The sequence below is a fragment of the Hyalella azteca genome, unplaced genomic scaffold (assembly GCF_000764305.2).
Source record: "Hyalella azteca isolate HAZT.00-mixed unplaced genomic scaffold, Hazt_2.0.2 contig13372, whole genome shotgun sequence".
NCBI classification, from domain to species: domain Eukaryota; kingdom Metazoa; phylum Arthropoda; class Malacostraca; order Amphipoda; family Hyalellidae; genus Hyalella; species Hyalella azteca.
The window spans coordinates 1-143807 of record NW_025943296.1 but is presented as its reverse complement, the minus strand read 5'-3'; the positions used below and the strand labels follow the sequence as shown (position 1 = coordinate 143807).

General features: G+C 42.0%; 11 protein-coding genes across 12 annotated transcripts in view; 3 read left to right on the top strand and 8 right to left on the bottom strand.

Annotated features, from left to right (window-relative positions):
* Positions 1-12120, bottom strand: part of LOC108682285 (protein KRI1 homolog) — a 15109-nt gene extending 2989 nt beyond the window's left edge. The window contains exons 1-9 of the mRNA XM_018171424.2: positions 11856-12120; positions 5003-5079; positions 4164-4422; positions 3834-3946; positions 3200-3318; positions 2817-2900; positions 2402-2458; positions 1520-1751; positions 791-1015 (exon numbers count right to left, since the gene is read on the bottom strand). Of these exons, the coding sequence (XP_018026913.1) occupies positions 791-1015; positions 1520-1751; positions 2402-2458; positions 2817-2900; positions 3200-3318; positions 3834-3946; positions 4164-4422; positions 5003-5079; positions 11856-11976 (1287 nt within the window). The 5' untranslated portion in view covers positions 11977-12120. The remainder of the gene's footprint in view (positions 1-790; positions 1016-1519; positions 1752-2401; positions 2459-2816; positions 2901-3199; positions 3319-3833; positions 3947-4163; positions 4423-5002; positions 5080-11855) is intronic.
* A 6425-nt stretch (positions 12121-18545) lies between these two features.
* On the top strand, positions 18546-27347 carry LOC108682284 (solute carrier family 23 member 1). The gene is made up of 13 exons (XM_047883642.1): positions 18546-19166; positions 19422-19579; positions 20051-20250; positions 20493-20619; positions 21052-21169; positions 21494-21635; positions 21872-21985; positions 22296-22435; positions 25048-25287; positions 25989-26118; positions 26487-26613; positions 26938-27061; positions 27289-27347. Exons 1-12 carry the CDS (start codon positions 18816-18818, stop codon positions 27020-27022), a joined length of 1932 nt encoding a protein of 643 aa, XP_047739598.1. The 5' UTR covers positions 18546-18815; the 3' UTR covers positions 27023-27061; positions 27289-27347.
* Positions 27348-27616: 269 nt separating this feature from the next.
* Positions 27617-27940, bottom strand: LOC125178869 (putative small proline-rich protein 5). The gene has a single exon (XM_047883644.1). The coding sequence runs from the start codon at positions 27938-27940 to the stop codon at positions 27617-27619; it is 324 nt and encodes a 107-aa protein (XP_047739600.1).
* Positions 27941-28894: 954 nt separating this feature from the next.
* Positions 28895-56701, bottom strand: LOC108682291. Its single transcript, XM_018171430.2, has 11 exons — positions 49320-56701; positions 43178-43263; positions 41930-42002; positions 41199-41719; positions 40597-40714; positions 39608-39746; positions 38633-38729; positions 31266-32404; positions 30036-30896; positions 29805-29898; positions 28895-29321 (listed from the first exon to the last, which is right to left on the bottom strand). The coding sequence occupies exons 1-10, from the start codon at positions 56699-56701 to the stop codon at positions 29824-29826; spliced, it is 10491 nt and encodes a 3496-aa protein (XP_018026919.2). The 3' UTR covers positions 28895-29321; positions 29805-29823.
* A 9239-nt stretch (positions 56702-65940) lies between these two features.
* Positions 65941-68851, bottom strand: LOC108682280 (uncharacterized serine-rich protein C215.13-like). The gene is made up of 2 exons (XM_047883643.1): positions 67921-68851; positions 65941-67428 (listed from the first exon to the last, which is right to left on the bottom strand). The coding sequence occupies exons 1-2, from the start codon at positions 68614-68616 to the stop codon at positions 65941-65943; spliced, it is 2184 nt and encodes a 727-aa protein (XP_047739599.1). The 5' UTR covers positions 68617-68851.
* Positions 68852-72123: 3272 nt separating this feature from the next.
* LOC108682287 lies at positions 72124-76005 on the bottom strand. The gene is made up of 4 exons (XM_047883645.1): positions 75844-76005; positions 73993-74143; positions 73186-73319; positions 72124-72813 (listed from the first exon to the last, which is right to left on the bottom strand). Exons 1-4 carry the CDS (start codon positions 75893-75895, stop codon positions 72713-72715), a joined length of 438 nt encoding a protein of 145 aa, XP_047739601.1. The 5' UTR covers positions 75896-76005; the 3' UTR covers positions 72124-72712.
* Positions 76006-80804: 4799 nt separating this feature from the next.
* LOC108682279 (trypsin-like) lies at positions 80805-84693 on the top strand. Its single transcript, XM_018171419.2, has 2 exons — positions 80805-80858; positions 81912-84693. Exons 1-2 carry the CDS (start codon positions 80805-80807, stop codon positions 83160-83162), a joined length of 1305 nt encoding a protein of 434 aa, XP_018026908.1. The 3' UTR covers positions 83163-84693.
* LOC108682288 lies at positions 84196-89247 on the bottom strand. The gene is made up of 5 exons (XM_018171425.2): positions 88972-89247; positions 87967-88088; positions 87326-87405; positions 85947-86081; positions 84196-85497 (listed from the first exon to the last, which is right to left on the bottom strand). The coding sequence occupies exons 1-5, from the start codon at positions 89106-89108 to the stop codon at positions 85450-85452; spliced, it is 522 nt and encodes a 173-aa protein (XP_018026914.1). The 5' UTR covers positions 89109-89247; the 3' UTR covers positions 84196-85449.
* Positions 89248-91215: 1968 nt separating this feature from the next.
* On the bottom strand, positions 91216-97294 carry LOC108682278 (beta-galactoside alpha-2,6-sialyltransferase 1). Its single transcript, XM_018171418.2, has 6 exons — positions 97086-97294; positions 95991-96424; positions 94886-95174; positions 93889-94088; positions 92885-93059; positions 91216-92070 (listed from the first exon to the last, which is right to left on the bottom strand). Exons 1-6 carry the CDS (start codon positions 97261-97263, stop codon positions 91838-91840), a joined length of 1509 nt encoding a protein of 502 aa, XP_018026907.1. The 5' UTR covers positions 97264-97294; the 3' UTR covers positions 91216-91837.
* Positions 97295-103437: 6143 nt separating this feature from the next.
* On the top strand, positions 103438-113250 carry LOC108682289. The gene is made up of 7 exons (XM_018171426.2): positions 103438-103825; positions 104684-104847; positions 105365-105550; positions 106021-106159; positions 106539-106660; positions 108349-109382; positions 112552-113250. The coding sequence occupies exons 1-7, from the start codon at positions 103783-103785 to the stop codon at positions 112595-112597; spliced, it is 1734 nt and encodes a 577-aa protein (XP_018026915.1). The 5' UTR covers positions 103438-103782; the 3' UTR covers positions 112598-113250.
* On the bottom strand, positions 113074-132073 carry LOC108682290 (mediator of RNA polymerase II transcription subunit 15). 2 transcript variants are annotated; one of them, XM_018171428.2, is made up of 13 exons: positions 131916-132073; positions 127419-127503; positions 126689-126838; positions 125839-125904; positions 123212-123272; positions 119267-119594; positions 118336-118446; positions 117272-117455; positions 116948-117049; positions 116375-116538; positions 115743-115940; positions 114804-114920; positions 113074-113952 (listed from the first exon to the last, which is right to left on the bottom strand). In XM_018171428.2, exons 1-13 carry the CDS (start codon positions 131972-131974, stop codon positions 113937-113939), a joined length of 1641 nt encoding a protein of 546 aa, XP_018026917.1. In that variant the 5' UTR covers positions 131975-132073; the 3' UTR covers positions 113074-113936. The 2 variants fall into 2 exon arrangements, with proteins under 2 accessions (XP_018026917.1, XP_018026918.1); XM_018171429.2 differs by having other exon boundaries at positions 116375-116535.
* Between the last annotated feature and the right edge of the window lie 11734 nt (positions 132074-143807).

Sequence of the window (143807 nt, the reverse complement as noted above, 5' to 3'; positions counted from 1 at the left end):
CACGTCACTACTTCACCACAAACACGTCACTNGTGCAACACGTCACCCCTGCCGTGCAACACCCCTGACTTCTCACCAATATACTGCCGTGCAACACGTCACCCCTGCCGTGCAACACCCCTGACTTCTCACCAATATACTGCCGTGCAACACGTCACCCCTGCCGTGCAACACCCCTGACTTCTCACCAATATACTGCCGTGCAACACGTCACCCCTGCCGTGCAACACCCCTGACTTCTCACCAATATACTGCCGTGCAACACGTCACCCCTGCCGTGCAACACCCCTGACTTCTCACCAATATACTGCCGTGCAACACGTCACCCCTGCCGTGCAACACCCCTGACTTCTCACCAATATACTGCCGTGCAACACGTCACCCCTGCCGTGCAACACCCCTGACTTCTCACCAATATACTGCCGTGCAACACGTCACCCCTGCCGTGCAACACCCCTGACTTCTCACCAATATACTGCCGTGCAACACGTCACCCCTGCCGTGCAACACCCCTGACTTCTCACCAATATACTGCCGTGCAACACGTCACCCCTGCCGTGCAACACCCCTGACTTCTCACCAATATACTGCCGTGCAACACGTCACCCCTGCCGTGCAACACCCCTGACTTCTCACCAATATACTGCCGTGCAACACGTCACCCCTGCCGTGCAACACCCCTGACCTCTCACCAATGTACTGCCGTGCAACACGTCACCCCTGCCGTGCAACACGTCACCCCTGCCGTGCAACACGTCACCCCTGCCGTGCAACACCCCTGACCTCTCACCAATATACCGCCGTGCAACACGTCACCCCTGCCGTGCAACACGTCACCCCTGCCGTGCAACACATCACCCCTGCCGTGCAACACCCCCGACCTCTCACCAATATACTCGTCGTATTCAAACTTGGGTTTCTGCACGTCAGTTCCCGCGTCGTCCTCGTGGTCGTACATGAGCGCCATCTTCCTGTCGTGCTCCGCAGGGTCGAAGTCTTCGTCCAGCTCTTTGTCCTGTGAAAATAAGGATAAAATTTAGTGGATAAAATTAAATTGATAAAATGGGGATGAAATTAAATGAATAAAATAAGTATAAAATTAAAATTAAATGAATGTAAATAAATGGATAAAATAAGGTTATAATGAAAAATATAAAATAAGGATAAAATTGAATAGGTACAATAATGATAAAAAAATATAATAATGGATAATAAAATTAAATAGAATAATGGTGCTAAGATGACAAAATGGTGCTGCTCTCTAATACGAATAAGCGCCAGCGTGGCCTGGGACTGCTACGTCTGACACACATGCAAGGATAATAAAGATTACTAAAGATGCTAAGGAAGCATTACTTAGGATATTGAGTATACTAAGGATGCTAAGGATACTGAGGATACTAAGGATGCTAAGGATACCGAAGATACTAAGGATGCTAAGGATAGTAAGGACAGCGAGGATACTAAAGATGCTAAGGATAGTAAGTATACCGAGGATACAAGGATAATAAGGACACACATCAAAAGCGAGCGTCTGTTGCCCCGACGTCTTCTTGATGGCCTCGAGGCGCTGCACCAGCAGATCCTTCTTGATCCTGAGGGCCTCCTGCTCGCGCCTCATGAACTCCTCCTTGGCGAGCTTGCGGCGCGCGGCGTAGGCTACCTTCTTGTCGTGGGTGCTCGTGTCCCGCACACGGGCCGTGCCCCGCAACTGGTACGGGTATGTCGTGGGGCGGTGGGGCTCGGCCTCTCTGTAGAGGGTAGAAGAGGAGTAGAGTGGGGCCGTGGGGGCGGTGGTGGGGATGAGACTCCCAGAGGAGTTAAAAGGAGTGTTGTAGGGAGTAGAGTGGGGTTCAGGATCAGGAGTAGAGTGGGGTTCAGGATCAGGAGTAGAGTGGGGTTCAGGATCAGGAGTAGAGTGGGGTTCAGAAACAGGAGTAGAGTGGGGTTCAGGAGTAGAGTGGGGTTCAGGATCAGGAGTAGAGTGGGGTTCAGGAACAGGAGTAGAGTGGGGTTCAGGAGTAGAGTGGGGTTCAGAATCAGGAGTAGAGTGGGGCCGTGGGGAGGGGCGGTGGGACTGAGACTACCACGGGAGTTAGTAGGAGTGTTGTAAGAGGGAGTATAGAGTGGGGTTCAGAAGCACTAGCCCTGCAACGCTCGGCTCTGTTTTTGCCACGACATTAAAAAAAATTATACAAGGGCTCACCCCACCTTAACCTATGGGTCAACCTGACACACAATCTACTGCAGAATTGCAACCCAGACAACCAGACTCACTATCCCTCTACACACCCCGACCCCCACACTCACTATCCCTCTACACACCCCGACCCCCACACTCACTATCGCCGCGCATATGACACACTATCAGCGAACAGTGAGGAACAGTCAAGGAACTCACGCGGCGAACTTGGCGAGTGTGTCACGGATGTTGAGCTGTTCCTCTTCATCATCAGGCCTGCTGGGGAAATAATAATTAGATGTGACATAATTAATTATAATATTATATTATTAATTATTATTATAACTATGCTAATATTATAATTATAGAAAATTAATTATAATATTATTTATTAAAAATTAATAACACTTACACTTAGTGAGAGAACACTTCAAGGCAGAGAGTCAAAACATAACGAAAATGTGAAATAGAAGAATCTAAAGAACCAAATTTTCAAAGCAATAATGATAAAAATAAAGCTACCATGAGAGTATATAATAGTACCTAATATAAAGTTTAATACTATAGTAGAATAAAGAAGATAAATAATAAATTCCAGAGCTAAAATAATAAGATGATGAGAGCGCTAACTCACTGCTCGGTGTCACTGTCATCACTGCTGTCACTGTCACTGTCACTGCCGGGGCATGGTGCCTCATCGTCACACTCGAGCTCCTTGCTGGGTTTAGGAATTCAAGTTTAAATTCATAGAATTTGGCTACTGAAACAATAAATAAAAACTTACATTTCTCAATAAGTATATGTGTCATTTTCATCGTGATCTTACAAGAGACAGGGCGATACACTTACTGCTGCTCTAGTAGTTAATTATACAGCTGCATGATCTGCATTAGACAGTTGTATGGTCTGTGTTAGACATCTATGCAGTCTGTATCAGACAGCTGCATGGTCTGTAGGTAATCATACAGCTGCATGGTCTGTATAAGACATCTGTGTGGCCTGTATTATATAACTCACTGCTGCTCCAGAAGGTAATTCGCCATCCATTTCTCATCTTCCGTCATGTTGGGTTTCAGGAGAGCTTTAGACAGTCTCTCCTTTAGCTCCGCCTTCTTTGGCTGCTTTACTTTTTTAACCTGCACAAGAAATGAATTTATATTCATAAGAAATATAAGAATAAATAATGCTCAAGAATTTGTAAAAGAAATTTGAAACTGAACAAATATATACAAGTAGGAAGAGAAACGAAAGAGGCAGTTACAGTTTAAGCTAAGAAAGCAAGTTTTATATTTGCTTTTTAATTTAATTAATGTTTTTGTCTGATCAAACTTGCCCAAATTCCTTCACCTGGAGTAGAGTGTTGCATGACTCACCTTCACCCGGAGTAGAGTGTTGTGTGACTCACCTTCACATGGAGTAGAGTGTTGTGTGACTCACATTCATCTGGAGTAGAGTGTTGTGTGACTCACATTCACCTGGAGTAGAGTGTTGTGTGACTCACATTCACCTGGAGTAGAGTGTTGTGTGACTCACCTTCACCTGGAGTAGTGTCATGTGACTCACCTTCACCGGGAGTAGAGTGTAAATATGACTCACCTTCACCTGGAGTAGAGTGTTGTATGACTCACATTCACCTGGAGTATTGACCCACCTTGACAGGCTGAGGTGTTTCCTCAGGGACTTTAATCAACTCTTCATCTTCATCACTCTCATCAAAGCAGATTTTCTGCTTCAGTATTGCTGGTGCTTCCATGGGTATGTTTTCTGCTCACAATAAGATACATAAATTTCAATTTTCCCCTTAAAAAGAAATTTCAAAAACATGAAAGAATGATTTAATAAGACCATAAAAGATAAATAAAAGTACGTAGAGACTGATATTATGATTCTTTGTGCAGTTAAATTCCATCTGTTTCACTTGAAAAGATTTAAACAGGTCAGTTATTAAAAATAAAACTTAGAACTTATGATCAAAACTTACCATCTTCTGAATCCTCGGCACCCTGATCCATATGTTCAACATATTCCCGTTGAATGTTTTCAACAGTGAAAGGCTCCTCGTCTGCTCCACTGCCATTTTTTTTGGTCTTTGATTTAATTTTCTTTTTAACTTGTTTCTTCTGATGGGTGACCAGAGGATTTTTTTTCCAGAATTTGGGATCTCGGGCAAGCTCCTTGCCTTTGCCGGACTTGACTGCTTCCAAAATTTGTGCAACATATTCCATGGACTGAGACGAGGGCTGGAAGAAAGATCAAAATGAAGATGATATAAAAATTCAGCACTTGTAGTTACCTTGATTTATACCAATAACAAAAATGTAAAAAACATAATTTTACTAGGCCAAGAAGTAAAAATAGACACTTTGTGTCAGAATTCAGAGATAATAGTGAATAGAATTAACAAGCCAACAATTTCAGTTCCAACTATTATCAGTCTCAAAAATAGCAGTTTCAGCATTTGTTAGGCTGTAGGCTAATGAACGCAAACATTGGAGAACATTTGCAGTTTGTTGCAGTCTTGCTCTTGCAACTCAATGGTCCAATTCTGCCTTGCTTAATCACCCAGCCTCCTTGCCGATTCAGACCAGAAACTGGCACACTGAGCTGGAATCAAACCTGCACTACGCTATTCTAATCCTGGAATTCTGAACTTTAACCACTGGGCCACCCTGCCTAGCAGTTATCAATTTGATTTCATACACACTTTCAGTATTTGTTTCAGTAAAGTTCATTATTTGTTTAAAAAATCAACATTAAAAACTAATTTGGGAACCAAGAAGCTAAAAATAAGTTGGTATTTGAACAATGCTTAGTACTTACATTTGCCAGTTCATCTGATGACGAGATCTCACTGCTATCTGTATCATATTTCTCCACTTCCTTGCCAAGCTCTTTCACTGAAAAAATAAACATTTCTTAGGAACTAGATTTGCAAAACTTTCATCATATATGTACATATTTTGTAAAATGATACATTGAGAATTTGAAAGCTCTGAACCTACATTGATTTTGGATACTAATGTACTTTGTCATTCTTGGATCATTAAGTATGAATTTCAGAGTATATTCTGAGAAACAATTTATTCATAAACAGGAATGTTGAGTAAATGAGCTGCTGAGTTAAGTAACTGAAAAAATTAAGCAGTATAAACTTTCTTATTGCTAATAGATAATAAAATTATGCACATATCTAACTTATATCTCATTGAAAATTTGACAGTAGACAGTCCAAGTTGAAATTAGGGGAATGGTGTTTTACCGTGTTTATATATTCCATATTGTAGACTTTTGATTTTGGAAATAGTGTTGATCTTAAAAATCAGGTTTTAAGGATCAAAGTATTGCTATAACTACCTAAACCTTCAAGATTTATTACCAAAATTACATTTTAAGAGTTATTTAAAGACAATTATATTTGCAAGTTTGTCTAAGCCATATAGATTTTGATGGTCAGCTGTCTTGGTTACACATATGAACTACAATTTTGTGCTGCCTGCTTATCACTTATCAGTGCCTTTAGATTCATCATACTCATCAGTCATTAACTATTTCTCAAACTTCTTATTAACCTGGTTCTCTTTTCCTTATTTTGTTTTGTTTGCAATAACTACGCTTATTTTTGCTCTGGTAGGAAGTTGGACACAGTTTTAAAGAAATGTATCATTTTAAGCAAATTTATATCAACTTAATATCTAATATATTAATAATAATACATAGTGCACTTCTGCCTTCATCAAGCAGCATAGCAATTTGAGCAAAAGACTAGCAAAATTATAGAATATCAAGAGAATCTGTGGTGGAGCAACTCTGTGGGAGTACCATTCAAAGATGACAGAAGAGAAAAAAAACAGTCTTCCAACCTGAATTTTTAATTATGACCCATATTTTAACTACTATGGGTTGATCAAGTCACTCTGCATGGTGGTTCAGGTCACCATGCACCTTTCCTACAACAACATGAAAACCAAAATGAGGAGAAACCTGCAAATATTCGGGTAAGTATTCCTTGGGTACACACCTTACATATGCATGTTTCAACTTAAGTCAAACTTAGCTAGTTCATTAATGATGTGCTTTTAAAATTCTAAACTGGTCTAAGTCATCCCAATTCAAGAGAGTGATAATATATATATTATATCCATGTGTTTTTATATTATCTTGAAGAAATTGATAGAGAGCCACTAAAATAAATAAAATTGTCTGCAATCATTGGTATTTTTGTCTTTGTCACAGAACATAGATGGATTTTGTCCTATTTACTAGTTTCTCCAAGTGGAAAATATTAACTAAATCCAGCCATAAATGAGACGAATAACTCATTCTGAAATTTAATTTTAATTGTTTCAATGGCACTTGACTAATTTATTTAGTAGAAATCCATATTGAAACCTCGGGTAGAAATCTTTCTTAATGAGCCAAAAATGCCTGTGTGTGTACGTAGTTAAATACCAAATTTTATCTGTTTTATGGCCATTGACCATAGCGGCAATTTGGCAAACCAGAGATTTTTTAGAATCAGTTAATTTTTAATTTCCTCATTTATTCAAGATTTAAATCAAAATCTTATGTATCCAGGATACTGGTATCAATGATATTTTGCTGGTGTTGGTCTACTTATTTGACTATAAACTAAACTTCAGATAAAGAGTCTAAACAACTCTCTGTAGCCTAGTCCCACTGTGCAGAGAGTGGATGAATATTGCAAGATCTTTGGCGATGCTTCAGTAGAAAAATTTACGCCTTCAGAAGATCTTGCCGACACATTTAGATTGAAATTCTTGCATTTAATATATTTGTAAGTCTTCGGCCAACTATTTAGAAAAAAGTAATGTTTCCGGTATGTTGGATGGATCAGGATGCAGTGAAGCTTGTCCGGAAATCAGTTGCGATGAGTCCTGCCAAATAAATGCAAACATCAAGTTTACAATTACGTAGTTGCGGTCACATTAGTGCGGTCAGACTGCATTATCACATGTTCAGTTGACACTTGCTAAGTTGCTATACAAGTGGACTGTTTTTAGGGTAAAATTAGTTATTTACGGTAACACGTGCATGAAACCTTGTAAATAAGTTCGTGGCTTGTAAATAGTTTTTTATTACTCAGCGTAAATAGCTTTTCATTAAAAATTACCCGGCGACACATCTTGAAAATGGTTGGTGACACTTTGGGCTTAAAAACCCATTTATTGGCAACGCTGCAACCTGCGTCCAAGCTCTGCCCATGGTCAGGAAGATGTGCCAGGTGCGCGGGAATTTATATTGTCATTTTAACGACCTGCACGGTGCGCCGTACTATGCCGGTAAAAAAATGCGCCATGCGCCATACTTTTAGAAAGCTAAAATAGTTTAAATATGGATGCATGGCAACGCAAATTACGTAATCACACTGACCGTACACACAAACACGTATCCGCATTGTGTTGTGGTTGGATATGAGTTGCCTAGATTGCTAACGCGTCAACTCAGGACTCAGGTTCTAAGAGTCAGCAGTCAGCACAGTAATGAATATTCATTCATAGATCACAATTCAATCGGACATGAATTACAGAACTAAAGAAGGCAACATGGCATTAGATGAGCCATCGGTGTCTTCTAATGAATGACTGGACTGGTTGTGGCAAGTAGGGCATGAACCTGTACGTCAACAGTACGATCCTGCATGCCAATGTTGGGACTACATTACCGACATCCTCCTGGCCGGTAAAATTGACACGATCAATACCTAATAACAATGTGCGTAAAAGGACTATACAAATTAGGTCAATATGGCATAATTACAGAGCGTAATTATGCTACCGTATGTGATACAAAATATGAATATATATATATTTGCAAGATAAGTCAATGGTCTGTCGTTTATTTTTGCTTCATTTGAGCAATTATGGTTTCCAAATCTGGGTGCATTATGTTATGTCATGCGTACTTTGAATGTGAAAAAATTATAACTATCATATGAAAATTGTTACGTAGGTTATCATAGCACAAATCGCAATAGAGTATCAAGATTGCAGTTCTGCCACCACCCTTCATTGAATTATCCTGCCTTTTTTCTAAAATTCAACAATCTCTCTTCCGGCAAAGTTTGCGAAATTCATTAGCTGCATAAAATACTCTCTGCTGTGGTGTTCGAGTTCTGGTTGACATGACATCCGTTTGCTTGTTTGACACTAATTTTGTATAGGTTGCTTCAGATAAATTAATCATTGCCATTCCCATGTTCCACCCTCAATTTAATGTATCTAACAATATTGAATGGCATTATTCATACAAATCTGTATCTGTTAAACTTGTACATTTCAAGATCTGATGGAAGCGGTGAGCGTCCCTAACAATATGAGGATGTATATAAAAACATTAATGATCTAGGAGCGGGCTTCAAAAAAAAAAAACATTTCATCATGGCTATAACTAAATAAAGATCATTAATTGTAGTATAATAAACATGAAGTTTCCCTATTAAAAAGTTATATTTCGTTGGTCATCAAAGTTTATATCAACTATTAACAATAATAAAAAATATCAACAATTAACAATAATAAAATGTAAGAAATGTCCGGGACTCTGGGTTACTTCTGACTCTTCTGCTTGTCGGATACGGAACATACGGTGTTCAGTGTTGCCATATGACTTTGGAGATAATTTCTTCCAAAATTTAAAGCATACTGTATTGAGCATACTGTAAAATTAAATTAAAAAATAATTAAATGTAAAATTAAAGGCATACTGTACTGACTACTGAGTATTGCATCTGTTCCTCCACAAACTGTTCTTGTGCGGCGTAGAATTGATGGCTGGGATTGCGCAAACTGCAGAAGTCAAGATTAAAGAACCACACTGCAAATCATGCACTCACTAATAAGTACAAATTGCATAAAAAACACAGGCACCAGAAGAAATCTATCTTAATTGTAAATTTTCATTTTTATTGCAAAGATGAAGGTTAATTATAGAGGCGAACAACAAACATTAATAAAAATGAGGAAAGCTTCAGAGGGACACATCACACTCAAATTCGAAGATCGTTCAGCATTACTTGAAATCTACAGACGATGTTGCCATTCCATTCAGATGAAAACTGTCTAAATCAGAACTGTGTCGGACGGCTCCGCGGCCTGCGCCGAGTGCTGCACAGCGTGGAATCGATGACCGTGATTTGCACAAACGCGTGCGTGAAGAAAATATAAAAAACTATTCATGCGTGGGAAATTTTACCATTTATATATAGTCAAATGGGGTAAGACAGGATTGCAGCCTTCATGGGGTAAGAAAGGACCAGCCCATGGCATGCATTCTAATTGCACTGAATTCAATTTGACAAAAGAATATGTTAGAACAATCATTGCCTGTCATTTCAGTGTTTGTGGCAACCCTCTTCTGCAAATAATGAATTTCTGGCTAATTTTTAAAGAAAATCTATGTAAAGAAGGGTCACAAAATAGTTAACCCTGTTTGGGAAATAAGCTCTGTCTAATGACAAAAAAATTTTTGGCCAGGTTTGTGGATGTAGGCAGGTAGCCTTAAGTAATAGGCAACTTTTTAGACATACTAGGCATTCCTACCTGCTACCATCACTGCCTGACATGTATTCCAAAATGGGGTAAAAAAGGACCGGACATGGGGTAAGACGGGACCACTAAATGATCCTGTTTTACCACACAAGTGGTCCTGTCTTACCCCACAAATGGTCCTCTATTACCCTACAGTTTATCAAAAATAGTTTTTAAGTGAATATATTATTGTGTAGTACATGTCCAGAGTATGTTGGTCAAAATTTTTATCTTTTGCTCAAACTTCATTATAACTTGTTAGCTTTTTTAATTAGAGAAATTTAGTGCACTATTTTAAAATGCATCAAAGGGATATAGAAAATAGGGATGTCTATTCCCATTAGTGAGCTGCAGAACTATGTGCAAGATTGGCTGGGGGAAAAATCACTGCGTGAAACATGAAAAATAATTATGATCACAACTCTGTGACAGGGCATGAGCTATGTTTGAAGAAGTGCAGTGTAAATGCAGTTAGCAAAAAAACACATGACATCTGACACTTTATTACCGACATCTGACACTTTATTTTTATTACCAATTTGATAAATTTTTCAGAGAATGGCACTAATGGATTATTCATGAACTACAATGAACTAAAGCCAACCCACTATTACTATGCTTAACAAAGTTTTCTCTTGACAAAAACTTTAATGTGACTGATATTAGAGTTGACTTCCTGCAATACAAAACAGTAACAAGTGGTTATTTAATCAAATAATGCGTTTCTAGATGGATAATATTGAATATCAGATTTGTACTTTGATTAAAAACCTTGTAACATAAGAATTACCAGTTGGTCCTTTCTTACCCCAGCCTGGTCCCATCCCAGGTCTCATAGTGTGGCACGAGAGTCGTTGTAAAATTTATCTCAAGGTCATCTGGTCGTTGAACAACCGCATGCCAGTCGATAGTCGATAGGATTTATGCAGTCGATAGTCGATAGGTTTCTTCAGTAGTTCGATAACTTAACAATGAAAACACTAGTCGTTAATTCTAGCTTCTAAGTGGAAAAAAACACTGGCGTAATCTCTCCGATTATTTTTGCAAGCTTCAATACATATGATGGTTGCGTTGTCCCGGGGCTGAACATTTTACATCCGCCGCTCGTAATGCGCTGTTGGGGTCCGGGTTTTAGTCAGTACCGCAGTCGTATCTTGTCGAGTCTCGCTAAGTCGCTTGTTGGCAGTCGTCATAAGTTTATTGTGGAAGAGTCCCATTAGTTGGCAGTCATTGAAAAAGATAAATGACCTATTATTTTAGCTCGAAAGTCGTTGTAAAGTAAAAAAAATTGGTCGATAACTTTAGCAAAAGTCGCTGAAATTCCAACGACTATTGCCACTGTATGAAACCTGGGTCCCATCTTACCCCATTGGGGTAAAACACCCATTGGGGTAAGATGGGACCAGCTCACTTTTTTTTTATCTGTACAGAAAACTAGGTATGTTAGATGCAAAATGTCTGAGTTGAAGCTTAGAAGCCCATTGCATAACTACACCTTGTGACTGACTGACTGATAGGTTTAGGGTTTTTTAGTTATTCATGGTATAGATGCTACAGGCTTGTTAGTGATTTCGGTCCTGTCTTACCGGCTTACCCCATCTGACTATATACTACATGACAACTGCTATTTTTGATTTAGGAATCAACTGAATTTGGTATTTATACATCTTCCTGAGTGTGGCCCTCTGCACCCTGCCCCTGGTAGCCTACCTAGTCTGTTATAATCTTTTTTGCCATTGCCTAATTTTAAATAATATAATTGTTTTCCCAGTAATATTTTAATTTTCTGTCCTCTTTAGTGATAGCTTTTTGCCCATTTATTTCATTTTGAAAAATTTTGACTGCTAGAAATCAAGAAATGTGATATATGAGTAATTTTTAATAGTAACCTGTAAAATAATCTTTTACACATGCAATTTTTGAAAATTTGAGCCCAGTGCCTAATATTCCAGAATACAGATTAGCCAGTTTGGACTAAGGATGTTAAAAGTTTGATGGTTAAAACTTTTTTTGCTTTATTCCACAACAATTTACTGTTGTAATACTAAATCTACTAACAACACAAACATTAATAGTTCCTGTTTCATTCTATATAATTTAGGAAATGATATAAAAAGTGTACTCACAGCTTTTGAGCTCCTCGCTTCTTCTGTAGGCTTCATATTTGTCAGCATATTGTTTGTTTATCTTCAGATTGCAGGCATTTTCATCGTCACTATCATCAGAAAATAATACTTTTCCAGACATGTTCGATCAGTAAAAGACAAGACAATTACGATAATAGCGTGAGGCGATAATAAGAAATAGTAATTAGGCTAACTTACGTAAAGAAATGTTGTTTACGTATTGATAATTTGATCCCAATTGCAGGTGAACATGGAACTACCAACTACGCTATCCACGTGAGGAAAAATCCCAGCTGTTGTATGGTAACCTGAAACCGTTCTGATCCGCAGGTCCGGAAAAATTATTAGTTTTTGTACATTCGTTTTAGAAATTGAGACAAGCTTTGTTTCAAGAGATCTAACAAAATCAAAGGATAATTTTTTATGTGATAAATGTACTTTCTATGTTTTATTTGCATAACTATATGGAATTATCAATGAAAAATATATAGTCCAAAAATCCTTACGTTGCGACTTATTACTAAGCTTTTACATTTATTTAAAACTCAAGTATCAATGTCACTAGATTGCTTAAATTGCAAATTGGAAACAAATTTTGAAACAATGATAACTCCACACAAATTCACCATATCTCTATTTAAAACGTTTCGGAGTCCAGCTCCATCGTCAGTTAGAAAAATCAAGAATACAATCGAAAATCTAGAATACAATCAGAAGTTAATACAGTCGAATTTAAAAACACAGAAATCTTCAGTTACAAAAATCTAGAATACAAACAGAAGTTAATACAGTCGAATTTAAAAACACAGAAGTTAACACCTTACTCTACAAAAGACACAGAAAAAATGTAAAAAAAATCGGATTAAATCCATCTATTACCAATTCTTAGTGGATAGGATCTAAAGGCTGCTTTTAAACTAGGCAATAATTTGAAAATATACACTGACTCTAAAATGCGCTAATCCGAAGCATCAAAACTAGAAGCCAAAACATTAAAGTCAATGTCGGACATTGAAAAATTGCACTGTTCAGCGTGCAGGCGCACAGCCGAATGAGGAAAGCGCGATAGCAGCTACCCAGTCGTACAACTCCTCCTTTCATGCTCTGCGATCCTAGTACAACGACTGCAGGACGTCATCCCAACGTACGGAGATGCATTTCGTGCACAACAATATTTATATACTAGGGACGATCGCACTGAAAAAGGAGGATATCTTTGAACCTTAAGAAAGAACCTATTTTAAAATTGTTCGCCAAGAACATATGAATATTCATGTTTGTAATGTATTTCATAATCAAATCTTTAAAATCTCTTGACATAGCGTCGTAGGCATGACCGAAGTATGGACAATAATAATAAATAACGTTCTTAATACCGGGCTCTGGAACAACCTCTCTGTAACGCTTAGTCATGAATTTCTTGATTTGTGTAAACACCAAGCTGGAAGGATATCTATTAAGCGAGAAGATATTGCTTAGAAATTCAAATACAGCGGGCATGGCATGTAATGTAGAACACATATGAAAGCCGCGTTGAAATATTGTTTGAAGCACGTTCGACTTGAATCGAAATGATGAACAGCTAAGAAAGCTGATGCCTAGGCCGGTGAAAGTCGATTTTCGGAAAATAGATGTTGAAAACGGCCATTTGATTTAGTGATGTTGCAGTCGATAAAGGACAAACTATTGTTAGGTTCCAGTTCCATTGAAAATTTAATAGAATTATGTTGCAGGTCTAGGAAATCATAGAAAAGTTTAACATGTGAGGGATGCTTGACAATTAGAAAGGTGCTAGTTTCGTTTCCCATAGTTCAGTTTATCATAAGTTCGAGGTGATGCTGGACCACTAACACCAGTTTGCGAATCGACCTAAGTGATGTCATGAACTCGATCAATGCTAGGTTTTATAAGAATATTTTCCTCCATTCGTCACTGTGACAGAGGCTGTCTCGTCGTGACCTGATTACGTGCCAGCTGTGCGCAGATCAGATGAACGTCTGACGTTCGCAAGCTTGACGGCATCGTTGTGAACACGTCCAGACAGAACTTCGTTCCCTCTGCGATAGACATCTTATTGGAAATGAGATCTGCGACACTTTGCTAACCTCAATAATTAGACGAGTCCAATGGGAAATTTTTTACAGGGATGCATGTTACAACCATCGTGGTTGGGATGCGAAGGTTGCGTAGTCATGGTAGCTGCGCGTTGCAACCATTGGGTTGGTATGCGAAGGTTGCAGAGTCATGGTAGCTGCGCGTTGCAACCATTGGGGTTGGGATGCGAAGGTTGCAGAGTCATGGTAGCTGCGCGTTGCAACCATTGGATTTGGGATGCGAAGGTTGCAGAGTCATGATAGCTGCGCGTTGCAACCATTGGGGGTTGGGATGCGAAGGTTGCAGAGTCATGGTAGCTGCGCGTTGCAACCATTGGGGTTGGGATGCGAAGGTTGTAGAGTCATGGTAGCTGCGCGTTGCAACCATTGGGGTTGGGATGTGAAGGTTGCAGAGTCATGGTAGCTGCGCGTTGCAACCATTAGGGTTGGGATGCGAAGGTTGCAGAGTCATGGTAGCTGTGCGTTGCAAGCATTGGGGTTGAGATGCGAAGGTTGCGTAGTCATGGAAATTAAATTATAAAATTATGAATTTCATAATTTCAAAATATGAAATTAATTATGATATGGAAGCTATAATGATGGTATGATGTGCATAATTTTATATGATGTATGGTATAATGGTGACATGGTTTGTATAATAGTGTGTATTGTATAATGATGTTATTGTATGTATAGTGTAATGAAGAAATCATACCACTGCCCCCAGCCATACATGTTGCTCCAACAAGAAGAATCTTGCAATTGAAACTTGTCTGAACTTACGAAGCAGTCCACTCCACTCATGGTTGCTCCACTGTTCAGGCGAGCCTATCTCATGGACACTGACAGTAATTACAGAGAGAACCTCTTATTGTTGCATTACTATGATCTTGGATGAATTGCTTAGTCAATAATGTATTGTGTCCCGATAATTGGTGACTGAGAGAGATATCCTGAGTAGGAGATTTGAATTCACGTGGAAGAGAAGACCACTAGTTGCAAGTATACTGACACACATTGGAGACGTTTCACTAGTTGCAGATTAGCACGTTATCTGGACGATTTGTAAACTAATCACATTGTACACGTTGGGTCCTGTCATTATCTTTGGGTTAAATGGGCAGCGATCAAGAAATGGCTTCACGGCTTGTTCACATACGATCACGCAGTTCCTCAGGTCAAACTTGAAAAGCTAGCATTCAAGACTGCTCTTGACCACTGGTAAAAGGGCTGGGGAGGCAACAGCCAGCTCAGTGCCGTTCGAATACTCATCAGATAAGGTGTGCGGTGTGCCATTTCTCTCATCCACATTTTGGACTGATGTGGAACGAAATGTGATCGGGAAGGCTCTATCGAATTATCTGTTTCAAAACGAATCGTGTGGTATTGTGGTACATCAGCTGAGCATAAGTAACAGGTTATGAACATAACTGTGGGTGAAAGGTCATTTTTCCAGGAATCATCCTTTCTCCAGGATTACCACAAATTTTCTTCAATTAAGCTTTCTCCGGACGATTTGTTCGTAATTAATGAAGGCTTTTTTGTTCCCTCCTGATGCTTTTGATACTATGCAATCATGCAATTGTTACAGTGGCTACCTAACTTGACGATTACCGATTATATGTTTGCATCACGCCACCGCAACTGCAAGCTAAGTCACACCAAGATTCTATTGTCTAACAGTCCAAGTTCAAGAAAAACTGTTTCGATGTCTAAACTCAAATTTTTATCGTAATGTGGCTTGTGGCACATTGTGCATAATGCAGCATAAATAACATTAATACCGTCGTTCTTCTTTACTTCTATTTGGAAACATTCGTTAAGCGTCAAAGTGACGATTTGTGGTGCCAATTTTTCGGTAGTTAGGTATCAACTTCTTTAGCCTAAACCCTAAATAGACATGAATATTCTCTGAATTCTAAATAGAATTCTAAATTCTCTATTCTGAATAGACAAACTATTCTCTGTTGACCATTTTTGTGTTTCCTAATTTTTTGAACTGTTGAGGTAACTGGTCTCCGATAAGATTTTATTGAAGATGGACTTATATGGCGTTTTCTTTACTTTTAAATTATCGGTGAACTTATACCGTTAGTGGCGAATGAGTCGCCACTCGCCAGTCCAGTTTCGTTTGTAATTTAAATTGTCTCCATCCGTCCATCGCAGGCGGCGACAAAAGTGCTGTGGCGACCCCAGTGGCATAACGTTAGTTTGCTTATGATCCAATTACGGCAGTGGTTCCCAAAGTGGGCGATATCGCCCCCCTAGGGGCGACGGAAAGATTTTGGGGGGCGATAAAGAAGAAGAGGGCTTTCGGGGGGCGATAGGGGGGCGGCATTCGGAAGTCGAAGTCAGAAGTTCGAACGTTTGTTTGACGATTTGTGCACAACACGTGCAGCGCATCATGACTCCCAGCGATGGTTTTTTCACCCAGATCTGTTTTTAGCGCATTTACTCATTCATGAAAAAATGCACTATTGTGCTCGCCATGTCCGTCCGTCTGTCCGCCTGTCTGTCAGTCCGTGACTTTACGTTTTCGTCGACGAGAAAATGCGCTCTGTCACTCACTGAAGTGAGTACTGAGTTATATTTTTTTAACCTCTCCTGGGTTTACATCTCCGACAAATTAACGGCCGGACTCGCGGCCGGTCTCACGGCCAATTTCCAAATTCAATGACCAAGGAACACCTCTCAAACTAATAAACTTAACTGGATGAAACTTGGTACACGTATTCATTAGGACCTAACGGTAATGTAAAGCTCGTCAAAATTTTTCAATTTTGCCATCAATTGTTTTTGCCATATTTATATGGCAATACGTACGGGCCGAATTCACAGTGATCAAGGAATTTCTTCCAAATTACTGAACATATTCGGACGAAATTTTGAATTTACAGTCCTAACTACCGAACGGTGATGTTTAGCTCGTAAAAATTTCTTCGATTGTGCCTTCGTTCGCGAGTTTCATTCGTGATTTAAACAGCAATACGTGCTTAAATTCGCAGTAATCAAGAAATTTCTTACAAACTACTGAACAGATTTGAACGAAATTTAGTAATTTAATACCTATAGCCTCAGCATCGGCGATGTTTAGCTCGTTACAATTTTTTCGTTTGCCTTCGTTTGTGAGTTATACGGCTATACGTAAACGACTCTTGGTCAAACCAGCCGGTAGAAAAGCCGATCGTTTCTCCTATATCTGTATAACTTGCGAACAAAAGCGAATAAGGAAGTGTGAAATCAAGAATGACGGTAAACTGAAAAAAAAATCTCGCAAACGACGGTAAAATAAATTTTTTTCAATCTAAAAAACACCATTTGGCAGTTAGGAATGTATATTTAAAATTTCGTTCAAATCTGTTCGGTAGTTTGGAAGAAATTCTTTGATCACTGCGAATTTCGGCCTGTATCGCAATATAACTCACGAATGAAGGTGATATTAAAAAATTTTCGCAAGCTAAACGTCACCGTTAAGTTCTGATGAATACATGTTCCAAATTTTATTGAACTGCGTTCATTAGTTTGGGTAATATTCCTTGATAACTGAATTTGGAGATTGGTCGTGAGACCGGCCACGAGTCCGGCCGTAAATTTGCCCGAGACCTCCTAGGTTTCTAGTACTGGAACGGTTAAAACAGATGAAAAACACATTGGTTCACTAAAAGGGTCCTATTTATGAAATACACATTTGTGTTTAACCTTTATCTGCTAGAATTGCAGCGTACTAAATTTCAAGAAAAAGGCGCATGATTTTATATGTGTCTGTGGGGGGCGCTAGAAATTCACTAGAGAGCCAAAGGGGGCGCCAGCCTGAAAAAGTTTGGGAACCACTGAATTACGGCTACATCAATACAGAGAGAATGTGGTAATTAAACACGAGCTTCATTGAAAATTATACTGTGAAACTGGTAACGAGAACAAAATTTATGAAGAACAATAAAATCGGAATAAATTCTGAGCTGAATATTTATCTTCTTACGTCATTCTTTACTTCCTACTTCGTTAGCAAACGTTGATCTGGAGTGCGCTTTCTCCTCATTGGTTGCTCTCTCCGATTCAACTTAATTTATTCTCTACTTTTCTTCAAGGGACTTTGTCATTCTTTCTTTACTCAATTTAACTATGTTGCTCTTCTTAACTTAAACGAACTGAGTTTTTCTTTGTTGGTGGCATCCCCTATATACTCCACGTGCTGATGATATTCTTGTAATCCACTAGACCGCACCAACCTTTCCTCTCATGCACTAGACTGCACCAACATTCCCCTCATGCACTAGACCGCACCAACATTCCCCTTCATGCACTAGGCCACACCAACATTCCCCTCGTGCACTAGACTGCACCAACATTCCCCTCATGCACTAGACCGCACCACATTCCCCTCATGCACTAGAGTCTTAGACCGCACCAACATTCCCCTCATGCACTAGACCGCACCAACATTCCCCTCGTGCTCTAGACCGTACCCGCATTCCCCTCTTGCAAGCACCCTCCCAGGCACTTTCTACTTGTCACTCCTAACTAAGTTCTAAGTTATGTTTGTATATTTAGTCAAGTAATAATTACCTATTATCGATTTAAATGTCTGTCCACAGCATTTTATTTGGTACTATATTCAAAATAGCAGCTACAACGAAACAACTGCACCTGCAAGCAGAGCTGCGGCGTCAGCGGAAATGTTGATTAATATGCCGTGTGGCGGCAACAGAGGATGAAGCTTTAGCAGGCACAACTGTAGCTGTGGCTGAGGCTCGGGATTAGGTACACCTGGCCCGTATTAAAGACATAACCGGGTCAAGAAAGGCCCAAACTCGTTGAAATATTGGCAAACGAATTGGCAACGTGAGATCCAGAAACAAGAATAAACATGGCGTCAAATCGGACGTCAGTCACAACGCTCTACGCTGGTTCCCCTGACTCCTCGCCGGCCAGCGTGCCCAGAATGTTGTCGTACACTCGCACTGGCGACGCCGCTGACCTCCAGCCAGACGCACGAAGCCATACAATGGCCCCCACCGCCTTGGAGATGACCGAGGTTGGCCGCGGAGTGCCGGAGGGAGAAGACTTTAGGAGGACACAGCAACAAATGGACAAGAAACTGAAGGAGGAGGACCAGAGGAGAAAAAAGGAAGAGATGGACGGACACATGGAGGAGAAGCTGCTCTACGGGGTGGAAGACAATCCTCCGTGGTACACCTGCATCATGTTGGGGCTGCAGGTGAGAGATGCACCTGATGTACCAACTGATGTACCGGTAGTACTGTTACTTCCGTCACCAACACTATCGAAAGGAGCATATCATTGCAGCACAATCTAACTTCTAACCAATATAAATAAATTGTGCAATATGCAGTGCTCAAGGCTGCAGCATTAACTGATGTATTACACGTCATTAATACTATTAACAAAGCCTCTAATTAATAACATTTTTTCCTGGTCTTGATGCTCCTCTTTATGTAACCTCCACCACCAGCACTACTTGATGATGGTCGAGTCGACAGTGAGCATCCCCTATCTCCTGACCCCCTTGCTCTGCCTACCCCCTCATCATGCAGCGCGGGCCCTCATCGCCTCCACCATAATCTTCGTGTCCGGCATCGTCACCTTCGTCCAGACTACGTTTGGTGTCAGGTGGGTTAGGTTGGCATAGGTAAAATCTGGCTTCCTAAATCCAGACCACGTTTGGCATCAGCTGGATTGGGCTGGCTAAGGTAGGGCCTTGTTACCTTCGTTTAGACTACGTTTGGCATCAGCTGGGTTAGGCTAGCTTAGGTAAGGCACCTTATTCAACATTTTTTAACCCTTTAACGCCGTATGTTACTCTGCGGGAACATATAATTATACGTAAACTCTTGAGTGTAGCAACTTGAGGACGTTTGTACGCAACAGAGAACATTTCAAAGTTTTACGTGGTAGCAACCATCGGTGCAAGTCATTTTGCGCTCACTAGAACGTATCCTTTTTGGGAAATAGGCATGTGAAAATATTGCTCCGGTTACTCATGTCAGGCGGTAGAGGGTTAACACTGCCATAATGATCCATATGGTCAACACTGCCGTAATGAATTGCATGTTAAACATGCCCTCCAAATTCATCTTCCAGGCTGCCGATCGTTCAGGGCGGCACACACGGGTTCCTAGGGCCCATCCTGTCCATCCTGGCTCTCCTGCCTTGTCCTCCTCAAGCGGAGATCGATGGCCTTACGGAGGACGAGTTCACTCAGCTGTGGACACTCCGCATGCGCAACATACAAGGGGCCATCTGTGTGGCGTCCATCTTCCAGGTGGTCGTGGGGGCAACAGGTGGGTGTTGAGCGAGGAGACCATCTCGTAACTAATGGCCAGAGGTGTCCATAGGTGTTCACATGGGGAAACCATCAGGTAGCCGTTAATCAGAGGGATGCAAATGTGCACAAAGAGGGGACCATCTGGTAACTGATGGCCGTACATGGTACGGACATGGACCATCTGGTGAAATGGCCGTGCTCTTGGTACGGGCGAGGCTGGTAACGCAAGTGACAGCCTTCACCCTCTTCCTCCGCCAGGAGCCATCGGGGGGCTGCTACGCTGGATCACCCCGCTCGTCATCGCCCCCACCATCTCCCTCATCGGCTTCTCCCTCTACCCCATCGCGACCAGCAAGTGTGCCTCCAACTGGGGCATTGCTTCCTTGTGAGTGCTGATAGTGCTGCTAGTGCTGGCAGTGCTGCTCTGGTAGTGCTGGCAGTGCTGCTCTGTGAGTGCTGGTAGTGCTGCTCTGTGAATGCTGGTAGTGCTGCTCTGTGAGTGCTGGTAGTGCTGCTCTGTGAGTGCTGGTATTGCTGCTCTGTGAGTGCTGTTAGTGCTGCTCTGGTAGTGCCGGGATCAGATAGGATGTAGAAGCACCGGGTACAGTGCGGTAGAGGTCTCTTAGATCGTCTGATTTGCCTGCTTTTTACTGCTGCCGTGTACCCGTCATCTCTAAACGTTCGTAAGTAACCGGCCGCGTGAGGAACACAGCTAATTATTGGCGACATTGGGCCGTATTTTGTAAGAATTCACACCTATAATACCTTTAATAAAGCTGATTTTTCATACGACGTTGTAATTTTGAGTACACGACAGGACCATCGTGCTGCTGATCGTGTTCTCCCAGTACCTGGGGGAGGTGCCGATGCCAGTACCGGTGTACCGACAGGGGCGCTGGACGGTCGGCAGGGCCTACGTCTTCAAACTGATCCCGGTAGTTATTTGAGTGTTTAAATAAGAGAATAAAGAGAGTACAATTTAACATCCGAGCAGATGATATCTGGTTGTTACAGTGTGAACTTTCGATCAGATGTGCCGTACTGGCGAAAATTATATGCTGGCAGAGCTGAAAATAAGTGACAAGGCTGACTATTAGTGGTAGCCGCAAGATCACTCGTGATGCTGTCAGGGGGTGCTGTCACTAACAAACTGTGCTGTCAGGGGGGTGCTGTCACTATCACGCTGTGCTGTCAGGTGGTGCTGTCACTAGCACGTTGTGCTGTCAGGTGGTGCTGTCACTAACACTTGGTGCTGTCAGGTGGTGCTGGCAGTGGGCTTGGCGTGGGCGACCTGCTGGGCGCTGACAGCAGCAGGGCTGCTCCCCGAGGGTGACGCTGCCCGCACCGACGCCCGCCTCGCGGTGGTCGCCGACGCTCCTTGGTTCCGCGTACCGTACCCTTGTGAGGGTCGTGAGAGAGCGCCTTGCGAGGGTTGTATGACGGCTGTGTGAGGCTTGTGTGAGGGTCGTGCGGGGGTCGTGGGGGGCCGTGCGGGGGTCGTGTGGGGGTCGTGTGAGGGTTGTGCGAGGGCCGTGTGAGGGTCGAGAGCGCATCTTGTGAGGGTCGTGCGAGAGTCGCGCAAGAGTCGTGCGAGAGTCGTGTGGGGGCGGTTGTGGGTGATGTCGTACTGCCCGCAGGTCAGTGGGGGGCCCCCCAAGTGACGCTGGCGGGGACGGTGGGGGTGCTGGCAGGAGTGCTGGCCAGCATCGTCGAGAGCATCGGCGACTACTACGCGTGCGCCAGGATAGCAGGTGACTTAACTTTCCGCTATACAATTCATGTGATAATTTTAAAAATAACTGCACCATAAAGTTAGTTTAAGCGGTCTCACAACTTCTGAATATAAACTACCCACTCGGATTTTCACTCGTGACTCCATTTAGGTTCTAATAATTGAGCGCTTAAGATAAACAAGATCAAATAAAGTAATCAGTAACAAGACCTTAAGGTTTAGTAATTGACTAATTGTGTACTAAATATCGTCACCTCAACAGTAACAAGACCTTAAGGTTTAATAATTATGTACTAAACTTCAACACCTCGACTGTTGACCCCAAACAGGAGCGCCGCCCCCGCCCCCCCACGCCATCAACCGCGGCATCTTCACGGAGGGCGTCGGCACCTTCCTGGCGGGGCTGTACGGCACCGGCAGCGGCACCACCTCCTACAGCCAGAACATCGGCGCCGTAGCTGTCACCAAGGTGAGTTGACAGGGCCGGCAACAAGGTGTGTTGACAGAGCCGGCACCAAGGTGAGTTGACATAGCCGGCACCAAGGTGAGTTGACAGAGCCGGCACCAAGCTTCCTCCTAGTCTTAGCTTTCTGAGTACTACTCCCTGATCAACTTTGTCAGAAGCTTTAGCAAAGTCCAGGTATACCTCGTCTACGCCAGCTCCCTCCTCCAGTAGGGCCAAAAGGCGGTGATGGTGTTCCAGTAACTGTTCCAGTACTTAACAGTAACGATTTCGCCGGAAACCATGTTGTCCGTTATTATACAGGCCAGCCTCTTCCATATACAGGGTCATCAATATTTAGCGTTATAATTTTGAGTGGTTAGAACTATGAAATGAAACACAATTGTGAATGTTTAAAATGTATTTATGTAGGCAGAGGTTCAGAGATACAATTCCCACAATTTCATTCAATATTTCCACCATCTGCATCAATAACGAGTTGTAGACGCTTAGAGAAAGCCTTACACGAGTCACGAATGACACTCTGCGGGATTTTGGCCCACTCCTTCAGCAGTTTGACCTTTAGGGCGTCCAAACTGTGATGGTGAACGGTCGAGACCTTGCTCTCAAGGCATGACCAGATCCCAAAATCCAGAGGATTCAGATCGGGTGACGATGGGGGCCATTCATCTTTGGTAATGAACTGGGGAACATTCTCGGACAGCCACTCCTGAAACGATTTGGCCCCATGGGATGTTGCCGAGTCCTGCTGGAACGACCAGGGACGTTTTTTGAAGTGCTTAATTTCGTGCGCAGGGCAACAATGCACCAACAAGGATGACATCTCGATAGTTCTTCTGATTCAATTTCACCCCTTTCTCAACAAAAAAGAGGGGACTCTAAGAGGACTCTGTTACGGCTGTCCAGACCATCACTGAGGTCGGGCATTGCTTCCTAGTCACCACACGGGATCCTTCGTCCCCATTCTTCGACAAAATTCGATCATTTTGGGAGTTGAAGTGGTGTTCAACATTGAATATCTTCTCATCACTGAAAACGAGGTTTGGCAGCGTGCCATCATGAATGCGGGAAAGAAGAATCTTGGATCTTTGGAGATGTTTGTCAACAACTTGAGCAGACAGTTGTGTTTTTTGCCACCATAAAGGTGATAAATGATAAAGATTAATGAGAAGGTGTAAACAAAGGACAAATATCGAGGACAATTATCAACAATTGATTTCGAAAAAAATGTAACGCTAAATATTGATGACCCTGTACTGGACAAGCCTCCTGGCCACTACCTTCTCAAAAACCGTGACCACCTATGGGCTAAGGGCCACTAATCTATAATGTTGAGGTTTGTCCCTAGAGCCTCCTTTGTGGATTGACGTTATCAGTCCCACAAGGCCCACAGGAATAATTCCCTCCATGATCGAGGCTTTCCAGAGCATTGTGAGCGTCTCTCTCAGTGTTCCGACACCTTTCTGTAGCAGTACTGATGGAACTCCGTCGGGTCCTGGTGCTGAAAACGTCGCCAGTTCTTTGATACTTATTTCCATGTCTTCTGGTCCAAACTCTGTGTTCTCTAACCCTCTTCCGCCTGGCAGCTCCTGGAGAACTTCGATTTTATTCTGTTTTGAGTAGCGGGCGTTACGGAACACTGATTCAAACTGTGATCCCAGTAACTCACACATGCCCTGTTCATCTCCGACAATGACATCGTGATCCTTCAGCGGGACCAGTGGCGTCTTTATTTTAGGCTTGGAGCCTGGACCAAGCGTGTTTAAATAAATACTTAGGGTTCCTTCTGATGAGCACAACTACTCCTTCCTCGGCAGCTAATTTTTCCGTCCTGAGCGAGTTCAGCAACCTGTGTTAGGTTTCCTAGTGGAGCTCTACTAGTCTCTCTCGTCAGATTACTAGTGCATTATGCTATAAATTTTTTTTCAATCGTGTGCGTTTTCTCATGAGAAATTGTTGGATCATAGTATCCATAGCATTTGTTTCGGACGTAGCAGTCCCAGGCCACTATGGGTCGCCGCCTCTGACTATCGCGCATCCGCCCTCATATGGGTCAGCTCATTCACGAGACCGTTGCTGGCTTCTCGCCGCTGTTAGTGTTGCAGGGGAGGCCGATGAAAGTTCACTAGACACCTTCCAGTTGCCGCACTGCGCTGAGTGTGAACGGGGTTCAGAGCTGGCAGCAGTATTCAAGGATTGGTTATTAAAAGGGCTCTAAAGAGTGTGATCATCAGTTCCGCTTCTCTTGTTCTGAACGTCCGCCAGATCCACCCCATCTGTCGCCTACCTCTTGCGGTTATTGCCGCTTTGTGATCACCAAACTTGACCTGAGTATTCATCAACACTCCTAGATCGCGAACGAGTCGCTTCTCTTTCCGATTTCCGTCCCGAGTTGTCAGGTGCTAGGTAGCGGTGCTCCATACCAGCTCTTCCGCTACCTCTGTATCTCAGAACCTCAAACTTGGTCCCCTTGAATCGCATGTTGTTCGTTCGAGTCTCTCAGGAGACTGTGCAATTTTTAGGGCCCGTTCTCCTCGGGGTAGGACGTACAGGCTGCAAACTAACACACGCTGCACACTAACTTGATCATGCCACCCACTAAATAATGCTGCCCACAGGTTGGCTCGCGTCGCGTCATCCAGTATGCTGGAGTGATCATGCTGCTGTGTGGCCTCATGGGGAAGGTGGGTGCTGTGTTCATCATCATCCCCGAGCCCATCATCGGCGGCATCTTCGTGGTGGTGTTCAGCATGATCACCTCCGTGGGGCTGTCAGCACTGCAGCACGTCGTGCTGTCGTCACCACGCAACCTGTTCGTCCTCGGCTTCTCCGTCTTCACCGGACTTGCCGTGCCAATGGTGCGTGTGGTTCGTTGGTGCGTGTGGTTTCGTTGGTGCTTGTGGTTCGTTGAGGCGAGTGGTTCGCGTGATTCATAAAAACAGTTATTCAATGTAACTGTTGTGATCGGCTTATTATGAAAATTTCACAGTTAAATTCGGATTTTGAAACGCTCAAATTACTGCTCAAATTTTGGTAGTCGTAACCACTCGGCGAGCTATTTTATTGTTATTTGATTCTACGCCACCCACCTACTGCAATCGCTTCTTCGCCACTCACCTATCGCGATCGCTTTTGCAACACCCCACTTTTTGCGATTTCTTCTACGCCACCCACATCTTGCTCGATTACTTCTACACCACCCGCTTCTTGCGATTACTTCTACGCCACTCACAAGTCTTGCGATTACTACTACGCTACACGTTCCGTGCGATTACTTATACGCCACCAGTTTCTTGCGATTATTTTTACGACACCCGCTTCTTGCGATTACTTCTACGACCCCGTTTCTTGCGATCGCTTCTACGCCACCCACTTTTTGCGATCGCTTCGACGCCACCCACTTCTTGCGATCGCTTCTACGCCATCCATTTCTTGCGATCGCAAATTTGACTATATTTTTCTCCCTCTGGTGAGTTTCCTTCTCCCCCCTCACCTTTCCCTCCCCCTCATCTATCTCTCCCTCCCCCTCACCTATCTCTCCCTCCCCCTCCCCCCGCAGTGGGTGAAGCAGCACCCGGGGTCACTGAGGACGGGCGTGGCGGAGTTGGACCAGCTGCTGCTAGTGCTGCTGTCTACCTCCATGTTCGTGGGGGGCTGCCTGGGCTTCCTGCTGGACAACACCGTTCCTGGTAGAGATTCCTGGTAGTGATTCCGACCAACGATTCCTGGTAGTGATTCTTGATATTTATTCCTTATATTCTCCCCATATTCCCCTATATTCTCCCCATATTCCCCTATATTCTCCCCATATTCCCCTATATTCTCCCCATATTTTCCTTAAATTCTCCCTACATTTTCCCTCTATTGAAGTTCTCTAGAACTCAAAAAAGTGTGTCACTGAAAGCAGTCATTCTATGCGTCTAGTTACAGATCTTGAACAGTGAAAGACATGAATTCTTGATAGTGAAAGTCGTTGAATATTTAGATTCGTAGACCGATAACTGTTCAGATAATTGTTGTATACTGTACACTGTACAGCAGTAACTGTTGTGTGCAGGCACAGCCAGAGAGCGCGGGGTGGTGCAGTGGCGTGCACAGCTACAGCAGTCACAGCAACAGCCACAGCAACAGTCTGAAGCATCACAGTGTTATGACTTGCCTTTCGGCATGAGTCTCCTAAGAAGGTGTGTCATTGTGACCCATTTTAGTACGTAATTCTACTACATATATCGTAGCATAGCCGTTCTGATTTATGTTGCCATTAAACATATAATTGTGTTCAATTATTTATTATACGTATAATTATTATACATATATTACTGTTCTTTAGATCATTTTATAGAGCAAATGATTGTTCCCATCATCTTTCTACTATATTTATAATTGATTATATCACTGATCATTATATTTATACCGCATTCTTTGTCTAATCGACCGACACATCACGTCATTGATCACCTAATCGATCACCTCATTTATCACCTCATTGATCACCCCCACATGCCCAGGTGTGCGTGGGCCCAGCGCGTGCCCATCCTGCCCACCTTCAGGGGCTGGGGGGCACCGAGGGGGGGCGGCGGGCAGGGGGCATAGCGCCCCCCGGGCAGCAGTGAGTCAAGGCGGTAGTTTGGAGTGAGTAAAATGAGCCTCAGAGGCTCTTATGATTATAATAATTATTATTATTATTTTCTGATGAAAAGTAACGTCAAGTTATCACTTTCATATCCCGATGAGATAACGGATACATTACTGAATTATTTTGAGGAAGGATGGGTAAATGAGACACATTTGTAAGAGTAATTTTTATCATTAATTGGCATTGTGAAGGATAAATTAATTTTATGTTCATACCGCCCCAGGGGAGGACACACCGCCCCAGGGGAGGACACACATCGCCCCAGGAGAGGACACATCGCCCCAGGGGCGGACACATGGCCCCAGGGGAGGACACACACCGCCCCAGGGGAGGACACACATCGCCCCAGGGGAGGACTGACATCGTCCCAGGGGAGGACACATCGCCCCAGGGGAGGACATACATCGCCCCAGGGGAGGACACATCGCCCCAGGGGAGGACATACATCGCCCCAGGGGAGGACACACACCGCCCCAGGGGAGGACACACATCGTCCCAGGGGAGGACATACATCGTCTCAGGGGAGGACTTACATCGTCCCAGGGGAGGACTTACATCGTCCCAGGGGAGGACACACATCGTCCCAGGGGAGGACACATCGCCCCAGGGGAGGACACATCGTCCCAGGGGAGGACACATCGCCCCAGGGGAGGACATACATCGTCCCAGAGGAGGACATACATCGTCCCAGGGGAGGACATACATCGTCCCAGGGGAGGACATACATCGTCCCAGGGGAGGACACATCGCCCCAGGGGAGGACATACATCATCCCAGGGGAGGAAACATCGCCCCAGGGGAGGACTTACATCGTCCCAGGGGAGGACACATCGCCCCAGGGGAGGACATACATCGTCCCAGGGGAGGACACACATCGCCCCAGGGGAGGACACACACCGCCCCAAGGGAGGACACACACCGCCCCAGGGGAGGACACACACCGCCTCAGGGGAGGACACACCGCCTCAGGGGAGGACACACCGCCCCAGGGGAGGCTACTATAGGAATGTATTTATATTATTGTTTTTTTACACATTTTAAATAGAACAATTATCTCTAGCGATATAACTCATTTTATGTATCAATAATAGAGCAATCATTGTATAGACCGTATTTTCTCTACCTATATATTATCGACATAGTAATTTATATTAACAATTTTCTTATCTTTACATCGCCAACACAGCAATCAATCAGCACACTACACAGCCACCAGATATAGTAGGTTACTATAGATAAATATACTATAATATATATACGGATATAGTAAATGATACTCGACACAATCTATACAGATGGTGTCGGCATAAGGAAGAACTATAAGTGTTCAATAAACAATATAACACTAATCTGCATGGCTCATAAAATCACTCAACAGCACCAAAATATATTTCTTTAAGGATATATAATATTTATTGACATTCACCTAGGTACCCACATTTTATAATCTAGAAACCTACTAGTATTATACCAGGCACGACTAGTTACACACACCCACGCTGTACGTCGTACTACCAACGATGAATCTCAAGATGAAAATAAGAATTAGTGAAAATGAATGAAATAATGAATTCTGTACATGATAATGGCTCAAATGTGCATATATTCATGAGTTAATGCTTGCCAATACTCGACACTGAATTATGAGAATATGTTATGGTCTTCATCATGTTAAAACTGATGATGCATAGGGGAAATTACGGTTGGTACATCGGTGGCCGAAATAAATGTAATAATTTTTACCATGCACCTTGGTCCGCCACTTTCATATCTTACGAATCGACTGGTTTATTCAGAAATATTTATTTAATTAAAATCATTAAATGTATGATGTATTAAAATTTTATTAAAGTTTCTACAACATTTTTTATTTTTTTACCCTTTAAGAAAAACAGTTTCATTTCATATACTTCTTCTGAAAGAGCCATTTCGTGACTCCCACCAAATTGAAGAATTGAAGTCTGAGAAATCTATCACCGCGCGATCGCCCACAAATTTGACGTTTATAGCCTGAGTAACCTAGGTATGATTCACCAAAAAAGGTATGGAAGATAATGCAATATTAGTATTGAACTGGAGCTACACCATGTCGCTGGAAGGTATCACAATATCGCAACGCCCAACAAAAATTACAGCCGCCCCAGCTTCGGGTAACCAGAAGCTGGGGCGGCTCTAATTTAGTTCGAGATTAGTCCCGCCGAACTGACGCACTTGGTCTCGAGGAGGATGGTACAAACCACGTCTGGACGTCTCCATCTGCAGACAAACAAAATCAAATTTGAGTCCTTATCAACAAACACACGACTGCACATGATAATAAGTCTGCCGACACGACAAGATAAAGAAAATAACAAAGGCCTTGCTATGTGACAGCAAGCATCAAGTTGTTCACTGGGAAAGTTTCGGAGGGGGGTGTCGCTATACGATATGTCCTTGGACAATGCAATCACGTAGACGGCTTGATTTTCATTTTGAGAGATGGTTTCTGCTCATAACTTCGTTAATTTATTCTACTCTACGAGGTAAATTTGATGGAGTAGGGTAGAAAATAATCGGGACGTGGGAAAAACAAGAGAAGTGAACATCGCGGACGCTTGCTTAGGGAAATAAGTTATAATCTGTAGCTAGTGAGTAGAGAGGTGGCTAAATCTTAGCAATGGTAAAGAAAGGGAATAGTAAGAAAAGGCAATGTTTGGTAAAGTATAAATATAATAAGTGATATGTGGTATGCAGAATTACCGGCTAGGGAGTATTCCTGTCAGCAGGATTGGTGGCTGACGGAACGGAGCATAGAGTGGCAGATCTGCTGCTGCAGGCGCACAAGTGTCTGAAGCTGCAACAAATGAATTAAGGCTTCGTTAACGAGGAAAGCTCTCAGATCTAACAATAGCGAAGCATTGATGTCAAAAATATTTGAACTCTACAGCGAAATTGCTCAAAGTTGGAGAGCTTGACAAGGTTACGTCTTACCTTATCCAGCTGCGAGTCAAAGTCTTGCTCTCCGGTACTAATTAGGGACTCCAGGTTCCTAAGGTCTTCCATACCAGCAGCAGCAGGGTCGGCAGGAGTCTTTACCGCGGGAGCAGCAAAAGTTTCCGGAGCGGAACAAACAGGAGTTTCTGCCACAAAATCAGGATTAGTCTCGGCCAAGAAATTATCAAGGTTCAGTATCAAAGAACTCGTAGAAGTTTTTGGTGTATCCTCTTTTTGGTGAACTGCGCGACTTTCGCAGGAGACTTGGCAAGCAGAAGAGGGCTGACCTCCGGCAGCTGCAGTGGTCTTAGGCATGCTGGATGACGATGTAGACGAGGGAGCAATGCCAGAGTCCGAAGAAGTGGACGATTTAGCTGATGGAAATGTCGAGATCAATGAGGGACCTATAGGTTGATCAGCTTCGTGAGTTATAATATGACTAGTTTGCACAGCATCAGTTGGTAACGCCACCTCTTTTAGGGTGGTCGGTGGCCTTAACAGCTTGTAGGCATGAAGCGAGTCTAAGGCGACATCAAACAAGCCTGTCATGCGTTCAAGAAAATGAACATCCCTTAAAAACGGCTCTTGTGTTCCACTAACGACACTTAACGTTTCTAGCGCAGTTCTAAAAGACTCGAATTTGTCCTCGGAAGGTTCTTGTTGAACGCTGCCTTTCATCCGGCAGCTTAAACACACAAGCAATCCGCCGCATTCCGAGCATTTGGGTCCATTGGGTTGCTGTGGCTCCGTGGAATTTACAGTTGATCCATCGGCTATTCTAGGAGGAGATGTTGTGCCGTCTTGAGTTGAATATTCTCCCTCCTCAGAATGATGGTTGCTGCACATGATCGAGCTCACCTGTTGCACAGCGCATTCGGTGATTAAAAACAAAAAATTGTCTCTCGGAATAAATTTGTTCCATTTTAACCTATACCGGTATTTATCTTTTCAGTATTGATTAAGCCCAAATCTATCTCTTGAATCGGCTGGTCGCCGATTTAGGACATCGTAGAATTTTATAGTTTGTTGGGGATTTGAACTCGTAATTCGCTACTCCAATCTTGGTGCTCTTAACTTTTAACACTCTGCCACTCTTTCCTAGATTTATTTCGACCAACAAAAATGAATTTTAAAAATATGCAGTTAATCTTTCAAAGGAAAATAACAGAATGTTAAAAGTTTTGGTTTCAGATCATATATGAAAGCAAGTTAAATAGATAAACTTACCACAGTGGATCCTTCATCTTGAACAGATCTCTGTCTCTCCAGTCTAAACTTTCTAGATCTTCCTGCAAACGCTTCTTCTTGGTCGTCGTCTTTTTGCTCCGTGTGACAGCTCGGCAGAGACGAAGTGACGTGCAGAGCGGATTTCCTCAAAGGTTTCAGGCGAGGTTCGCTGCAGCAATCGTCGTCTGCTCCCTTGTCTGAGAAAAAAATTTCTTCTTCGATGGTTTCGTCGATTTCTTTGCCGTGAGAAGCATTGCTCCAACTGGCGGTTCTGAGCCTTTTTGGAGTGCTGGTTCTCCGCAGCTTCTTGTGCAGATTTTTTTCCTGGGGGGTGTCAGTGTCGCTCTCAAGAGCGTCCCCACTGGGGATGGTCTCGAGTCGACTGTTCCTGTTGCGGCTGACCTGCAGGTAGAGAAGTCGTCTTTGCTCCTCCAGTTCCTCCTCGTGACTGTCAATACTCGTCATGGAACTCGCCATGGACCAAACTGAGCTTTGGCGGCACGCGACCGCATGACCACAAATGCTGCTCTCACTGCCGCTTTTGCTGCTCTCGACGGACGTGCAGCGTTCGACCAACGTCGTTAGCTTCCCCACGGGGGGCTTAGCGCAGAATTTCTCCTGATGCTCCTCTGCGGGTTTGCTTTTCTCGTTCAGCAGCTCACCGTTGCGTCCCAAGTCAAACGAAGACTGGCCGATAATGAGGCGTTTGCTCACGGTCTCGGGACTCTTGCGTCCCTGGTTGTTGAGAAAGTCCCTATTCTCGGGGGTTAGGACGCTCAACCAGCGACTGCGCTTGGGTTGGTTTGGGTCTTTGGAAGTTGTGTCTTGGTTGGACTCTATACCGCCACTCCAGCCACTGGGGGCCTTGCCGCCGACACTGAGGCGGCCACTGCGAGGTGCGGCTCCTCCGCTGGGGCTTGAGGAGCAGCTGAGGCCACTCAAAAACTGCTCGGAGATGGACCGCTTGGTGACGCGCTGCCTTTTGCGTATGAGATGGACCGCGGACGAGAACCTGCCGGAGGTCGACGGCTGAAACTCATCATCGTCGTCACTGAGGGCGGTTGAGTCCTGATGTCGCTTATACATCTCGAGCAGGTTGGCCAGTAAGGGCGAGGTCGCCATCGACGCCTTGCGGACACCTGCATGATATACCGACGTTAAAGCAAGGACCTCATGAGATAAATCGTGGCAAAATGAAAAGAAAAGGCGAAGTAAATAACAAAACTTTCTGCGTGAACTGAACAAATGTATAAATATAAATAAGGCATTGATGAGAAAGGCCATCTTGTATTGGAAGAATCCAGGTTAAGAGAGCGAATAAAATAAGCCCGACTAAACTGCTCATAAAAAGCGTACACCAACAGAACAGATGAAGTCAGGCGAGGCAAACTGAAAAAAAATACAAGTAAATATTTTGAACAGATCATAAGTTATGCACAGCAAACTGAATAAATGAGAGCACAAGTAATTAAAACTAAAATTTAGCGCATTGGCGAACATGGAACAGAATAAACGGTCTGACTAGACCATTAGTGGCTGGCTGGACCACTAATGGCTAACTGGACCACTAATGGCTGACTGGACCACTAGTGGCTGGCTGGACCACTAGTGGCTGGCTGGACCACTAATGGCTGACTGGACCACTAATGGCTGACTGGACCACTAATGGCTGACTGGACCACTAATGGCTGACTGGACCACTAATGGCTGGACCAGGGCTGTGCCCCATTATCGTCTCCCGAGGGGCGGCGCGGGATTGAAATAATTTCGCCACAAAATAAAAAGAAATGAAACGACGTGACACGCGGCAGCGGGAAATATTAATAATTGAAATAAATTTATTTGCTCGTTAAGTTATGGGACAACATTAGTGAATGACCCTTAATGAGCTTTTGCCTGGCTCACCGAAGAAAGATATTCCAATAATTCGTCTTATGGGAATTTAACGGAAAATAATTAAGCAGTAAGCACTTAATAGAAATAAACGAAATTAGACGAAAGGCTTGAACCTGAAGGAAAATAATAAGGTGTTTAACCCGAATGAGAGTACGGAACTCAAATAGAGTGCGCAAATAAAACAGAACGCGAACACTGAACAGCTAAAACTTAACGCGAACACTGAACAGCTAAAACTTAACGCGAACACTAAACAGCTAAAACAGAACGCGAACAATGAACAGCTAAAACTGAACGCGAACACTGAACAGCTAAAACAGAACGCGAACACTGAACAGCTAAAACTGAACGCAAACACTGAACAGCTAAAACTGAACGCGAACACTGAACAGCTAAAACTGAACGCGAACACAGAACAGCTAAAACTGAACGCGAACACAGAACAGCTAAAACTGAACGCGAACACTGAACAGCTATAAAACTGAACGCTGACTCACCCAGTTTGCCGCTCACTTCAACAGTTGAGTATTTCAACAGTGGTGACTATAAACACAGTGTAAACTGTAAGTGGTGACTGTAAACACAGTGTAAACTGTAAGTGGTGACGGTCAACACAGTGTAGACTGTAAGTGGTGACTGTAAACACAGTGTAGACTGTAAGTGGTGACTGTAAACACAGTGTAGACTGTAAGTGTTGACTGTAAACACAGTGTAGACTGTTAGTGGTGACTGTAAACACAGTGTAGACTGTAAACACTGACCAATCACAGTCCACGTAAATTACGATATCAGCAATCAATCACCGTTCAGATATCGGTCTATCATGATTAAGTTAAGATTATAATTAAAGCTACGAGCGCAGTAAAATTCTTCGAAATTCTGACGACAGATTCGCCTTTATGACACAAAACACGCACACAAATTATAACTAATTTATTCGTCGTAGAAGATCACACAAAATAAATAATCTATACAATGATTAATTAATGGATATAACTAATGGATACCATTAGGAAACTCATTATCCATCGCCCCAGTCAAGGTAACAACTAGTGGCGTGACTAGTTAGGCTAACTAGAGCCAAGTTGCTAGTGTAACTAGCGGCTGGTAGCCTCCGGTAGGAATAGCATTACGCACATGAAGATAACACGAGACTCTGCATTTAATAGCTCGTAATTCCCAATCTTGCTAGGAATAACCCATTTTCCAGTGCATTTAAGACAAGCACTTTTTAAAATGCAAGTAAAAATTATATCCGTTTGAAAATTACTTTTTAAAGACAACACATCCAAAAGGCCGGTGTCTCCTATGTAACACTTGTACAATGAATTTCTTATTTTATTTTCATATAATAAAATGCATTTTCCTTTAATAGTAAATTCTTTTAATTTTGAATTATTTATTCTATCACTTGATTCAAGCATTGTCTCCAACTTAACGCGAGTGTGCAAAATTTCAGATCTATTGGACAGGTGAATAACTTCATAAGAAGTGAAGTTAAAGAGAAGTCTTATAATAACATTTGAAATAACGAATAATAAAATAATTATAAAGAAGTCTTATAATAACATTTGAAAATAAATAATAACATAATAACATAACTTATGCACCAGGTGGAATAAAAATACATTATTACCATTTTCGGCACAATAACAGTTCAGATAAAATCTTAGGAAGAAATAACATAGTGAATACTAGTAAACGCAACCATCGATCAACGACAACAATCTATGATAAAAAACATTCAAATATACAAAACGTATACATGACAACAATAAGTACTACTCAAATGATACGTTAATTCTTTAAGATTAGTTATAGTGAGAAAAGTTAATGGGAATTAATGACGTGAAACTATTTAATGTAAAGCAGGCGATAAGACGTTCTAAGAACTACATAATGCCAGTATTAATGTCATTCGATTGCTTGAATCTCAAATTCACTAAAATTTAAAAGCGAAGAAAATTCCGCAATTCACCATGTTTCTATTGGATATGTTTTGGAGTTCAGCTTCATCATCAGTTCGAAAATTTTATAACACAATCAGAAGTTAATACAGTCATATTAGAAAAGACACAAATGTTAAACAATAGATTTACAAACGTTTTCAATAGAAATATGCATACATGGTGAATTTTTGTGGAGATTTCTTTGTTGTGCGTAGTATAATACGTAGCAAAATGCGCAGAATAATACGTAGCGTAATACGTAGCATAATACGTAGCGTACTACGTTGTATAATACGTAGCGTAATACGTAGCGTAATACCTAGCATAATACGTAGCGTACTACGTAGTATAATACGTAGCGTACTACGTAGTATAATACCTAGCATAATACGTAGTATAATACGTAGCGTACTACGTAGTATAATACCTAGCATAATACGTAGCATAATACGTAGCATAATACGTAGCATAATACGTAGTATAATACGTAGCGTATTACGTATCAGCGGAAGCATGGATTGCTCGCTAGGCAGCGTTGAGGTCTCCTTGGGTCGACGCTAAGCGAGGCCGCTACGCAGCGCCGCAACGGCCCAGCAATAACAATAACGTCTTTACTATAATGAAGCGTCAATAACAATGGCGCTTTAATTATCATGTCGCATTAATATTAAATTTAAGCAATAAATACTATTAAAAGCTTGGAATAAGCACCAAATAAAATGCTGCCTTAGATCTCAACAGCATGGCGGTGACATGGTGGAATAGAGGAGCGGGTGACATGGTGGAATAGAGGAGCGGGTGATATGGTGGAATAGAGGAGCGGGTGACATGGTGGAATAGAGGAGCGGGTGATATGGTGGAATAGAGGAGTGGGTGACATGGTGGAATTTAGATATTACTGAAACGGACTGAGTGTTGCTTAGCGTTTCTAAACAGGAAGACGAAAAAGAGAGGCAGGCACGAAGGGCAGGCTACACTAGATGCTACACGAAGGGCTACATGTAAATGCTACACGAAGAGTACATGATCGAAGGCTACACGAAAGGTTGCACTGTCAAGTACTGCGACTTGTGTCGCTTGCTGAGGCTCTGAGATTCTCGCTGTACAATTGGACTGAATTTACTGACTCGGGGGAGGAGGAGGGGTGCAGACTTGACTGAGAGGGGTGAGGATGAGGGGGTTGGGGGGAGGTGGGGGCAGTAGTGAGGGATGATCTTCTCAGGGTAATTTAGGGTAAACCTGCTGAGGATCTTGTAGTGATCTGAGCCTTCATATCGCAACGTTAGAGATAAGCAAGAGATAAGGCAGGCTCGCGACGACCATGATAAGGATTGCGATGATTAAGGAACACGAAGACGAAGGCTACGAAGATAAGATAACACGAAGATTTAGTCGAAGATGATAAATGACGTGTGAACAAAATATGAGTGAAGAGTAAGTGAGTCAAGTAAGAATAAGAGTATAAGTAAGAGTAAGAGTGAGTAAGAGAGATGAGTCATGAAGTCAATTAGGTTTTTGATTAATTAACACGTTTCACTCACAGTCACAAACGTAACTCAGTAGGTGAATGATACCATCTCACCAACAGCAGCCAAATAATAGTGAAATACAAGCAATTTCACACAAAACAAACCTCACACACAAAAAAAAACATCAAACAAAATATCAAAAACAAACGGACGCAGTGACGACAGCAGACGTTCGGTGATCCAGCGGCGGCATGTAAAAAGCAGCAAATTAGTGAAGGTGTCAATTACATAGCTATTACTTGTCTATTACATGCCCATTACATGTCTATTACACGCCCATTACATATCCATTACATGCCCATTACATATCCATTACATATCCATTACATGTCCATTACATATCGGTTACATGTCCATTACATAGCTATTAAATATCTATTACATAAAACCTAATAATAAAATATGCACACATAAAATTAACTTCAACGCCCACGATAAGTCTATCCAAAGTCTAGTCAGTTTCTTTTGCTGTATTCTTAATGTAGAAAAAAGAGCAATATGAAATGCCGTTGCCCTCACCTAGTAGTCCCCATGCACCTAGAACTCTAGAGAGGCGCAGCCGATGGCCACCAAATTTAACTATTAAACTAGTCCTGTAGCCAACGCTGGGTCTAAACATGCACAGCTACACTTAGACTCAGAGCTACGATGCTCTAGACCACGCTAGAAACTGTTAGACCACGATGCCCTAGACCACGCTAGAAACTGTTAGACCACGATGCCCTAGACCACGCTAGAAACTGTTAGACCACGATGCTCTAGACCACGCTTGTAAAGTATGTTGCAACCTGACTTCTTGGAACGAATTTTTCGACTAACCTGACTTCTTAATTATTAGTAAGAAGTAGTCGACGCACTGTTATAAATTAGAGCCGTATTTCCAGCGAGAGCTGTTTTATGGTCAATCCCATGTACCTATGCAAGTTCTTGTCTTTCGTAGCCCAATTAAATTATCTGCCTACCGAGGAAACTTAAAGTGGTCTTTAATTTTGTTGTGCACAACATTTGTGTATAACTTTGAAATTACGACCGGGGGTGTCTGTTAGTCAACTATATTTCTACACTGTGGCAAGTTAGTCATATTTAAGTTGCTTATTAATGATCCACTTTGCGTTAACGAACATAATCCGCTGGATATTTGATTCAATTGATTGCCTCGGCATTTCTCTTGCCTATGCGAGGGCGCTTTAAAGCTACTTTAATTGGCGGAACTAGAGTGAATTCTAGCGCTGCTCGCTACCCTATTAACTTTATCCTGTCTATTAAGCAACACCGCCACAGTCACTCCTCAAGTAGCCTCAGCTGCACGGATGAGTAGCCCCAGCAGGGCCTTACATCCACATCTACCCCGCCCCTCCCCTCTGGCAGCAGCCAATGACAGGCTCAACCTCCCCACCAGCCTCTCCCTCTCCCCCAGTGTGGAGGTTGGGCCATGTTGGGTTTGCGCATCAATGAACTTGAGGCAAACTTGAGTTTCAAACACATGCACTATGACTTAAGCGATCATAGGCCAATAGGATTCCAAATAGTAAATTCCAATGATCTACTATGATTCATAATGGTAAATTCCTATGATGTGCGTCCTCAAGATAGGAATTTGAAAGTCTGAAGTAAAGACATGCTAGCCTTTCTCATGCATCTTGTATCTAGCATTACTAGCGCACCCCTCCCCAAACCTAGCGACGTACTAGCGCCCCCCAACCTCGCTCGTAGTGGGGGTGGTCACTAGTAGCGCCAACTAGTAGCGCCGACCCCTACCCTCACCCAACCTAGCGCTACTAGCACCGACTCCCCCAGGCACTACTAGTGACCACCCCCACCAAACCTAGCCGCTACTAGCACCGACTCTCCCAGGCGCTACTAGTGACCACCCCCACTAGCGCTACTATAGCGCCTATTACACCCCCCCAGGCACTACTAGTGACCACCCCCACCAACCTAGCGCTACTAGCGCCTATATCACCCTCCAGGCACTACTAGTGACCACCCCCACCTTGGTAGGACAGCCCCGGCAAGAAGTTATTGGTCTCCAGCAGGTTGTGGTAGCGGCTCTCCTGGTCCAGGAAGCGGCCCAGGTCGTTGCCTTTCACCTGCACGGCAAACCTTCCTTTATGTCAGTCTTTCAACATTCAATTAATTCTCTTTATAATTTCCCTTCGCATTTGACACTCAATATACCATTTTATCTTCTCTTAATTCCCCCTTCATATCTGCCATTGAAAATTTATTTCAATAATCCCACTATTATTCGCTCATATGAACAAGTCAATATTGTATTCAGAGCTCCTTTCATTGCTGCATTCATCACTATAATTAAATGTAAGGAATTAAAAAAAATTAAAGTTTGTTTCTCTCTGCCAGGTGTTTCCTTCCGTTAACCTATTCTTGACAACTCGCAGGCCTCCAGATATTCGGGCCAAAGCATTGCGCAAATTAAACATTCATATGCGAGCATATATCCTGAATCAAAAGCTAGGATGTAAACTAAACTCAACCATAAAATTAAGCTAAAGTTTTGTCAAATTTCTTCTAATATAAACCACAGGACAGTTCCTGCAAGGGATGGAAGCTCCTGACATCAAACAAAAATACGCAGTTCAAGTCTGATTTTGATAGAACAATTCTAAAAAAGCCGTGTGGAATATCGCGGAGTGATGAAGTCATTTTCTTTAATTTGCTAGGCAATAAAGTCTTACAGCCGAAGTGCTTACGATTCCCAAATAAACGATTTAATTCAGCACCTCACCTGCGAGGGGTGGTCGAGGAAGAGAGAGGGGATCCTAGAGAGGGGATCCTGGAGAGGGGATCCTGGAAAGGGGATCCTGGAAAGGGGATCCTGGAAAGGGGATCCTGGAAAGGGGAGCACCTCACCTGCGAGGGGTGGTCGAGGAAGAGAGAGGGGATCCTGGAGAGGGGATCCTGGAGAGGGGATCCTGGAAAGGGGATCCTGGAAAGGGGAGCACCTCACCTGAGAGGGGTGGTCGAGGAAGCGAGAGGGGATCCTGGAGAGGGGATCTTCGTCCTCGCGCTGCCCCCCAAAGCCGAGGTTCATGAGCACCTCAACGGCGTCCGTGCGCCGTCCCTCCAGCAACGACTCCAGGGATGACCTACGGGCGTTATACGGGCGTTATAAAGGCGTTTTAAGGGCGTTATAAGGGCAGTATAAGGGCGTTACAAGGGCGTTAACGGAGACAGCTACAAGATATCACAGACTAACCGACAATTCTCATGCCATCGACAAATTGACAAAAAAAAATATTGGCAAAATCAAGCCACAAGCAATTATGCCACCAGACCGCCGATCTACACGCATCATTTTCGTTCGTCACGTAAACAAAGTTCCTACGATTAGACAGCTGGTGCAGGCATTATCAGAATTTCGGATAAACTGAAAGATGGCTCACCATTTATGATGACTGCCACACGCGTGCGATTATCGCTTCATAACATCAATCTATTCCCCAATAAGTAATAGCAGTTAACTATTAGTAGTTAACTAATATATATTAGCTACCTATAGTAATAGTAGTAAAGTGACCGTCACATGACCTGAAACACGGAACCTCCGTTTATACGCCAGAAAAATCATAATCCCGATGAGCCAAGTTGAAGCGACTAGTAAGGTCTTACCAGCCTCTTTTAAAAACGATTAACCGATTTTTTTTGTTATAGAAACTTCTAATAAAGTTGCATCACTGGCAGAAAGACCCAGTGAAAATTTACAGACGCGGTAGCTTCTGATTTGGATTACCAGAAGCTGGGGCAACTCTAAATTTTGTTAGGGGAGTAAATAAGAGACTAGTATAATGTAGAAGCACTGGCCGAAGCAAACTAAGATTTGCCTCAACTTCTGGCACTCTGGCTCTGAAGCGGCTCGAAATTTGCCGCGGGCTGATGCCCCAGAGACGCGGGCGGGTACCTGCTGTTGACGGACGCCCCAGAGACGCGGGCGGGTACCTGCTGTTGAAGGACGCCCCAGAGACGCCCGAGACGTCGCTGGTGACGCTGCTCTGCGGACCACGGCCCGCTAGCGCCCTCCGCTTCTCTGCGCTAATGGCCGACGCTGGCGCCTCTCCTGCGCAGCCATTTATGTCCATTACACACAGCACTGTTATCCCACACATCCCGCACTGTTATCACACATATGGGGATTAAATTTCCATACATCCAGCAAATACATCACAAGGGGTGACAGTGTGGGATGTGGGATCACACGTCCCGCACTGTTATCCCATACATCCCGCACTGTTACCCTACATATCCAGCATTATTATTCCACATATCCCGCACTGTTTTCCCACACGTCCCGCACTGTTATCCCCCATTGTTATCCACACATCCTGTCCTGAATCCGCCATCCACCGTACAGTCATCCGCCACCCATTACACAGCCACTCGCCACCTACCGCACTCACCCGCCAACCACCGCACAGTCACTGGCAACCCACCGCACAGTCACCCACCACCCACCACATTCACCCGCCACCCACCTCACGGTCACCCGCCACCCACCACAGTCACCCACCACCCACCACAGTCGCCCGCCACCCACCACCCACCGCCGTGTGGCACAAGTAGTGCATCGCTTCTGTCCTCCGACACGTTGGCTGACACGTTGGACGGGCTATCAACAGAGAACGTGGAGACAGAGTCTGTGCCAACCGCAGCAAAGTCTGCGGCAACATCAGCAGAGGCTGTGGCAACGTTAGCAGAGTCTGTGGTAACATCAGTAGAGTCTTTTGCAAAAACAGTAGAGAGTGTGGCAACAACAGCAGAGTTTGTGGCAGCATTAGCAGAGTCTGTTGGCTCTGCAGTCGACGCCGTTGACAGAGTTCTGCTGTTCTGCAGCGTGCAGCAGATTGTGGTGAAAGCCGAATTTTCGGAGGCAAAAGATGATTGAGGCTTCGGAGTGATTGTTTCGTCAGGATGTACAGGATCGGAATGAGTGACGGGGTGATTGTGGAGTGAAGGGTGATGTGATGATGTGTGGGTGACTGGGGTGGATGTGATGGAAGTGTGTGGTGGAAGAGCAGCTCCTCCACAGCGGGGGTGGGTGGTGTTCGTCCGGTCTACTTCTGCTCTGCAGGTGAAAATAAGACAACCAATTATGGCATCTGGCGGTACTTATTGTGGCAGGGAAGAGGGTATAAATCAGAGACAAATTGGTATGGCAGCAACAACACCAACAATGCGGTTGACATGTGCTAGCCATGTGGCAGCGATATGATAGCCATGTGGTGGCCCCCAACCCACTAGACCGTTACCAGGTTACCATTTGTACTGTTATTACCTGTCAAGAGCGTAGTTTGGCAACGCAGAATCTCGGGACAAGAAACCAGCGTTTGTAGGTTCCAAGAGATGAGCTGAAATCAATAGACAAGCGCAGAATCAGTTCCCTCACCAAGGCTTGTCAGGCGCGCGTGTGTCCTTACCAAGACATGTCAGGCGCATGTGTGCCCTTACCAAGACTTGTCAGGCGCACGTGTGCCCTTACCAAGACTTGTCAGGCGCACGCGGAGCGCATCCATTGATGTTAATGAAGTTCAATGTAGCGGAACAGCAATCAAACGCAGCAACTGATGAGCGCGTGCAATGTGGACATGTGCCTCATGAACATGTGGGCATATGCCTCATACACATGTGCCCTGTGGACGTGTGTCTCATGGATAAAGTGATCCTTCGTTTTACGCAGTTTTACCTTCCACGGATTCGTTCAATTGTGGTTTTTGTCAAGAAAGTTTTTTTGTCAAAATATACGAGGCTGACATTGAGGGAGAATATGGAAGTAAAGCTGCAAGAGGGACTGTGATTGGTGGGTGCTAGGGAACGGTCCAGATGACACGTTGTAAGAAGGACTGTGATTGGTGGGTGCTAGGGAGCGGTCCAGTTGTCACGTTGTAACAGGGACTTTGATTGGTGAGTGCTAGGGAACGGTCCAGTTGCCACGTTGTAACAGGGACTGTGATTGGTGGGTGCTAGGGAACGTTCCAGTTGCCACGTTGTAACAGGGACTGTGATTGGTGGGTGCTTGCGAACGGTCAAGTTGAAACTTTGTTAGAGGGACTCTGGTTGGTGGATGTCAGGGAAGGGTTGGTTGGAAAGCTTCATAGAATTAATTTTTAATGCAAAGGACGGGTTGTTTAAACTTTAGGGATGGATTTAGAATAAATATGCGTTAAAAATTCTGATAAATACTTTTCCTCCGTTTCTTCTAAATTGTTTTCTGAGCGTTTAACGAGGGATCACCGTTGCAATAACAATATGAATGGCCATGTTCAAAATCATAACAATGATGACATAAATAGTAATAGACATAATCATAGCAAAGACGATATAAATAGTCATAATCATTGCTGCAATCATAGCTACAGTACAGACAAAATCATAGACATAACTGTTATGAGAAATGCTCTCTGGTCACTAACTAACGTGCATTGAAGAACTACTTCTGCCCGACTATACCCATAGACAAAATCATAAATATAATCATAGAAATAATCATGGAAGTGATATACATCACGAGACCAGCAGCGCTTACCCTCATCACCCAGCCTGAGGGTGTCGTGGGGGCCGTCCAGGTCCGGGGGGAGAGGGAGGTCCTCCGCCTCCCACGACTGGCAGCGCCTGCCGGAGACGAGGGGCGCAAGAGTTATTAGTTACTATAATAATTACATCGATGACCGTAATTATTGAATTAATTTAATAATTAATACTGAAATAACATCCAGCATTTTTCAGGCTGAAAATCAGCAGGATTCTATTCGGTAAGCGCCAGGCTATGGTGAGACGAAGCCCAAAAACATTCAAGAATTGCAAACGGACCGTTGAGAATTGTAAACGAACCCTTGATAATTACAACGGACCCATGAGAATTTTAAACGGACCCTTGATAATTGCAAACGGACCCATGAGAATTGTCAACGAACCCTTGATAATTACAAACGAACCCATGAGAATTGTAAACGGACCCATGAGAATTATAAACGGACCCTTGATAATTGCAAACGGACCCTTGATAATTGCAAACGGACCCATGAGAATTGTAAACGAACCCTTGATAATTACAAACGGACCCATGAGAATTGTAAACGAACCCTTGATAATTGCAAACGGACCCATGAGAATTGTAAGCGGACCCATGAGAATTATAAACGGACCCTTGATAATTGCAAACGGACCCTTGATACTTGCAAACGGACACATGAGAATTGTAAACGAACCCTTGATAATTACAAACGGACCCATGAGAATTAAAAAACGGACCCTTGATAATTGCAAACGGACCCATGAGAATTGTAAACGGACCCTTGGGAATTGCAAACGGACCCTTGAGAATTGCTAACGGACCTTTGAGAATTGCAAACGGACCTTTGAGAATTGCAAACGGACCCTTGGGAATTGCAAACAGATACTTGAGAATTGTGAACAGACCCTTGAGAATTGCAAACGGACCCCTGAGAATTGTGAACGGACCTTTGAGAATTGTGAACGGACCCTTGAGAATTGCAAACGGACCTTTGAGAATTGTGAACGGACCCTTAAGAATTGCAAACGGACCATTGAGAATTGCAAACGGACCCTTGAGAATTGCAAATGGACCCTTGAGAATTGCAAACGGACCCTTGAGAATTGCAAATGGACCCTTGATAATTGCAAACGGACCTTTGAGAATTACAAACGGACCTTTGAGAATTGTGAACGGACCCTTGAGAATTGCAAATGGACCTTTGAGAATTATGAACGGACCCTTGAGAATTGCAAACGGACCCTTGAAAATTGCAAATGGACCTTTGAAAATTACAAACGGACCTTTGAGAATTGCAAATGGACCTTTGAGAATTATGAACGTACCCTTGAGAATTGCAAACGGACCCTTGAGAATTACGAACGGACCCTTGAGAATTGCAAACGGACCCTTGATAATTGCAAATGGACCCTTGAGAATTGCAAACGGACCTTTGAGAATTATGAACGGACCCTTGAGAATTGCAAACGGACCCTTGAGAATTGTAAATGGACCCTTGAGAATTGCAAACGGACCCTTGATAATTGCAAACGGACCTTTGAGAATTGCAAACGGACCTTTGAGAATTATGAACGGACCCTTGAGAATTGCAAACGGACCATTGAGAATTGCAAACGGACCTTTGAGAATTATGAACGGACCCTTGAGAATTGCAAACGGACCATTGAGAATTGCAAACGGACCCTTGAGAATTGCAAACGGACCCTTGATAATTGCAAACGGACCATTGAGAATTGCAAACGGACCCTTGATAATTGCAAACGGACCATTGAGAATTGCAAACGGACCCTTGATAATTGCAAACGGACCATTGAGAATTGCAAACGGACCCTTGAGAATTGCAAACGGACCCTTGAGAATTGCATACGAACCGTAGATCTTTGCAAGCGAACCCTTAAGAATCGAAAACGGACCATTGAAAATTGTAAACGGACCCTTGAGAATTGCCAACAGTTATTTGATCATTTCAAATGGACCGTCCAAAATTGATAGCTATACCACACTGAGACAACGCTCTAGGAATACAATTAAACAAATACTGTTATATAATTAAACAAACCGCAGCTGTGCCGGCCACAGCTGCAGTCTCTGAAAACCATTAGTTATATAAGCGGTGGTACCTTATACACAATAACTAGAAAGTTTGGTCAACGTCAAATCTCTCTAACGTTATTACGGGTGGTACTAGTATGGGTTATGTGTCACTAGTATGGGAGATGTGTCATTAGTATGGGTGATGTGTCACTAGTATGGGTGAGGCGTCACTAATATGGGTGATGTGTCACTAGTATGGGAGATATGTCACTAGTATGGGTGATGTGACACTAGTATGGGAGAAGTGTCACTAGTATGAGTGATGTGTCACTAGTATGGGAGATGTGTCACTAGTATGAGTGATGTGTCACTAGTATGGGTTGATGTGTCACTAGAATGGGAGATGTGTCACTAGTATGGGAGATGTGTCACTAGTATGGGAGATGTGTCACTAGTATGGGAGATGTGTCACTAGTATGGGAGATGTGTCACTAGTATGGGTGATGTGTCACTAGTATGGGTGATGTGTCACTAGTATGGGAGATGCGTCACTAGTATGGGAGATGTGTCACTAGTATGGGAGATGTGTCACTAGTATGGGTGATGGGTGATGTGTAGTGTGAAGCTATAGTAGTTAGTTAGTTAGTTTGGTGGCCACATGTTTACTAGCGCTTCAGCTATTTAGCTATCTCGCACCGAAAGTCATGTTGAACATCACCAAAGAGGTGGAAGGTCTCAATTATCAAAAGTTCCTCAAATCAAAAATAGGTCATCACCCACAAGGGTTGGAAGGTCTCAATTGTCCAGCCCGCTGAAGCTGGCTCGAAAGAAGCAGCGTTAGCATCTCAAAGAGACGAAGTGACAAGGAGGGACAGGTGAAAAGCAACAGAAACGAAGACACTCGAACCAGAGGTCGCTTACACGGGACGTCGGCCGCCCGCACGAGAGAGACAGAGAAGGGAAATGTAAGGAATCCTACCTACATAATAACTTAATGTAAGGAATCCTACCTACATAATAACTTAACCCTACAACTGAGACCTGCAGTCAGACACCGCGAGCTCAGCGGTGGGGCGCTCAGGAACAATCCCCCTAGGAGCGCAAAATCCCATAGGACTTCTGACGAGCACAGACACCCGTCAGAAGTCCCCCCTGAGGGGTGTGAAGCTAGTATGTGTCACTACTCACTAGCGGTCATAGTTATAGTCTATAGACAAAGAGTTAATTGCACTATGTTGTCCATATATTTATTACGATATTGATACAACTTTATGATATAATTATGAGGCACGTATGTATAATTGCGTAAATGTGCAAGTCACACCCCATCACACAACACAAACGAGCAAGCAGCGCCTGCTCTGTGTTTACGACGCTCTTCGTGGGTACACAAGTTGTCGACAAGTTGTCTGTATACCGCCTACCCCACGTGCCTCACCTCACCCCACGTACCCTGACGTGACCCACCTCACCCCACGTGCCCTGACGTGACCCACCTCACCCCACGTGCCCTGACGTGCCCCACCTCACCCCACGTGCCCTCATCACCCCACGTGCCCCACCTCACCCCACGTGCCCTGACGTGCCCCACCTCACCCCACGTGCCCTGACGTGACCCACTTATGTGAGCCACGACTCACTAAAAGTCTGCAGTGACTCACACCCCCAGACAGTTTTATACTATAACTAATAATTAATTATTAGTGCTAGTGGCAAGCTAGTTTCGGTGACGCAACGACTACAAATAATGTATTGAAAAAACCGTAATCATGTCAATTAATTCAATACAATTACCACACCAATAGGTTACCGTTTTAGTTGGAAACTAGGCGAACTACAATCGCCAGACGGTGCTTACTACCACACACGAGAAATTAGATGCTTTGCTTAAAATTGCACATTGTTAGGCTACTATAAGAGTTAAGGCGTTAATTGGTACAACCTTTACGTCAAAAAGTCAAAAATTCGGTATTCCCCCGACTTGCCTTTTATCGGTTCAGTTGAAATAGGGATTAGGACCAAGAATTGCTACAAAGTTGATTAGCGATATGTGAAGTTAATTAAGTTGAGATCAAATTACCCGAGTATAGCGTTAGCTCAACTATTAAATCTCGATCGCTATTCAAATTGATCCCAAAATTGTCCTAAAAATTACGTAGCGATCATTTTTAATATAAATAAAGCGAAAAAAATCGTCTATGTGTCACGCGATGCTAGTAGGACGGCAGTGCCAGCAGGATGCAAACTCTTAACCAGGGCCTAATTTTTTCTCCTTCTTAACTAATACAAATAAATGGTCTTTGCCCAACTTCACATTTAAGTTAATTTCGCAAGAAGGTCGTGAGTCGGTGCAGCGTAAATAGGTTATATACTTATATCCTTTATAGTCATCCTGCCTCACCAGACTATAGGCGTGGCAGGATGCACATTTTGCGAGCTTGCGTAAGTACTATTGACTGAAGACCTACGGCGTTATTATCTTTAACCCTCTACCACAGTATGCCACTCTCCGGGAACATACAATTATACGTGAACTATTGAGTGTAGCAACCCGAGGACGTTTGTACGCAACAGAGAACATTAAAGTTGTCGTACGTGGCGGCAACCATCAGTGCAAGTCATTCTGCGCTCACTAGAACCTATCCTTTTCGCTAAGTAGGCTCGTGACAATATTGCTCCGGTTACTCATGTCAGGCGGTAGAGGGTTAATTTAGCAGCACATCACTGGTCAAGATTACGGTAATCCAGTGTACTATGTGGACTATAGTTCTGAGGCCGAGTTTATTGAACGCTGAGACTGGGCGTTGGCTACAGGGCTAATTTAAGATTCGAATTTGTGGCCTAAGGCTGCTGCGCCCCATACGAATCAGGTTGCTACCCAAGAGTCACCAACAAATGAAGTCATAATTTTGAACATCATCAAAGTTATGAGATTTCAGATTCGATACATTTACTTACATGACAAGGACGTACGTTGGCTGCTTACACCTCACCATTCACCAACACGCTATACACCATCACGCACATGCGCAGCGTCTACACGCGTGTGTATCAGAACTCTTGTACAGTCCAAAGCATCATCATTTTAGTCTCTAAAGTATATATTATTACTTTTTAATGAATAATTCTTCTCAATTAAATTTTACCGATGAGACTTACTCTTAGAACGTCGCCTCCGAGACAAAGCGTACAAGTTTGCCCGCCTCCTCAGGCGCCGTTCCCTAAAGCGCGGAGCTTCGGAACACAGAAATAGTTTCACATAAAACGTAGAAAATATCTGCATTTTATGCTACTTTTCGATGAAGTCAGCGACCGGGTAGAAGTTACTGCCTTACTGCTGCCAGAAGCGTAACATGGTAACTAGAATTAGGTAATTCCTTGACATTTTCACTGTTATTGTTCTGACTATATCTTCTACATATAGTAATAACAATCTCGTCAGCATCACGCAAACGACTGCTAACTACGTCAACGTTTGTTTACTGCATGTAAACATCTGTTGACTCTGAGATAACGTCTCTTTACTGTAAGTTACAGTCTGTATACTAAACGTTAACGTCTATTTACTTAACGTTACTTTCTGTTTACTTAAAGTTAACGTCAGTTTGCTGTTGGTTAACGCCAGTTTACTGAAGGTTAACATCAGGTTACTGAAGGTTAACATCAGTTTACTGTAGTTTAACGTCAGTTCACTGCCCATAAATATGGTATAAGTGACATGAACAAATGACAGACACTGAGCCTTCACTGACGCCTAATACGAGCTATCCGCACTCCCCACCTCAGCTGCACTCAGGCACCTTATATTAGTGCAAGGCTGCATTGTGAGAGCCACATTAATAAATACAAAGCATAGATGTAAATTAATCGAGTACAGAAAGCAAGAAGATTACGTGCTCAATTTATTAACGGTAGAGACAAGAATAATTCGCTGGTGGTGGTTAACGGCGCGTGATGAGTGTGTGCTTCAGTTGTTGAGATCAGTCATTTTTCAGATCAGTCGTATTATCATACATATTCAGCATGCGTCTTCACCAAAACAATGAGGAAAGAATAAAAAATTATTAACAAAGATATAGCACTCCAAGTTGAGGAAAATATAGATCAAAGTCGTACTCACGTGATGTGGGTATCAGTTGGGCAGGGCAGAGATGCGACCCACTCTTGAACTGTGATGGGTGATTTAGGTGGAGTGGTGCGTGATTGACATGAATCATGTTTAGTACATGGGAGGAGTGAGTCATTATCACCACCTAATTTAAGTTCTGTATCGCTCAATCCAACACCACCACTTCCACCACCACCTTCACCACCGAGCAGACATTCACTTCCGTCATCAGATGACGACGGAAGGATCAAGAGAGGTGCATTCAGGCCGGTGGCCGAATCTATGTTCGACATGACTTCTTGGCTGGTGATACTCAGGATTGCATGGCTGACTTCTGTATTGTCGACTAATTGGGATTTCGATGCATTACTTGTGTCAATATTTACGTGAGAGTCACTCGCCGAAAAAGATTCACGCGCGCTACCGTGGTTAGCCAAAGTGGACACCCCCGACAAATCGACGATACCCAAATGGTCATCGTATGCTGAAGAATTGCTCTTCACTGACTCACTGACCGTTTCATACTCAGTAGTTTCGCCTCCGCTGGCAGTCTTATAGCCTGCCTCACAGCTTGAACCGGCAACTCTACCTGACTCACAATAGTCTACCTCACAACCTGGAGAAGCAACTCTACCTGACTCACAATAGCCTACCTCACAACCTAGAGAAGAAACTCTACCTGACTCACAAACACTCACTGAAGACGTCTCACCACTCGATTTCAGCTTCAGTTTAACCTGTGAAAGAGGGAGTGGCTGCACCGAACTATTACCTGTTGATGATACATTATTCAAGAGTTCTTCATTAACAACGCAGCTATTTGATACCTTGCCTGCAGCTGCTACATCGTGATCAGGACTGCCAACACTCGGCATTTCTGATTCACCTGCATTAGAGTACGTAGCCTTCTTCTGCTCTAAAGTGCCTGGATTGTAGATAGATTCCTCATTTGTATTTATGTGATCAACCGCAACCGAGTCAACTAGCTCTGAACGTACTGTCTGGTCTAAAAGTACCACTAATTCTGTCTTTGTTTGATCATTAGTTACACAATTCGTAACCTGGTCTGTCGATGATACTGTTGCAATAATAATGCCAGCGTCTCTGTTGGCTTCTTTGGACGGTGAATGAAATTCAGCAACATGCGAGTTTGGCTGTTTCTGCTTGGCAGAGCTGCCTTCCTCCTCCATAAGCTCCTTTTTACTGGTGTCCACAGAGTAAATTCCATCCTCGTCTTCCGATGGTTCCTGAAGAGTTAATTCTTGCAAAAGTGAAGAACCAGATTCCTTTTCTTTTATCAAAATATCTGCGGGCTCCAGGATGGAACACTCATCTGCTTCGAATCCAGCTGTATGTGACGCAGACTTCAGCAATGAATTTTCGTCGTCGGTATTTCTAGCCGTTGGTGGCGATGGGGAGATGTCAATTAGAACCTCAACGTGAGGCATGGATGAATCTTCATTGTCTATCCGGCATGACTGAAGGGTTGACTTCCCACGACCGCGTGAGCCGTGGTTACTGGCTTCTTCATTAGACTGCAATTTTTCACGGGTTGAAATTTCATTCGTTGCCTCCATATTATCGTCGCTGGAAGTTTTAGTGATGGCAGAAGATTGGCCGGGACATTCATCGATGCCAGGCTTATCGTCATCAGTTGGTCCATGGGCCAGACGACGCTCTGATGCTAAAGGAATATCGTTTCTGCGTTCAGTTTCGTGTGGTTTGACTGACTCTGCTTCTGACGATTTTGAAAATTTAATTTCAATCAAGGGCGATGATTCTTTTGCATCCGCTTGCATCGATTCTGTCTCAGAACTGACCACACATTCTGGTTTTGAAACTGCACATGATTTGTTGTCAGCTGTTTTCATCGACTCGGTTTCAGAAATCGGCACTGATTCAGTTGCCGATGACACAAAAGATTCCGTCTCTGAAGCTGTGACAGAGTCCGTCTCCGATGCGATTAGGGGTTCCGCCTTCGATGCAAAACTTATCGTCGTGGTGACTTCTGGACAAGAGACTTCTTCACTTTTCCCCGATGAATCAAGACAAGCGACAGGTGGTTTGTCGTGACTTGTAACATCAGAAGAAACTTGCGCGTCGTCCTCCTGTGGCTCCCAAGGACCCATCGCAGTCATCGAGTTCTCTGTCATCTTCCCATCAGTCATGCGCGGTTCAGCTTGTGGCTCATGTGTAACGGCTTGCACTAGATCAGTGGGGGGCTCAAAATTCCCTGACGATTCAGGCTCAGGGAAAGGCTCCAGTTCCTCTGCCAATTCAGGCTCAAGAGTAATCTGCAGTTTCTCTGGCAATTCAGGCTCAGGGAAAGGCTCCAGTTTCTCCGGCAATTCAGGCCCAGGGAAAGGCTCCAGTTTCTCTGGCAATTCAAGCTCAGGAGGAATCTCCGGTTTCTCCGGCAATTCAGGCTCAGTTAAAGACTGCAGTTTCTCTGGCAATTCAGGCTCTAGAGAAGATTCCTGTTTCTGTGGCAACTCATGCTCTGAGTAAGGCTCCAGTTTCTCTAGCAATTCAGGCTCAGGAGAAGGCCCCAGTTTCTCTTGCAATTCAGGCTTAGGAGAAGGCTTCATTTCATCTGGCATTTTAGGCTCGGTAGAACGCGCCAGTTTGTTAGTCAGTCCAGGTTCTGCGGAAGGTTCAGGTTCAGGTCCAGTAGGTTCATTACCAGGTTCAGTTGGTGCCACCATTTGAACTGACAGTCCAGGTTTAACGGGCGGCAACACTTGCTCTCGCAGTTTAGATTCAGTAGGAGAACCTTGTTTTTCTGTCAGTATAGGTTCGGTGAGAGACACCAGTTTCTCAGTCAGCCCAGGCTCAGTGGGAGCCTCCAGGTGCTCTGACAGTTCGGGTTCAGTGGCTGCTGTTGCAATGTCTTCAACAGGTTCCTGAGAGGCAGTTCCTGCAATGTCTGCAATAGGTTCTTGAGAGGCAGTTCCTGCAATGTCTGCAACAGGTTCCTGTGGTCCTGCAATGTCTGCAACAGGTTCATGTGAAGCAGTTCCTGCAATGTCTGCAAAATGTTCCTGTGAAGCAGTTCCTGCAATGTCTGCAACAGGTTCCTGTGGTCCTGCAATGTCTGCAACAGGTTCCTGAGAGGCAGTTCCTGCAATGTCTGCAACAGGTTCCCGTGAAGCAGTTCCTGCGATGTCTGCAACAGGTTCCTGTGAGGCTGGTCCTGCGATGTCTGCAACAGGTTCCTGTGAGGCTGGTACGGCGATGTCTGCAACAGGTTCACGAGAGGTTGTTTCTGCCATGTCTGCAACAGGTTCCTGTGAGGATGGTACGGCGATGTCTGCAACAGGTTCCTGTGAGGCTGGTACTGCAATGTCTGTAACAGGTTTTCGAAAGGTTGTTTCTACCATGTCTGTAACAGGTTTTCGAAAGGTTGTTTCTACCATGTCTGCAACAGGTTCTCGAAAGGTTGTTTCTGCCATGTCTACAACAGGTTCCTGTGAGGCAGTTCCTGTAATGTCTGCTACAGGTTGCTGTGAGGCTTGTCCTGCGATGTCTGCAACAGGTTGTCGTGTTGCCAATTCTTCCAGCAACTCTAGTGGCAGACGTTGGTCTTTCCTCTCAACAAACACGTCATTGTTCAGAGCAGACGTCAACCTCAACTCTTCTCTCATTAGCTTTTGCTTCAACTTTACTCGCTGCTCTTCGATTTTCATCCTAAGTGCTGCAAGTTTCTGTTCTTCCTCTTGTTCCAGCCTCAGCAGTTGCTGCAACTCTTCATTCCCAAGCTTTGGCTCTACTTCTTCTGTTTCAGCAACAACCTTCTGGTTCATACCTTGCCTGCCATCGAGTTCTCTGATGCTGGTGACCGACTTGTCGGTTGGTTGGTGATGCTCTTCTACTTGCTGTTCTTGTTGCTTCCACATTTGCTGTTCTTGTTGTTCCTTGCATTGCTGTTCCTGCTGTTCCCTGCGTTGCTGTTCTTGCTGTTCTCTGCGTTGCTGTTCTTGCTGTTCCCTGTGTTGCTGTTCTTGTTCTTCCCTGCGATGCTGTTCTTGTTGTTCCTTGCGACGCTGTTCCATATATTTAAGTTTCTCGTTGTCAGGGGCGTTTCGGAGGTCATCCATAAAGGTTTTCTCGAAGGCAGAAGTTGCTTCCTGTTGCTCTTTCAAGTCGACTCTTCTATTCTTCTCCTCAAACTCTTTTTGGAGCAATTTTCGCTGCCGTTTCAGCTCTTTTTCTCGCAGCCGTTGGCGCTGCAGTTCTTCTGCAATTAAATTGTTGGGCCAATTCGGCCGCACCTCGACGTCTGGCTGCTGCGTCGGCCTTGCTGAACGTACTTTACTAGTTCGCCCAGTGAGATCTCCTACAGACGACCGCGTCACTAAAGATGGGTCTGGTCTGGCGAAGTTGTGAACTCTGTCATCATTGACAGATTTCAGGGCATTAGATGACTTGGTTACGATTTTAGGTGTGAATAATCTTGTGGGATGAAGTGAAGTGCTGGATGGAGGGACCCAAGGAAGCTGCTTGCTTGTAGACGCGAAGTTCTGCGGACTTGGTGACGGTGATTTGTTAAAAACGCTTATGAGCTTCTTAATGTCGATGTATGAGCCTTGGTCACTTTCTTCTGTCTCGTTTGGAGCCGATATAGTCTCGGGAGGATTGTGTGGCACGCTAAAACCGCAATTGCTTGGTTTTCTTGAGGATAGACTGGAAGTTGAACGGTACTTGGGATTTTGCTTCGTGTTTTCCCCGAATCTGTAGCTGGAAGGACGTTCCATTCTAATTGCAACAGGGCTGTCAAATGCGCGTTTCAAGTCACTCACTGACTTGGTCTTGTATTTTGTTGTTGGTGACATGTTTTCAGTTGAGATCTCGACCACATCATGGTTTGAATTACGTCTTTCTCTCTCATAGTTCTCTTTTATTGGAGCAGCATAAGATGACTTCAGACTTGGGGTTTGTGGCAGCATTTGGGTATCGAATCTTGAAGCATAAGTAGAATCTACCGTTGGTAGATGACTAGACGAGCTGCTCAGCTGACGCTTGTGACTCGCAAGAGGATCTTCGCCAACTCTGTCCCGGTGGTAGGTAGAGGCATTGCGTAGACCAGGGTCTACCAACCTGCCGAGACTGTTGGGGACTCGATGAGATGCAGCAGACACCCGATCAGTTGGGTCATAATGAGCCGGAGGACCAGCCACTGGAGCACGTGTGTCTACTTGAGCCAGCAGAGGGTGAGTGGACAGTTTGGGTAACGGCGGCGGCGACGAAGGGACTTCTGACTGCAGGAAACTAGGAAATGTCTCTGCTTCGGGGCGGGCACAACAGTCGTCAGATCCCGCGGATGGCGGAGAAGAGATGTCTGGCAGTGGGCTGCAGGGATCCACTGATGCCACGGTCTGCGGAGTCACGCATTGTGGTGGCACGGCCATGGAAGACGGTGCCACGGATGGCTGTGCCACAGCCAGCGGCGCCACAGCCTGCGGCGCCTCAGCCTGCCGTGGCACAGCCTGCGGTGCCGCGGCCTGCGTCGCAAAAGCCTGTACAGCCAGAGGCAGCGGTGCGACAGCCAGCGGTGCCACTGCCTGCGGTGCCACAGCCTGTGGAACCACAGCCTGTGGTGCCACAGCCTGCGGTGCCACAGCCTGCGGAACCACAGCCTGCGCTGCACCAGCCTGCGGTACCACAGCCTGCGGTACCACATCCTGCGGTGCCACAGCCTGCGGTATCACGGTCAGCGATGCCACGGCCTGCGGAACCACAACCTGCGGTGCAACAGCATGCGGTGCCACAGCCTGCGGTGCCACAGCCTGCGGTGCCACAGCCAGCGGTGCCACGGCTTGCGGTGCCACGGCCAGCGATGCCACGGCCTGCGGTGTCACAGCCTGCGATGCCACGGCCTGCGGTGCCACAGCCTGCGATGCCACGGCCTGCGGTGCCACAGCCTGCGATGCCACGGCCTGCGGTGCCACAGCCTGCGGTGCCACGGCCTGCGGTGCCACGGCCTGCGGTGCCACAGCCTGCGATGCCACGGCTTGCGGTGCCACAGCCTGCGGTGCCACAGCCTGCGATGCCACGGCCTGCGGTGCCACAGCCTGCGGTGCCACAGCCTGCGATGCCGCGGCCTGCGGTGCCACAGCCTGCGGTGCCGCGGCCTGCGGTATCTCGGCAGTTGGGGGTGGACTTAAAGGCAGAGGCGGCGGGGACTGCAGGGACGGGTCCGGGTCCAGATAATCCCTCTTGGTCCCAGCGCCGGGAGTGTCCCGCGTCGGGTGGAGGGTCCCAGCAGGAGTGGGGCTGGTGGGGACCAGCGGGTGCCCTCTGGACGAGTAACCCACCGACGTGTAGTGGGTGGTGGGGCTGTAGAGGGAGCGCCGTTGCAGGAAGGGGGACTGGTAGCGTGAGGGGGCGCCTCGCCCCCCCGGAGCGGCCCAGGACGAGGTTAGCCCCATGGAGGAGCCGTACCTACGCAGCCCCACTGGGGGATCGGGATGCCCTAGCCCTGGCGGGGCGTGGACTTCCCCGTCACGTCCCCCACACGCGTCCTCAGCGTGGTTAAGGGCAGACAAAGACTGGGACGAAGACAACGTCGCCCGCGCCGTCGGTGGCCTGAAGACCTTCGCGTAGACCGGCGGGGAGTAGCTAAAGTGGCCGCCCGCTTCTCCCTCCTGAGAGAGCCTCCCACCCGCATACCCTAGGCCGGTGGCAGGTGGCTCAGTGGCAGCTGGCCCAGAACTGCCATGCTGCTGGTGCAGGACCGTCCCAAGTACGTCGGGTCCCCTCCCACCGCAGCCGTACCCGCTATTATGGCCGCCGTGTCGGTCATCATCGTCCCTGGCGCGGTTGAGGTATCGCATTTCATGCATAGAAATCGGCCTGTCGGAGCGGCGCGAACTGTAGGGCACCGCTGGCTGCGATGGACGGTCGTCATGTGGTTCATGATGGACAATGGACGGCGCTCGGCCATCGCGTGTGGTCATGGGACCGTCCGACGGTCGGGACGTGTTGCGTCTGCCGTAGTGGCCACAGCGCCAGGCGACATCCAGGCCGGCCACGTCTCCGTTCAACGGGGGCCTGTCTTGTGCGGTGCAATATCCTTCACTAACTATTTCCCTCTCATTTCCATTATTCACAGCAAATGAAGAATTGAAGGTTCTGTCACCAATCATGTTGCTACCCACACCATCACAACCACTTTCAAGACCCGCCACTAATATACCACCTCTCACACAACGTGCAGTTTCATCACTGGCTTCACTATCGTTGCAGGCTGCAACAGACGTATGATGTTGTCGTACCTCCGGCAGCGCTGCGCCGCCAGCTACACTTGGCACTTCGGGCGCATCAGCTGGCGCAGATGTGGCACTCTGGGGCAGCATCCCATAACTGCTCTGCTCTTTAGGATTTCCTGAGAACATTTTGCTCTGTGATTTTGAAGGTCAGAGTTCAGTTGTGAGTCATGCTGTGCGTGTACCGTTGACGAGGATGAAATAATTTTATTTTCAACGAGGTTCTTCAATTCTTACCTCAAGGCTCTGGCCAATAAATAATCTAAGACGTATCAATCCAAAATGAAACTCTACACACTCGTTTTTAAGTTGAACGACTTCTTGATTATTTTACCTCGCTATATCCATTCAAAAGTGAAAGTTAAAACTCCTTGCTAAATTAAATATATTGCTTATTCTATAATTCAAATTATAATAAAAATTCAAGCGCAGGATGTGCTTCTTTTCAACCACGCCTCAGGCGCGACTGTGTGTGCAGCCGCAGTTTAGTATTATTTTTTTCGTGTTGCCGGTAAAGCACAGCACAAAGTGGCGGCTCTCAGCTGGCTTTGTGGCCTCGTCAGCTGGCTTTTTGGCTGCCTCAACTGGCTTTGTGGCTTCGTCAGCTGGCTTTGTGGCTTCGTTAGCTGGCTTTGAATATCACAAGGCAATGGTTATGCTGCTCGGTGGTTCGGGTGACGGTAACAAATAACTTCCCATGACGCAATCATTAACTATTGCAAATTCAACAGCTGTGAACCACACCACGCAGCGTAGCTTGTGATTGTTATGGCCGTGTGGTGAAGAGTAATGATTGATGCTTAGCGTATGTGGTGAGCAGCAATGATTGGCGATGAGCGTGTGAGATGAGCAGTAATGATTGGTGATGAGCGTGTGAGATGAGCAGTAATGATTGGTGATGAGCGTGTGTGATGAGCAGGTGAAATAAGTTCGTTGACGGAGAGTTGTTCAAGTCCCGGCACCACAAGCTCGTTCAGTGGAACCTGCAATAAAAATTGAGAATTCACGAATGAAGTAGATTAAATTTTGTATTCAATAAATGTTATTTGTTCCAGTGCATAACTTTTATTGTTTGAGATACACCAACTCGGGGAATAGTCATGCGTAGGAAAAAGCGTATTATTAGTGCTATTTAATTGAATTATAGTAAATTGTCCAGGGATTAGGTAAATGAAGCTAATTATATAATTTCTATTTACAAATAGCGTAAAGAAGAACTATGCGGAACTAATTTAATGCAACATTTATATGTAATCTAATTACACACGTTTATCATCAATTGTTCTTTCTTAATATAATCGATAGAAAACGAAAAAAATTTCGTATTCGATGGAGTACTTCGATAATTTGCAAGTACTTCCTCTATACAACGAGATAAATACTCAGGAAATGAAAGCAAGGCACTAGAAATTTTCAAAAACGATTGATGGTAAAGAATCTTACAAGTTACACACCAACAACCGATCGTGCGTTCACTCTTGCTCACCGGCGAGGAGGATTTATCTTGCTAGGCACGAACTTGACTTTCTCAACGCTTTAGGTTCTGGTGCACGTAACTAATGAATTATTCCTCATTAAATATGTTAATACTTCTTGCGGAGGGAAGCGTGGGGGGTTGGGGAGGATGGATTGGGCGTGGAGGGGAGTGGAGGACCTGTGAAGAGAGGAATGGAAGGGAGAAATGAGGGAATGGGGTTGAGTGGAGTGGTGGGGAGTGGAGCGGGAGGGAATAGAAGAGCGTGGAGGGGAGTGTAGAAGCGTGGAGGGAGCGAAGTGGTGGGTAGTGGAACGGCGTGCAAGCGCGCGGATTAGCGTGGAGGGGAGTGGAGGGAAGTGGATGGGAGTGGAGGGGAGTGGATGGGAGTTAAGCCTGCCGTCAAGTCGTAAGCCTGCCGTCAAGTCGTAAGCCTACCGTCAAGCCGTAAGCCTACCGTCGAGCCGCAAGCATGCCGCTATGTCAAGTCGTAAGTCTGCCGTCAAGTCGTAAGCCTGCCGCTATGTCAAGTCGTAAGTTTGCTCTCCCGTCACGTCGGAAGCCATCACGCCATTGCTTATCAGTTCGAGTTTTTATCTCTAAAAAAATCGTCAACAAAATAAGTTACAATCTAAAAATTCAATCGCACTATTGCAGGTTAGCCTGGCCTTGTACGTATTGACAATTCCTGCAATGTTTGAATCCCGTGTCCCGAATATAGCTAAAGAAAATTAAAGCTAACGAAATCTATTTAATGAAAGACAAGTTGAATCCCCATATTTTTTATGGAACATTAAACTCCCATTTTACTTCCATTTTATACTATAAAAAGTATACAAAAATTCGTCTATCAAAATAATTTCAAATTATTATAATCAATTCTGACTTTCAGTTTACAAATTTTTCACTACCCCTGAGTTTTGTAATGCCTCGCTTCTCACATAGTATGAATACAATTTGAGATCCAGCTAATGTCACGACACGATAAGTATCCTGGATACGCGCCCCAACAGCCCCTATATACAATATCCCGACACGATAAGTATCCGGGATACGCACCCCAACAGCTCCTATAAATTGCAATGCCAGACTAGCTAGCAACATGTAAACCTTGTCAAGTATATATAATGTCTATTGTATTTTATTTATCACCAACGCTAAAAATAAAAAACTTGTCATTACACCTTAATCATTGCCTTCACTAGACCTTAATTGTAGCCTTTGCTAGACCTTACCTATTGCCTTGATTAAATTGTAATTATTGCCCTCACTAGATGTTAAAAACCGAAAATTTACGACTCAATTTGACACCAAAAGCTCCCTCTACCCGGCGGACCACGAGCGATTCACCACCTCTCATCATCATCACCATCACCGTCATCATCTAGGTTATAAATATAAAATGAAAGTTAAAAAATAAAAACGCATATTATAAGTCAGCACTCATGATTTCATTTCTTCATAAAATAAGTTTAAATATAAATAATATAACTCAATGACCAAGCCCCCATGCACCCTCACTCCTTCCTCCATACGACGCCTCCTCTTCCATCTCCGAGCCTACCCCAACCCAATCATAAACAAACATAAACATTAAATATAATAATATAATCTAATTATGTATTCAATACTAATAAACCTCATAAACAATAAATCTAATTATGTACTAAGCTCTTTTTTCGTCTGCCACAATCACCCCCCTCCCCTTGCTCCTTCAAGCCAATTTTTGCCACCTTTTATTTATTACTCTCAGCAAAACTAAAAACATCGTTTAGAAATATGGAGAGACTCAATAAATGGTAATACTATGCACCCAAACTACTCACTAGTGGAAGCAGTAGTTGTGGCACGGCGGTAACTAGTGAACTAGTTGGTGCGGCACTGCAGAGTTCAGCCAGTAACTAGTGGTCGGCTCGAGCGATGGCCTGGAAGTGAGAATTAAGTGTTAAAGAGTTCACTAATTAAATGACAGAGAAGATAAAAAAGATAATCTATCAGGCAGGCAAGACGGGGATGTGATAAGGGAATTCCTGAGCATCGCGGTGAGATAAGAGGCGTGAAGCTGCACCACGATAAGGATAAGAGGGCTGGAGTTGCACCACGATAAGGATAAGAAGGCTGGCGCTGCACCACGATAAGGATAAGGGGTGTGGAGCTGCACTACGATAGGGATAAGAGGCGTGGAGTTGCACCCCGATAGAAATAAGAGGCGTGGAGCTGCACCACGATAAGGATAAGGGGCTTGGAGTTGCACCACGATAAGGATAAGAGGCGTGGAGTTGCACCACGATAAGGATAAGGGGCGTGGAGCTGCACCACGATAGGGATAAGAAATGTGAAGCTGCACCACGATAAGGATAAGAGGCGTGGATCTGCACCACGATAAGGATAAGGGGCGTGGAGTAGCACCACGATAAGGATAAGAGGCGTGGAGCTGCACCACGATAAGGATAAGAGGCGTGGAGTTAGTCATTTAATCCCGACTGCCTTCTCCCAACCGTTGAACATGGCGGGGGATCTGTGATGATCTGGGATGTTATTTCTGGGAAATACGGTGGACCAATGATTTATCTTCATGAAAGAATCAACAGCTGTGACTGTTTAGGAATTTTGGAGGACCAAGTTCATCCAATGGTTCACGCACTGTTTCCGGAGGGGAACGCCATCTTTCAAGATGATAATGCCCCGATCCATACAACTGAAATTGTTAAAAAACGTCACGATGAACATTTTAATGAAGTTTAGCATCTCATTTGGTCACCACAATCACAAGGCCTGAATATTATCGAGCATTTATGGTCGATTTTAGAGATGCAAGTCAAAAGTCGATTCCCGCCGCCATCGTCTTTAAAAGAGCTGGAAGGAGTTTTAACTGAAAAATGTGTTAATTGCCTTTGGAAACAATTCACAGTTTGCATGAATCAATACCTGACAGAATTGAGGCTGTAATTGCCGCAAAAAGTTGACCTAAACCATACCAAAATATATTTTGTGGATTTTTCATGTGTTTCCCTTATTCTGTCTAACCCCTGTATGTATAGTGGATATATGCATAGTGGGTATATATAAATAGTTGCGGCTCGATGATAGCTGGGTCGCCTAGGTTGAATATGTCCTCCTGGTAGCTAGTTTGTATATGTTAAATGAGAAGCGTGTTTTTAATATAAGTGCCGACTTTATATTAAACCGTCGCAGCGCTGCGGCCGTCGTTTAGCTCATGAGCGCCGTGTAGCTACATCTGTCTGGAAGCCACAGACGCCATTGCGGAACTATTATCCGATCGATTATACATCGGTTTACGTGATTTTAAAATTCTTCTACCTTTTGCGAAAACCACCAACGGCGAAGTGCGTGCGTTTCTCTGTGCTTAAGGCTTTAGATCAGCTGACATCCATCGCCAAATCAGTAAAGTGTGTGGTGAAAATAGTATGAGTAATGGAATGGTGCAGAAATGGGCTAGGGTCTCTAAAATTGGCCGCACAAACATTCATGGTGAGGAAGGAAGTGGAAGGCCTTCATCCTTTATCGATGACCTGATTCATGAAGTGAACTGCAAAGTAATGGACAACTGATAATTCCCAATTTCGTTCTCAGCACGAAAGTTTTCTGCTGCTTCAAAAAATGTTCATTTCGAAATTGTCTACTCAACACACAACACACCACACAACCACACACCCCAAAAACACACACCATACAAACACACACCATACAAACACACACCATACAAACACACACCACACAAACACACACCACACCACACAACACACAACACACCACACCACACAACACACAACACACCACACCACACAACACACAACACAACACATGGCCCTAAGCTCGTCCTCGCACAACAGGATTTGTATGAGCTGCACGCGACTGGCGGAAACGTACGAATATTCTTCAATATTACGATGCTCGTGAGATTATGATGATCGTAAGATTACGATGGTCATAATTAATTGAGATTACGATGGTCGTAAGATTACGATGGTCGTCATTAATTGAGATTACGATGGTCGTAAGATTCCGATGGTCGTAATATTACGATGGTCGTAAGATTACGATGGTCGTAAGATTACGATGGTCGTTATTACGATGGTCGTCATTAATTGAGATCACGATGGTCGTAAGATTACGATGGACGTAAGATTACGATGGTCGTAAGATTACGATGGTCGTAAGATAAAGATGGTCGTAATCAAATAAGATTACGACGGTCGTGAGATTGTTATTATAGTAAATTGCTTCAGCCATCATCACCTCAGCAGAGAGGAAATATCCGTATAACCATTCTAAGTGTATATATAACCATTATCACCTTCCAATGAGCGTAATGAAGTGCAGCTAAATATTTGTTACATGTAACATTGAATGCTTATTATCAGTATGAACCCTAACGGCTTCCATCCCTAGCTTAAAATGATCACAACTCACCGGTTGTGTTGATATTAAATGCAAGTCATGAGTCACATGGAACGTTCAAGTTGATCACGGCGAACTAAAGCGGTCACGGCACCACAAATGAACTCTACGGCACCGCAACAACACCACCTCCTCTCACTGCGACGTCACGTGTGACACTGACGCAACCACAACTCACAAGCCAGTAGTGCCACTAAATTCTTGAGACACTTTCAAAAATTTCTTGACTTTCAGTGGAACAAAAGTTTATTCGCATACCCTACGTTTCTAAAAAACTTACATGGGATCTTACAAGGTAATGTTTCCATCAGATGGAAAACACTAAATAACGTGGGATTAATTATTATCATGAAATTACACGAATTTTCAGAAAAGTTCTGTGCTGCGGCCAGAAATTCTGTAGACGCGCGCACCTGCGAAGAGGTGAGTCAGACACGCAAGTGTTCAGTGAATAGCTGGGGACCTCGCAGCGTCGTAAGCTGTGGTCGTAAGTTGTATGTCGTAAGTTGTGGTCGCGAGTTGTATGATGGGCGTGAATTTTGGCCGTAAGTTGCAGGCGTAAGCTCACTAAGCTGTAGTCGTAGGCTCACTAAGCTGTTGTCGTAAGCTCACTAAGCCGTGGTCGTAAGCTCACTAAGCTGTGGTCGTAAGCTCACTAAGCTGTGGTCGTAAGCTCACTAAGCTGTGGTCGTAAGCTCACTAAGCTGTGGTCGTAAGCTCACTAAGCTGTGGTCGTAAGCTCACTAAGCTGTGGTCGTAAGCTCACTAAGCTGTGGTCGTAAGCTCACTAAGCTGTGGTCGTAAGCTCACTAAGCTGTGGTCGTAAGCTCACTAAGCTGTGGTCGTAAGCTCACTAAGCTGTGGTCGTAAGCTCACTAAGCTGTGGTCGTAAGCTCACTAAGCTGTGGTCGTAAGCTCACTAAGCTGTGGTCGTAAGCTCACTAAGCTGTGGTCGTAAGCTCACTAAGCTGTGGTCGTAAGCTCACTAAGCTGTGGTCGTAAGCTCACTAAGCTGTGGTCGTAAGCTCACTAAGCTGTGGTCGTAAGCTCACTAAGCTGTGGTCGTAAGCTCACTAAGCTGTGGTCGTAAGCTCACTAAGCTGTGGTCGTAAGCTCACTAAGCTGTGGTCGTAAGCTCACTAAGCTGTGGTCGTAAGCTCACTAAGCTGTGGTCGTAAGCTCACTAAGCTGTGGTCGTAAGCTCACTAAGCTGTGGTCGTAAGCTCACTAAGCTGTGGTCGTAAGCTCACTAAGCTGTGGTCGTTAGTTCACTAGGCTGTGGTCGTAAGCTCACTAGGCTGTGGTCGTAAGCTCACTAGGCCGTGGTCGTAAGTTCACTAGGCTGTGGTCGTAAGTTCACTAGGCTGTAGCCGTAAGTTCACTATGCTGTGGTCGTAAATTCACTAGGCTGTAGTCGTAAGCACACTAAGCAGTGGTCGTAAGCTCACTAAGCTGTAGTCGTAAGCACACTAAGCAGTGGTCATAGGTCTTGTTTTAGTCGTAATATATCGTATGTTCTAAAATAGCAACAAGTTCAATTCTACCGGTAATGTCCACGTTGATCCTAAGTTCAAAGAAGGTTTTTATTTCATACAAGTTCGTAAGTTCTCTAATGGTCGTAAGTTTAAAGGCTTTCGTAATTTCTAAGCCGATTTTAAGATACTCGAAAGTTAACAGTTGGTCGTATTACCAACTTAGAACCAGACGCTCTCACCAGAACCATTGGCATCGCGCATTTCTAACAGTTCAAGCCACAGAGTTCTAAAAGTTTTAAAAGCATAGATGTAATTAGTTCTAGTCATAGAGTTCAAGCCTTGCAGTTATTATAGTCCTAGCCGCGGAGTTGTAATAGTTCTAGCCGCGGAGTTCTATAAGTTCTAGTTGCGGATTTCTAATAGGTATAGCCGCAGAGTTCTTAAAGTTCTAGCCGCGGAGCTCTAATAGTTCTAGCCGCAGAGTTCTGAAAGTTCTGGCCGTGGAGTTATAATAGTTCTAACCACGGAGTTCTGAAAGTTCTAGCCGTGGAGTTCCCCTCAGGGGGGACTTCTGACGCATGTCTGTGCTCGTCAGAAGTCCTATGGGATTTCGCGTTCCTAGGGGGGGGGGACCTAGGGGTCCCCCCTAGGGGGATCCCTTTCGCGTTCCTAGGGGTAGGTAGTGTGGTAAGAGCAAACCTTCCTGAGCGCCCCACCGCTGAGTTCGCGGTGTCTGACTGTAGGTCTCAGTTGTGGGGTTAAGTTATTATGTAGGATTCCTTACATTTCCCTTCTCTGTCTCTCTCGTGCGGGCGGCCGACGTCCCGTGTAAGCGACCTCTTGTTCGAGTGTCTTCGTTTCTGTTGCTTTTCACCTGTCCCTCCTTGTCACTTCGTCTCTTTGAGATGCCAACGCTGTTTCTTTCGAGCCAGCTTCAGCGGGCTGGACATCTGAGACCTTCCGCCCCTTGTGGGTGATGATCTATTTTTGATTTGAGAAACTTTTGATAATTGAGACCTTCCATCCGTCCAGCAGTAGAACCCTTCAGTTCTACCGTCCAGCAGTAGAACCCTTCAGTTCTACCGTCCAGCAGTAGAACCCTTCAGTTCTACCGTCCAGCAGTAGAACCCTTCAGTTCTACCGTCCAGTAGTAGAACCCTTCAGTTCTATCGCCCGCCGCACAGTACGGAGGAAGTTAGGTGAAGTACTCAAAATTCTGAATGATTCATTGTAATAAATATATGCAGCAACAATTAATTATTCAGTCATACATATTTAAGAAAAAAGAGATTAAAAATTACTTCAATCTCGGTCATGGTGTAAAAATTGCCCATCTAAGAACGTACCACGAACAGTGACTTGAAAATTATACTTCAGGAACAGGCGTATAATTATCAATTCAAAAACATAACAAAGGTATAAAATCTCAACAAGAAATATATATACACATAATACTGAACGAGTATTTCTGTAAGAGTATACACATTATGCTAATAAATTAAAGTGGATCGACTTTTTGTCGTGTTTCTAAGGAATGTTGAATTGCCCGTGTTCCCGTGTTATGCTTTATTGAAATTCGCTTCTCTCGTAGCTAGGTTGCCAACGAACAGTTCAACTCTGTGGTGTCATCCTCCAAAGCAGAGCTCTAGTAATTAGCAATTATGAAGTGAAAAGTAAACTTTAAAACTTTTGCGCCTCCTAACGCAAACTTCCTAAGAGCAAACCTCCTTAGGTGCTTTACCAGCCTCACTTCTCATCCGCCAAGGGCATCGAGTCCAATAAGTCCTCTTCACTTGAGGACTGAAGTGGTTCATCACGCCGAGTCCAAAAGGAATAAGGTTGCACGCGAGACTAACTTCGGTCAACATGAGGAGGTGGACGAAGCTACGGAAAACGAAAAGGCGACCGCATGACGGAGGCTAAGGAGTCTTCCAGGGAGGCAAGAGAGTCGTTGGCGGGTGCGGGAAAATCGTCGGCCGAGGCGAGGTCGTCCAATACTAACGCGGTAGAATTGTCATCATAAGAAATGGAAGACCGGCTATGTTGGACTCCAGCAGGGTGCCGGGGGTGGGTGACGGGCTGCTGCTGCTGCTGTTGCTGAGGGTGGGTGATGGACTGCTGCTGCTGAGGGTGGGTGATGGGCTGCTGCTGTTGCTGCTGAAGGTGGGTGATGGGATGCTGCTGCTGCTGCTGAGGGTGAGTGATGAGCTGCTGCTGCTGAGGGTGAGTGATGAGCTGCTGCTGCTGCTGAGGGTGGCTGATAGACTGCTGCTCCTGCTGCTGCTGAGGGTGAGTGATGGGCTGCTGCTGAGGGTGAGTGATGGGCTGCTGCTGAGGGTGAGTGATGGGCTCCTGCTGCTGCTGCTGAGGGTGAGTGATGGACTGCTGCTGCTGCTGAGGGTGAGTGATGGACTGCTGCTGCTGCTGAGGGTGGCTGATGGACTGCTGCTGCTGCTGCTGCTGCTGCTCAGGATGAGTAATGATCTGCTGCTGCTGCTGAAGGTGAGTGATGAGCTGCTGCTGCTGCTGCTGAGGGTGTGTGATGGACTGCTGCTGCTGCTGAGGGTGGGTGATGGAATGCTGCTGCTGCAGAGGGTGAGTGATGGACTGCTGCTGATGATGAAGGTGGGTGATGGACAGCTGCTGATGATGAAGGTGAGTGATGGACTGATGCTGATGATGAAGGTGGGTGATGGACTGCTGCTGATGATGAGGGTGAGTGATGGACTGCTGCTGCTGCAGAGAGTGGGTGATGCACTGCTGCTGATGATGAGGGTGAGTGATGGACTGCTGCTGCTGCTGCAGAGGGTGGGTGATGGACTGCTGATGCTGCTGTTGCTGAGGGTGAGTGACGAGCTGCTGCTGCTGCATCGGATAGGTAGTTTGCTGCTGCATCTGGTGGGTAGATTGCTGCTGCAGCGGGTAGGTAGTGTGCTGCTGCATCGGGTGGGTAGATTGCTGCTGTATCGGGTGGGTAGTTTGCTGCTGCATCGGGTAGGTAGTTTGCTGCTGCATCGGGTAGGTATTTTGCTGCTGCATCGGGTAGGTATTTTGCTGCTGCATCGGGTAGGTAGTTTGCTGCTGCATCGGGTAGGTAGTTTGCTGCTGCATTGGGTAGGTAGTTTGCTGCTGTATTGGGTGGGTAGATTGCTGCTGTATTGGGTAGGTAGTTTTGTTGAGACGATTGCAGACGACGCCGTTGAGACGATTGCAGACGACGCGGTTGAGACGATTGACGACGACGCAGTTGAGACGATTGCAGACGACGAGGTTGAGACGATTGCAGACAACGCGGTTGAGACAATTGCAGACGACGCGGTTGAAGCGATTGCAGTCGATACAAATTTAGGCGTTATGTTTGAAGGTGCTAACAGGAAGGAACCCGGCCTAGAAGACGAGGCGTAGTTCATTGTGGTCGCTGAAGACCCAGGAGCCTGAAAGAATGTCGTTGATTGAGTGGAAACGGGGCAGCTCGAGATACGAATCTGTGGGAAAATAGATAAAATATCAAAAGTGATAGAGGCTGGAAGTACAAATGACAATCGTTGAATGGTTTCCAATAGGTTCTAAGGCTGGCGTCGAAAATGTACGTTACAATCATCGAGGGAATTATAAGTTTGACCGTGTTAGGCATTGTTAGAGCATTCTGCATAAACACCGAAGCATGTAATCTACTGCTTTAGTAATTCCTAAATAAAGTTAGAGTCATATTTGTTCAATGGATGTCCATTAGAGATGACACTGACGAGTCTATACCTATATCTATGTTAAGAATACAAATGGGCCTAGTGATTTCTTATATTTCAGCAAAACATAGTGAATAAACTAATGGTCCAGTCAATAAACTAGACTAATCCTGATTGAATTAGCAATGCCACTAGATAAAGTCATAATTTTTGATTAGCCGAATGATTCATTTTTTGATTTTTAAGAAGGAACGAGGAAATTAGTGAAACATTTAGGAAAAACTCACTTACATTGGACGATGAAGCCTGAACATTGGGCCAAGAAGCCTTGACATTGGGCGAATAAACATTGAAATTAGGCGAAAAGTCCTTAAAGTTGGGAGAAGAACCTGAAGTTTTCTTAGCACTTCTCACAAAAGGCGAGGACGGCGGAGGCATGAGTCGACCATCTTCTTCGTTTTCAGGGTGACTTGCGGTAAAATGAAGACTGCCTCCATTGGAATCAGCCACAGGAATATCCATTCTGGTACCATCCAGTGACTTCATTTTGCAACTAACTGGAATGTCGTTTTCAATGGAGCCAGCTGGCATTCCCCCAACTGGGTCATGTGGTGGATAGCCCGTCATTAACGAAGGCATGCCACCACCAGGGCTGGAGTGGGGTGGTGAGTAATCCATCTTTGCCGAAGACGTGCCACCACCAGGGCTGAAGTGGGGTGGCGAGTAATCCATCATTACCGAAGGCATGCCTCCACTAGGGCTGGAGTGGGGTGGTGGGTAATCCATCATTACCGTAGGCATGCCCCCACTAGGGCTGGAGTGGGGTGGAGAGTAATCCATCATTACCGAAGGTGTGCTCCCACCAGGGCTGGAGTGGGTTGGTGGGTAGCCCGCCATTTCGCTCGACAACACATCGATGAACGAATCGGGCGAGCACAAATTTCGTAGGTCGCTCAAAAAATCCTCTTCGAAGCCAAACTCATCCATGATTTCTCAAATGAATTTAAACGTTACGCTAAAACCTATTTTTGAAATAATGAACTTAAAATCTGGCAACAACAGCCTACCGTCAACAACAGCCTACCGTCTATAACGCTGCATTCTCCATGTAAAAATTGAATAAGAAGTGTTGAATTAGGTTTGAATATTTTGGGCATTTTTGTGTTATACACAAGTGCGGCTGGGACCAGCATTGTATGGTTAGTATAGTATACCGAATACAATGCACGTCAAGGTTCATCATAAAAATTTTTAAATTAATTACCAAATGACTCGTGCATGCGTAAATCTTCCACCATCACCAACAAGACATCCTTCATATTGCACCTCATCTCAGAAGCACTACTGCAGCATGACCTAACCTAACATCAGACTTTTCCCGGGGTAATTCGATCAACTGGCAAACGATGCAATACATTATTATTTCATCTAAACAAAACATGTCACGACTAATCAAAATCTTTATGAAAATTCACCCTTATTTGTTGTTTCGGAATGCTCCAAAAGTTCACATTCGTCACGCAAGTTCATATTCACAGAAGTTCGTATTCGTGTTGGAAACAAGCGTCACGACACACGGCAACCCGCCCACCGATGTTGCCAGATAAAGGCGGGAGCTTCACCGTTTTCTAGAGTGAAAGCATACAAAGTCATTTATTCGGACGTGGTTTGATATATGATAACTGTCTTCATTATGTGGCCTTCATATTATAGGACCAACCTCAATCCCTCTGGTCCCAGCCATCCCTCTGGCCCTTGCCATCCCTCAGGTCCCTGCCATCCCTCTGATCCCTACCATCCCTCAGGTCATTGAAAGTATATTTCATTCAGGAAATAATTCGTAATAAGGCGGGAAGGTAAACGTTTCATTTCACCCCAACACATCAATGACGGCAACATTCGTGAGAGTGGCAGGTTTAGTGCACCGTGTTACATTTGGTGGCAAGAAAGCACTGTTAATACGCCTCTCTAAAGCGCTCTGTCATCCACTTGCAATCGCTTGCGATTTACTAAATCGATATCCGACGCTCCGATCGTGAGAAATATTACGTTGATTACGCTAATTCTTACGATGTCGCAGTACGAGGCTTTTAAATACTTGGCTGAAGTAAGAAAACCAATTTGTTTATAAAAAGCCTCGATCTGTTCTAAGTAATGTACAAATGAATTAAATATGCAACTTGTCAAATCTCAAACAAATCAAAACTTCTATACATGTTCAATTGGTCTCTCTATTTCTAATATTTTTAATAGGTAGAACTTGGAGCAGAACACTTCCTGTGTAGGCGAGGGTGAGAAGCTCCACTTGTTTCGACTTAGCAGAGAAGATCCGAACCTAGTTACTATTTCAGGCAGTAAGTAGTTACTTGCATGCAAGTACGTAGTAAAATAACTTACCCCCCTGGTGTCCCCATACTATGATGGTGCCAATTATTGATTGATGCCAAGCCAACCACTTTAATACACAATTTATTTACTGGATTTACTGTAACGTACACAATACATGAGCAGTAATTCAATACAATACCTCATTGACTTATTGTAAGGTATTTGATGTGTGATGTAGTAATTCAATGTAATGCATGGCTGATTAATTGTAAAGATTGCATTTATGATGCAGGCACTTGCGCGAGACGTGCGTAGTCAGAGGTAGTAAGAACGAGACGAGACAAACTGTTTACTGCACGACATACACGGGACGATAGTAACTTACTAACAATAATAAATATGTTATTATATAAGCACAAGTATCACAGACATTTTTCATTTCATCACAGCCATTTTTTCAGTCATCATTTTTCATAACATGACACCATAGTACCAATGCTGTGGCGTAAAGCGTCACTAGCATGATGTTATAAATATGCAGTAACTGCAATACCAGGCACGCAGTAACTGCAATACCAGACACGCAGTAACTGCAATACTAACTGCAATACCAGACACGCAGTAACGCATAAAATAACGACCTCATTCCTCTGACGTCAACATTCCTACTTCTGTCAGCTGACAATAAAGCGCCTTGCAACCAAGCAACAACAGGAAGTGGTCTAGTAACCAGTACTTAGTTACCAGCACTGAGTTACCAGAGTACAGTTTTGTCCTCATGAGCTTCCAGAAGATTTGAACCGATCAAAATAGGAATGCATACAATATTAATAATGGCCTAATAGTGTACGAACTATCAGTGGTGGGCACAGTTCCGCTAATCCGCTAACCGCTAATTAGCGAAGCTAACTTTTTCCATATCAGATTAGCTGTTCAGCTAACTTTGAAAACCTTTAGCGGACCAATTAGCTTCCGCTAAATTTTGTTCCGCTAACTGGAAGTCCGCTATAAATGTATAAAAACCTCTGATTTAATGCTAAGTATCGTACGCCATGTGCCACGCCCACACCTATACTGCAGTCCTATGGTGGACGCAATGCTGGCAGGCATCACGAAAAGGTTTGGGCCCCTCCTAGAAGACAAGGAGTGCCAGCTGGCAGCGGCCTTCCACCCTAAGTTTCGCCTGTCCTGGCTGGAAAAGCATAATCACAGCCATCTCAGCAGGGTATAGAAGGCCATACAGACCGCCGTGGAGACAGCCCTGAGGGAGACCGTTGAGGAGGGCAGCAGCACCACCAGCAATGACGAGGATGGCGAAGATGACTTCTTCAGCAGCATTACTCAGCCCATGGAGTGCAGGAGGAGCCACTGGTCATTGAAGTCCAAGGCACAGAATTTGGTGAAGACCTGGCTGGAAAGCAGCTCGAAGGAGGAATTGACTGACGTTGCCTTCTTGAGCAAGCAGGTGTTAATGAACCTTTTCGTTAAGTACAACACAGCCATCCCATCCAGTGCTGCAGTTGAGCGCCTGTTTTCCATAGGCAAGGACATCTTGAGTTTTAAGAGAGCCACCCTGTCAGATGCCAACTTTGAGAGGCTGATGTTCACGAAGGGCAACAATCACCAACTCGAGAAGATGAAGGCGAAGAGCAAGCCAGAGTAAAAGGAGTGTGTAACCCTGGTGTAACCTTAATATTTCTTATTCGTTTAATAAACTGTATGTTGAATGTCAACTACTGCCTTATTTCATTTGTTCATTTAATTATTTATGTTACGCACATCTTGATCATCATCTGGGCCTATACTTTCAAAATTCGCTAAGTGAACGTAAGTATTTACGCTCTATTTTCTTGTCTACGATTGGTGGATTTTGCTTCAAAGGCCGTCAATGATTGGCTGATGAACTTCCGATCTCTTAACTTTTTTTGAAAGTATGGGCCCTGATCTTAGCATGCTACATCTTTTTGGAAAGCTCATTTTCAAGGCTGAAATTTCAGCTCTCTAGGCCTGTTTTTCAGAGTTCCCCCCCCCAAAAAAAAATTAAGCGAAAGCTTAATTTATATATTAAAAGTTAGCGGTTAGCGGCAAATTCTGCTACTTTTTTTTGGTGATTTATTGGTTTAGCGTTATCGAAGCTAACTTTTCAGTTAGCGGATTAGCGGTTATGGAAGCTAACTTTTAGGTTAGCTGTGCCCACCACTGCGTACTATGTAGTGTGACATAATAGTGCATATATAATAGAAATTGGCATGGACTTCATATCCAATGAAGGAACGGTTCTATCATATATATTATTTTAAACACTAGATTTGCAAAGAATTATCTTCAGTGTATGGGAGCATGGTTTCAAATGGTAGTGGAGGTAGTAATTAAGGTTGTGGTGATGATGGTAGCAAGAAGGAGAGTGAAGAAAACATGGAGCGACACAAAGTTGCCTGAAAGCTGAAAAAGAAATGACCAAAAAAGTTAAGGGCATAATAAATTTCAGAGGAGAGGGTTTTTGAGGGTATTTTTGGTCCGGAAAAAAAAAAAATTCATGGGAGTTCGGGGTGGACAGGTTGTATGTTCATGGCTGGTGAGGGCACGGCTGCTGAGGGTAGAGCAGTAGAGGGTAGTGCTGCTGAGCGCATGGTTGTTAAGGGAAGTGCTGCTGAGGGGAGGGTTGCTGAGGGGACAGTTGCTGAGGGTAGGCCTGCTGAGGGTAGAGCTGCTGAGCGCATGGCTGCTGAGGGCATGGATGCTGAGGGGATGGTTGTTAAGGGAAGTCCTGCTGAGGGGAGGGTTGCTGAGGGTAGGGCTGCTGCCGCAGCTGGACATCATTTTGAGTAGGCATGACTATGGCTACCTCAGCAGCACCTGCAATAAGAAGAAGACATGTAAAAGGTGCGTGATATCTGGAGGCTTTCTGCTAGTTAAGTGCACAACACAGTAGTAAAAAAATAGGAATATGCCTCTTAATTGAAGCTTCTAAAGAAACGACAAAGTACAAATGGAATAGAATGAAATCACAGCATACTTGGTAGTAGTGTTCAATATCATGCAGAGACACCATAAAAGTGAATAGGCTAAAAAAATTGCAAAAAAATGAGAAAACTGCCTGTTGTTGCTTTCTGTTACCCCTGTTACAGCAAGGTAATGGAAGCTACCATACCTCTGGCAATGCACATCAGGTAAAATCACTCTGAAAAATGTGTAGGTAGCTCTGGTAATGCAGCTCTGGCAACACACCTCTAGTAAGGCGTGCTCGGTTACGTCGTTTAGCAATGAGGCAGAAGGGGCAGAAGCAGCAGCACAAAACGCAGATGCAGACCAGCAGCACAGCCAGCACTATGCCGGCCAGCACCCACAGCAGCATGGCCAGACTGCAACACAATAATTCTGGTACTATATACTGCCTCTATATACCTACTTATATATACAGCGGTTGGACAAAATAATTGGAACACTACACTCATTAGTACCTACCTTTTCTTTAAAATCCTCCTCTGTCCAAAATATTCGTCAATCATCAGTTTCATTCACCCCTGTATATATACATTATACAAAGTACAAGCAAAGTAGGCTTGTAGTGCATAGGATAGTAATGTGTTGCAGCAATAGTTACTGAAATAAATTTTACAAAAATAAAACAATAAACTCTTAAGGGTTTGGGTGCAGCCACACAAGAAATGGGATGAAGCATACATTTTATGCAAATTTCAGCTTCAATGAATATATGTATAATATTCTTTAACTGGACTGTTCTAAAAGTCAAGTTAAATAGTAAAGTAAAATTATCACAGGGCATTGGTGACACTGTTTAAAATTGTGATTCAATAATGATAATAACGTTTAGAATTGTGACAACAGGGCAATGACAATAACGTTCAAGAATTGTGACCTGGCAATGGTAAAAACATTATAGAAATATAACAGTGCATCATTCAAACTCAATAGGTTGCTTACATCTGTCCAAACAATAAAGAAGAATTAGAAAATTGAATAAAAATCAACTCGTATTTGAAGAAGTTAACTGCCATCTGTGGATCAACTTACTCATGCACAACAACCTCTGGGTCAAAGCAGCAGTGGTAAGCATCTGGTCCATAGCCACAACAGACATATTCACGAGGCTGCTCAAGTTGAGGACAGACAATTTCAATGATTTGTCCAGTACCATTTACTGTTCCACATATCACTGCTGTCCCTTTGGTAATAAAAAGAAAAAAATGTTAGGCATTATAGACATATTGCCATGAGCAGCACTTGGCTGTATTTTCTATGTGCAATCATTGCAAGCAATTCTCACAGAATAATTACTCAGCCTGTATCATGCATATAAATATATAGGTAGGTAAATATTAATTAATTTTATTTTTTGCCATCATGGCTCAAGTACTGAACATCATATCATGATAAATTTTCCTTTTGAATATCTTCCACTTAGAAACTTTCTAAGTGATTTGTTCATTGCTCTACCAAATTTCAAATCAAAGATATTAAAGATAATTTAGAGAAGGTAAAGAAATCTCTGGCCATCTTCAAAGAAGAATTATTAAAAAATTGTTTTGTTTCATTCATCAAAAACTATACAGCAATACCTAGTAGCATTTTATTCATGGTGGAAAATGAAAGACTTTTTTGTTGGACTTCTCTATTGAGTCCTATAAGTAGACCAGCAAGCAGCAAGTATCATTGATGCCAACATTAACATAAATAAGATATTGAACAAAATCTTGAAGAAGATCAGAAAATTAGAAAAGAGCTGATTTACAAAAAATCTCACATATATTACTCTTTCATGGGGATATCATGGAAGAGCATGGTAGTTTTTTTAAACTATTTTCAATTGTACATGCAAATGAAGGCCATTATATTACCAACAAAATAACCTACAAATATTTGGAACAATTTTTTTTAATTTATATCACATTCAAGAATATTGTGGTTGTGGAACCTGAAGACGTGTGACTGTGCCGAATTGTTGTAGTATGTTGTTTTATTTTTTTAGGTTGTTGCAAAACGAAACAAAATTGTTAAGCTTTTTTTAAGACTGCTGTGAATACGGTTTAATTGAACTTTTTTTGTTATGATACGAGTGTGAACTTTTTAATATTTTGATGTTATTAAAAGTTTTTAGGCAGCGTGTATGACCGATATGAAGGTCGTGACCAGAGGACACCACGCATTTCAATTTCAATTTCACATGAAGCCACCAATATAAAGATGCATAATAAAATAATAATGATGAAGCTAATTAATAAGTAAGAATTATCATTGTGAGGCTGTGAGCCAGTACAAAAGCTGTCCAATTCTAGAAAAAATATAACTCAGTACTAGTAGTCAGTACTCACTGCAGACTGCAGTGAGTGACAGAGAGCTGAGAGCACATTTTCTCGTCAACGAAAACATGAAGTCATGGATAGACGGACAGATGGACAAACAGACGGACATGGCAAGCACAATAGTGTATTTTGTTCATAAATGAGAAAATGCACTAAAAAGACCTACACAAGGGCTATTCAATCAATGATATTACAATTTACTAAGTAGAAATGGCCCTCAATGGAGACTGGAGAGTTCATCACATTATCACAGAAATTTTAGTATAGTAAGTATACTGGTCCAAGACAAAGTGTAGCATTTGATTGACAAGCAAAAAACTATGAAGCTGTACAGACATAACTACAAAATTCAGGTTTGATATTATTTTTAACATGAATTGTATGGTTTGGAGAAAGGAAGCACAAGAGTTGTGACAGCTTAAGCCTACTATGTGTCATTGGCAATTGACATTAGCTAATTAGCTATGTGGACACTGGACACTAGGCAAGATTATTATTTTTTATTATTTCATTGTTCTAATAATCCAATTATATATTTCAAATTCATATCAAGGATACATACCAGACTGTATGAACCCACATAAAACTAATACCAATAAAATGCTTGAAATCATTTCCAAAATTGATGGTTGGTGAACCGTGAACTGACTCTCCTTAGACTCCTACACTATTGATTCTACACTATTACTTAAACCTCTCAACCAAACTGAGCTCATTCTGTCATTGGACACAAACTCCCAAACAAAATATAAATAGGTATGATGTCATTTCCTTGATAGGTAATCTCAATTTCTCAAATCTCAATCACCATCATATCAGTGACATCACCTGAAGTCAATTATCAACTTCCTGTGCTAATTACCCTAACTCATAACTCAGGCATGGTGCCATTATATATGCCTTCTTAATGAATAAAATAATGACCATCTACCTAATGCCAATGGGACGCGGGCGTTAGCTTCAGCCTTCAGGGCAAATTAATGAGTATATTTTGTGGGCTATGGAGTTTAGCTGCGCAAGCCGCAAGGCGCAGTCTGCGCTCCAAACAAAACACTTTTCGTAAATCACAATCCCAGTTTTCACTTATCAGCGCTCACTGCTCAGCAGTGACGCTGTCGCTGCTGCTGACGCAGCCGCAGGCATGACTCGCAGCAGACTAGCAGGTGTGCAAGACTACTTTCGCCACGATGGGTTACGCTAATTTCAAGTAGCGAACAATCAAAAACAATCCAGTCTTCACGATACACGTCAGCCGAGACGTAGTATAAGTATACAGTAAGGCCGCGGAAAACACGGCATCACGCATTCTCACAAAACGAACAATAGAATAAATAAAACAAGTAAAAAAACTTTTAAAAATCACGTTTTCTTAACAGACAAAAAAGAAAAACATTTACTCTTACATAACATTTAAGTTATGTAAAATGTTACGTAATGTTATGTAAGAGTAAATGTTTTTCTTTTGTGTCCGTTAAGAAAACTTGGTTTTTAAAAGTTTTTTATTTGTTTTATTTCACTATTTTGAGTTTTGCAAAAACCAGAAAAGCGTGGTTTTCAAAAATATTTTTATATTTATTTATTTTCTACTTTTTAGTTAGCAATTTTAGCAACTCAAATCAATTTCCAGGGTTGGCAAGTGTGGATGTTCGAGAAAAAACTCAATTCCAAACCGTGAATTTTTAGTGTACTTTTAATTTTTTTTGTAATTTTAAAAAAAATTTTAAATTATTATTTCTGATGATCAAATCTTGAATTGTTAGGCAGCATAAGCATACATGGCAAATTTCAACTCACTAGGATGTTTAGAAGAGCTATAAATTAAGGTTTGAATTTTTGATGACAGACGGACACGAAACGAAGTCAAGAAAAACGTGGTAACTTATCTTTGCTTTGCAATGCACGACGCACGTCAGCTGTGACGCAGGACTCCCAGTCCCAAATCATGGTTGAACCCATGTCCCAAATAGTTAATAGTCCGCCTCATGATCATGAGGAATATGAAAGAAAAATGCATTTTAAAATTTTTGATTTGCTAAATAATTGGTTCTCATTTAAAATAGTTTCTGACGGTAGCTGTTAGTTAAATGTATTACAAAAATGTCAAAAAACATAACTAAAAATATATAAAACAGTGTAGTTTGACGTTTCATTCTTTAAAGAGTTGAAACTTGCTGTGCCATTGTCACCAGATCGCATAGCTTCATTGTCAGTATTCAGGAAAATTTTCAGGTCAGGAACGGTATTAGATCAGGAGACGAGCTACGCTCCTGGAACTAATATTTCACAACCGAATCGACACTTCAGCGAACTCGCCTGCGAGCTCGAATGCAAAACCTAACTTCATTTTCAACTCTGGCACTCATAAATCCGTCAATTATGAACAGATTTCATTCAAATTTGAAATATAAGTAGATAATATCAGTAACTTGCGGGGGGAATTTTTTCAGATTTTTACATCAATACGCTGAAGTGTCGATTCGGTTATTTCACAGGGAGGTTCTTCGCTTGCGCCATTTATCTTGGCGCTGGCGAGATAACGTGTGTGGCCAATAGAATGAGTAGTCAGCTAAAGGAAAAAACATACAACTTATCAGTTCCATGAAACAAGATTCAAAATGTGTCGGAAGTGATTCCTAAGTGCAATACTAATACTGCCTTTTAAGCAGCTCGCATGAGTCATAGTGAAGCTAATATAAAGCACGCGTATTATGATACAAAGCAGCTGCGTTTTAATGCTGATAAAGTGATAAGTGAAAAGGACATCAAGAACAATGAACAGCAAGATTGCAGTATGAGAAGACATGATTGCAACGAGAGAGTAATGATTGAAAAGTCTAGAGTGGAAAAATATTTGGGAGTTTATGTCGCCAAGGAGCTGAAATTTTCCAGGCATATTGAAACGCAAGCTAATAAATCCAATAAACTTCTTGGACTGATCAGACGCTATTAAGAGTTTCTGGATGCAGAAGGGATGAAGGAGTTGTTCGCTGCTGTCGTGCGCCTGAACTTAGAGTTTAGAAACGCCGTGTGGTCACCGAAACTTGAAAAGGACAAAAAATTAATAGACAGTGTTCAAAGACGTGCAACAAGAATAATTCCAGGCTTAAAGGGCAAGTCTTATGAAAAATATTAAGGATTACGAAGCTTCCGAGCCTCTTTTATTGACGTCTGAGTGGTGACCTCATTGAAGTATACAAGTATACTCATGGTTTATGCAAGGTCCCAGAAGGATTACTAGAATTTGAAACAAGAACCAACACCAAGGGCCGATGCGATAACATCTATGCGATAAAACTTTTTCTCGCTTCGAATCACCGACACGAGGAACACCCTCCCAGATTGCATCGTTGACGCTCCTAGTACAAACGCTTAACGACTCTGGTACATAATCATACGACTCTGGTAGAAGTCTAGTAACAATTCCAAATTATCGTCAGTTTGGGAAAGATCCGGCCAATGAAACTGTTTTTAGATCTCCTGTGAACAAGTCACGAAAAGTACAAGAATCGGCGACAGGCCACATCAGGCCTACTCTTCAGCGCCGACATCGCTATGATTTTACTAACCTGCTATCGATGGCGGCGAGCATAAGGGTTGATGATTAATGCATGAATTACGTACCTCAGCATCAATTAGTAAATAGGAGTTAAGAGGTGCAGAGGCTCGCTCTTCACTAGTAGGTGAGCACAATAACTGCAAACTAGGTTGGCATGATTGTAAATTTAAAGATCGACAAAAATTTCAACAATAGACATTATTATATATCATAATTTAGTATTTTCATTAGTCTTTATTACCACTATCTCAGACGAGCATGAGTCACTTTCAAAGATTTTGTTATACAAGAGACAATATTGGATTTTTTCCCTTGCAACAGGACATCGATATTATGCTTATTTCCATTGTATGGATACATAAGACAAATGTATTATGAAGCATTCTTATGTATGAAGCCATTGAATTAACAGGCCATTGCAATGAAGCCATTGTATTCTGCATTAATAATGCGAAATTTACCGAAAATCCAAACGGTTAAATTTCCTATTTAAATTCTAGGAATTTGTATACCATTAAAGTTTCCTGTTGAAATGCTAAAAAAATTTATCGTTAGAGATAAGACGTCTTTTGTGATGGCCTACCTAAGATTAATTGGGTTGGAAGCGCATGGAATTGAAGTGTCTGGCTAGGCTGCAAGTTACCGAAAATTCAATTTGGATTCGACAGATCTGGAATATGTGTATTCAGAATTCAAAGAAAGATTTATATAGGAAAAATCTATCGTGACCCCTAGAATAGATATAGCAGCGTAATTAATTCAGAAATCATCTGAAATTTCTTTCCCTATTTATTAAACCCAACTCGTCCAACCCGTTGGGGTTCCGCTCGCTTAACATCTGTGAAGACATTATTTATTTCAGCGAAAATCAAGCTTAATTCAGAGATAAGCTCAGATGACTAAGTTGAAGTCCTTCATTCAAATTGAGTACAAATTAACAAACATATCACAAGAAGAAAATTCTCGAAAACTTTCACCGATGATCCATTGTGAATTGAAACATGTTGGTGAATCTAAAAACAGGATGAATATCCTCTGGCTTCAAATGAAACACTTGAATGGCGGTGATTAATGAGCTCAACCTAGTCCGAATGGTGCCCCAGTATCAATGCTGCAAAAATGCATTATTTCCTAATCGAGTTTTTCACGTTGTTATTAGCATCGCAACATGTGTCCCTGACAACAAAACGTGAATTCCTGTAATTGATGACTACGAACAAAGACACTAGTGATCAAATTGCCGTTCATAGAGAGAATGTTCAAAGTAAATGATCATCAACACAGAACGTCCATTAAAAATCATACAGTGAATAGAAAATTGAAAAGGTCACAGTATTGTTGATTGTGACAGATCGTACCAAGTCGAAATTGATGATACAATCGAAAACATATGCATTGGCTTCGAGGGTTTCGACCTTCATTGTGCAGCAAAGGTTTGTAAAATCGCCGAGTCATTGAAGCTATTGAGAACAATTGATGAATGAATAACATTTATAAAATAAAAGTTGGAACAATTCCTGGAATCATACAGAAATGTGTATTTCCTATAAAAGCTAGTCCACCGTTCGTCGAAGTGAAGCATCAGTCTCTCGTTCATCCTGACAGGAGCAAGAATTAAGGTGCAACCTGAATCTCCTGGTATTTCGGTCAAAACAGATCAATTGGATTTAATAACTAATTTTGCGTCTCTTAACCACTGATAAGTGGATACACTAAAGCCGTACATCACAAATTTGAAGAAAACTACGGCAATGCATCTGATATTAACTGTGGTGGTTTGCTTAGCTTGGTGGGGCGAAGTTAAGTGTTGCAGTGTTAGCAACCTCGTACTTCAAAATAATCAAGTCTACACGTTCACATCGATAAATTTCCCGTATGCGTACCCAGACACGTATCATACGTGCGTTTTTGAAGGCATAGCACCAGTTGGTCAAAAGGTTTACGTATATTGCGACGCATTCAGCGTCATGTATGACAGCAACTGCAACTACGCACGATTCTTCTACTCACCTTCTGGAGATGTCAACTACGCCGACGCCGACATTTACTGTGGCTATTATCTTATGACCTTACCTTATGACCTTATGATGAGTTTAGGACGTCGCAGTCCACGGTCACGCTGATGCGCCGCCTTCGTCGTCCTCCGTCTCCTAGTCGTCGTCGGATGTAACGTTGGACGTGTTCCGTCTATTTTTTTTTTTCGCTTTCTTTGAAATTTTTGTAAAATTTCATTACGCAGTTCGTACATTCATAAGAAGCTCTGGATTGATCGAGCCTTATAAGACAATATATGTCGGCAAATCAGTACATTTTAAATGTATGAAAAACTGGCATTTGCTGCATTGCAGTACAAGAGTCGCATCGCAAAGCTCCTTGCAAATAATGCAGGAACTATCCATAGGGGGTTGCGTAACAACACCTTTAGCCATCTTACCTCGTCTTTCTTACTATACTATTACACTGAATATTTTACACTATTACACTGAATATTTTACACTATTACGCTGGATATCCTGCCTTACACTGCGTTCTGTCCCAGACTGGACAGTGACCACACGCCTTACTGCGTTCTGTCCCTGACTGGACAGTGACCACACGCCTTACTGCGTTCTGTCCCTGACTGGACAGTGACCACACGCCTTACTGCGTTCTGTCCCTGACTGGACAGCGACCACGCGCCTTACTGCGTTCTGTCCCTGACTGGACAGCGACNTTACTACAGCTTAACACTTATTTGTATCAGTGATTTAATGCAAAACACTTGTCACTTAATGTAAACACTTCACTGCTTCACGTATTGAATGCTATAATTTCATTCTACCGATCTGTTTTTCGGTCTTTTCGGGTCTTTTTCATATGTAAAAGAGTAATTTTCTGAACACTTTCACACTGAACAAATTATACTCTTTTTTACCGACTTCCCTTATTTTCCGCCGAAACACTGGATTACATCTCTCAGGCCCAGTCTGTTTAATTAATTAACCACTGCTCATCAAAGAAAAATTATCGTCAACTGTTTACTTCACTGAGAGCCGGCCGCGACACGTACGTCCTATCCCGACGACGTCTAGTAGGGAAGTCCGTCACTGTCCGTCACTTATCCGTCACTGACCTTCACTACCATCACCAATCGAGTGGCACTGAAGTTCGTGAACGCTTTTTATAACTATTACAGTCAGCCTGGGTTCAGGTGCTACATTAGCACGTGGCCTGACGCTACCACTACCACGATTACGACTGGTACGGTTACTCCCTCAACACCAACTACCAAAGCTCCTTCAACTACAGCCCCTACTAAAGCTCCATCTACTACAACCACTGCCAAAGCTCAGACAACTACAACCACAACTAAAGCTCCTTCAACTAAAACCACTACCAAAGCACCTACAACTACAACCACTACCAAAACTCCTTCAACTAAAACCACTACCAAAGCACCTTCAACTACAACCACTACCAAAACTCCTTCAACTAAAACCACTACCAAAGCACCTTCAACAATAACCACTACCAAGGCTCCTTCAACAACATCCACCACTACCTTGGCACCAACAACTGTACCAGGCACCTGTGACTGTGGACGCAAGAAACTAGCAACTCGAGTGGTAGGTGGGCAGGTGGCTGCTACGAACGAGTACCCGTGGATGGTAGGCGTCCTCGAAGTGGGAGACGCAGAACCTTTCTGTGGTGGAGCCCTAATCTCAAGCCAGTGGGTGTTGACTGCCACGCACTGCTTGCTGAGTTTTACTGCAGCAAATATAGAAGTGGCGCTTGGGGCGGACCAGCTCGGGATAAACGCTCAGTCTGGCATACGAGTAAAAGCTTCCCAGCTAATCACGCATGCTAATTACGACCCTAATAACGTCAACAACGATATTGGCTTGATCAAGTTGGTTACGCCAGTGACGTACACCACCACAATCTCACCTGTGTGTCTGCCTTTTAAGTTCCCCAACTCGGACTTCAATGGAACCTTAGGAACGGTAACGGGATGGGGTACGACCAGTTACCAAGGCTCCACGTCGGTGGCTCTCAGGGAAGTTGACATACCCATCCTCAACACGCAGAGCTGCTCCAGTTACTACACGTATCCTACGGTCCTGACGGACAACATGTTCTGCACGCTGCAGGCGGGCAAGGATGCGTGCCAGGGGGACTCAGGCGGCCCCTTGATGGTGCCGTCTGGGGGGCGTCTGTACCAGCTTGGGATCGTGTCCTGGGGGATCGAGTGTGCCACGGCCACCAAGCCTGGAGTTTACACGAAGGTAACCAAATATCTTCAATGGATCGAAACCAACACTGGGGCGAGCTTCTGCAAGGTCTAAACTAAAGCTGCACGACGCATTGTATCGAGAACTTATCACGCATCAATAACTTGAAGGTATAGAGAGCAGATTCAAATTCTTTAATTATACTTTACTGATGAAATCTAAGAAAAGAGTGATTTTGCATATTTTCAAAAGCTGTGGCCATGGCAGACACAATCAAAAATTATTTTAAGAATCAGGTGTCCTGGTAGAATAAAAAAATTCCTAGCCTCGATAGAGCCTTCAAAGGTTAATTTTTACAAAATGTCTAGTGTATACCTGAAATGTTTATGAGTGAACCACAATTTTCTTCCTATGATTGACACTTTACAGAAAATTATTTTCAATTCTAACACAACCTCATGAGCATTTCGTGACGTAATTTAGTATAGGCTAATGGACTGCAATGCAGCTGATAATTTCAGTGGGGAACCACATATTCGGTGATGCAAATTAAATCATTTCAGTAACTAATTTATATTAATATACATATCGTAACAGTAAATGTGGCATGATAAATGTGTTAAGACAAGCAGCATGCTAGATCAGCATGCTAATGAGCGTGCGCTCTGATCACTCGTCCTTTAATTACCATTACACACGCTGAACAGAAAGCTATTCTTCCTTACGTTTATCAAATGATAATGCATTGTATCGAGCTCTATGAATACAATTCATTTCCTTATTGTGAAGTATTATAGCATTATTAATGTAATATGCGCACCGATTTTTTTGTCGTTATCATAGACACGAAATTCGTTTGGAGCTTCCAGAACTCCGTCGGAATTCGGATCGAGTGACAGTGACATTTTAACTAGAAATAATGAGTGTGATGTTAACTAGAACTCTAACGAGTGTGATGTTAACTAGAACTCAAATGAGTGTGATGTTAACTAGCACACTAATAAGTGTGATGTTAACTATAAATCTAATGAGACCGATGTTAACTAGAACTCTCATAAGGACACCATTTGGAGTTAATTTTTGCAGTAAAGGATAAATTGTAAAGGATAAATATTTCCGATATAAAAATTTGTTTTATTCTGCATGCATTAAATTTATTAATAATCAATCATTAATATAATCATCATTGATAAAATCTTTCAGTTCAGGTGGGTTACTAAGGTTTGGAATAAGTAAGCTGTTTAATCCCATGTACTGCTATAATGAAATAAAAATTTAATTGAATATTGAAGTTCTAATTACACCTGTCATTACAGCTTAGTTCTAATTACACCTGTCATTACAGCTTAGTTCTAATTACACCTGTCATTACAGCTTAGTTCTGATTACACCTGTCATTACAGCTTAGTTCTAATTACACCTGTCATCAAAGCTTAGTTCTGATTACACCTGTCATTACAGCTTAGTTCTGATTACACCTGTCATTACAGCATAGTTCTAACCACACCTGTCATTAAAGCTTAGTTCTAATTACACCTGTCATCACAGCTTAGTTATAATCACACACCTACATATACCATTAAAGGGCGCCAGGGATTTATTGCAAACATATTGCTTATGATGTCATAATTTTAATAAATTTTGCGTTAATGATTAAGGCTAGGACAACTAAAGAACCATAACATACGACACGCATAAAAGAGCACGCCCTGTGACACGCATTCACGCACTTCAACGATAGGACTAGTGGAACTATCTATTATAATGTATAGAATGAATAGGTAACGCCTGCAAATTAATGTCATTAATATATCAAAATGAAAAGTCGAAAATAACTAAGTTTTAATATTTCTACAACGAATAAAATTTTAAATACTTGTTTATTAGGTATTTCCATCAATTAATAGATTTGTAAGGATTATGTAGCAAGCAATATAATACCACAAAATATTACTATTGAAGTGCAATACATTAACATATAGGAAAGGCTTAATAAATGAGCAATCATTCGAGCAGAAAAAGGTCGAGTTATAAAGATTTTTACGTTTTAAGAACGAAAGTCCCAAATGTTTCAATTGGAGCCACTGCTACTCGACTAAAGTCATCTCACCACCAAATCATGACCACAGAAACCAAAGATCCGCAAAACTGAACAATAAAAATAATTAAAGATCCTGCCGCAACATGAATACCGTTTGACCATATATAGACACAGAGTGCAGCTCGCACTTTGTTAAAACAGAAAACAATCTCAAAGGGTAATTCTGTCGTCAAAAATGGTGTCGTGTCGAGAAAGTGAGCACGAAAGCTTTTAAAATGTGAAATTCAAGAACCATTAGAATTTTTTATTGTAGAATTCGGGTTTCAACGCGTCAGAAAATTTACAAGATATTACAAGGGATTAAGCGGCATCGCAGTTCGTCGCCAGACACGCCATGTACTGATGAATCTGCAAAGCAATTAAAGTCTGAGTTAATTAAGCACTGACAACGCAAATCTGCATGACGGTCTCATTTACATTTGTGTCTTAATTGTGGGCTTCGATTCCTTTCGTATGTGCTTCTTAAAGACCAGCAGTGCCAGTTAGTCTTGTTCTCACCAGCAATTGTTATGCTCCATGAAATAAAATATTTATTTTGGTAATGGAATTTGTAGTGTTTCTCGTGACTTTCTTTCAACAAGATTTCTCAAATAGATTCCCATATGACCTATTTTTTCATTGGCGTTAATAACAAACATCAGACAATAATGCAAGACAGGCCCTCCACGAAGGAAGAGATGCAAGAAAACATGACAGAAGTGAATAAGGGAGAAATAATACTGAGGAGGAATTCAACATATGAGTCAGGTTTAGTCAAGTTCAACATGTAAGTTGGAGCAACTTTGGATTGAACTTGCTTTGAAGTTGCTGAGAGGTTCGGTGGGGCAGCTGTCGAGGCCGCGTTTGATTTTAGCCTCCTCGCCGCTGCCGACCGCCCGCCGTGCAATGGAGCCCTTGAACGCATCCACGTCAAAACTGCCATCCGCAGCTACCTGTGTAAACACAGCATTATTGCTTAACGCTTTGAACGCAAAAATCAAGCTTAGTAAATTAACCATATCTTCATAAAAACATTTCGGAGACCAGCTCAACCATCAGTTCGAGAAATTTTTGAGAATTCGAATACAATCAGTAGTGAAAATCCAAATCCACACGAATAAGAAAAACCCTACAAGTTCCCAAAAACGAAGCGTAAAAACTCATCAATTTCTAATTTAAATGGGATAAGAAGTTAAGAACTGTACAAATTTACATTATCTTGAAATCGCTCTCGGACACCGCCATCTCGCACTGCTCATTATGAAGGGGTACAGCAGATCGAGTGAGAAGGAATATCTTACAAATATTGACCATAAATTTTGGCGTGTGCTATTTTTTTTGGAATATGCGGGTATTATTGATTAAATATAACATTCAAGCCATTGACATTTAACAGGATGGGCGGAGCTGGACATAGTGTGCCAGTTTTTTTATGCCACGCATATAGGGCCGCACTAGCAAAACTCGACCAAGTACACGTAACGGCCTAAATGCGCATAGCGGATTAATTGCTCGTAGCCGTTCAAATGGTAAAGGTAGCGGCTGATTTCTCTTCTGTGATTGGTTTGTTAATCTTGAAAAGCCGTTAGTGATTGACTCATAAAGTTACAACTATTTTTCATAGTTCGTCCCCCGGCTTTCTTAAGCCTGTCAAGTGAAACTCTTGCTCCTGATTCAGATGACTTTCAACGGGCCACAGCTCGGGCCTATTTAATCTAAGCATAACATTTTACATAAATTTATGCTCGTATGAAGGTTATAGCTTTATTATTAAAATATATTACACCTACGAAGCATGGGTTGCAGTTTAAAGGCACATCAATGGACATGCAGTTACTCCAGCATTATTTGCAATTACTCCAACGCAACTCCGAAAGCTTCAAGCTTTATTGTACTTTCCAATAGCGCTTTTACTCATAAGCCGCTATTTCAAGTAAATAATATCCAAGCATACCGCCAATAATTTCTATTCCATTATTTTCCTGCATGATGGATTTCATAAAGTAATGCATAAACAAGGCAATAAGTCCAGCAGCTATCTCAATCAATCATCAGTTATGGAAAGATCGGGTTCCAAAAGCCGGATCCCTTGTGAATCAAGTCACGAAAAGTACAAGAATCGGCAACAGGCCATTGGCCTATTTCTTCAGTGCCGACACTTCTATTCTATTCTGTAACATAATTACGTTATACATACGTATCCCATCTTTCCTGCGATGCAGACTTGTAACTTCTTGAGCTTCTCTTTGAAGATAACGGGATCCGGGTGAGATCCATCTTAGAAAACACATAAAATATATTAAAAAGAACGAAGTCCTATAGAAGAAACAAAGTTTTATTAGGTATTTGCAAACTTCTCCGCAAATGCCACTTATTTATACGCGTGTGGTTAATGGACAGAGAATTTGTTTATTTAAATTATCAGACAGTCAAAGAAATTTTCAGTCTGGTCATTAATCGCACTTGTATAAGCAAGCAAATTCTGTCATCTAATACTAATTACCACTTATGTGTACTAGAAATCACTGCAGTACAGTACAAGTTATTTCTTCTATTTGTACTGAAGGAAATTCCAGTAAAAAGAGCGAAATCATAATGGTATAGAGTGATTGGCTTTGGAATTTTACATTTATTCGGGTCGTAATGAAACGTTGCTAACTTTTTTGCGGCTTTCGACAAGTATAGACTTATTGCACCCTCAGGTAAAATCAGTGATTCCGTTGAGCAATTCATCATAAAAATAAAACAACCGAGTTAGTTCGCTCGTTAGAAACAAAATTGGAAAATCATCATGGGAATCGAATGCATTTTTAATGATCAAAGTTTGAGTTTACCCACCACCGGAAGCGCTGAAAACTTGAGTGAAGTGAAGCTCACTCATACACGCGTTCATGCCGTCCCTCATCTCAACCTGGATGCTCTTTGACATCAGGGCTTTGACGCAGTCCGGCATCCTTCCGCTGTAAAAAACTTGTTTTGTATTTATTTGTATAAGAAGTCACTGATAAAGTTTAAATATTTTCATAGGTTGTAACATGTGTTCAGATGAGCGGCCAAAAACTCAGGTAATCGCTTAACGTTACGTCGTGAAAACCAACCGTTTTAACGGTGCATGCGACAATAATGTAACGTGACCTCGTAGCTAAACTTATTATCCCTCTTCCGCCTGACATAAGTAACCGAAGCAATATTGTCACAAGCCTACTTCCGAAAAAAGATACGTTTTAGTGAGCGCAAAATAACTTACACTGATGGTTGCCGCCACTACGACAACTTTAAAATGTTCTCTGTTGCGTACAAACGTCGTCAGGTTGCTACACTCAATAGTTTACGTATAGTTTAAGTTGAAAGTTATGTTCCCGGAGAGTGACATACGGCGGTAGAGGGTTAAGATATTCCCGAACACTGATCACATGCGATCTCTCGGTTACGTTGCTAGAAACACCTTAGATATTCGGTAACAGGGGAGCGGTCATTGTAGTATTGACCACTACAACATCGTCCATCAACAGGCACTCGTGTGTTATATCGCCCATTAAAGTCACTTTCAGGTAAAATGATTAGCTTGCCCTTTTCTTCAATTAGGCACACAAATTATCTTCGGAATTTGAATTTGGTTACAAATTCCACAAAACTCATCAGGGCTACGAACCCATGAAATTCAGTTCGGAAAATCAGGATAACTTTGAGTTCCTAAAGAAATATGGGTTCTTTGTATTCGCATTCACACATTTGTATTAGCATAAATATTGCTTATTCTTTGTTATCCTGATTAGTTAATCAATAAAATTTTGTGTTCCTGAAGAAGTTTTGGTAATTCGTTTTTATTGTTTTGGTACTCACTTGCTAGCGACGGGAGATGGTGCGACGCTGGTCGCCACGGCGCAAGCCAACGCTAGAATAACAACTGTACTCTTCATCGTTAGATAAAGCTTGATTTTAATAACTGATGGGAAACACATTTGATTTGAATAACTCATGGGAACAAATCTTGCAAACTTTTCAACATGCAGGTATAATTTTCAGTACAAAATATCAAATTATTTCACCATTTTCACCTGGACTACCAAACGCGGGACTGTTGGAGCCGCAACATGCACAGTTTGTGGTCCGTGAATGACTCGCTTTATATTGCGACTGACATACATACACTGCATTCTGTGTACAAATGTGGAGTGATTCATTTATGATGACCCATTGTGGCTCTAATTGTGGTCGCTTTTATGTCGTTCAGTTACGACAATTCTCCACGTCGTTATATCCTATAATCACCGTAATTGCCATGAGAGTAGGAGTAAGTGAACACACACGTAAGTGGGAGCGCTGTTTACTATGATACTAGGTGACGTGATTGGTTTATAATATATTTTTGCTATAATATGATGAATTCCAAGCCTATAGAGCTTGCCATACGCAATTCTGCACAATGTATTGGTTTAGAAGTGTAACTTTTTCAAAATAAAACATTCGCATTTCGTTACCAACGAGGCGCGCAGGGCTGACTCTCTCTTCGTCAGACGTGTAACAAAATTGCTTGGTGATAAATACTCGTAACTTTTCTTGGGTAGAACAAAGTTGTCCTGTTATTTGCAGTGCTTTCTATTACCAGTAATATAATTTGTCAACATTTGTCAACAAATGTGAAGACATGCGATGTGTTAAGTGTACTCGCGTAGCTAGCAATAGTTCGTTAAAAAGCAATAGAGTTGTTCCGTGAACGTGTATACGTATTACCATCCTCTGTAATGTTTCAGAGTAATGTGAATGTAATTTAAATAATACAGAGTAATGTAAATGTTCCAAAGAGCGATCGAAGTTCGATGCACCGTTGGTCGAGACCAATTAACGTTAATTATTCATTGTGTGAAGTGTTTTGTTCATTTCTGTGCAGTGTTTATTAGAAGGGTCAATACATAATTATATGAATATTAATAGTTTGATTGATATATTTTTATTGAGGATGTCCTGTGATTATTGAGAAAAACCATAATATATGCACAAAGAATGTATAGAATGTCCTGTCCAACAATCGTTGGATAAATTTCATCACGTTTATAGATCAAAACACGTTCGAAATAAAAAAACATAAGAAAGAATTCTTTTGGTTCGTTTTTAATGTCACGAAGCAGTGATGAGTGTAATTGGTGCCATGCAGTGCGTGTAATAAACGTTCAAACGTGCACCTGCAGGGTAAGGAAAGTCTGGACAATTAACATTGTTTATTTTTTTTTTTGGTTTACAAAGATTTTTCCTTAAAACATTGATACGTGCCATGGAAACTAACCTAGAAATGAATGAGGAATTTTCCTTATGAAATTGATGTACCTGTTTCCAATGAACGCCCTGTGAATGACGATCCGTGGACTGAAGATACCAGGGCATAATTATATATCTTGATATTGTATCTTGATATATTATTACTAATGAAGAAACTTGGACTATCAGATCAGAAATTGATCAGAAATTATGAATTGTGGAAATTATGAAACAAATATGATAACGCGCGTCATTTTCCCGTAAGTAACAATTATTTATTAGACATCAAGCACTAACGTTTCCAAACCATAGTCATACGGAAGCTTCGAACTTAGGCATGATGCTCAGTTGAATTTTAAATTCACATAAAGAGATCATTCATCACACAAAGAGATCATTCAGTGCCCATTTTATGGCAGAACCTTTATTAAAACGAGGAATTATTGTGGCCATACAATACACTTCAAAATAAATGTGTGGTCCGCTGTGGAGACCACAGACTCGATAGCAGCGAAACACGCAAAAATTACTTATATATGTCGGCCCCGCTAAATTAAATATTAGCCATAACCATACTTAAACCTAACATAGAGCATTATACTTACCCTGTCGATTTTTTATTACAATTCCCTACTTAAGAAAATAATCTCCGTTAAAAAACGTACACAAACTTTTTTCGCGCTTTTTTATTATCATTATCGCCGGGTCTTCAGCCATATTATGACTTTGAGATCAACCTTTGGCTATTGTTGGAATCTTTGGCTATTGTTGGAATCAAGCTTTGGCTATTGTTGGAATCAAGCTTTGGCTATTCTGTATGAACTTCTCACCTCTGCTATTGCACAACAGTAATGTCCAGTAATCGCACGTCGATAATCCCACTGGACACGCGATTAACGCGTATATGCGCGTGAATTGCAATCCGATAGCAGGTATGCACAATTCGGAACTAATCTGAATATTCTTGATACAAATCGTACAAATGTCATGTTACCATAATAATAAATATGTCCTTATATCTAGGGAATATCCTAAATCCATTAAGAAACGTTTGAATAAAAGTCTGCTTCTCATTTTGGGAACTTTTGAGTCACGAGAAGAAACTCAATGCTAAAGAAGTTCCCAATATGAACTGCATACTTTTCAAGCAAACTAATATATTTATATCTATAAATATTCAGCATATATTTCACCTTAAAATTCTTTGGTATCACATTGGCGGCAGGGTTATAACTAGGATTGAGATAATTACGGTTTCTATCATTAATTACATATTTAACTAAAAAACGTATTTTAGGATGATATTTGCTGTTTTATTACACATCACTGGCATGCTATATGATATAAGTGAGCATTCTTCATAAAGGAGACTAATGCACTTATAGCCCGACAATTACTTGCCTCCGCAAAGTAACATACCCCCTTAAGGAAAGTCTCAGTATCACTGCCCTCATTAAGTACCAAAGCCCCGTAACGTAACATACCCCTTAAGATAAGTCTCCGTATCACTGGCCTCATTAAGTAACATAATAAGTAACTTCTCAGTGGCAAGTGGATGCCACTCGCCATATGTGCAGCCCAGGTTGTCGCCAGGTCGCCAGTAGTGGCAACGCGGCGTCAGGCGCAGAGATGGCAACAACTCAACGGCGTGTAGCGTGCGACAACGGTGGAGCATCAGCACCAGGCCTGTCGTATGTTAGAATAGAATAGATTAGAATGGAATGAAATAAAATGGAATGGAATGGAATAGAATAGAATAGAATAGAATAGAATAAAATAGAAAAGAATAGAATAGAATAGAATAGATTAGAATAGAATAGAAGTGTCGCCACTGAAGAAATAGGCCCATGGCCTGTTGCCGATTCTTGAATTTTTCGTGACTTGATTCACAAGGGATCCGGCCTTTGGAACCCGATCTTTCCACAATGTTGGATGATATACGTTGCTGGTACGATATAGCCATGATGGATATTATACCAATGTTTATTTTACCACCTAGCCATTGTGAATGGTATATTTTTCTCACGCGACTGAGCCTCCTATGTTGTATCTTATAAGTTCACGATACGACCAAGTTTATGTTGGTGATGCCATCAATCGAAATGCTGGCGATAAAACCATATTTTATGGAGATGAAACTTCCATATTGTAAGTCACTTTAAACCAAAATGATGCAAAAATGCACAAGAGATCATATCATGTTGTGTATGAATTTACTTGCTACCATTACCGAAGTTGTAAGGACAGCGATGTTGTTTGTTGTAAAGAATATCACGTATTCAATTGTTGGAATTATATAATTATATCTTCAGAAAATATATCCAGGTGGTTACCGTTGCTTGCATTTGCGTTCCTAAATCATTAATAACATACAGGTAATTACCAACAACATCAGTTTTATTAATTGTGTTTTTACACACCTTGTGTACGGGTGACAACACTCACCCAGGAAGCCAGAGCTGGGGGGGTAGGGGTGCAGGGTGAGGGTGACAACACTCACCCAGGAAGCCAGAGCTGGGGGGGTTGGGGTGCAGGCGGGTGTGGGTGGCGGCCTGCATGACACCCCACAGGCGCCACATGCTGGCGGGGTGCAGGAGATGCAGGCGCTCGTGCGGCAGCATCAGCCGACGCCGGAAATATTCAGGGAAGAAGTCGAAGTCTGGGCGTTGGTACCACTGCAACGACCAAAACTTGACTAAGTTGGTACCACTGCAGGGACCAAAACTTGACTAAGTTGGTACCACTGCACGGACAAAAAACTTGACTAAGTCTGGGCGTTGGTACCACTGCAAGGACCAAAACTTGACTAAGTTGGTACCTCTGCAAGGATAAAAACTTAACAAAGTCTGGGCGTTGGTACCACTGCAAGGATCAAAGGTTAATTAACATGTTAAAATAATACAACTGCGAACTGACCGCAGGTATCCATATCCGTTCATTTGCATAAGCTGAGTTTAACAAATTTTCTAAGCGGTTTGCATTCTTTCTCAGCATACATGCTGAGTGTTTTGTATTGGTAGCCTGACAATTTAAAGGAGTGCGATTCATTAGGAATAAATCAATTCTCAAAATACGGTATAAATATTTTGAGTCGATAGAACTTACACTCGTGGCATTCGTATGTCAGCTTCACTAAACTGAAGTATACCGTTTAATAACATAACGGAATACCAGTTTAAAAATTCTTGCAATTTGGTGTAAAAATATCGGTACATAAATCTTCATAATCTTGCGCTGCGCATACTTATATGCTTTCAGAACCCTGTAGAACTCAATGTCCAATAGCTCATTCATACTTACCAAATCTAAATGAAGTTTATATTTCAATGACCTAGCCCTATTGCTATGGTTGCGTCTATATAATTTAGCATTAAATAAATTATTGATTTGAGACTTCCAGCTCAAAACTAACCTCGTTAAGAGACGCCGAGTAGTTAGAGGATCCCAGACTAGGATCGTAACGTTCCTGTAGAGGCTAGAGTCCCAGAACTTGTCAAAACTAACCTCGTTGAGAGACGCCGAGTAGTTAGAGGGATCCCAGACTAGGATCGTAACGTTCCTGTAGAGGCTAGAGTCCCAGAACTTGTACTCAGGCTTGGCCAGGATTTGTGAGTTGACGATGCGCAGCGTCGTCTTGCTGCCCACGTCGCGCTTGAACCCGCGCACAGGCGCATGGTTGAAGCGCACAACCGCGTCATGTGAGTCTGGACCATGAGGAGTCATGAGGGCTTATCAGTTATGCTGCGTCATGTGAGTCTGGACCATGAGGTATCATGAGGGCTTATCAGTTATGCTGCGTCATTTGAGTCTGGACCATGAGGGCTTATCAGCTATGCTGAATTTTGTATGTGGCTCGACTACGGAAATTATCTTCAAAGCAGGGACGTTGAATCATGAGAATTAATGTTTTTATGTCATCACTGCAAGGCATGATCTAAAAAAATAACTTTCATAAATCACCTAAATTCCTCCTTATTTTTATGTAATGTAACAACGCTTTTTCAAGCCTCTAGGTCATCACTGTAAGGCATGTTCTAAAAAATAATTTTCATAAGTCACCTTAAATTCTCTTTAATTTTATGTAACGTAACACCGATTTTTCGAGCATCAAATATACGCTAAACATAACGACGACTATCACGCTAACTCAAGCTCCTTAACTATCCATTTCATTTGCAAACATTATCTGCTGTTCATAATAAATAATATCATTATGGTGAATAGCATCACCATTCGTCATCACCTATAAACTGGCTATCACTATCATTATCACCATCAATCATCACCTATAAACTGGCCAACACTATCATTATCACCATTAATCATCACCTATAAACTGGCCAGCACTATCATTATCACCACTAATCATCACCTATAAGCTGACCAACACTATCACTATCACCATTAATCATCTCCTATAAACTGGCCAGCACTATCATTATCACCACTAATCATCACCTATAAACTGGCCAGCACTATCATTATCACCACTAATCATCACCTATAAACTGGCCGAGCCCCGAACCCTTGAGAGCGCCGGCGGAGGACACCACCACGCAGGAGTTGAAGTGCTGTCCTTCCAGGACGTCAGAGGACGGGAAGTGTCGAGCTAATCCTTCAGACGTGAAGGGTTCATCCCCATCCCTGAGGGTCCGCACTTCAGCCTCCTTCAGCGCCTTCAGCAGCTCGGAGCGGGAGGGGGCCTGGGGGTACAGGGCGCTGGGGTCGAGCCCTTTCTCGGGGTCATGGGGTTCCTTGCGAGGGTATGTCACCCCGTAGCGATTCTCGTGCTGGAAAGTGCAACTAAACTATAACTTGTGTTTAATTTACTTGAAAAAATTCGATTAACTCGTGCTGGAAAGTGCAAGTGAAATATGATTTGTATTTAATTTAATTGAAAAATTCGATTAAGTTCATCATTTCAGTCAGCCTATCACTATCTTAGATAAATTTTTTGTTTCCTCCAATCACGTCATGCGAATCTTTACCATAGTTCCTAGTTCATTTAAACCAGACGCCACGATAAATGCTTCGCAGAATAATAATAATAATCACAATCTGAAAAATATTATTATTGTACTGGAGCGCCCCAACAGCCCCTATATACAATATCCCGACACGATAAGTATCCAGGATACGCCCCCCAACAGCCCCTATATACAATATCCCGACACGATAAGTATCCTGGATACGCGCCCCAACAGCCCCTATATACAATATCCCGACACGATAAGTATCCTGTCCCCAACAGCCTCTATATACAATATCCCGACACGATAAGTATCCTGGATACGCGCCCCAACAACCCCTATATACAATATCCCGACACGATAAGTATCCTGGATACGCGCCCCAACAGCCCCTATATACATACAATATCCCGACACGATAAGTATCCTGGATACGCTCCCCAACAGCCCCTATATACAATATCCCGACACGAGGTTCATAACTCAAAAAATTTAACAAATAAACGTACGGTATGCAAGATGAGCAGCATGATAGCCAAAGATAATGGGACAATAATATAAATGATAAGATCAATATAATAACCAAAGATAATGAGAAAATAATAATATATATAAGATGAAGTCAATAATAGGAACCTTGTATAGGATATTGCCGCCGTCCATCTGATAGGACCTGAGGTTGGTGGTGAGGGCCGCCTTGTGCCTGCGTATCACCGCCATGAGTTGGTCGTAAGGCATGGCCGTAGTTGTCGGCACTCGAGGTTCCTCTTGGTCATCATCTTCTTCCTCTTCCTCTTCTTCGTACGCAAGTTTACGGCGTTTTTCACTCTTTTTCTTGTTTTTCCTTGCGCGGACGTTGAATCTTGAGTCATGATAATACGTTTCTTTGCGGGCATTGTTTCTGGGATCGTCGATCACAGGGTTACGGTTGTTTAAGTTGTAGATCTGCTCGATCTGTCGGTCGCTGGGCATGAACGTCATGGGCAGGAAGCTACCGGGGTCGTCGGTGGCGGGGGCGTGAGGCTGTAGCAGGGGGCGGCCACGACGCACCTGGATGGTCTCGTAGCCATCTGTGCAAAAAACATTTACTCATTTTACAGTATCAGTTATAGATTATTTTATAATTACGTAATATATTATTATATATTACGTAATTACCGTACTATTTATTATTATACTATATATATATATATATATAGTATAATAATTATACTATACTAAATATATTACCGTACTTTTATTACGTAATATAAAATAGTACGGTAATCGTAATTTAAAATATAGACTCAGAAGATAAATAAATAATAAGAACTTTTATTGTGTGATGACCCATATATAGACTGTATGGCTTCGTTCTCGTCTCGCCGTGATTTAAAACAATACAGTTATCAATTATGCTTCTACTTATTCTGCTGAATAGTGGAGAAAAGAATGAAAGTAGAGTTTAAAAATCGATATCCCAACTCCAGCGTAACGTAAATGATGTCAACACAAGTACAAGTAATTTCAATACAAATGCAAAACATCCAGCTGTGATGAAAAAAAAATCACCGTTTACGCCATCAGAATTGATGTACCAATACTTTGCATTATAGTACTGAAATTATAGTTATTTACATGAAATTATTACATTTACAGGTTAAAAATAACAAATTTTTCAGCTTATATTACATTTATAGGCTGGAATTACTACATTTACAGGCTTAAATTGGAGATATAGTATAGACTAACCTCTGGTAATTTGTGGTAGGAAGGCTCTGGCAACGTTGTACTTCGCTGCGGTTGCCATGTACACATTCTTGTCCCCATTGTACTTCCAGTACTGTACCCACAGCAAGTACATGTACCCAGCCATGCCAAACATCATCACGTTCACCATCATCACCAACCACAGGCCCACCGCCCGCATCACGTTTCACACAGCAACACTATTATGGTGATGTGTACATGTTATTTCCACACAGCAACACAATTATGGTGATGTGTACCTACATGTTTTTTCCACACAGCAACACAATTATGTTAATGTGAACATGTTTTTTTCCACAAAGCAACACTATTATGGCGATGTTTACATGTTCTTTCCACACAGCATCACTATTATGGTGATGTGTGTTGTGTATATGCTCTTTCCTGCAGGATATAACACAATAAGTTATCCTGTAGCGGTCATAATCCTGACGCATTTGCACCGCAAGGATGAAGTCACTTTAGCCAATCCTTCGCATTAAGAAAGCCTACGCCTTAAGAAATCCTATGTTGCAGTAGGATTATAGTGATCAGCATGAAAGGAGTTTTACAGAACAAGTTAGTTATTTATAATGCAAGAAGTTTGTATTCAAATTAAAGTGAAACAATACAAAAAATGAAGCTGTGTAACATTGACCTTAACGAGTTGTGAATACCGAACGGTCATTGGAATAACGGCCATCAGGTGAGATGTAACTTGTGAAGGATTACGGCCGACCTCGCTACAAAGGCTTAAAAATATTATTAAAAATGTAACTAAATTGATTGTTTTCGGATAATATTTGAAAATAGATTCTACCCGTATTTGATTGTCCAAAATTTGCTTCTTCATTTATAATCTCTCATGAGTCTCATTTACTGGAATTACTTTAATTCTTAAGTTATTCCTAACGTCAAGGCAATTTAAAATTATAACTTTCGAAGGGAAGATAATGTGGCCATAAAATCTATCCCTGTCCGCCATGGTCAGGAATATTGCAATACATGTAACGGCGGCCATACGCGTTCCCTGTATAGGCTTTTTCAGTTATTTATCATGAATAGACGTATCACATTACTTTGATATCATCGTAGAAAATAAAAAATGTTAAATCCTAAATAAAAAAATCAATGTACCTACAAATATAATTTTTTCTTTACGACTGTCATCTTGCACCTCGGAAAATTTATTTGCTAAAATGTTTAGAATTTAGATATGTTCTCGATTTTAGCGGTTTACACTTTACACGATCGACGGTGGAAGAGCCCGAAACTAAATTCATTAATAAAATTAAATACATTTACTAATACGTGCATATCCTTATATAAATCTCAATTGACTACTGTTTGGCTTAATCATCAGATTTCTTCAGGAAGCATTTGCACTTCACACCCATGATTATTGCAGGCTAATCAGTTATTCCAGTAATGAAGGGTTATACTAAATCTGCCACACCGCAGGAGCAGTCGGCACGTAGGCTATAACATAACCCACAGCCACGGCGACGCGTGCGTCACTGGCAGACGACGCTGAGACGCAACTGATTACTGAACAAGTCTTTCCCTTCAAGTTTGCTCAGCGCCGCTCCATTCTGTACGAAAGATTATTAACATTAAATAACCTGATTAATTCATGAACGCCATGCTTCAAAGAAATTTAATAAGCGTTATTTGAGGATGAGTTTTATTAAAAATTGTGATATGAAACAAGGGATAGCAGAAACCTCTAAATCATGTAATATTCGTCGAAAATTTGCACTCTAAAACCTACTTTCGGGAGTATGTTTAGAAAGTAATTCATTCATAAGTTCAAGAAAATGGAAACAAAAACTGCTGGGTAATGTTGGACATATTGACTTTTGCGGAGCATCCTGGATATTGGGTTAGACGAATTCAATGGAAATCGATAAGAAAGGAAAATTATAAATGGTTGGGGTGACTGAACTAAAAGAGGCTTTGCGCTTGGGAGTGAAGTTGATCGGGAAAAAGAGGAAGAAAAATCATAACATCAGTAGAGATGTTATCCAGTAAGAATGTGTTGATAAAATTAAATGACAATTATTTAATCACATTATTTCTTAATCACTAGAAATCGTATCGAGTAATATGATTTGATTAACGAATGTGTGAATGAGTAGTGTTTGCCACCACACAACTTGATCGAACAGACGTCGGGTAGCAGCACTTTGTAACGATCACAATTTTTTAGTTTGTTATTTAGCGCCATCAGGAACAGAAACTTCTGTTTGTTATGTATACCTGCACTTCCACATTTATGAGCTTAATAACTAAATATGGAAACTTCATAGAAAGGCAATTATTTATTCTGACGGCCTCATGGACTAAGATAAATAAACTAATCGCATAAATGCTCTCATATTTTGTGGAGCGCTGGCATAATTTTACGAGGGTCAGCCTAATTTCTCTCGACTCTTGACAGTCGCTTGCCTGACCATCGCTGCGTCCGTCTTTCAGCGGGCGAGGACTGCATCTCTGGCATGCAAAGCATGCAACCGCAAGTAGCACTGTAGCAGCATGCAGGAGCTGGATGTAGCGCAGTGGGCAGGGAGCTAGAGTTAAGCATGGTTGTGTACTAATTAAGAAACTGAACTGATTAGGAGACTGAACTAAATTGTGAAGCCCATAAAGTGCCAATTGAAAAGGTACTCTGGGAACTATAACTCAAAACTCTGTCGTGGGGTTTAGATTGGACTAGTCTTCAGAGGCTCTCGCAAATCTGAAAAAAAAAGAAGAAGAGTTGTAGCGCAGTCGGCACAGTTGCCTAGGAAAAAAAAAGCAAACCGCATCAACACCCATATGAAATAATTTTGATTATTATTTGCACTTTGCATGTGACTTCTTAAAGATATTAGATGATGGGGACTGCTTATCTGAAATACAGCACAGGATAACTTATAGCCCCTGCAGTAATGTCGAGTTTTAGGAAAATATAAATTTTAATAAGACAGTATCGTTGTATGCAATTGAATACCACAGATATAGTTTAATGTTGATATTAAAAAAAACATTCTAATCTATTTATTGAAAGCGGTTTGATCCTATGCAATAGAACAGCAGTATATCCCATCAGGCCACACCATTGCGCACATTGCATGCCGTAAAAATAGCAGCAGCTAACTTTTCTGATTTCTCGTCAGTCGTCCATTGGCATTCTCAAGACTTGCCTGAGGAACGGTGCAAGCACTGGAACCTGGAACTCGGTTCAACAACCACCAGGAGCAGTTGCCAAGTACTCATTTTTTCTTCGGTCACTTGAGCGTTAACTAATAAAAAATAGATCAATTCGTTTAAAAATGTGTGCATAATTTTTAGGAAAAAAATGAAAATGCTAAAACAATCGAGTTTTGCATTATATTACTTGAACAGTTAGCATATGAGAAGAAATTATTATTAAGGTCATCAGGCAACCGAACTTCCTGTTCAAGAAAGACAGCGGCGAGAGTTTAGTATGCGTGGAAGTGTTGGTGGTTGTGCTGCGTAATATTTGTGCGCATAAATGGTTGTCAAGTGTTCTTGGTTACTTAGGTACTTCACCAAGTAGAATATAGAACATATGTATAGTTTATTGTTCGCTTATGACGCTTTAATGCAGGCTTTTCTCGCCGACTGGCAACTAACATTGTATCTCGCTATAATTAAACTGGTTTTTCTAAGGTGTCCGGATTTTGCTGGTTGGGAAACACTCCAAATTATGTTTCAAGGGAAATAATTGAGACTCTACACCGGAGCAAGTGTTTATGGGGAATGAAGACCAACATTTGGTCAAGAAGTTTGCAGTTTAGGCATCGCTAATTCTTACCGGCATATATATCACGACACCAGTAGAGCCAGTGGCCACGCACGATTTCTCTAAATGCCTTAATCGACAGTCGCCTGTTTTGTGGTTTATTCTATCGTTAATATAAACATTCGGTTGCCAATTTTGAGTAAAAGAATTAATTTAGGCCTTTTCTGCTCATAATTAACATTCTATATTATATTACTGGATACAGCTACCTAGGTAAATTATTTGTTATTCTCACATCGAATCTAACTACGTACCGTCAATTGCGCTAAAATCATCAATACACCGATAACGCCCCTCAGCAGTTACTGCACTTAGCGTACCTCGCTGCTCGTCAGTCGTCACTAAAACCCGTATAATACTCGTCAGAACTACGTTTTGTAGGTTTGGATTACATTATAAGGTATTATTGCAGATTAACTACATCCAAAAAAAAGGGTGTTTTTTTTTTAATTATATGTTTTTTGGGGTGTAGATTACGAATCTGAAATCCATTTTTGGCGGTCGGCATCGGAAAACCGATTTTTTTCGCGTCAAGATGTTAGGCATTTTTAGCGCGATTTTTGGGTCGGAAAAAAATCGGTTTTCCGATGCCGACCGCCAAAAATGGATTTCAGATTCGTAATCTACACCCCAAAAAACATATAATTCAAAAAAAAACACCCTTTTTTTTGGATGTAGTTAATCTGCAATAATACCACATTATAATAATTATGAAGCTGTTTCAATATCGCCAGAAGTTGTGGTTCGCTTTTGTTAACATAATTAAATAGATCGTTACTATTGAAGGCCGGCGACTTAAATCTCAAGTGCTACGGCGACGTCAGCGGCATTGGCTGGAAAGTTTCGCTTTAAGTGCAAATGTGAGCATAGCCTTCATTAAACAAAAATTTCGCTAATAGGTGCCAAACGACAACTTAAAGTCTCTCGTAACGAATTGGTGCCCGCGTGGCATGTGGCACAGGAATTTTAGTCTCGCTTAATGAATTGGTGTCAGCGGGGCGTCTGGAGCACGTATTGAAGTCTCCCAAAAACTTATCCACGTTAGATGATAAAGAGAGAGTGCATGCGAATTTTTTTTACGACGTACAAGTGAAGTTTTTAAGGATAACCATGTATACCAAGTACGAGATTTTTCGAGCGTTGGAACGAGACAACGACAGAAAAAAGTGTCAGTGATAGTCAGACCTCAGACGTCGCTCGGCCTGACGAAGGAAAATTCGTATTCGTAGGCCTGTTGTGACCTGCAGTTTATGGGTGAGCGCCGGGACAGAGCTCTGGTGCTTTAATTTTAACTTAAATTCTGCTTTAATTTTAGTTCCCAAGTTACTTGGATCAAGTTGGATGGTTACTGAGGAACTAATTCCTACTGCCATAATCAGTTGGCGAGATTATCTGATTTCAATACTGTAAAACGAGTTGGGGTAATTCGTGAACTATTTGTCATTTGAATGTTCGTACGCAAAGCAGCAGCGCAATAAGGTATCCGTACGAAATTGATCAACTTGCGCTTAGGAATTACTTCCGATACTATCGTTTTTGGGACAACTTGCGACCCCAAGCTTATTATAGTGGTTGCCTCGCTATGGAGTTGCTAGTTGAAGCACATAAACTTCCTGTTAAATACTTATGCAGTTTTCTCTTCACTGACTTTTGCTGTTAATGACACTTGAATCGCCCTTGTTTCCTAACCGCCTCCTCCCAATGGTTACAATACAATGGTGGGAACTTTCTAGCAACATTTGCATAGCTCTGCCATTTTTCTGTATTTCTCAAAAATAGTGTAGCCGACCTGCATTGCTTCGTTTTTAATTCCAGACGACGTATAGAATTCAGTGGCGACTTCACAAAAAATATTCGATTCAAGCGGAAAGATTTAGCGTTATCTTGGCGCGGCGATGTATATGAATTATTACATGTACAGCGTTCGTATGCCAGTCGTGTGATCTCTGCCGTCACTCTTGTCTTCTTATAATTCTTTTTGATAATTAATTTGAAGCTGATCCTTCTTTATGTTCACGGGCATCTGCCTGCCATATATACGATACGTTACAGGCGACGCTACATCTGCTCAGTGCCCACTCTTGAACATTTTATCTGCACAGTGGGCAGCCAATCTGTTCTCTGCTTTAAATTAGATCCTAGAAAGCAAATATAAATCGAGCAATTTTTTTAATCCTTAGATGATTAAGTTATGCTTGGATGAAATAGCATTGAAGCAACAGCATTGATAGTCATACTGTTACACCGCCTTAGTCATGCTGTTACACTGCCTTAGTCATGCTGTTACACTGCCTTAGTCATGCTGTTACACTGCCTTAGTCATGCTGTTACACCGCCTTAGTCAGGCTGTTACACCGCCTTAGTCATGCTGTTACACTGCCTTAGTCATGCTGTTACACCGCCTTAGTCATGCTGATACACCGCCTTAGTCATGCTGATACACCGCCTTAGTCATGCTGATACACCGCCTTAGTCATGCTGTTACACCGTCTTAGTCATGCTGTATATCATCGCATAATAAAATATATACTTGCATTAGTAAGCCAATAATTATCATGCTCATTATTCTACAGCTCCCAGCGACGCTCATAATATCATATTTTCTGTCACTGACGAGTTAACTCCTGCCAATGGCGTTACAATGAGCAGACATTAAGTTTCGTCATCTGCCTCGCATTAAGTAGGCATTAAGCCTCACTATATGCCTCGTATTAAGTATGCATTAAGCCTCATTAAATGCTTCATATTAAAAAGATTGTGTGACATGCTCAGCGACTCACGGAGGACATCACACTTGTGATGACGCTGTAACGAGTGACGCTTCAGTCTCGCGTGTTTACTGCACCGTGGCATTACATTCCTGAATTTTATTTAGTAACTCGAGTGCCCGGAATGATCTACACATTTGTCCCCACTCTGCTACTCCTGCTCCTAGGTGAGTGGTAGACCACTCTGCTACTCTTGTTCTAGGTGAGTGGTGGTCCATTCTGCTACTCTTGCTCCTAGGTGAGTGGTGGTCCACTCTGCTACTCTTGCTCCTAGGTGAGTGGTAGACCACTCTGCTACTCTTGTTCTAGGTGAGTGGTGGTCCACTCTGCTACTCTTGTTTCTAGGTGAGTGGTAGACCACTCTGCTCCTCTTGTTTCTAGGTGAGTGGTGGTCCACTATGCTACTCTTGTTTCTAGGTGAGTGGTAGACCACTCTGCTACTCTTGTTCTAGGTGAGTGGTGGTCCACTCTGCTACTCTTGTTTCTAGGTGAGTGGTATACCACTCTGCTACTCTTGTTTCTAGATGAGTGGTAGACCACTCTGCTACTCTTGTTTCTAGATGAGTGATGGTTCACTCTGCTACTCCTGTTCCTAGGTGAGTGGTGGTCCACTCTGCTCCTCTTGCTAGGTGAGTGGCCCACTCTGTGAGTGGTATAGTTCACTCCCGCTTAGATGTTGACATCGCTGACGCCTGCGCGTGTTGCGTTCGGTTCTCCGCTACACGCAACACGCTGCGTCCGAAGACGAAATACCTATCGCTGGATAGTTCATCATAATTTCGTTCATAGCTAAGATATCGAAGTTTGAATTTTGTTGTTGTCTCGCAATATTGTCAATGATTAATAGTAAATAAACTTATTCTCACAATAGTTTGACAGCATTATGTTATTATGTTGTATGTATAAATGTATATAGTAGCGAGGTAACTAAAGTTTCATGCAGCGCCATATTTATTATAAATTATTAACATAATTGGCTGCAGTGCAGTATAAATTATTAACATAATTTACCCTGCAATCGACAGACGGCGCAGTGAGCCGAGCTCCCGTCACCATCCGCTGTCACATTCGCTCTGTCACGCACGCCTCCTGTCAACTGCGGGACATCATCCGTGGCCAGTCAAATGTCAACGTCAGCGTTACTGTCAATAACTGTCACGAGCCTGTCGACGTCCTTTTTGTCATGACGGTACGGTAATTGATGGTAACTTTGAGGGGAGGATTAAACCTAAGGCGGCAGGTGGTCCCTACCAACTGTAAGGTGGCAGGTGGTCCCTACCAACTGTAAGGTGGCAGGTGGTCCCTACCAACTGTAAGGTGGCAGGTGGTTCCTGCCAACTGTAAGGTGGCAGGTGGTCATTAAAAATCACCTTAAACTGGCAAAAATCAACAACCACTAGCGAACGAACATGTGTGATTTAATCTCATTTCTGAAGAGAAGAATGTTTCGCTCGAAATATTGAAGGCCTTTGAGGTCGATTGTAGCACGCGTTAATCGGTTGACTCAAGCCGCTTGATCGTTTAGGGGATCTTTTAGCGTGTACTCGCGGGTATCTAAAGAACATTCGTGTGCCCTAGAGTGTTCTTAACAAGTACTAGTGTTCTTAACATGTACTAGTGTTCTTAACATGTACTAGTGTTCTTAACATGTACTAGTGTTCCTATCATGCACTAGAGTGTTCCTAACATGCCCCTCTGACCAGCAGGGCACGAATGCGCTGTCGTGGAACTTCACGTTCGTGCCGAACAACCAAAACGAACGCGTCGTCATCCCGAACGTTTACCTCATCGAACCTGAGCCTCCCGCGCCGACCTTCTTGTACGTCAGAGAACCGAGCGATGAGAACCGCGAGCGTAACGGCAGCTACGCCGGTACCGCCATCACCGTGCAGGTGAGAACCACACCGCCATCACCGTGCAGGTGAGAACCACACCGCCATCACCGTGCAGGTGAGAACCACACCGCCATCACCGTGCAGGTGAGAACCACTACGCCGACACCGCCATCACCGTGCAGGTGAGAACCACTACGCCATCACCGTGCAGGTGAGAACCACTACGCCGGCACCACCATCAACAACACTAAAGATGGTGGTTTGCCAAGAATTTAATTGCATGTTGTGCCAATAGAGAAATTAATAATTAACAAATAATTAATAAATAGATTTCCAATAGAGAAATCTTCAGAAATATCTGCTTAGTTTACATGACATTTGACCCCAACAACAATATATATAAAAAAAATTAAAAATCGAAAAAATAAAAAAAATCACGATTTTTTATAAAAAAATCAAATGATTTAATCACACGATTTCCTCATTTAATTAATTTATTTAATGAAATGATTTAATGCCCGGCGCAGGCGTCGCTGATGGCACCGCTGCGGCAGGACATGTGGGAGGAAGTAGAGTTCCTGAACCACACCTTCAGCCTGCCTCCACTGCCCCCCCACTGCCCCCCACTACTGCCTACGTCTTATGATGAACCCCGCTGGCTGATCAGTGAGTTATTTATCTTTATTGTTAACTGAATGCCCCCCACTGCTGCTGCCTACGTCTTATGATGAACCCCGCTGGCTGATCAGTGAGTTATTCATCTTAATTGTTAACTACCTGCCCTCCCAACGTACATTTTCTGGTCTAAATTAATGTCACTATGATCGCTTTCATATATTAAAGTTTTCGACCAAGCGTAGCAAGCCACGTAACACACAGAGGTGCTGGTGCTGGTGGCAGCAGTGCTGGCAGTTCATAGGGATAACTGCACACAGAGGTGCTGGTGCTGGTGGCCGCAGTGCTGGCAGTATAGGGATAACTGAACACAGAGGTGCTGGTGCTGGTGGCAGCAGTGCTGGCAGTTCATAGGGATAACTGCACACAGAGGTGCTGGTGCTGGTGGCAGCAGTGCTGGCAGTGGTCAGCGCAGTGCTGCTGGTGACGCTGAAGCGCCGGCAGCTCAGGAGCGTCGCCCGTAACCTCGTCCAGCGGCACTGCGAAGCGCAGGTGATAGTTACGGTGATCGTAAGTTATGTTGAGCGTAAGTTACGGTGATCGTAAGTTACGGTGATCGTAAGTTACGGTGATCGTAAGTTACGGTGATCGTGAGTTACGGTGGTCGCGATTTACGGTGATCGTATGTTACGGAGATCGCAAGTTACGGTGATCGCAAGTTACAGTGATCGTAAGTTACGGTGATCGTGAGTTACGGTGATCGTGAGTTACGGTGATCGTAAGTTACGTCGTAAGTTACGGTGATCGTAAGTTACGTCGTAAGTTACGGTGATCGTAAGTTACGGTGATCGTAAGTTATGGTGAGCGTAAGTTACGGTGATCGTAAGTTACGGCGATCGTAAGTTGCGGTGATCGTAAGTTACGGTGATCGTGAGTTATGGTGATTGTAAGTTACGGTGATCGTAAGTTACGGTGATTGTGAGTTACGGTGATCGTGAGTTACGGTGATCGTAAGTTACGGTGATCGTAAGTTACGGTGATCGTAATTAACGGTGATCGTAAATTACATCGTAAATTACGTTGATCATAAGTTGCGTCGTAAGTTGCGGTATCGTAAGTTACGGTGATCGTAAGTTACGGTGATCGTGAGTTACGTCGTAAGTTACGGCATCGTAAGTTACGGTGATCGTAAGGTCGGTGATCGTAAGTTACGGTGGCCGTAAGTTACGGTGATCGTAAGTTACGGGGATCGTAAGTAACGGTGATCGTAAATTACATTGTAAATTACGTTGATCATAAGTTGCGTCGTAAGTTACGGCGATCGTAAGTTGCGTCGTACGTTACGGCAATTGTAAGTTGCGTCGTACGTTACGGCGATCGTAAGTTGCATCGTACGTTACGGCGATCGTAAGTTACGTCGTGAGTTTCGGTGATCGTGAAAATATTAGGCGAGATAAGGTTCTCAAGTTGACATCATTTGTTACTCGTTATTGTATTACTATCGATTTTCATGATCACGATGTTCATTCTTCAACGATAAATTTTTGTGCTGTTGGCTGTATTTTCTGTAGTAAACTGATGTTGTATACGCATGAAAATATCGAGAAGAAAACAATCAACGCTGCATAATTTGAATAAAATATATCTTGGACGGAGTTGTTCAGTCAGCGTACTGAGATGTTGTAGGGAAAGAAGCTAGCTAGATATTGTACAGATGATCTATTGCCAAGTGACCATGTGAAGAATGGATGATTATTTTCATCAATTATAGTGTAGAATAGAAGTGTCGGCACTGAAGAAATAGGTCCATGGCCTGTTGCCGATTCTTGTACTTTTCGTGACTTGATTCACAAGGGATCCGGCGTTTTGAACCCGATCTTTCCATAACTGACGATTGATTGAGATGGCTGCTGGACTTATTGCCTGGTCCGTAATTTGCTAGGCATTTTAAAACTGAACATATGCTCCTGCATAGCTTCGTCTGGACTTATTGCCTGGTCCGTAATTTGCTAGGCATTTTAAAACTGAACATATGCTCCTGCATAGCTTCGTCTAGTCTATTTTTGAAGATGTTCATACTCGGAGCGTCAACGATGCCATCAGGGAGGCTGTTCCACATGTCGGTGACTCGAAGCGATAAGAAATGTTGTCGCATGGATGTGTTACAACGCAGTTTTTTTTAGTTTATAGCCGTGGCCCCTGGTGTTGGTTCATGTTTCAAATCCTAGTAATTATTACAGGTTGACGACGGAGATGTGAACCCCGTTGCAGATCCCGCAGTTCCGACCAAAGGTGGTACGCGTGGCTCCACCGACGCTGCGCCAGCCAGCGCAGATCTGAAGACGACGCTCGATGCGTCGGCGCTGCGATACTTCAATGAAGTTTATCCTGACGAGCGGCAAACTCGCGATGTGGAGGGCGGCGCTGCTCAACAGCAAGTCGCGGTTCCCAAAACAATATTGCAGAAAATGATGAAGGCTAAAAAGGAAGTTGAAATTGGCTTGCGTGGCATATCCTTCGAGCGACTCAAAGAAGATGTTATCACAAGCCAGAGAAATGTTGAAGCTGGAGCAGAACTTCCAAATAACGAAGTATCTAACCCTGGATTTATAACAGACGGAAGTAGTGAAGAACAAAGAGGAAGTATGAATGAGCAGCGGCTATTTCCTTTGGACGACGATTTCGGAAGCGACGATGTTTGTTCTACCAGTGAAAGACTGGAGAAAAGATCCGACAGCTACACCAACGTCTTCAATACGGGTGACCAATTTGAAGATTTCAGCACCGGACAAAACTCATCAGGGAAAACCTCGTGGGAAGTTAACAGCCGCGAGCGCAGTGATGTAAAAATTAATAAAGTAAAGGGCTTAGCCAATAAAAATAACAGCTTTGGCTACGGCAGTCGAGAATATCTTGATGAACTTGAAGGTGCCACTGCCGTTTACCCCGACGCTAAGTCATCGAAGAAGAAGAAAAGTAAATTGTCGAAGCCTGACAAACAAAAACGCGAGCGACCACGGCGTTCATATCGACCAGAGGAGCAGAGCGACAGGAGGCTTAACTTGCCATCAAGAACAAAAGTTGAAACCATTCCAGAAGTCGAGGTTGTAGACGGCATGGAGAAAAGGAGTAACTCCCCGGCAGTGAATGCTGATCATGGAAGTGCCCATAAAATATTATCGGATTACGAAGGCGATAAAGTCGTGACACATGGAGCCTCATTTGGCGCGATTTGGGGCGGGGATAATCTAGGAGCGACAGCGGCAGTTGGGAGGTGAGAGTTCACTGCGCGAGCTCTACGTAATATTTCTCGTATAACTCGATGGTTAATACGTTATATTTAGCGTAAAATTTGATGGTTAATACGTTGTAATTCTCGTATAACTCGATGGTTAATCCAAGTATGAAGGCTATATAAATTATCTCAAAGTACGTCGAGAAAAGCGATGTGGTGAACTTGCTTTCATTTCAATCTCAAGTTTTTTTTAAGTCTTTTAATTAAAAATGTAGCGACTATTAGTTACATAGCGCACTGGTTATTGAAGATATCTTTAGTTATCAGACTTTGAGGTACGAATTTCTGTTTCTTTTAGTGTATTATAGACTGACGTGAACAGTGGAAATCCAATACATATAGAATAACATACAGTCGTACTAAATTCTTCGTAGGTGTTGGAAGATTGAAAATTAAATTACCGATAGACATTTTTAATATTGAACGACGTTTCAAATGTACAACATTCATTTTCAAGTTAAAGACGCATTGAGTAACGAAATTTGGGTTGACATATGTACGAAATCAAGTAAATTGGATACCATTCAAATAATGCTAAAATTTCGTTAACGTGATACTACGTACAGGAAGATTTTACAAGCGCAAAAAACTACTCGGAAAACAATCTCAAAGTTCTGACGAAGCCGGTGGTTTGAAGGTTGATAGCTGGAGTCCTCTCCTTAATGATGAGGGCCTCAGCTATAGCCAGTCGTAAAGGATCGGAGCACCGCATAACAATACTGGTGCATTCTTCCAATATCGGGCGAGTGATGGTCTCGTTGTGGGCCTCCTTCAAGTGATTCCTTGGTCCTCCGGACTGAAGGTGGCACGTGAGACGTCGGCTTTGAGTCGTGGTTGTGAGCCCGATGTAGTCTATATTAGGAAGAAGTCTACAACCTTCTTTATTGCAAGAAAATTTCCGGTTACCTTTACGGAAACGTTAAAACCCACAACCCACCAAGAAGGCAATCCACTCAGACCCATAATATCTCAAGTAACCTCTCCGATATGCAAGACAGCCAAAGAATTGGACGCCATTATAAAACCGTATATTCCAAAGCAGTTCTCTTTAAAATCTAAGGACGACTTTTTGGAAATCATCCGTGCTGCTCGCCCTTCTGGTCTTCTAGCTTCACTAGACGTCACCAGCCTCTTTACCAACGTCCCAGGTGAGACGTCGGGTTAGAGTCGTGGTTGTGAGCCCGATGTAGTCCATATTAGGAAGAAGTCTACAACCTTCTTTATTGCAAGAAAATTTATAGACTACATTGGTCTCTTGGAGAGGTCCTGTTCTTTTGCAAGGGTTATTGTTCATGACAAGATTCCGAATTTTCAAGTTTCTATAGTAGATCAGCAGTTTAATTTTGTTGTTATTTGAGTTGTTCACGATGTTGTTGTGAACGATAGATTAAATGATCCGCTCATCTGCTTTATAGCCACTGGTCATTTGGTTCTGGTAGTAGATAGTACCGGTAGTAAAATTTTTATTTTGATCCAGTCTTTTTTGTTTTTATCGGAGTTTTGAGATTTCCTCGTCGATGGTACTATTTGTAGAGCCATTGTTGATAAGGATTTGTTTACTATGTCTCAGTTCGTTATTTAAATCATCTTCAGTAGAGCAGGTCTTGTAAGCTCTATGGATGACGGCGCGTATTGTACTCTTTTTGTAGCGTTCCGGACATTCGCTGGCAGCGTTCAGGACCCTTCCGATATCTGTTGATTTCCGATATACTTTTGTGACAACTGAATTATCTTTAACTTCCACGAATACATCCAAAAAAGGCAAGGTGCGATTTTGTCCGAGCTCATAAGTAATAAAACTCTATTTTCAATTTCGCACATGTAGTATTCTGCGAAGGTGGGACCAAGAAGACTGCCCATGGCTACGCCGTTAGTTTGTCGGTAAATTTTGTTGTCGGGAGTCAGGAAAGGTGATTCGGAAGTGCACAGTCGGAGGAGATCAAGGATAATTTTCTTCGGTACCGGTGGAGCCGGCAAAGTTGAATGCGAGTATACATGTTTGGCAATAATTTCCAAGGTTTCTTCAGTTGGGACGTTGGTAAAGAGGCTGGTGACGTCTAGTGAAGCTAGAAGACCAGAAGGGCGAGCAGCACGGATGATTTCCAAAAAGTCGTCCTTAGATTTTAAAGAGAACTGCTTTGGAATATACGGTTTTATAATGGCGTCCAATTCTTTGGCTGTCTTGCATATCGGAGAGGTTACTTGAGATATTATGGGTCTGAGTGGATTGCCTTCTTGGTGGGTTGTGGGTTTTAACGTTTCCGTAAAGGTAACCGGAAATTTTCTTGCAATAAGGAAGGTTGTAGACTTCTTCCTAATATAGACTACATCGGGCTCACAACCACGACTCAAAGCCGACGTCTCACGTGCCACCTTCAGTCCGGAGGACCAAGGAATCACTTGAAGGAGGCCCACAACGAGACCATCACTCGCCCGATATTGGAAGAATGCACCAGTATTGTTATGCGGTGCTCCGATCCTTTACGACTGGCTATAGCTGAGGCCCTCATCATTAAGGAGAGGACTCCAGCTATCAACCTTCAAACCACCGGCTTCGTCAGAACTTTGAGATTGTTTTCCGAGTAGTTTTTTGCGCTTGTAAAATCTTCCTGTACGTAGTATCACGTTAACGAAATTTTAGCATTATTTGAATGGTATCCAATTTACTTGATTTCGTACATATGTCAACCCAAATTTCGTTACTCAATGCGTCTTTAACTTGAAAATGAATGTTGTACATTGGAAACGTCGTTCAATATTAAAAATGTCTATCGGTAATTTAATTTTCAATCTTCCAACACCTACGAAGAATTTAGTACGACTTATTGAAAAAACTAACAAGAAGCTAATAAATAAAACTAATTCTCTGGTCTTTAACAAAACTTGCTTAGGAGAAGAAATTCTGCCAGCCTACACTAATAACATACAGATGTATCCTAAGTTAACTAGCAGTTCATAACTTACCCTGGCAGTTCACTCAACTATTTGAAAGTTGTTCTCGGTCTGAACCCGCTCTTTTGAGCTGCAGTAAAATAAACTTCTTCATTTTTAGTGCTATCATACTCCAGACACAATTGCCTTCTGAAAATTAAGCACAACTTTAGTTTTGCAGGATAATACATTATAACGTTCTCTTCATTAATTTCAGCAATGATAACCGCGGCGCGAGACAGAAGCTCTCCGGTGGCGGATGACGCACGCACACGACAGGTCCTGGAGCGCCCAACCCTTCACTTCCACAGTGTGGCTATCACGTTGTTATTTCAACAAACGTTCATAAGTGTGTCATCATAATTTTCTTTGGATGATAAAGTAGTGCAGTTCGGATGCAAAACCAGCCGTGGTTTGTTTGAACCTAAGGGAACTTGATGCATGTTTATAAATGTTTCATTATAAGTTAGTTTGGATGATAAAGTAGTGCAGTTCGGATGCAAAACCAGCCGTGATTTGTTTGTTTGAACCTAAAGGAACTTTATGCAATGGCGCCTTCATTTTTGGGTGCGATCAAGGTGGCAGAATAGATTTCTTTCAAGATAATGAACCAAACTAAAGTTATTTTCAAAATGAATCCTGAAATTGTGGTGCCTCCAACAAAATCTTCCAATGAATCCTCTTTTCCATTACAATTACTCAACGGATGAAAAGGGAGAGTCTCATTGAAAGGGATATATTCCGTCACATATTTATTGGGCATATTACATTGTTTACAGTAGCTAACTTATTCTAAGCGATTTCTAATTTTAATTACAGAATGAATCTTATTTAATTTTAGCAATGCGTAAACAAAGATCCGTTCAACTCATAAGCAAGTCTAAAAAAAAATTGGAAAATACGTTCACCGTTCAGTTGTCTTGTTTCAAACGAAAATTATTTTTAAATTTCATGTAATAATGAGTCGAGTTTTATGCTCAAAAATTTACTAGAACCATAATAGTCACTTAATTACGAAAGGGTAAACTCCACTCCTCCATTCCAAGCCGAATATATCCACTCGACACGCGGTCAAAAAAAAATTGTTTCACGTGCATATAGTAACTAGACCAGTTCAATAACGAATCATTCAATAAATGTCTACCTGTTTCATTAGGTTAAATATGAAAACCAGCGTAAAATGTTATTAGAATGATTCGCATTTGAACTTTGACGCCGTTAATAGCCTAAAATAGGAATTTGTAGGATGCCCGTTGGCAGGGCTAACTTTCCTCATCACACTGCCGAGAGGACCGCAGAGTTTTGAGTGAAGCACGCTGGGTTAACTACACCGCAAGAAGTGAAGTAGATGGCCACAATTTTTGACACTTTAGCGACAGCTTAATTACAAGTTTACATTGATTGAAGGAATGATGCTTTAGTTATTGAAAACTTTTGTTCAAAGCGATAATGATCTGGTAATCTGACGTGTCTTCCATACCGTGATCCGATCCTCGAAAGAAATTATGTGAGGAGTTTCAAAACGCCTAATCCGAGGAATTTGTATGACAGATCTCCTCCTCCAGGCTGTAACCTTCCTGCTTTAAGGTTCAATTTGGGCGTTCAGTACATGCGGGTTCTGGAATTAAGAAAAAATTAGATTACTCACACATTACTCCGTCAAGCCTATTCAATCAACAAGAATGGAAAAGAATCGAAGCTTGAATGCTTTGCCAACGATACACATGACGGTAATTCACAAAATTTTCGTGGGCAGAATAGTTGGCAGAAATGTGGTGCCGTAAAGCAAAGATCGGATTCCAATAGAGCCGAAAACAAGTATGATTGTCAAATTATTAACTTGATTTGAAATGGGAACGTAAGGCGTTTGCATTCGAGATGACAAAATGGCGGATATTTTAGATATAGAAGGCGTCGATCATACCTAACCACGGACGATAGTCAGCGCCTAGTGGTAGTTGCTTAGCTCTCACACTCCCTTTTAGATCATCTTGATGTCTGATTGTCACTGACCTATAATTCCACGAGTTCTGTTATTACCGTTGACTTCAATAAAATATTTATTAAACGGGCGTTATTTATAATCCTATGGAATCAATCAAGAAACGCCTACTTGTATAAGTAGCCAGTTTGTTATTACAGTGAGCAATTGATCGAACTTTCCTACGTCTATGGTAGGATATACGAGCAACAGCGATAACCACCATGACATGGGAGGCAGTAAAACTATGTTTTAGTGTGTCAAATCTGACGATGCGTAGCAGTTAAGAAGCACACGTGCCTGGAACTACGAGCCAGAGACGACTTAGCAGTTAGAGGCTCACGTACCTGGGACTACGGGCCAGAGACGACGTAGCAGTTAGAGGCTCACGTACCTGGGACTACGGGCCAGAGACGACGTAGCAGTTAGAGGCTCACGTATCTGGGACTACGGGCCAGAGACGACTTAGCAGTTAGAGGCTCACGTACCTGGGATTACGGGCCAGAGACGACGTAGCGCTGGTGGACGCCTCCGTGACGGGCCCCATGATCTTCACCTGCATGGGCTGTCCGTCCAGCTTGCGGTTGTGATAAACATCAACAGAACTGCAACATTTTGCGTTATTTAGACAACCATCGTTATGAACTGAAATGCAGAGTGAACATATCATGATCCAAAGCCACCTGAACAAAACTGAAAAATTTGCAGTGGAAATTAAATTGCTAAGCATACACGCATTAATAGATACTATGTTATGGTTGACACAGGAACCATATAATAGGGCATTGGACAAAAATGGTATAATAGGGGGTGTATCCATTAATAACAATGTACAGAGTTCTTGCTAGGCAAGCTACTAGCTTTTCCGTACGAAACATTTAGCGATACGCACGCTCCAAGCTGCCTCATTCTTACCCCGTATCTCTACCTACCACAATCTAAACCAGGTTAATTTTTGCCTAATATTGATTACTATATAATGCGTTCCGGACAAAAAGTATCCAAGGGTTACAACTTACTTTGTGTGCTTGTTTCGTTCTAGGTTTCATCAGCTCTGTTTAGTTCCATCTAACAATCTAAATTTGTTTTGATTTACCTACGATTACTTAACATTGTTTCATGTCTTTGGTTTTGTTGATTAATTTGCCACAAGATGAACTTTGAGGTTAGGCTATAAGCAAACAATCTACAACAAATTGGAAATATTGTTGACACTGTTACGGGTGACAATTGACTTTAAGCTCCCCGAAATAGCTAGGAATGTCAAGTTACCATCTACAGCCTCAAAGGGATAGATTATTGAACTATGAAATATATTTCACATTGAACTGATCACATCGTAGTCGCCTCTATGCCGGTGTCCAACATACGTCTTGCAACACCCGCGTGAGGTGTCCCACTCACGCCTGACGCCCAGACCATCTCACCGTTTGGCGTCGTTGAGGTCGAGGTAGACGACGACTGCGGTGCCCGGGCGCGCCATCTTGCAGGAGGAGATGGGACCGAGGTTGCCGAAAAGTTCTTTGATGTCTTCATTGGTGGCGACAGGATGCAGGTTGCTCACCATCACGCGGTGACCCACTACCTTCTGGACCATAGGCGGCGCTGGCCGCGCGACTGCAGTGCTGCACACGCGTTATGCACAAATCAACATTTGGTGCCAGCTTCACTGGACTTTTAATACTTTCCCATCAACGAGCCTTGATCGTTCATTCAACGATTTACCTGCGCTCCAGTTTTTTCCATAATTAAACATTTATGAGGTCACTGAAGTCACACATTTGAGAAAGGGTAATTGAAGAGAAGACAAAGATAACGATATTAACAAAAGGGTTAGTATTACACAAGTGTAACTGTAAGATATTACAAGTTCACACCAAGAGCAGATTTCGGCGTTCACTGCTAAACTATTCCTTCTAAGCATTAAAATAAATAACGCCTTTAATTGTTGAAAAACTCCCGGCACTTGACTTATTTAATACACGTCGTACTTCGAACAGGTCTCGAAATATGTGTGCTGTATTCTATAGCAAGTGAAATATAACGAATAAAAACTTACCGTCGAGGTGACTGCTGTACAACACGTTGCTGCGTGCTGTACCGCTGCTGCTGCTGCTGCTGTGGCTGCAGTTGCTGCTGAGGGTATCGCTGAGGCTGGGTGGTGTAGCGTGCCGGCTGCTGCTGAGGGCGAGGCTGAGAGCGCGACACGTAGCTGTTGTTCTGCTGCACACACACAAAACTTATTCAATAATGTACACCAAAGAAATATTATTTTTCGTCGAGTTATTCACAGCTTCAAGATCTGGCTAGTGCAGCCAAACTTCAACATTACAGCACGAGAATCTGGAGGACATTTAACGTCGCATTACTTGCCAGGGTTCACATCAAGTATTGCTGCTAACCCCATGGCAATAATTTTGCGCTACATATAAATATTGTTCAGTCGTGCTCGAATGTTGTCTGCATTATAATTATATAACAGGAATATAACTGTGGTTCGTGGAATTCATGAACTGAACATACTGGGAAATTTTGATGCACTTAAAGCTGCCTGTAATGCTCAACTCTCTTAACTATTAAGCTCTCAGGGATAATGGGCATATATATTTACAACATTTAAATGGTAACTCACAACAGGAACAGAAGCTCGAGCTTGGGGAGGCACGGGAGGGCCGTAGTGCTGCGGCTGCTGCTGCTGCACGGTCACGGCACGAGGCACGTACACTTCCTCGTACTGCACAGGCACGTGTACCAAATAATGACATAACACATTAATGCTGCACGGTCACGGCACGAGGCATGTACACTTCCTTGTACTGCACATCAACGTGTATCAAATAATGACATAATTTATTAATGCGGCAAAAAAATTCAAACAGCTGCATAGGAAAAGATCACTACACAATTTTACGACAATTCAAAACAGTTCACGACTAATGAGATCAATATACCAAACCTGAGGTTCGTAGGGCGGCGAGACCGGTGCCTCCTCGTAGTAGACGGGCTGCAGCTGCTGCTGAGGGACCACGTCGTAGTCATCGTCGTAAGTGAGAGGCTCGTCATCATACGCACCATCGTCTTGTTCGTACACCATCGGCTGCTCCTGCATCACCACAGCCTCCTGCCTGTAGGCCGGCACCCTGTGGGCATAAGGTGTTAGCAGCACAAACTTCTTTACGCGCTGCTATAACCTTTTTGTATCTATATATATTTACAAGCGCCTATAACAATATTTATATATTTATTATAAGATGCCAGAATTTTCTTGTTTATATGCGTACAATTATATATAAAATGTATATATATTTATACGCATCTATATTAATACAAAAGAAATACTCAAGTGGTTGCTATATCAAAAGACCATTTGGCCAGGCGTGAAGATTTCCATAATTTTCAATTATCAATAAACAAAAATGCAATTTAAATTACATACATGAATAAAAGTTTCTTCGCTAATTATACTTTAGGGACATTACATTACGAAATTCAGTTCATCTTCTGCGCAAACGTGCGCGGTTGCAACATTACTTTTCAAACCACAACAGAAAGTGGGAGTTGCTTTGGTACAAGAAGCTTGGTCAACTTATCTTTATGAGCGAATAAATATGTAATTTATGATCACAATGAAAACATAAACGAGTCAGGAATAAAATTCAGGGTGGAATTTGGGAGGGGTAATATATGAGCACTTGTACACATCATACTGGTTCTAAAAATGTGTAATCAAATTTTTCTATATATTTAGCTAATATTTTAGAACTGATCAAGCTATTAGGTTGGATCGACTTTGAATATATGAACCCATATTCCCAAAATCCACCCCCTGAGTCAGGTGTTCGGAACGAATTTTGGAATTGCAGTAAAAATTTGATAAGCTCCTGTGTTTTAGCATAGACGTCATCTGTTTCTATCCTCACGTGTCTTTTTTAGCCACTTGTAACGTGCCCTGGAAGTTTGATCTGAACGAGACGCCACGACAATCTCTTCGTGGAATAATAATAATAATAATAATATTACCTGGCGGGCACTTGGCGGTAGATCGTTTGAGGCGCAACCATCGTGTGGCGCGGCTGTGTGGCGTACACAGGGCCGCTGCCAGCCACAGCTACGCGCCGACGCGCCACGGTTCTGTAATACAAGATAATTGAGTCAAAATTTAAAAGCAAAGAAAATTTCACACAAATTCAAGTCTGTATAAAAAACGTTTCGGAGTTTATTTCCATCGTCAGTACGTAGAATCTTGAATTCGCATAAAAAATCACAAATTAATACAATTGAAATTCATAGAACCGAAATAAAAATAAAAATTTACATACCGGTATAATATACAGAGCAGTGAGAGCACAAAAAACCTATCTATTCACAATTTCAAAGGGATAGAAGCTAAAAGCTGAATTCTAACCGGGCATAAGTTTAGAAATGTGCAAACTGCAAAGACTTTAAAATACGTAGATCTGAAGTACAGGAGGTGGAAGCTAACATACTTAAGCCACCGTCAGAAACAGCGACATCACACTGCTATGTGATGTGTTAATCTTATGAACAAGTTTCCAAACGGTTAGAAGCAGTTTTGGCTGTTAAAGGTCACATGACAAAGTCTTGAAAAAAATTAGTTTACTATGTATTGGATACTTTTTGAAAGTTGACTTTTATAAAATTGCAATTATCAAGTCAACGTCTAATTATATTGTTGTTTTGATATATTTTTATTTTTCACGTAAATTTACAAAAGAATAGTTTTTGTTCATGTTATTGTGTTGAATAATCTTTAATTAAATCGGGTTTTTCCTTTGTTTCGGATACTTTTTGCACCCACTGTACATTGGATCAATGAATTTCGTATGTCTCTGAAAGGCTATGGTTGGCAGAATTGTAAGTGTTGCACACAGAATTAATTCGTAATATTGAGTGAAAATAATAATTATAAGGCTATAGCTATGACACTCACTGCAGAGGGCGAACACTGCGCACCAGCGGTGCAGCGTTGCTGCGCACAGTGACCACCTGCGCCACAGCAGGCTGCTGCTGCTGCTGTAAGCGCACAGCGTTGCTGCGGTGAAACTGCTGGATCAGCGACCCAGATATTCCCTTGGCAGGAACCAGGCGTTTACGCTGGATGTTCACAGATGCATTAGACACGCCCCGGTTCTGCACGGTGCGGTTCAGGTTCTGGACGGTTCGTCCTACGGTAGGCACGACGGTGCGGTTCACCCCCGAGTTGCCAGAGACCGTTCGTATGATGGCAGTGCCTTGCATGCGCGTGTTGCCCACTCCTCCTGAAGCGCGAAATATCATTAGTGACGGAACTTTTTAATATTTGTCTCTCATACAACTCAAAACAACCCTAATTTCTAGTCACGTAGGTACGAGCAGCATTCCAGACCATAAACGTCACAGTTGAGCAACGATTAGTATAGCTTGTCAGTGTCGTGACTTGACAAAGGAATCATTACCGGGATTGATCACGCATCGTGCATATAACGCAGGTAATTTCTAGATAAAAACACATTATTAAAGCCATGTTAGTTCTAACACAAAAATTAAATATCTAAGCGGTAACAAAACCTAATTCCAACACCGCCATTAGTCTGGCCTATCTGTAGCATTAACGTGTCTCAAAAAGAGCCATAAAACCAAGCCTATGAAAGATTATCTGCCGAGTTACGCTATCGATGCCAACACATGCAACTTTTATCTTCTTGTGCATAAGGCAAGTACTGGTAACGGTTAATGGTTATTCAAGCCTTCCATTGGAACAACATAACAAAAATGAAACTACAAATGACTGCGCCAAGGAATTAAATAGTCTTCAAATGAGAGACCTAGCAGTGAATTTCTTTGTAAAAAATGAGACCGACTTTACATCTAAAGGAAACCCTTGAACTCGAAATTGACTTTATCCACTCGTGAGTTATAGAGCATCAGGATGGCTGGGCTACAAATGAGCTTATTCAAGCATAATCAGTTTTTTTTTCATACGGTCGAACCATTGAAGCGGGCTGATGGAACGACAATCGAAGATTAAGAACATTAAATTTGTTCAAATGGTTTCCAACGTTCGCAACACAAGAGCGATTTCTAACCCAAATGATTCAATAACAGAATGATCGAACTTACTAAAATCGGCGTTTAAACAGAAACTAAAGGCACACAATCGTGCATCCTGTTCAAAATCATGCTAAACTTTACCAGCAAGAAAAGCTAACGTAGTCTACGACTGCACACATACCTCAATGCCGAGCCAACTTGCCGGAACCTCAATAACACAAGAATTACATTCCCACTATTCCGAGAACGACATTTCCAGCACTAAATTTCAAGCTAAGTACAAAATACGACTAAGGAACCGCAAGTGATGAAAGTTCGGCAATGGTGCAGGCGATGTCCCATTGCTGGTGCCGAGTAAAGAGCATCCTTTTCATGTCCGGAGGACGAGAGAATGTCAGGCGAGATGTAGGCAGCAGTTATTTACTTGTTGTTTATCATTCGATTAGGATGGCCTTAAATGACTTCTGGCTTCATTAGGTGCATGAAGAAGTGGGTTCGACGATGCGATGTTACTGTTAATTGTGGCGTGATCATCATGATCATCGATGCGATGATCTGAAGCAAGTATTTTAGCTTCCTGTTAGCCGCATGCTAGGAGGTAGGAAGACGTAAATGGGATAGAAGATCTCAGCCGTCAGGTCGAAATGATTAATTAAACAAGTTTGGTGTCTAGACAAACCAGTAGATCAAAAGTCAATGATCAATCTTTCCACAGCTTGGCTCTCTTGTCAAACACAGTCGCAGAGTTAGCAAGCTAAAAAACAAAGACCACATCACGAGGTTTGTGGAGATCGCTGCCCTTGTAGTCGTGAGGGCGTGGTGGCATCTCGAGCAATATTTTGGTGCGATATCTTCAGCCAAGTACATCAGGCATAACACGAACACAGCAACCATCCAGAGCTGCGTTTATAATAAACCATCTACTCCGCATAAATAATCCGAATTCATCTTGTTCCATAATTTACATGTGATAAATTTACAAGGCTGTCTGGCTCGTATCAACTTGCGCACGACATGATATTATGTCAAATAGTTATTTAGCTGATTAGGATTTACTCCAACGCAGTTCCTTCAATTCTGCGGGTGGTGAGCGAAGAAAATGAGTTAGACGACTGTAGCAGATCCAGACAGACGACTTGCAGCACGTTAAACGACTGTAGCAGATGCAGACTGACGACTTGATGCACGTTAAACGACTGTAGCAGATACAGACTGTCGACTTGATGCACGTTAAACGACTGCAGCAGATCCAGACTGACGACTCGATGCACATTAAACGACTGTAGCAGATACAGACTGACGACTTGATGCACGTTAAACGACTGTAGAAGATACACACTGACGACTTGATGCACGTTAAACGACTGTAGCAGATACAGACTGACGACTTGATGCAAATTTTGGCGCGTAGATGCAAGTGGAAGGAGTCAGGGCGGCCTGTCAAACTAGGCGCGTATAACTTGCGGAGACTTGTGGTCAAGTGCAGCAAACTCCTCACATCGCTCTCTTGGAATTGCGGCCAATTAATAGCAACGAAAGTTGCTGCCAACATACAAAACATTTTTAAAAAATCTTTATTTGAAACTCAGGGTAGATAGAAGCACGTCGGGGAATAAACGATTGTCACTGACATGAAGGACGCCCGTTACAAATTCAGCACGCTAGGTTAGGCAGAGTTCCCCATACGCATGACAGGATGAATGATTGTCTTCATGCGTTCTTGTCACGACAAACTCCATAGAGGATTCGTGAGTTGACTTTCAAAAGGAAGGAAAGTCGGTTCTTTCATCCAGCCCTCGGTAGGTTGACTGCTGGGTAACAGGTAGCGAGGCTGCTGGACATCTCTTGTCCAGGCTTTGGTAGTTTGACTGCTGGTAACAGGTAGCGAGGCTGCTGGACATCTCTGGTCCAGGCTTTGGTAGGTTGGCTGCTGGGTAACTGGTAGCGAGGCTGCTGGACATCTCTCATTCAGACTATGGAAGGTTGACTGCTGAGTAACTGGTAGCGAGGCTGCTGGACATCTATCATCCAGACTATGGTAGGTTGACTGCTGGGTAACTGGTAGCGAGGCTGCTGGACATCTCTCATCCAGTCTTTGGTAGGTTGACTGCTGGGTAACAGGTAGCGAGGCTGCTGGACATCTATCATCCAGTCTTTGGAAGGTTTACTGCTGGGTAACAGGTAGCGAGGCTGATGAGCATTAAAATCGAGCAAAGTATGGGCTGTGATGAGAGAAAAAAGCCTCTTCCTTATGAGTAAGCCAGACAATTTATCTCGAGGCCAGTACACATCGAGGAGCACAATGAGGCAAGACTGTCGGTCAGATCTCTTCTTATATCTCGTTTGCTTCAGCTATGGTTCGTGCAACGTTCTTCCCACCGAGCTCTTGTAGATATCATGTTAGGCAACGCAAGTGGATAAACTCCCGCACGGTTATTTATTTAACATTTAATAACCATGATTTTTACGTCAGCATATTCATCGCACCACCGTTGACTCGGAAGATTGAATGAAATTCAGTCGACATAGGCCATGTGATTCGCGGTCAAAGGAAGGCGGGTTCCATGCGAAATGCGGACATCTCGCGTGATAAGACAACATCTTGTATGGATAAGACAACAGCAATAACGCGCTGCTTCCATCTCGCGTGATAAGACAACATCTCGTAGTGATAAGACAACAGCAATAAGCTGCTGCTTCCATCTCGCCTTCCACTACTCCATCTTCATTGATATCGTCTCCATAACTCCATGAGGTGGTCAACAATCCTCCATGGAGAGGTGATGCACGAAGCAGAGCGTCACTATGGGCTAGAAGAAGTGATGCCTCACATGATGCAACTCACCCTTGCTCGCAGTCTGAAGTCCAGTCTTAACTTGTTGGATATTGACGAAATTTTTCTTCACCTGAAAGTGATTCGGATGAGATTATAGAACGATAGTATTAAGCCAAATGGAATCAATCAATCGACGATAACAAAATAACGAATTTCTGAACTAACACGCAGGCAAACGACACAACCATACAGCAGGCACGCTTGTTAACACACTAAACCTTTCTACACTTTGTGCAATGAAGACCCAGGGTTTGCTAATCCAGTATTGCTTGACGTGAAGATCCAGGCGTCATATGCTGAACTCGATGATGGATCCAAACTTATGTCTAGGAAAGCTAAAACTCAATATTCAGAGACAACTTCTAATTCTCCAAGTTTCGGCACCATGGCTCTAAGTTGACGCGAATCCTTTTTCAGAAGCAACAAAGGGCACGTAAATTGTAAAAAAAGAGAGCTGCATTTCGAGGTTGGTTACGAATGTCGAGGGGTGCAGCCAAATTTGCAATTGTTTTAGATGAGCTGTTAGATGAACCGTAGTTGCTATCAGCAGTTCCTGTTCACTGTAGTATCGCCGCGACGAAGTGCTTTGTTATGGTGCATTACACGCAAAAAAAAACTTTGCCGCAATTAATACTGTTCAATAAAAAATATTTCACTCTTGTTGATAGACACTTATAGCCAAGAGGAAGATGTCGGTGGAGTTATTCCAACAAATATCACACAAGGATAAAATGTCGATATTAGAAGAAACTTGAGAGCTTTGAGGATGTCGCCGGATGGAGATTATTATGCTGAATGTGAATGAAAAACTGCTGGCTTCTGAACAAGGAACTAATGGTTTGAGACGACGACACTGCTGGTTTGTCCCACTAAATTACCTTGTCTAGAATAGGGCAGAGCAGCGTGCACAGTAGAAGCTCTCCTGGACCATGATCAGGTGATGCCAATCTTATTTCATTAAATGGACGACACTTCAAATAAAACTGATACTCGAGAGCTGAAGTTCAACCTTGTTCACATGGTAGCTTTCTTGAACAAAGTCAAGAGAGTTCAAAAAGTCTACGGCACGAATTTCATACCCAATTATATATTAAAGGACCCTGCGAATTTAATTTTTTTAAAGCCATGTAAGGTGATCAAAATCCTGATTGTTGTTACTTAGCAGGCGTGAGTCTTAAAAACAATCTTGGAGCAGCCTTTCTTCTTCCTACAGGTCCATCATTTCAAATGTAGGATTCTGTTACAAGATATTACGCATCGAACTGGTCTCTATGAGCATCATACAAATGTTACAAGGAGAGGTAACTGGTCTCTTCAGTTGCAGTTTGGCATCAAACGAGATGTTACAAGGAGAGGTAACTGGTCTCTTCAGCTGCAGTGCGGCCAGTGACTCCACACTAGGTGCAGGCGATCCATACTAGATGCAGGTGGACCATACTAGACGAAGAGAGGTCCGTACTAGACACAGGTAGTCCATACTAGATGCAGGTAACTCCACACTAGATGCAGTTGACTCCACACTAGATGCAGGTGGACCATACTAGACAAAGCAGTCCGTACTAGGTACAGGTGGTCCATACTAGATGCAGGTGGTCCATACTAGATGCAGGTGGTCCATACTAGATGCATTTGGTCCATACTAGATGCAGGTGGTCCATACTAGATGCAGGTGGTCCATACTAGATGCAGGTGATTCATACTAGATGCAGGTGGACCATACTAGACGAAGTGGTCCGTACTAGACACAGGTAGTCCATACTAGATGCAGGTGACTCCACACTAGATGCAGGTGGTCCATACTAGACGCAGGTGAACCATACTAGACGAAGAGGTCCGTACTAGACACAGGTAGTCCATACTAGATGCAGGTGGTCCATACTAGATGCAGGTGACTCCACACTAGATGCAGGTGGTCCATACTAGACGCAGGTTTTTGTAACTTTAGCAAAGTTACAAAGCAAAAACATTAGTTTGTAGATTACTTAATTCACCTACAAAACGTAGTTGTAATGATTTGTGTAAATCATCACTTAACGAAAAGGTTTTGTAGACATCTACATAGAAATCATTGTTAATAATAAAAATGTCTGGTTCCATGTAGATTATTTTGTAGACTGCTTCAGCTTGAACAGGATTCTGGTTTTAAGACTTGCAGATGATGTATGCAGGCTCCCCAGACGAGCATCAGATGTAGGTAGATCCCAGAGCAATGAGCGTACCGCATGATTCCAAATGATGGCCACACTCTAGATCATTGTACAACAGCAGCGCATTGTAAATGCGTTTAGAATAGGTCCAAGATTCACCAACATACTTTCTACAATCATTCATCTACTAACATCCCAGACTCTGTCAAAAGCACTCCAGACTGGCCACACATTCAACAGTTACAATACCAATGTCTGCCAAGTGAAGTACAAAGTTAGATTGTGTTTTAATGCACAACCCAACTTGTGTTGTTATATCAAGGCTAAGGACAATTGAAGACCAAATGGTAACAAAAAAGGAATTAAAAAAATAATTTATTTACAGCAAGATGTAATATCTGGTCTTCAATTGGCATTAACAGCTCTCACACACTGAATGGCGTGCAGCAGCTCAGCTGTTAGTAGCTCACACTGATGACCCAAACATACCTGCAGGGCTCCGTTGCGCTTCAAGTTGAGTTTCTGGCGCATGTCCGTGGGCTTTGCTTGCAGTTCCTACAATGTGCACAGAGGTCAACATATAACCTACTTCACCTATTTTAATTAATATCATGTAAGAAATTATTTTAATTACAATCATGTAGAAATACTTTGTGTGGCTTATTTCCATGCCCTCACTATGAGAATATGAGCAGAAGGCTTGGTTCATGAGGCTCTGTCAATATGCACGGAGGATGAATGAAGAAGTTACATAGTTGGTTCAACTATTATACAAGCAGAATAAAGATAATCAGCCACACAATAAGCAAAAAAAAAAATGTAAACATGCATAGCCAAATATACCTACACTAGTTGTCTTCAGCAAAAACAGTTGCTCATTCTTATCATTTTAAATGCCAGCCTGGCATTAAGAAAAAAAACATTTTTGAACACACAATGAGACTCATAAACACGGTATGAAGTTTAAAATGGAGGATTGAGGCAGTGAGGGAGCTTGAATATTAACGCTTAACAATCTTCAAGTTAAACTAAACAAGCAATGCACTATAATTTTTGCAGCGAGCATTTGTTCCCTTTGTATTAGCATTAAGTAGGTAGATCAATACAAATCAGTAGTATTATATCATGACTAAAATGAGAACAGTGGAATCAGTGGCAGAATAGAATAGCCACACTAAAGATAACTCTACTATCCTGCCCACTGGCTGGCAGAGAGCTCAAAACTGACAGGCACAATATTGATTTGTGAACATTATAATTATGAATATAATGTGTGACAGTGTAGAATTTAATACAACTTAACTATAAAATATTACAAACAATAAAATAAGAGACAAACCTGTATGAGTTCAGGAATACCCTTCTGATTGCCCCGTATTTTATTGAGCTTGTCACGAGCATCAGAAGTCTTAGCAATCCTGGCGAGCTGTTCTCGAGCGTCAGTAAAGTGCTGCCTCTTCTTCTGGATGAGGTGGTTACGGGCATCTCCCTGGATATCATGGGCTTATGTGATGTACGTTTGTTTTCTTAACTGCATGTAGCACAGTGCTGCACCAGAGTACCAAAACATGCTCTCATCTTTCAAAATATTTGGGAGGCAACCATCCTTGATTCACCAAGTGCAGAAACTTGTAATATGAATTCTACACATTATGGGAGAAAATTTTGGCTCTATCACGTGTTTTGTCAAGGCCACATTGATGGTATTGAGTAACTGAAATTTGTATTCACAAATGCTTTTTAAACATCATGATCTAAATGGGGATTAATAGCCTTTTGATTTTNACATAAATAACAGTTTAGGCAGCAAGTAACATGAATGAGATGCCTTTAATATAACTTACCTACATAAAACAGGAAAAAAAAGCTTTCACATGTAAAATATTCAAATTGAATTGTTATCATTACTTATTAAATAATGTAGCAAAACAAATTATAGTTGGATGTATCAATAAGGTTTCAATGCTCAATGTACATAAACAAATTTATAGGCAGATATGGAAACTATACTCAACATTACCTAGCCAAAAGCGATCAGACGCTCAAACTTGTATAACTTAGATACTCACAGTTGTCTTTATAATATTGGGCTTGACATTGCTGTTAGTTTGCTGCCTTGAAGTCATGGCAGTTTTGGGGGCTGCTCGGCCACGGCTGAAGAAGAAAAAATATAACTCAGTACTCTCTGCAGTGAGTGACAGAGCACGCATTTTCTTGTCGACAAAAACTTGAGGTCACGGACAGACGGACGGACAGACAGACAGACATGGCGAACACAATAGTGCATTTTTTCCATAAATGAGAAAAATGCGCTAAAAAGGTGAAGTAGGTATGGCAGTTGACTTAAATGAGGTAAAACACATGACAAGTGCTGAGAAATTACCAATTTCTAATCATAAATTAAAGGTGATCAATAATAAATTATAATTCATTTCTTTCAATTTGAATATACAGTAATCCCTTGATTAGCATGGTTTTGAATACCGCGGTTTTGATTAACGCAGAAAAAAATTTGCAACCTACCCTTAATCTACGCGGTGCCAGTTTTGATTAGTGCGATTTTTTCTTCACAACGCATCATTTTCCCGCATCTAGCCAGAAGTGTTACGTTCGTAACAAAAGTGTTACTTTTTGCTTATTAGATCTTATGTTGTTACTTTATGAATTTCAGCCAATAATTCTTTAAATAAGGTCCCGTTCCGTAGGCACTCGTGCTGACTACAGAGTCGGTTTAACCGCGCCTCGTCTCATTCATAACTCGAATGGTCGAGTTCGGCAACGTTCGCCGGTAGGTGCGCCATGCCAGTGCTCTAGTTACTCGTTAGCCTTCAACTGGTAAAGATTGCTGCCATATCTACTGCTCACTGTTATCAAACTACATAATTTTCCTTGGCCTGGATAGGCAAGTGAATTGCTATCGCACAATTATGCAGGAGAGGAAGAAATCTACTGGGCAATTGAAATTGGATTCGTTTTTCAGTAAAAAATAAATGTTAATTCATTCGTATTTCTTTTATTTATTTCCCTTATTATTTAGAAAAAATATGATGAATTTTAGTGGGAAAAAAATTATTATGTAACTTTGCTATTTTTGAGGATTCATTATAATTATTCCCATATATTCTTAAGTTTTATTAGCGCGATTTTGCTTAACATGGTAAAACTCAGGGATTATTAACCTCGTTAATCAAGGGATTGCTGTATAGTTGATTTTAATTCTCAGCTGTGAAAAACCTAGCTTGTATGGATAACCTTTGTTGGACAACACTTTTCAGGAGGCCAGAGAAAACTTGAATATAATCTTTGATATTGTCTCGAGCAACAAGATCTTTAACAACACATCAGCATAAAATATAAGTCTAAAAGCTCTCAATGATTAATATAATGCAATAATTGCCCCCTTTTAAACAACTAACATTTTCTAAAAGACACGAGACGTTCAAAAACTCACAATGGGAGATGAAATCATTCAGAATTTGAAGTGAAGTTATTAATTAATCAACATAACAGGGCAAAAACATGAAAAATTCATATCTGGACCCATATCAAACTATCAATAGGTGTTTAAATTTTGAATCAACTTTCCATCATTTAAATCTCATGGAATGTGGATCAAATCTATTTATTGCGAAATCAAACTTGACTTTACCAAAACAAGGTGTGTGATACAGTCTTGTCGTATGTTTACATGGAAGCACAGCCACGATGGGCCCATATGCCAAGAAAGAACTGCAGTTTATCCCATTATTTTGCATGGTACCGTATCAAAAACTTTGTATTGGACATTGTTTAAATTGTGACATTTTTTTCAAAGTTGATATAATTTTTTTAGGACATTCATTGCAAAAATTTGTCAGTTACAGATAAACGACTAGTAAATGTAATCAAGGGAGGCGTTGTCCACACTTGTCACATTCAAACCATGCCAGATGTCAGGAGCACAGCAGTTTCTGACGAGCCGTGTTGAGCTCAGCATATCAATTATCATGTCACTGCAGTGGAAAGTGTAACATGGCAGCCTGCCAGCCTGGTAGGCTTTTCAATCCATTTTCTTAAGTTAACATGAGATGATGAGAATATATTACCTACATAGAATTCCACAGTCAGGCAGTGTAGCTAATATAGGCTAATATGTATAAAAAGAAGTCCACATTTCATATAGAATTTTGAACCATAAAATATGCATCTATTTTGTGATAATGATAATCTAATATTGTGGCACTGATCAAATAATCAGGCTGAACTCACTGGACACTGTGGAGTGTGCCAGTGTGGACAGTCTGGAGTCACTCTTGACTCTGGACTAGAAACTAGAGTGTGAGTGGAGTGATTTAGATCAAGCTGATTCTTGAACATATGAAATTATGAACCACTATTCCTAGAATTTCATCTTAAATTGTGTTAACAAAACTCAAAAGTGCAACATTGGATCACAAAATTTTAGTTGGACAAATAATTTCAATCTTTATGCATGCTTAACATGTTGACTACGTATTGGTACATATGCGTACCACGAAATGTATTTCTCCAGGAGGTAGTGGTACATAATTCAGGTTGCCTAAATTCAGCCAAATCCAAGAACAAAAAAGGCCAATAATTCAATGTAGGCCTATACTAGTTTAGGGTAAACGCGGTATATTCTGACATCGTGGGTAATTCTGACACCTCTCTAGTTTTTCCTTTATATTAAGCTTTGTTTTAGTTCCATGCATTCGTTGATGGTTGAAATAGTGACGTCATACATTTGCGCATCAAACTACTGCCAAAACACTAGGTCTGGGCCATCTAGCAGGAAAATGTTGAGATCCAAAGAGAGATGGTGCATGCCACCCAATGAGATAATCGAAAAATGTGTCAAAGTTACAGTTGACCTTGCTCTACCGAATAGTGATAAACTGTTTGTGTAGAAAGAATATTATGGTTTGAGACTTTTAAATACGTCTGTGAATATATTAGGAATCCTTTAAGTATACTTGTATTTGCTGATTCCAAGTGGTAAATAAATTAATAGATGATTAAGTTGAGAAACAGATTTAGACACATAAAAACTAATTCCGACACAACTTGAATTGGACACACACAGCTTGTTCCAAGCTGTGTGCAAAAATTAAAATTTTCTTAATTAAAAGCTTAATAACTGTTAATTAAAAGCCTAATTAAGTAGTGCTCAATATTCAATAGTGTTCTATTTCAAAGCCGTGTTGTATTCCAATACAGCTCACACAGCAATCGGAATTCGAACACATGGATGTCGGAATTACGTATTAGTACAATTTGAAGCGCAGTCGGAATACGTCTCACCACGTGCCTAATATAGTCACACACTCAGAATATAGGGATTTGGTATGGTAGGTTTGCATTCTAAAGGCTTTTAAATAAATATGGCAACATTTTGTGACGTTTCATCAGTGCAGGCGCATAGTGCAGTGTTTTGAGAGTCATGTAAAGCAAACAGAACTCGTGTAACGCATATGATTATTTTTTTTATCGTTTTTCATTTCTCGATGCATCCTTAATGTGTTGGAATATACCACATTTACCCTATTTCAACTTTATTTGTAGGTTCCGTTATAAAAATTCCATTCATTTTCTTTTGCAGTATTTAAAATTTAATTAGGAAGCAACCTATCATAAATTTTAGCCGGCCAATGCAATTGAGAAAAACTAGATCACAGAATTTGTCCAGAAAAAATGACCGTCTGGCAACCCAGCTTAAAAAAAGTATAACAAATGAAATAATAGTACAAGATGAAGCAATCGTAGTCAACGTCTAAAGTTAATGTTTTTGTAAAAAATAAAATTGTAAATTTATAGACTAGCCTAGCCTAGCCTACCTGTAATTTTTGGAAATCAAATAAAAAATTAGTTATTAGTATCAGTTTAGGCCTACCCAAAGATTTAAGCAAGGAAAATTATGCTTTACAGTTTACAGTGAGTTTACATTCAAAATTGAGCGTCAGTGGGCAGTGGCTCAGTGCCGTACAGCATAGTGGCAAACCCGAGATTTTTTAGAATCAGTTCATTTTTAATTTCCTCGTTTACTCAAGATTTAAACCAATTTCTCAAGTATGAAAATGCTGGTATCCAGGATACCTACTTTACTGCTCTACTTATAGGACTCAGAAATGAACTTGAGGGAGAGTCTAAAAAACTCTCTGCTTTGCCACTATGCCGTACAGGTACAGCTGTGATCAAACTGAAAAATTAAACAGAGCCTTGAATCAAATAGCCTAATCAATGAGAATGAAGAGATGTTTTATCATCATTTGGATATTGGATTTATTTTTTTTGCAGAATCATTGTAGGCTAGTATTTAAGTATTATCATTATTAATTCACGGCAGTGATGACACCAAAGACCAAAGCAACGACGCGAAACGGTCGCAATTCGTATACCTAGCTATGTATTATACTAACTTATTTTTAAATGAGCAAAAATGTTCAATTTCCTTGAGGCGGCGAGGCTTCAACTTCAAGTTCAAGCATACCTATTCATATAGGCTAAGCTGGCTAACTAAGAAATTTAAGAAACAAGCAAACTATCGACGTTTAAATGTAAATACTCACTTGAGAATAATTTTTTTCTTGGTAATTATGTCGGATAAAGGTAAATCAATATCAGTCATTTTCTATTATGAAAGTTTAAACGCGACAAACAACAAAATTCACAGGAAGAAAAATGGCGCCCAAGGAACACCACGCACGCTAAAAGAGACTGAGTGTAGAGGTCGCGGGTAAAAGTCTGCGCGGTGGATGCGCTGCAGCATGTTTACGGCGCTGGGATGCTGAAAAAGTTTCTGTAATTAATTTTTATGTATTTTCTTTCACCTTATGTGGCAAAAGGTTAATAGAAGGACTTTGATTTGCATTGGAAAACTAATGTAGGAATATGTTCACGCTAGAACATATATGCTAAAATGACCGAATGAATTACATTAACTATCGACTTCTATATTATCCAGTATAGAATTTCTCTTAAACCTAAAAATTTATTCACTGTGATGCGACTAAAATTCTGTTATAATTTCACGAGGATCAGTAAAGCCGTTTATACGATATATTTAGTATCCAAATTTATGTAAGCTGCAAATATGTTTCCATAACAATGCTACAAGCAGCGGGCCACTTGAGGGTTGATTAATGCGAAGTAATTCATTTAACTATATTGGACATATCAACATGAGTAACAAGGTGCGCATTGATAAACCAATTTATCGTATCGTAATACATGATCGCACGTATCCAAATATTTGCATTGCTCGAACTTAGTTATATGCTAGCAGAGGAATCAATATCTTCCGGCCGTTATCCAACTTGTCATTTCTTCACTCTATACCAAAGATTAATTCAGTCTGCGAACAACACTTGAGGGTGACAGAAACTTGGCAAGTGCGTCACAAAAAGATAAGTTTATTCATATAATGCCATGTTTGATAAGCCACCCGCCAGTACTGATGTTTTCTTCTTCATTGCTGACGAATATTGTTGCTTCAACGAGGTCAACTCGACATAAATGTCGATTAAACGTAATTTGTTCTGTTGAATCAATTGATTCTCAAATTACATCACATATGATGGATTTAATAAATAATTACAATTGTATGCTGGCTCAACTAGCCAAGTCATAGAGAGTAGGTCTATTGCGAGGGAATGAAGTCAGATCATAGGCTTCACTTTGATCGAAATTCAAAATGCTAATAAGGCTTCGAGTAGATAAACAATATTTAAATTTGGACAATTGTTAACTCAGCATGTTAGTCCCATGTAACATGTTAACTCAGCATGTTAGTCCCATATAGCATGTTAACTCAGCATGTTAGTCCCATGTAGCATGTTAACTCAGCATGCTAGTCCCATGTAGCATGTTAACTCAGCATGCTAGTCCCATGCAGCATGTTAACTCAGCATGCTAGTCCCATATAGCATGTTAACTCAGCATGCTAGTCCCATATAGCATGTTAACTCAGCATGCTAGTCCCATATAGTATGTAGCATGTTAACTCAGCATGCTAGTCCAATGTAGCATGTTAACTCAGCATGCTAGCCTCATGTAGCATGTTAACTCAGCATGCTAGCCTCATGTAGCATGTTAACTCAGCATGCTTGCCTCATGTAGCATGTTAGCTCAGCATGCTAGCCTCATGTAGCATGTTAACTCAGCATTCTAGCCTCAAGTAGCATGTTAACTCAGCATGCTAGTCCCATGTAGCATGTTAACTCAGCATGCTAGTCCCATGTAGCATGTTAACTCAGCATGCTAGCCTCATGTAGCATGCTAACTCAGTATGCTAGTGCCACGCAACATATTAACTAAGCATACTGGTCCCATGCAACATGTTAACTTAGCATGCTAGTCCAACGTAACATGTTAACTCGGCATGCTAGTGCTACGCAACATGTTAACTAAGCATGCTAGACCAACGTAACATGTTAACTCAGCATGCTAGTGCCACGTAGCATGTTATTTATCGTGCGCTCTAAATGAACATTTGACAATATGAATAGAAATGAATTTTGGAGAATGAATGAATTTTGACCAAGAAACAAAGATTGAATTAATGTGAGCTGAAACGCGTCCATCCAGCACCTTCAGTATGAATAATCAATTCATTATTATTCATGTATGACAATTGTTTCTAAAAATTAATTATTCCTCACAAATGTATGCACTGATTAATTTTTTTTTTTGCAGGTTTACCGTTTCGACGCTTCTGGCAATTTCTCTTACAATAGGTTTACATGATTCTTTTCTAAAATAACTAACGTTATTATTTATGCTTGTAAGTTCAAATTTCTATAGCCGAGTCCATTGTTTGGTCGAAACGTTATTGAATCTTGAAAGTATCCAAAACGCCATTGATTAATCCTACGTGCGTTTAGTGTGAACAGACTCAAGGTAAAGATTACATCTTCTCTTTCAATGTGCCGGTTTGAGGAAAGTACTTCTAGAAATTTTGGCCATCTACCTCTGCATTCTTAGCGCATTTTCTCATTTATGGAAAAAATGCACTATTGTGCTCGCCATGTCCGTCTGTCCGTCCGTGACCTCACGTTTTCGTCGACGAGAAAATGCGCTCTCTGTCACTCACTGCAGTGAGTACTGAGTTATATTATTTTTTAAGTCTATCTTCCGTATTTCGCAAGCATCGATGCATGGCGTGGCGGCCCAGTAGTTACAGTTTATATTACCAAGATTAGAGAAAAGTGGTGCGACCATGGGTCACCCTGCATGCATATTGCATAATCTGCTTTGCTTGCTGATTTGTCGGGTGATAAGCCAACGACAAAATGCTGGTTATTTGTAATTAATCGTTCCCACTGCTCTTAGAACGCGAAAATGCTATTTTAAATTAAAAGAAATCCACTTGCAACTACATGTAATTCCACATATATCGACTTTCCTGGCAACATTACCGTTCTCATTAAAAAGGACGTCCTAAATTGATGTGTAACTGATAAAAATTTCAATGCAGGGCACAAAAAGTGTGCTGCAAGTCGAAAATGTTTAAAATGACCAGAGTTCATGATAGCTTTCAGCATGTTTTGAATTTAATGACTAATTTTTTCGAAATAAAAATATATATGATGTTATAAGAATTAACACTGTAATCATTTGTAGTGAGACAAGATCTGCTGCTAGCAAACATGATTATGAAGCGGGACTCTATATTGAAGTCTACCTTCGAGACCCAACGCCTGATTTTCTTTTACTCTATCGATTTAATCCTTCTGATCAAAGGCGTTTCAATGCCAAATTAATTATTTTTACGATGAATGACTTTCTCACGTTATACGGTCACATTTAACTGTTTACCTATGAAATAAAGTGATATATCACGTGGACCAGCATTGTTCATAAAATTTCATCGCCAGGCAAAATATAATTATTATTGAAAGAACGTATAAGAATATATCAATGAAAAATATAGAAAGGTTTTCCGTTCATTTTACTTCACGAGTAACATTTTTCGTTTGAATGATTACAATGATTGCCAAGACCATGCACGAGCCTGCGGGCCAAGAAAAAAAAAAGAGTCCACTTGCAAAGTTGCAACTTGCCTTGCAATTTTTCAGTGCATGGCAAGCATGCGTGTTGAGAGGTTGTGTAACGGTGCTCAGTAGCGCCGCAGACATTTGTGGTTAATCTGTGAACTTTCGTGATGGAAACGATGAAGATCTTGGGAAGCCGGATTAAACAGACAGCAGAGTATACATTGTTTTGCATAGAATTGCTTAAATTCGAATTATTAAGGAGAAAAGTTCTACGGAAATGAAAATCTTTGAAGATTACATCACGCAGCGGCTACGTACTAACGTAGAGGCTACAGGCTAGGCCACTGTCATCACATCAGTCATGTGATCATTTTTTATAGATGCTAACAGTTTTCGCTTAGACATCTGACTATGTTACCACTACCGCCACCACACATACCGTATCATCCACTACCGCCATTGAGAAAATGCGTTAAAAAGATTGTTTCTAATGAAGGCTGGCGGCACAGGTACGGTAAAGACATATATGTCATTGCCGGAAATAATGTTACGTATTTATTGTTGCATCTTACATGTCACCATGCCAAAAACGAAAAGCGAATACTGCACTAAATTTTTAATTTGTATTGCAATTTGTGTTCTACTAGGTACATATTTGAATTAAGCTATAAATAAAGGCATAAATTACCGCTAAAACTAAGAATGCAATTCGAATAAATGGTAACATCCTGACAACTACGGGTTTGGCGTTCTCATGATACACAAGAGCCTCCTAATTACATCTTCCTTGTAGAGGTAGGGAATTTCTTCAATGTTCTGTCGCTTGTCACGAAGCCTCCACCTTCACATGAACGCCCAGAATTATTTTGTTTTTATTAATTTCAGAATTGTTATTAACTTATTACGTTACCATACGATACGAGACGCTTGCTAGTGTAGCAGTGATACCAGCCTACGAGGCGCGTGGTAGCGTATTAGTGATACCAGCCTATACGAGACGCGCGTGGTAGCGTATCAGTGATACCGTACCAGCCTATACGAGACGTGCGCTTGGTAGCGTATCAGTGATACCATGTCGCGGCCCAGCAAGCTCGCTAAGCTGGCGCTGTGGGGCGCCGGGGCGGCGGGGGCGGGCGTCGCCGTGGCGCTTTGGGCGACACAAGACGACCAGCACACAAAGGTGAGAACATTTAAGACTTATAATTAGTGTGTATTGAATAAAAAAGATAACTCAATATTTATACTACTACTTATAATTAGTGTATATTGAATAAAAAATATAATTCAGTACTTATACTACTTATTATTAGTGTGTATTGAATAAAAAATATAACTCAGTACTTATACTACTACTTATAATTAGTGTGTATTGAATAAAAAATATAACTCAGTACTCACTGCAGTGAGTGACAGAGAGCGCATTTTCTCGTCGACGAAAACGTGTCGGCAGATGGGTTGGATAAAATAGTTACTATTTACATCCATATTTGTCGCAAAATCGATTCTAAAACAATTCCAATACGTTGGACAGGTCGTTCATAGCCTATGGAGATAAGAGAAACGTATAATATTGAATTATACACGCTTGATAGGCCAAAATCACGAGTAACTTTTAAACGTATCTTTTCTCTCTTGTCTCAAAAATAATCGCATCGGAGTTTATACTGCAACACTTGCTGTTGTTCCTTGCGCTGACATGAACTTGAATTCTTTAATTATGATTACTCATCTAACACCTACGCACTTAAATGTATAACTATCACAGATGAGATAACGTCTTTAATGTTACACCCATCTCAGCTTAACTGTACTATCGATATTAAGTAATTTTTCCACAATTATTTTAATTCTTCATTTCTTTATTTTTTGTTTTTCTTATTCTTCCTCTATACTGTCTTCACTGCTCATTTTTAACCAAAGCTTCTTTTGACTGTTTGATTCTGTCGTATTTCAGTTCTCAATTTAAAATTATTTTTCATTCCGTTGCGCCTGAAAGTTTGCTCTTATCTAATCAGATGACAAATGTGCAACCAAACTACAGATAGCGAACATCGCTTGGTTTCCCTATATTTTATAATTTATGTTTTATCACAGTGACTTGTACTCAATGCAATTTGAATGTTCGGACAAAAATGCTCATTTGAAGTACCCCGGACGTTACTGAAACAGTATATACGATTGTTTTTTTTTTACCGAAGTTGGTAAAAATTATCATGTAAAGGGGTAATTAATCAAGAAAAGAGTCAGTCCTTCTATAATCCAAAGATTTTTGTTGGATGTTTTATTTTTTATTTCGCGCTCGTACTACTACAAAAGTAATAATATAATTGTTCAGTGCATTTTATCTTCTTAGGTGTCAGCCAAGGTTGGCGTGTAGCTGACAGCCTTGTATCCACATGGCCACTTTGCAGATTTTGATCAGAATATTTGAAGACGAGTCTCCAGCCCATAACTATCATATTGTAGATATCCTACATTTGGTTACCCTGATGTGGCCGAATCTGTTTTGATGATCTGTATTGATGTTTGAGATGATCCTTCGGTGCAATCGTATTGTGTTAGATATATAGTGGCTATAATTTATAAATCTATAAAGTGTATATAGACCATGGCCATGCAGAGGTCAAGTTTTTTATGTGGAGTAGCACGTGTTCAACAAAGCCATCAGAGTTTTCAGATTCCGATCTCAATTCCACCGTGCTTCTTGCGTGGGAGTTCCTAAGGTAAACAATTTCTCCTACCTTGTTCTGCCCTCCCATTCGGTCCGCACGATAATGCTGGAATTCTTTCATTGCAATTTCTGCATCGAGGATATCTTTTCTTATGCACGACTCCGTTAGTGCAATCATAAAGATCCCACCCTCGTCTTCCATCTCTCACTGCACGCCAATTTTATGACGCGTTATTTGTGGGAAGCCCCTGTTTAGGAAGCCCCTATGACGCGTTCTTTGTGCCAGACCCCTGATTAGGCTATGGAAGTTTGATTGGTTGAAGATTTGGTTTCATTGTTATAATTTCATTATTTATCGGCAGTTGCTTTAATTTAATCAGGTTGCGACTATAGCGTCTTATTCGCATATATAAGTTCTCGTATTATTAGGTTACGGCAAAAATCGCACAGTGAGAGTGTTGCAATGAAACACTCTCCATTTAATATTAAATTGGAGAATCTCAAGTTCATATCCTACGTTAACAAAAAATCTCTAGTACAGGAAAAAGAAAATTCGAACACAATCAGAGTTGAAAATCTATCGGAAGCATCACTCAAACTTTTAAATTACAAGAAACGTTGATCCGTTGTAGTTCCGTTGAATAGGTAGCAAGGCTGTCGGAAACTACCGTACCTCACGCGCGTCTGCGGCCGTATAGCAGCCGTATAGAGAACATATTGAGTTTGGACCAGAAAATGTACAAATAAGTATTTCAAAGTACTGGCAACGTTTGCAGTACAGGGAACCGATGGAATTCTGGCAGTACTGTTGAAGTAGTGTGTTGGAGCACTGAAGGCCCCGCTCACAATGTTCTGGAAAGCCTCAGTAATGGAGGGAATTATTCCTGAGGGCCTCAAAATGGGACTGAAAATGCCAATCCGCTTAGAAGGTCCGAGGACCTTGACCTCTCAGGTGATCAAGGTTTTTTGAAAAGGTAATGGCCAGCTGGAAGCTTGTCCAGTCAGTATATGGAAGAGACTGAACAGTATAATAATGGACAACATGGTTTCCGGCGCAATCGTTCCTCTTTGTCACAGTTATTGGAACACCATCACCGCCTTGTGGCCCTACTGGAGGAGGGAGTTGGCGTAGACGAGGTATACCTGGACTTTGTTAAAGCTTTCGACAAAGGTGACCATGGGGTGATCTTCAGAAAGCCGAGGCTGTTGGGTGCAGGAGGATGCCTGCTAGGGTGGATCCACAACTTTCTTACAAATAAAGTACAAGCTGTCGCAATTGAAAACTTGAAATCGAGAGAAGTGAGGGTGAAAAGCGGGGTTCCACAGGGCTCATTGCTTTGACTTATCCTCTTCTTCATCCATATCGCCGACATTGACATTACAGATGAGGATCAGAGTGTTGATGATGATCATAGATGACCTCAACTGCGAGAGGAGACAGGATGACTTATCGACTCGTGAAGAACTCGTCTTGATAATACGTTTTCAACACATCGCTATGCTGCTCTCTTCATTTTATGCAACCACCGATGCTGACACCAAACTTACGTCAGCGGGCGATTACCAAATTAAATGCAGGTGATCTTGAGGGTTTTGCGTCAGTGCTCCTTAACTGGTTTGCATGTACGACACATGGTGCCGCTAAATTAATGCGCATCATTTGCTAAGAATAATAAACAGGCGCCATGAGGAATGATTATGTTTTCATTCTTGTTAAAATCACAAAACATTTTTTATGACCGGGTCAAAATCACATGTTAGATCAAATTTATACATTTTCTTCAATTTTTGGTTCCAATTCAGGAATGTAAGGAATTCATTACGATTCACTCTATTGCGCTGATTGACATTTGATGTCCTGGGTATAGTTCAAACATAAATTTATTAGCATGGGGGGGCTATTCGTGTCACTTATTCGGCACTGGATAATTACTTGGCGTTTTTGCCTTCGGCTGTCATTACAGACGATCTTCTGCCGCTATCTTCCAACGCAGTGCAGTTCATGCTGGAATTGCATCTCGTGTGCAGCCTTTACTTACGAACCTATTTAAACGTCGCCTGGCTGGATTAAAAATACTTTTTTATGAAGAGAAATCTCTGCCTGACCATGTATGTAGCTGTAGCTATCTATTAAAATCCTAAAATGAAGGCAACGAAGACTCGCATGGTAATCTTCGTCTTTAGGAGGGAAGTTCTTCTTGTTTGAAAAATGTACTTGTAGACTAAGGTTTGATAAAACCACGTCCTCGACTGGAATGTTATGGACACAACATGTTATGTTACAACAACAACTAAGTTTTTACTTCATCTATATCAAAAATTTCTGGAATTAATTTCTACCTTAATTCAAATTATTAATAATCCATTATTTGTAGCTGTAGGTACGTAAGATTTATTTTGTCTTTCTTGCTGTCACAGCGTCAGTTCGCCCGCGTGACGGCAGCTGAAGGTCTCAACGCTCGCTCGACGCGCCCTCTGCCATCGCGACAGCAGCTCATGGCGTCCCTTCAGCAGGTAACCTTATTAATTATCAGTTGGTAATAACTAATTACTAATTACTATAATACTAATTACTAAGACTTGATGCCTTGCTACCTCGCGGTGACTGGTGGGACTTGATGTCTTGTTACCTCGCGGTGACTGGTAAGACTTGCTGCCTTGCTACCTCGCAGCGACAGGTGAGACTTGCTGCCTTGTTACCTCGCAGCGACTGGTGAGACTTGCTGCCTTGTTACCTCGCGGTGACTGGTGAGACTTGGCGCATTGTTACCTCGCAGCGACAGGTGAGACTTGCTGCCTTGTTACCTTTATAGTTGATTTTAATTCTCAGCTGTGAAAAACCCTAAAAATTATTACAACACATAGGGCAGTGCTTTGTAAACTAAATTCTGCAGTACCTACATATTTATTCCAAGAGATGCAAATATAAGAAATAAAACTTCCTGATTGTCCAGTAATACAATGCTCAAACTATTTACAATTCTATGGCACAAGATTCTACTATCTACAGTCTTATTGTTAATGGACCTGACACACAAGCAAGACATTATTGACAGTTAGGTTAGATTCTTATATTGATAAAACTACTCAATTGATCAACAATAAAACAATGTAAAAAATTTCCCTTTTTTAGAGATTTTACACTTAACCAAAACAAAAGACTGAAAAACGGGACGCAAAATTTTTCCATAATGCATCATTAAGGAATTTCAAAGTTTCAACATAAAGGAGTATTTTACCAATCTGAATTTCATTGTCGTAAACATGACCATCTTAATTTTTTTCAGTAAACAAATGTTTACTGAACAAAATCTAAGCTATATTTCAGCACAAATTTCTGAAGGCTAGTATCATGATGGATAAATTGTCATACAGCAGACAAATTTAATTAAGTTATCAGTAATCTTTCCATATCATACAAGTAACTGACAACACAACAACACTTCAATTAGCCTGGTAAGGCTAATTGAATTAGCTTGCCAGTGTGATACACAATTGAGAAGTGATACAAATAATTTGTGCTTTATAAATACAAGTATCTTGTGATACAATAACTTTGGACTTTTATTTTTTAGAGTACTAAAAGTATATAGCTTGTCTGAATAATCTTTGTACAACACTTTTCAGGAGGCCAGAGAAAACTTGAATATAACCTGCGATATTGTCTCAAGCAACAAGATCTTGAACAACACATCAGCATAAAATACAAGTCTAACAGCGCTCAATGATTAATAATATAATGCAATAATTGCCACCTTTTAAACAACAAACATTTTCTAAAAGACATGAGATGTTCAAAAACTCACAATGGGAGATGAAATCATTCAGAATTTTAAGTGAAGTTATTAACAAAACAAGGTGTGTGACACAGTTTTGTCAAATGTTTATATGGAAGCACGGCTACGATGTGCCCATATGCCGAGAAAGAACTGCAGTTTATCCCATCACTTTGCATGGTACCGTATCAAAAACTTTGTTGGTATTGGACATGGTTTAAATTGTGAGAATTTTTTTTAAAGTTGATATAATTTTTTTAGAAAATTCATTGCAAAAATTTGTCAGTTACCAATAAAGGACTAGTGAATGTAATCAAGGGAGGTGTCGTCTACACTCGTCACAGTTGAACCATGCCAGATGTCTGAAGCGCAGCAGTTTCTGATGAGCTGTGTTGAACTAAGCCTATCAATTCTCATGTCACTGCAGTGGAAAGTGTAACCAATGTGGTAGCCTGCCAGCCTGGTAGGCTTTTCAATCCACTTTCTTATGTAAACATGAGATGTGAGAATATATTACGTAGCCTATATTGAATTCCACACTGTCTGACAGCATGTCTGGCAGAATAATATGTATAAAAAGGAGTCCACATTTCATATAGAATTTTAAACCATGAAATATGCATCTATTTTGTGATAATGATAATCTGATAATTTAATATTGTGGCACTGATCAAATAGGGTAAATGCACCATATTCCGACATCGTGGATAATTCCAACACTTCTCAACTTTTTCCTTTATATTAAGCTTTGTCTTAGTTCCACGCATACCTAGATGGTTGAAATAGTGACGTCATTCTATTGCGCGCCAGATTCCCGCAAAACACTAGCCACTAGGTCTGGCAGGAAAATGTTAAGATCCTCAGAGCAAAAGTCCAAGTCAACTAGTGAGAACATTGAAACACATGTCAAAGTTGATGGTTGACCATGCTCTACCAAATAGTGATAAACTGTGTAGAAAGAATATAATGGTTTGAAACTTTTAAATAAGTCTGTGAAGTGTGAATACATTAGGAATCCTTTAATTATACTTGTATTTGCTAATTTTAAGTGGTAAATAATAGATGATTAAGTTAAGAGCCAGTTTTAGACACATAAAAACTAATTCCAACACAGCTTGGAATTGGACACACACAATTAGTCTCACAATATGCCAAATTTAGTCACACACAGCGTCAGAATTCAGGGATTTTGTAGATTTGAATTCTAAAGGCTTTTAAATTAAATAAATATGGCAACAGTTTGTGACGTTTCATTGTTGCTGGCCCAGTGGCCCGTAGGGCGTAGTGTGGTGTTTTGAGAGTGACAAAGCAATCAGAAATTGAGTTGCGCATAGCCACATAGCTATGGTGATCTTTTTATAGCCATTTATTTATTGGTACGTCCTTAATTTGTCGGAATATGGTGTGTTTACCCTAATCAGACTGAACTCACTGAGTCACTGGACAGTCTGGAGTTCAGAGTCCAGACTCTGGACAGTGGAGTCTGGACTTAGTGGACTAGAAACTAGAGTGTGACTGTGTGAGTGGAGTGATCTTGAATTCTTGATCTAGTTGATTCTTGAACACGATGAACCACTATTCCTAGAATTTCATCTTAGCCTAAATTGTGTTAACAAAAGTGCAACATCAGATCACAAGATTTTAGTTGGACAAATAATAATTTCAATCTTTATGCATGCTTAAGTTAATGTTTTTGTAAAAAAATTGTAAATTCATACCTGTAATTTTTGGAAATCAAATACCTAAAAAATCATCAGTTTACCCAAAGATTTTGGGAAAATTATGCTTTACAGTGAGTTTACATTCCTAATTGAGCGTCAGTGGTCCAGTGCTGTACAGCTGAGCTGTGATCAAACTGAAAAATTGAACAAAGCCTTGAATCAAATAGGTAATCAATGAAGAGATGTTTAATCATCATTCGGATATTGGATTGACTTTTTAGCAGATTCATTGTATTAGGTACCTATCATTATTAATTCACGGCAGTGACGACACCAAAGCAACGACGCGAAACGGTCG

Bases quoted from the DNA above. Each gene is read 5' to 3' on its own strand.
- LOC108682284 (XM_047883642.1), top strand. From the start codon at position 18,816: ATGGCGTCAAATCGGACGTCAGTCACAACGCTCTACGCTGGTTCCCCT. The intron at 19,167-19,421 runs GTGAGAGATGCA...CTCCACCACCAG, and splicing joins GCATCATGTTGGGGCTGCAG to CACTACTTGATGATGGTCGA. The intron at 21,170-21,493 runs GTAGTTATTTGA...TGGTGCTGTCAG, and splicing joins ACGTCTTCAAACTGATCCCG to GTGGTGCTGGCAGTGGGCTT.
- LOC125178869 (XM_047883644.1), bottom strand. From the start codon at position 27,940: ATGTGTGTCCTCCCCTGGGACGATGTATGTCCTCCCCTGGGGCGATGT.
- LOC108682291 (XM_018171430.2), bottom strand. From the start codon at position 56,701: ATGTTCTCAGGAAATCCTAAAGAGCAGAGCAGTTATGGGATGCTGCCC. The intron at 39,747-40,596 runs GTACCCGCCCGC...TAACGCCCGTAG, and splicing joins GGGGCGTCCTTCAACAGCAG to GTCATCCCTGGAGTCGTTGC. The intron at 32,405-38,632 runs GTGGGGGTGGTC...TATATCATGCAG, and splicing joins GCCGGGGCTGTCCTACCAAG to GTGTCCGCAAGGCGTCGATG.
- LOC108682280 (XM_047883643.1), bottom strand. From the start codon at position 68,616: ATGGATGAGTTTGGCTTCGAAGAGGATTTTTTGAGCGACCTACGAAAT. The intron at 67,429-67,920 runs GTAAGTGAGTTT...ATTTTCCCACAG, and splicing joins TTCAGGCTTCATCGTCCAAT to ATTCGTATCTCGAGCTGCCC.
- LOC108682287 (XM_047883645.1), bottom strand. From the start codon at position 75,895: ATGATTTCAAGCATTTTATTGGTATTAGTTTTATGTGGGTTCATACAG. The intron at 74,144-75,843 runs GTATGTATCCTT...TTATTACCAAAG, and splicing joins ATGTGGGTTCATACAGTCTG to GGACAGCAGTGATATGTGGA. The intron at 73,320-73,992 runs GTAAGTTGATCC...ATTGTGTTGCAG, and splicing joins CCAGAGGTTGTTGTGCATGA to TCTGGCCATGCTGCTGTGGG.
- LOC108682279 (XM_018171419.2), top strand. From the start codon at position 80,805: ATGTATGACAGCAACTGCAACTACGCACGATTCTTCTACTCACCTTCT. The intron at 80,859-81,911 runs GTCAACTACGCC...GACGTCTAGTAG, and splicing joins TCTACTCACCTTCTGGAGAT to GGAAGTCCGTCACTGTCCGT.
- LOC108682288 (XM_018171425.2), bottom strand. From the start codon at position 89,108: ATGAGTTATTCAAATCAAATGTGTTTCCCATCAGTTATTAAAATCAAG. The intron at 86,082-87,325 runs GTATGTATAACG...GTGTTTACACAG, and splicing joins TCGCAGGAAAGATGGGATAC to GTAGCTGCGGATGGCAGTTT. The intron at 85,498-85,946 runs GCAAGTTCAATC...ATTGCTTTGCAG, and splicing joins AACCTCTCAGCAACTTCAAA to ATTCATCAGTACATGGCGTG.
- LOC108682278 (XM_018171418.2), bottom strand. From the start codon at position 97,263: ATGCGGGCGGTGGGCCTGTGGTTGGTGATGATGGTGAACGTGATGATG. The intron at 96,425-97,085 runs GTTAGTCTATAC...TTTTTTGCACAG, and splicing joins CCTACCACAAATTACCAGAG to ATGGCTACGAGACCATCCAG. The intron at 92,071-92,884 runs GTGAGTGTTGTC...AACATACGACAG, and splicing joins CCCCAGCTCTGGCTTCCTGG to GCCTGGTGCTGATGCTCCAC.
- LOC108682289 (XM_018171426.2), top strand. From the start codon at position 103,783: ATGATCTACACATTTGTCCCCACTCTGCTACTCCTGCTCCTAG. The intron at 103,826-104,683 runs GTGAGTGGTAGA...TGCAATCGACAG, and splicing joins TCTGCTACTCCTGCTCCTAG to ACGGCGCAGTGAGCCGAGCT. The intron at 104,848-105,364 runs GTACGGTAATTG...TCTGACCAGCAG, and splicing joins ACGTCCTTTTTGTCATGACG to GGCACGAATGCGCTGTCGTG.
- LOC108682290 (XM_018171428.2), bottom strand. From the start codon at position 131,974: ATGACTGATATTGATTTACCTTTATCCGACATAATTACCAAGAAAAAA. The intron at 126,839-127,418 runs GTGAGTATCTAA...CATGATATCCAG, and splicing joins CCAATATTATAAAGACAACT to GGAGATGCCCGTAACCACCT. The intron at 125,905-126,688 runs GTTTGTCTCTTA...TGCACATTGTAG, and splicing joins GTATTCCTGAACTCATACAG to GAACTGCAAGCAAAGCCCAC.